A 129143-nucleotide genomic window follows, 5' to 3' on the forward strand; every position below is an offset into this window, starting at 1 on the left:
CTCTGCACCTTTTGATCTTTCTTGGGTGCAGAGAAAAGTGACCCTGTGAAGGACTGAGCCTGCTGATGAACTTGGAAGCCGAGAGGCTTCTTTTCCACCCAGCCGCTGGTGCAGGGCGCCGAAAAGACTGCCAGTTGCTGCTGCCATCTTTGAGCATGCACAGCTTTCTTCTTACTGGCTGAAGGACTTTTCAGTGCCTGTGGCCAGGCAGCTGAGAGGCTTCTTGGATGTGTCGGGTGGGCGAGGAAGCAGTGACCAGGGAACTGGTTCAGGGGCGCGGCCAGTTCCCTAAAGTTACTAACTATTCGGTAGAACTGGGCAGAACTGGTAGGAACCCACCACTGGCCCACCTGCCCCGGATGTAACGTGCGAGCAAAGAGCATGCAAAGAAGGCCATTCACATGCACAGAGGAGGCACGTGCAGTCACATTTGTGAACCGGTAGAGAAGGTAAGTGAATCCCACATCTGCCTGGATGAGTGAGAATCTCGATAGATAGTTTGGTGTTGTGTTTAAGGCACTGGACTAGCAACTAGGAGACTGTGAGTTCTAGTCTCATCTTCGGCATAAATCCAGCTGTGTAACCTTGGCCAGTCAGTCTCTAGGAAGGAGGCAAAGCAGGAGTGAAATCCAGCAGGTTCTGACAGGTTCTGGAGAATGGGTAGCGGAAATTTTGAGTAGTTCAGAGAACTGGCAAACACCACCTCTGGCTGGCCCCAGAGTGGGGTGGGAATGGAGATTTTGAATATCCTTCCCCTGCCATGTCCACCAAGCCACACCACGCCCACCAAGCCATGCCCACAGAACCGGTAGTAAAAAATTTGGATTTCATCACTGAGGTAAAGGTAAACCATTTCTAAAATCAAGCCAAGATTTTAGGGGACTTGTGTAGGCAGTTACCACAAGACAACACTGATTCAAATGTTTATATGTGCACACATACACACAACACACACACACAATTACAGGGACATGTCCCTGACTACAAATCTGACTTTTTTGCCATGAAAATTGATCATCCACTCTAATAACTCTGGTCAATACTATGGTTCAGGTGTTGTTGGCTTTAAATGGGGTACTAAGAAAATTGTGGGTTATCCTCTTTCGCTCTAAACAAAAATGGAATTTCCAGGTTCACTTTATTTATTAAAGGAAGCAGTCTAGGTTAGCATGCTGGCTGCTAGGAATATATGTTTCTCAGGTAGTATTTTGAACAGAAAAATCTTGTGCTTTAATTTTCAATTAATGAAATTTTTGTCCTGCAGCTGCAAGCAGATTGCTTTGTTTTCTGTAAAAACAAAAACAAACTAACCAACAAATAACAACAACCCACAGCCAGGCTCCTTAAGAAGCTCTCTTTGAAATAAAGGGCAGTTAAAACCTTAAGTAGCTAAGCTTGGAAACAAACACAATGTTCACGACCAAAGGAGTTGCAGAAATTTTACAACACTCTCCTTTCTGTGAAGCCTGTATATGACATGCTTTCATTGGTATTTCCAGGAATACCCAAGGCAGCGATTCATATATTACTATTTCTGCAGCTGAAATATTACCACATACTAATTTTTAATATGATATTTTAGAAATGTCTGAAGAGTCATCCCACGGAAGGAGTGATGCTGGTTTGTTTTTCATTTGTAGAATGTCTGTCCTACTGGATCTCCTGGCTTCTATGGATGTGTGTACAGCACACCATATGCGCTATTAGTTTTGTAATAACTTTTTGAAGTAGTGCTGTTCAAAGATCATCTCATATTTCCATGGCTGAACAGGGTAGAGACTTGTTAATAATGATAATTATTTTGGAATAAAGAGTTATGATGCTTCATGCTAACAAATTAAATACTTAAAAGTCTCGAAGTGTTATACAAAGTGCTTCTTGTGGTTATTTTAAAATGAGATTCATTCAACAAAATATTGTTTCATGTATACTGTCACTTTGTGGAATGTTAAAAAAGATTATCAAATGTATTATGCCGGAAGTATAAAATAATGGAGGAGATGAGCACATTTTATATATTTATTTATTTATTTATTTATTATTTAAATTTATATACCGCCCTATCTCCCGAAGGACTCAGGGCGGTTCACCGGCATATAAAACATCAATATACAAAATTAAAATAATCTTTAAAAAACGTATTCCAATGCCCTATTATTAAAAATAGAAATATAAATATTAAAATCAATTTAAAACCCCTGTAAAATTTAAAATCTAAGCCAGTCCTGCACAGATGAATAAATGTGTCTTGAGCTCGCGACGGAAGGTTCGAAGGTCCGGAAGTTGACGGAGTCCTGGGGGGAGCTCGTTCCAGAGGGCGGGAGCCCCCACAGAGAAGGCCCTTCCCCTGGGCATCGCCAGACAACACTGCCTAGCTGACGGCACCCTGAGGAGTCCCTCCCTGTGAGAGCGCACGGGTCGGTGAGAGGTATCTGGTCGCAGTAGGCGGTCCCGTAGATAACCCGGCCCTATGCCATGGAGCGCTTTAAAGGTGGTCACCAAAACCTTGAAGCGCACCCGGAAGGCCACAGGTAGCCAGTGCAGCCTGCGCAGGATGGGTGTTATGCGGGAGCCACGAGGGGCTCCATCTATCACCCGCAGCCGCATTCTGGACTAACTGTAGCCTCCGGATGCCCTTCAAGGGAAGCCCCATGTAGAGAGCGTTGCAGTAATCCAGGCGAGACGTCACGAGGGCGTGAGTGACCGTGCATAGGGCCTCCCGGTCCAGAAAGGGGCGCAACTGGCGCACCAGGCGAACCTGGTAGAACGCTCTCCTGGAGACGGCCGTCAAATGATCTTCTAGAGACAGCCGTTCATCCAGGAGGACGCCTAAGTTGCGCACCCTCTCCATCGGGGCCAGTGACTCGCCACCGATGGTCAGCCGCGGATTTAGCTGACTGTACCGGGATGCCGGCATCCACAGCCACTCTGTCTTGGAGGGATTGAGCTTGAGCCTGTTTCTCCCCATCCAGACCCGTACGGCCTCCAGACACCGGGACAGCACTTCGATAGCTTCGTTGGGGTGGTCCGGTGTAGAAAAGTACAGCTGGGTGTCATCCGCATACAGCTGGTACTTCACACCGAAACCACTGATGATCTCAGAGGCTTGTCCATCATTAGCACATTTTTATTTAATATTGCTAAGTGTGTTGATATGGTTTTTGGAAGTATAATATGGCTTATTGTAGTTGGATTTACAAACATGAACTGATTTGCTCTCTGTCTACTCACATGATGTCGTTATACAAACCAAATGTCTTTCTTTATTTTCCTTAAAGCTTTGAATAATTGAATTGATTGGTCTATCATCCAGAACAGTGAGTGAATAGATACTGAAAATAAAAGAAAACGATCTGATATGACCATACAAGTATGCATGGCTACCAGCTTAGTCACATTTTAATTTCCAATGGTGCTTTGTCCTTAATGCCCTCTCCCCTGCTATTTTCTAGGTTAACTACACCTTTATTCTTATGTGAGTTAATTATAAGTGGGAACAGACATGCTTGGATGTGGTAGCATAATTGTTAACCTTTCCATCAAAGGATGCTGACTTGATATAAATCGGCAGGATTCAGTGATGTCAAGAGGAACTGAACTCTCTAAAGTTGATTGAACAAACATGCCTACAATAACCAGAAAGTGACTACATCAAAGAAAAAATGTTGACCTAATGTCCTAATTTGAGTTCTCACCTCATTTCTAATAATTCTCTCTTAACATTTGGAAATGATCCATTTCTCCTATGTATGAACTAATTAAAGATTAACATCTTTAACAATTCTGTTTATGCTATGTACAGTTTTAAGCATTTTTTTAAAAAATAAAATAAAATAAAAAATATATAGTTTTAAGCATATTAATGCTTATATTAATGCTCTTATGTAATAATGCTGGAAACATCTGTCTTACTGGTTGATAACATTGCTGGCAGGTGCAGGTCCTGTTATCTAGAGCAGGGGTGTCAACCTTAATTTCATTGAGGGCCAGCCACATCAGGGTTGTACTTGACCTTGGGGGCTGGGGTAGGTGTGGCCAGTTTGATGTTACTCGTTTCAAGAGTTTCTATGGTGGCCTGAGTGTTCTGCCAGTGACAACAGGGCCCCAAGCTCCATTTTCAGCCAGGATGGCCTCCTGCTACCCTCTACCAGCGAAAATGCAGTTCCTTTTTCACTGGCAGATGGTGGCAGGAGGCCATCAGGGCCGAAAACGCAGCCTGGGAGGTCCGCACATGACCCTTCCCAGCTCCATTTTCACTGGCAGAGGCACCACAGGCTGTTCCTTTGCTGTTTCTAGGGCAGCCCTGCAGGCTGGATCTAAGCACCCTGTGGACCGAATCTGGCCCCCGGCACTGGAGTTTGATAGCCCTGATCTAGAAGATCAGAATAATTTTATTTATTTATTTATTTACTTAGTTTGTTGAATATGTATAAGATAACAGATTTAAGTATAAACATGATTATGAATACAGGAAATGGATACGAATAAATGGGGACAGTAGGACAGGGATGGTAGTCACATTGTTGTGCTTATGCATACCCCTTACAGACCTCTTAGGAATAGAATAGAATAGAATAGAATAGAATAGAATAGAATAGAATAGAATAGAATAGAATAGAATAGAATTTTTTATTGGCAAAGTGTGATTGGACACACAAAGAATTTGTCTTGGTGCATATGCTCTCAGTGTACATAAAAGAAAAGATACGTTCATCAAGAATGAGAAGGTACAACACTTAATGATAGTCATAGGGTACAAATAAACAGTCAGGAAACAATATCAATATAAATCGTAAGGATACAAGCAACAAAGTTACAGTCATTCAGTCATAAGTGGAAGGAGATGGGTGATGGGAATGGGGTGAGGTCAACAGTAGACAGTCTAAGGTTAAAGTTATGGGGTTAGGGGATGTAACCACAGAGTCAGGTAGTGCATTCCAGGCATTGACCACACTGTTGCTGAAATTGTATTTTCTGCAGTCGAGTTTGGAGGGTTTACCTTAAGTTTGTATCTATTGTTTGCTCATGTATTATTGCGGTTGAAACTGAAGTAGTCATTGACAGGTAGGGCGTTGTAGCAGATAATTTTGTGTACTACGCTTAGGTTGGATCAGTGTAGTTCTAAATTGTCTAAATCCAAAATTTCAAGCCTGATGGCATAAGGTATTCTGTTGTGGGCAGAGGAGTAACTTCTCTTCTCGTGAAATACCTCTGGACTTGCTCAATTGTATTTATGTCCAATATACAGTGTAGATTCCTGGCAGAATTTAATTAATTAACTAATCAATTAAATCAATCAATTAAATAAATAAATAATTTCCCTTTGTTTCTTATCAATCACACTGCAGATGCCGTCATACATTGTGCTTAAGCCAGTTTACAAAAACACATTTAAAAAGCTGTAAATTAAACTATAATTCAATGCATATGAGAATATTTAGACTGAGCTTGTTTTTTTTTCTATACTAAAAACCAAAACATTATTTTGTTCAGAAAACATTTTCTCAATAAACTCCCATATAGTCTCATGCAATCAGTATTCAGTTCAGACAAGCAGAGATTTGAAAGAGGAGGAAACATAAATATTTCATACGTCAATTTATGTTGTGAAAATGTTTTGCACTTGGTGGCTCTTTTCCATATATATCTCAGGCCTTAGCAATAAACAGAGAGCAAGATTCTGATTACTTTGTAAAAGCCAGGAACATTTTAAAGGATGCAGTAAAAGTAAGTGCCTTTTTGTTTTTTAAGAAGGTTTTGATGAACCCTGGATATTCAGAGTGGTGTGGAAATGAAGAATAATTACAATCTGAGATAGTCCTCAATTAAATACTTTCGTCATTATAAAGCAGGCACTAGGGAAATACCATTATTAAAAGATCTCTTAGTGTACAGTTTGGAAGCCCTTTTGAACTCACAGCTCCTAAACTGAGGAATAGGTTAGGGTGACAGATGACAGCACATTCATCTGATGTACCAGTTGTAAGTAACTTCTCATGGTAATTTATGTCCTGGTCCCCTAGCATGTGGTTTACTGCATTGTAGCTCAGATTAGGGTTGTTCAAATCAAAGATCTAAATATACATAATTACTTCCTTCCATTTGCTGTATCTTTCAAACTAACAAGATTATTTCATTATGTGCATCTGAGGTCATTTCCGCACCATGTCGCAAACATGCCTTTCAGAAGGAGTGTCAACATAGTGGCGTCTACCATGCAATTAAAGCCTCAGTCTATATTTAGTGAGTCTCACTCACTAAAAGGGTGAGTGTCAAGTGTGAAGGATTATAACTTTTGGTTAAATTGCACTTCAGATGATTTATTGCCCACGCCTATACACAGCGATCTAGTCAACTGAAGTTCAATATTAAATTGATGCCAGTTAAGGATTCAGGAGTAGTTGGATTTGGACCATTTGTGGGAATGTAGTGATTCTAAGCTGATGATGCACTTAATTCTGTCCCTCAGCTCTACTGCTCTACTGTTGTGATCCAGACCCAAGTAGGTAGTAGTAAACTCAGTCAGTTTAAAAACAAACAAACTTCATTGGAACAGCTGAGAATTAACTCATTCTCAGCGTAGTCCAAACTAAATCAAAGCAAATTCTTCATAACACAATCCTTCAGTCTTATCACCAACCTTGGTCTAATTAGGCAAACTGCCAAAGGCTTTTCTTGGCAAAAGTTCAAAAGCAAAAGACGCTGACAAGAAATAAATGTAGCAAGACAAGGCTATCAATGTTGTTTTCCGGCAAAGAGCCCAAACACTGTTGCTGGTCTTTTAAGCCTTATGGAAGAGGCCAATTATCTCTTGGCCCTACTCCCGAGTCATCCTCTTTGCTTTAGCTGCTCTTGCCTTCTGGCAGCTCTTCTCATGCGTGCATTAGGAACAGGCTCCTCCTGTTCCTCTGCTTCACTATTGTTAGCTTCTGGAGGGTCTGGAGTCTGCACATCACTCCCAGATGACCCTGGCCCCACCTCTGCCTCCGATGCAGAACCCTCATCCGGGCCTTCCCCAGCCTCTAGGACTGGCCCATGTTCTTCCTCAGCCTCATCACTGTCTGACTCCATTGCCAGTTCCACAAGGCTGCTGGTGGACTAAAACACATTTCATATTGTCACTGTTGTGAGAGGTGCCACCCTTCTATTTGTAGCAGAGTACAAATTTTACATGCAGAAAATCTCACATTCATTCTCAAAGTGCTTATTCTTGCAGGGCCAAGAGACAATTTGACCCTCTTGGATAGCTCCTGGCAGGATTGAATAGATGATCTTGGATTAGAAATTTTGTTCACTGCAAACATAGATGCTTTTGCATGTGCTCTTCCTAAGCACATTGTTTTGAATACATCAGTTTCATTCCCAAAAAAGAAATCCATGTGTGGAAAGCTAACTGGGTCCTAACTGTTAGCAATTCAATATCCCCTTCCCTAGTCAAGAGAAAGAGAAATTGAACGTCTTTCATCACAATGCTCAGAAATGACAAGCTAGTTCCAACATGCAGACTGGTTGCTTTTAATCTCCCTATAATTTTACTCAACTCTCTTTGGGATTCCACAGAAACAGGTCAAAGTAAATCAGGCTGACATACCTGCAGTCTTCGCACAATAGCGATAGTTTTTGATAAAGGCTATTTCAAATCATCCTTGCCTGTTGGTGCTTGTGTTCTGCATAAAATAAAATAAATTTCCTAGACGTAGAAAATATTTGGTTAAGGAGAAGTTGCACTTATAAAGTAGCTTTCATCAAAGTTAGACCCCTGTTTTATCTGTGCAGTTTTCTTGGCAACATTTTCAGAAGTGATTTGCCATTGCTTTCTTCCTAGAGCTGAGAGTGACTGGCCCAAGCTCACCTTGATGGCTTTGTGCCTAAGGCAGGACTAGAACTCACAGCCTTCCAGTTTCTAGTATAGTGCCTTACCCACTACATCAAATTGGCTGTCTTTCAGAACTTATGGAGAGGTGAATATTACTATTGTCTTTTTGAGCACTAGACCGAACTTTCTTCTGGATGATTAAGACTTGTGATGGAGAGGTGAGCAACTGCCATAGGTGGTTTGGGTGGAGAGGTTGATATCAAAACTCTCTAGTTGGGGATTAATACATTATGTATGCTGTATTTCTGTTCCTTTTAGCTGAATTCAGTTCTGTTTTAGAGTTTTGTGGCTTTAGTGCATGGTTTACAAGCCATCTGAGCAAACATATGTGTACACTGGGTGGCTAAGATGTGAATGGACTTACTGAAATTGAAATGCAAATATAACACAAGTCCTCCCCAACTAGAGAGCTTGTGTATGATTGCAGCTGAGCATTAGCACATGTACTTGTCATTGATTCAGTAAACTATCCTTCGCCTTGTTGTAAGTGGGGACGACCAGATTATTAGGCAGGTAACTATCTTTGTAATTGATTTGATTTTAGAATACCAGTACAGGTAGTCCTGGACTTAAGACCACAATTGAGCCCAAAATTTCTGTTGTTAAGTGAGACATTTGTTAAGTGAGGTTTTTTTTCCCATTATATGACTTTTCTTGCCACAGTTGTTAAGTGATTCACTGCAGTTGTTAAATTAGTAATGCGGTTCTTAAGTGACTCTGGCTTCTCCATTGACTTTGCTTATCAGAAGCTCACAAAAGGGGATCACATGACCCCGGGGGCATTGCAGCCATCATAAATATGAGTCAGGTGCCAAGCATCTGAATTTTGATCACGTGACCATGGGGATGCTGCAACGGTCGTCAGTGTGAAAAAATGGTCATAAGCCACTATTTTCAGTGTCGTTGTAACTTCCAACAGCCACTAAGTAAACTGTTGTAAGTCAAGGACTACCTATACTGAATTTACAGGTCGATGTGCTCTGCAGTTTTCACAGTAAAATCTTGAAGCTCACTAATTCCTCACTAACAAACTTCATCGTAAGCTGATGAACATTGATTTTTGAGTGCATTTAGGACTATTATTTGCAAACAGGAGAGAAAGAGAGAGAGAAAGAGACTTCATTTTTGACACCTCACCAAAAATTATTGAGTTGTATGCATTATGTCAATGAAGAAGAAATTAAAAAAAAAAATCAGGCCTTCATTTCTAGTGGGACCATCCAGTTATTGTGCCAATTTATTCTCCAAATGATATATAGGTTCATAACTCTTAGTCTCTTCACAGTATTTAGAATAGAATAGAATTTTTTATTGGCCAAGTGTGATTGGACACACAAGGAATTTGTCTTGGTGCATATGCTCTCAGTGTGCATAAAAGAAAAGATACGTTCATCAAGGTACAACATTTACAACACAATTGATGGTCAATATATCAATATAAATCATAAGATTGCCAGCAACAAAGTTACAGTCATACAGTCATAAATGGAAAGAGATTGGTGATGGGAACTATGAGAAGATTAATAGTAGTGCAGATTTAGTAAATAGTTTGACAGTGTTGAGGGAATTATTTGTTTAGCAGAGTGATGGCCTTCGGGAAAAAACTATTCTTGTGTCTAGTTATTCTGGTGTGCAGTGCTCTATAGCGTCGTTTTGAGGGTAGGAGTTGAAACAGTTTATGTCCAGGATGTGAGGGATCTGTAAATATTTTCACGGCCCTTTTCTTGATTCGTGCAGTATACAGGTCCTCAATGGAAGGCAGGTTGGTAGCAATTATTTTTTCTGCAATTATTTTATTATCCTCTGAAGTCTGTGTCTTTCTTGTTGGGTTGCAGAACTGAACCAGAAAGTTATAGAGGTGCAAATGACAGACTCAATATTGTTGCACACATTCCAGCTACTATTGCATTTAATCAAGAAACTGTGCATGTCCTATTTGTAGATAGTATTTAATGGTAGATGGAGTTCTTTTTGTTTAGTAAGGTAACCTATTATAATTAATTTTTATTTCCATTTTCCAACATCATATTTATGTGCAAACTATTATCTATCATTAATCATTAATCATACTGATTCAGGCCTGTCCGATTGCCACTTCCTTTCTTCACACCTCCCTCTCTACCCTCTACTACTTTCACATCCTTCATCTCCTTCACTTTACTACTTCCTCTCCTCCTTCTCCACTCCTCCCTTCTTACCCTATCTAACCTTCTTATTCCCCTCCTCCTTCTCTACTCTTTTCTACCTACTTTCTTCCCTCCTTCTACTTCTCTCTCCTTTTCTTTCTGAAATGGCAATCGAGTATCCCCAATATCATTTTAAATTTTATTTTCATATCTTCAAAAATTACTATACATTAATAATCAATCCATGTATCATTTTCCCCCCCTTTCCCCCCTCCTCCCCCTTCCCCCCCCCCAGACTTCCCAGAGCAAATACCGGGTATTATGACCAACAATCACAAGCTAAAGTATACAAAATAAACATAACGTCCCACCTTTAAAAATTTTAAACTTTAGATCCCCTCACAATAAAAATAAAGAGATAGGAAAGAATAATAAGAAAAGAAGAAAAGAAGCAATACCAACCTCACATATTACATCTTTTTACAATCCATTTTTAAAATTAGTCCATCTTCTCAAATTCAATTTTTTTTCCACTTGTATATTCCTTCAAATTTCGTAAGTCCATTTCTCAAATTACAGTCCATCTTCTCGAACTCAAATTTTCATCACTTATATATTTCTTCAATTGCCATAACATTTAATGTCCGTTCTTCTTACAGTCCATTTTAAAAATTAGTCCATCTTCTAAGATTCAAATTTTTTTTCACCCACTTGTATATTCCTTCAAATTTCATAAGTCCATTTCTTAAATTACAATCCAGCTTCTCAAATTCAAATTTTTATCACTTATATATTTCTTCAATTATCATAACATTTAATATCCAATCTTCCAATACTACTCCCAATCAAATATCATTTCAAATAAAATCTCTCAAATATAATATTTTCAGCTTAACTTCATAACTTTTACTATCTATAAACATGTCAATTAAAACAAATAATCATTTAAACTACATCCACAATATAACAGTAAACAATTAAAATCATTACATCCACATTATCTAAATTCATAAATTTCACTTTCCATCCTTCACAATTAAATAATATCATCCCATAGATTTATACCATACAAATAGCAAATAACAAAGATCCTATAATTTATATCCTAAACAAATCAATTCCAAAAATTAACCATAATCATCATATTCACATCTTAAACATTCCTCCCCTCTCCCATTCTATTTTCCATCATTTCCAAACCAATTAACTTAGCATCTAACAACAAAGGATTCCCACTCTTTAAAACATTAATATAAAAATGTCTCGCTTTCATAACTGAATTAAGAAAATACTTTCTGCCTCTAAAATTCACTGACAAACCCATTGGAACTTCCCATCTAAAATATATCTGATGTTTCTTAAACTCATCCACTAAAAAAGCAAATTCTCTTCTCTTTCTTAACATTTTAGGAGGAATTTCCTTCATCATTTTTATATCTTGTCCCAATATTTGAAATTTATTTTTATAAAAGGCTTGCAAAATTTCATACCTAACCTTTTTAGTTGTAAAATAAATAACCACATCCCTCGGTACTCTATTTTGTCTTGCCCACCAAGAATTAACACGATAAATTCTTTCAATATTAATCTCAAAATCTTCCGGCTCCACACCTTTATCTGAGCAAAGGCTTGCGTAAAAATCTCTTTTAAATTTTCCTTCCTATTTTGCTTCAAACCTCTCACCCTTATAACATATTCCATTAATCTATATTGTAATATTACTCTTTCTTCATCTGCCGTATCTACCTTTGCCTGTATATCTTCCATCTTATTATCTAAATTTCAATTGTTTTGATTTTTTTGAATTTCCTCTATTTTCCTTTGCAATTCTAAATTAGCTTTATTAATTTCTGCAAGATCATCCTCCATCTGAATACAAGAGCTTAATATTTACGCAATTGCATCCTTTACCATTTTCATTTCCCTCTTCTGCTCTTCCACCACTTCCTTAAAATCCAACATCTCTTTCTCTATTTCATCAAATTTTTGATCTATTTCTAGAAAATGACTCTCCAAAAACTCCTGTAAAGAATTTCTTAATTCCTTTTTGATTTCTTCTTTTAATTTTTGAATCTGAACTGAAGAAATTTCAAAGTTTTTAATGACTTTTGGCACTATTTGCTTAAAAGCCATTTTTTAAAAAAATATAACTTAATAACAGACCAAGAGGGAAAAAAAAAAATTTAGGAAAAAAAAATTCAAAAAACTTTTCTTCTAAATCACTATAATCCCAAAGAAAAAGAAAAAATATAAATCATAAAATTCTCGTTTCTTCCATTTAGTCAGTATCTTCCTATATATCTTCTATCTTCTATTTCAACACTAGCCGTTAGTAAGCATTTCTACTTTCGTTTTCAGTACACACATTCCACAAAACCGCCATTTGCTTTCTTCTCTCCTATCTTTGCAGCAAATATATCCTCAGGGGCTTATAGTCTTCTTACAAACAAGTGCTAGAACTCCAGTTTCTGCTCCGTCCATGTTACAATCCATCATAAATCAATTCCTGCCATGGAAATTGGATGCTTCGTTTGTTTGCCATAAAGGCAAATGCCTCCCCCAGCCAGGAGCTTATCAGGCTATGGAAGGAGAACTCCCCGCAAGCCTTAGAAGCTTATTAGGGTGTCTCAACTTCAGCCTGAATGCTCATCTTTCCCTCTTTGCCCGAGGAAAGAATTCCAAGCTGTCGGACCAAGATTTACGATGTCCTGACAGCTCTACAGACTAGGGAGTTAGCAGCTAAATTATAGCTGCTTCTGCACGAAGCGGAGCCAAACCGGAAGTCCCGTTTAGTAAGGTAACCTGATAACAAATATCAAATCAACTTGGAACTCTGCAGCTACATTTATTAAGCTTTATTATATTCTTTGAGTTATCTTTTCCCCCCATCACAAATGCTTTCAGGATGAAAACATGCTAAATGTATGATGAGGTTAGGATTACCAGGTAATTGACCAGGCAAAGAAACACACAGGCAATTAAGAAGTATGACAAAGGGGTGGGAGGGAAGGACACACTCACTTTCTTGGCCTCTGGGACAAAAACCATAGCAAAAAAACTGCAAAGTACTTCGATGTACATATATATTGTCAATTTTTTCGAGCATCAGACAGACTAGATTTTCAACTGCAATATTTTCCCAACAAATCTGTATTTTCAAGAACATATACTAGTGACAATATAGAATTGATGACCTGCTTTTCAAATTTCACCACAGAAATGTATAGTGAATCATGTGCTCTACAGATTACAATGATCATTCATTTGAAAGGGCTGTTTTGAATCTGATTGCTGGAATCAGGAAATAAATAAGGCAAATCTAGGTCAGGGATCTGCAAACTTGGCTCTTTTAAGACTTGTGGACTTCAACTCCCAGAGTTCCTCAGCCAGCAAAGAGTTCCTCAGCCTTAAAAGAGCCAAGTTTGCAGACCCCTGATCTAGGTTATCAATGTGTCAGTGGATGAGAGAAAGAAAATAGGAGTCAGTTTGGAAGATTACAATACGTAACAATTTAAATGATTACTGCTGTGAAACAGTCCAAAATAAAATTAAATAAGGAACTGAAAAAGCTGGACAAAGGAGACTGAGGACACAGAAGAGAACATGTTCTCTTTTTCCTGGATATCTGGTAATCCCTGACGAGGTTGTATTTTGATGAATGCCCTTCTAGGTTTCCTAGATGGCTTATTGTATATGTAGCATTACTGTGCTTTTTTTCAGATGCAGACATTGCATGGAGAACCACTTTTCCAACCACAAGTTTTTGTTTGCTTTTAAGATTAACATTCTTACAGACCTCACTCAGCAAAAGCCTTGTTACCAAAAGGATGAGGCATGACTAAGAATACACAAAGAACGACTGTTAAAGATATACAATTTTTGTACATGCTTTCAAAATGAGTCAACAGAGTGCTTCAGACTTGGCACAAATGTAGCTCTTTTTTTTTTTTTTTGCTATTTCTTAAAACAACCTGACTTTTTCAGTCATCTTAACCTGGAATTACCATCGATTTGTAATAGGCGTGGTAAGTGGATACAGGGTGGAGGGATAGGGGAGAGAATGAAGGTGAGTGGTAAACTCCTACCATCCCTGGGCATATCAACTGGTCTTTCCCAATAATTTTCTAATCCACAGGGAAAGGAAAGGAGAAAGAACAGCCATTGATAGCAATAGCACTTATATTCTGTTCCATATTGTGTTACAGCACTTTCTGAGCGGTTTACAGTGTCAGCCTATTGCCTTCAACAATCTGGATCCTCATTTTACTGGCCTCAGTCAGGATCAAACTCATGGCTGTATGCCTGCCTGCAATACTGCAGCCTGACCACTGCGCCACAGAGCTTTTTCTGATAGGTATTTGATGATAAAGGCAGCTATTCATTCAAGGTGTGATGGTGGTGTTTGTAAATACATTATTTGACTGGAAAATATTTACCTTTGAAAAAGTAAAGGTAAAGGTTCCTCTCGCACATATGTGCTAGTTGTTTCCAATTCTAGGGGGTTGTGCTCATCTCCATTTCAAAGCTGAAGAGCCAGTGCTGTCTCCATGGTCATGTGGCCAGCATGAGTAAACGCCAAAGGTGCACGGAACGCTGTTACCTTCCCACCAAAGGTGGTCCCTATTTTTCTACTTGCATTTTTTACGTGCTTTTGAAATGCTAGGTTGGCAGAAGCTGGCACAAGTAATGGGAGCTCACTAGGGATTTGAACTGCTGAACTGCCGACCTTTTAATTGACAAGCTCAGTGTCTTAGCCACTGAGCCATCACGTCCCTTTCTAAAGAGTGGACATGTTTTTAAAAAAGCACTTTCTGCATTGGTTGGGACTGATAGTTACCTAGTTGAAGAAGGCTGTTTTAGCAGGTCTGTCATTATCCAGAGGAATTTTACTTCTGGAACAGGCTTAGTGGGTAATATACCACTGCCATCTTTCCAATTCATGTCTTTATGGCAGTCTGGAGCATTATACTCTGACAGTTCACTTACCGGATTCTTGTTTAAAATAATTAACTCTGTGACTCTCCACAGCTTCAGTTTAAATCCTCTTATTGAGACATAATTATACTGTTGATAACAAAAGAAGGCATGAGGAATTTTTATGCCATAACCTGACTTGTCATCACTTCAAAATGCCTCAGGTGAACTTTACTGATCAGGAATCATGTACTGACAAGAAAGGCTAACAGGATTTTATTTTTTGTCCCCTGTTGCCAGAATTAGTTCTGTGCAATGGAGGATTTAAAATGACACATGGGACAATAATACAGGATACCATGGCATGATATATACCTTAAATTGCTATCAGTGATATTAAATAATTATTGAATAAGTAATAAGTGCTATTAAGTAATAAGTAGTGCTATTAAGTAGAAAATCTCTTGTTCAGAGTTATTTATTTTTTTTCTACCTTTTTACTTTGATTACCTTTTAGGTAAGGATAGGTTTCTTTTATTTCAGACCTCTGCCCTTTACTGATTCCTGCTTATGTTCAGAAACGATTGCTTCTAAATATTTATTTTTTAAAAAAGATAAAATTTTGAAATTATTAACATATTTTCTCTTTCCTAAGGATAATATCATCACTATTATCCTTAGAAAAGCAAATAACGAGGAAACTAATAAATTCTGCAATCCATTTTATTACAAATTTTGTGTGTGTGTGTGTGAGAGAGAGAGAGAGAGGGAGGGAGGGAGAGAGAGGAGAGAGAGGAAGGGGGAGAGAGAGAGAGAGAGAGAGAGGAGAGAGAGGGAGGGAGAGGGAGAGAGGGGATCTTGGCTGATCCTGAAGACTGAACAAAATTGTATCTGTGTATATTTGACTGTCTCACCAACCAGCCAGGGAACTGCCAACCTGTAAATAGATAGCAAAGTAGAGGGGGGGGGGAAATCAAGGCAGGCACAGACAAACCATTGATTTGTTCCTGTCAAGAAGACTACCTGGACACATCCACACAGTCCCCAAGAGTTACAGTTTTCATCTTGTTGGCATTTGCCTCCTGCTCATAAAGGTGTGGATTTTTAAAATCTGTACGTAGATAAATGCTATCAATCCAGGTTATGTTGTGTCATTACAAATAGATTTTGAGTTATAAACCATTTAGCCTGTTATCACACTATTGTCATTTAAAAGGTTTTTTAAAATGAACAAATGAATAAAAAAATATGTTCAAGATTTGCTGATACTAGATACTAGGTTTTTTTTAGACCTGTAAAGCCTTTATGTATTCGTTAATGTAATTCGTTAATTCGTTAATTCACGGAAATACCAAAGGATACAGTAGAAAGTTGTAGGTACCTTTCTGCTATTTTTACTTAGCATTCAGACATATTTTCTTTCTCCCAAATTCCTTCTAAAAATATAGCTTCTGATTTAGATCTGTAAAAAGTAAATGGTGCTCCTAGTTCTCAGGGAATCATATTTTTAATGGAATGGTGGGATCAAAATGTCAAAGGGATATAGTTAAACATATCAATAAGCAGTTTTACAACTTTGTCATCCAATCCTATGTTTTCTCTATAATGGTTCCAGGACTGGCATATTCATTTCTCCTCCAAATTTCAATGCAATAAGTATTATAAAAGAAGAAACAGTGGCACCTACTTGGTATACGCCAGAGGTGGTATTCAGCAGGTTCTGACCAGTTCTGAAGAACCAGTAGCGGAAATTTTGAGTAGTTCAGAGAACCAGTAAATACCACCCCCTGACTAGCCCCGCCCACATCTATTCTCTGCCTCTTGAGTCCCAGCTGATCGGGAGGAAATGGGGATTTTGCAGTAACCTTCCCCTGGAGTGGGGAGGGAATGGAGATTTTACAGTATCCTTCCTCTGGAGTGGGGAGGGAATGGAGATTTTACAGCATCCTTCCCCTGCCATGCCCATCAAGCCATGCCTAGAGAACCGGTAGTAAAAATTTTTGAATCCCACCACTGGTATACACTGCCTTACTACAACAGTTGGTCAGTTCATGGAATCATTAGCCAAGTGGGAAAAGACAAAGTCTATATATGTTACTTTTTACCTCTCAACTTGACATATCATCAACCTACCAATTTTTTTATTGATCAAGGCAAACTTCCTGAACCATATTCAAAGAAGGTTATGATTTTAATTGGGAAAAAACGCTATAGTTGCAAACAGGGACACTGTCTTTCACTGACTGTGCTGGTATCTTTTAATAGAACACCGCAGATACGATCTTGCACCGAGTTTGTATACTATTGAAAAAGACAGCTTCAGTCCTGCTTTCTACCGGATATGAAACAGATGCTTGGGGCCAAATCATCGTTAAGATCAACCACTGCTTGTCAGGCTTGGATTTAACATAAAATTTATCCAAACAGAAAGAAAAACTCAACATACTTCTTGTAAGTTCATCACTGGAAGAGGAAAAAAAGTGCACGAACTTTTTTGATGGTTGGAAAACATAGGTTCTTGATTTAATGTACTGAGACAAAAAAGAGGCCATATTTGGAAAAATAGAGGCTGAATGATTGAGATGGTTGTGCTCAATGTATTACTTTATTTATTAGTGTTTGGAGAAGATTGCGCTATTGCCTGTCTCTATGAAATACTTGATATGCCATCTTTTCGAAACCATTCATTCAACCCCTTTACAGAATGTCACTATCAAACTTCCTTGAATGTATTATGCACTCAATTTTACCCTCCATCATTTATTTATTATGTCAACTGACAACTTTCTTCCAATCTGGCTCATGAGTAACTTTTAAATAAAGAGGTACAGAAAGAGGAAAACAAAATATTTCTACATATTTTCATTGTGATTGGTTTAGTTTTCGTTTTTAGAAAAGTTCTAACTCCTCCCCCTAAACCAAAGAAGAAAAAACTCACAAGCAACTTTCTTTGGGTGCAATTACTTCTAATTATGTAAGATTCAGATAAGATTATATCCTATTACAGTAGGCAGATAAATAAAAAAGCCACATTCTTTAGGACTATACAGAAAACATTTCTAACATTTTTAGATATTTCTGCAGTTAACACATTTAGTAAAACCTATTTTTTCCTATATGTTTATGAAACTGAAAGAAACCCTCTGCATTATGTAATTATATTTATAGATTTAGGTCTGAACTGGGTCACTGCAAAAGATAAGTGGCTGCAATCAAAATAGCTCCGCATGACCTCATTTAGTAGCAGAAAATATGCCAGGATACAAGTTCCTTTGCTCCCAAAGTGACAGTTAAGCGACATGCCTTCGGGCACTTAACAATTATTCTCTTGTTTCATTTTACTATCCAGTCATCTCAACTTCTCATTGTAAAACTTAGTTTTGAGTCCCTCAATAAAGAGTCACAGTTTCAGTTGTACCACTGCAGCCAGCAATTTTTTTTAACCATACTCTGAATCCATTCCAATTTATCTGAAACTCACTCAAAATTTCTCCTTTTGATGCCCATAAGCTAGGCAAGGAATTCAAGGTGCTTTCTGAGGAATGTAGAATATAGTGGAATTCTAGTTGTTGATAGGCCCCAAAGGAAAATTAATATCTAAAATATACAATTATCTATTAGAATTTGACAAAATAGAGGAGCTGATGAAAGAACCGATGATTGCATGGGCTAAAAACATAGGGCATAATATAGATCTAGATGACTGGGAAAGAATTTGGAACAAAAATTACACTATAACAAAATCTGCGGTTTATAAGGGGCCTCTGTGGCTCAGACTGCTAATGCAGTCTGTTGTTAACAGCAGCTGCCTGCAATTACTGCAGGTTCAAGTCCCACCAGGCCCAAGGTTGACTCAGCCTTCCATCCTTTATAAGGTAGGTAAAATGAGGACCCAGATTGTTGGGGGGGGCAATAAGTTGACTTTGTATATAAATATACAAATAGAATGAAGACTATTGCTAACATAGTGTAAGCCGCCCTGAGTCTTCAGAGAAGGGCGGGATATAAATGCAAATAAAAAATAAATAAATAAGGAAAATCAGTACAAAATGCTTTACCATTGGCAGCTAGCCCCAGCAAGGTTGGCTAAAATGTGTTTGAATCTAAGCCCAAAGTGTTGGAAATGTAACCAACGTCAAGGTACCTTCTTTCATGCTTGGTGGCTATGTCCTGAAGCGAAAAAGTATTGGACTAAGATACAAGGATGGCTACAAGATCTAATAAAATGTCAGATAGAACTAAACCCGGGAACATTTCTCCTGGGAATACTTAAAACAAAATTTGATAGAAAGATAAGGTATTCGATTCTACACATATTAACGGCAGCAAGAATTGTATTCGCACAATACTGGAAGGAACGCAATAAACCACCAGAGGGATTGATCTGTGCCGAAATGGATAAACTTACCCTAAAAGAAAAAAAAAGATTCGGAATTTTATGCGGTTTGGAAAAAATGGTATACCTGGAGAGATAATAGAAATAAAAATTGGAAATATACATAAGGCTATTGAGGATTAGATATTGAATGTATATAATATATATATTGTATGGAATGTTGATCTGAAGCAGAGGTGGGTTTCAGCAGGTTCTGACCAGTTCTGGAGAACCGGTAGCGGAAATTTTGAGTAGTTCAGAGAACCGGTAGGAAAAATGCTGACTGGCTCCACCCCCATCTATTCTCTGCCTCCTGAGTCCCAGCTGATCAGGAAGAAATTGAGATTTTACAGTATCCTCCCCCTGCCACGCCCACCAAGCCATACCCACAGAACTGATAGTAAAAAAATTTGAAACCCACCACTGATCCGAAGTATATAAAAATGACACAGTCTGTTGATTATGTACTAGCGCTGTGTAAAGGACAAATTGTAATAAAAATTACTTATTAAAAAAAAAAGAATAGAGTGGACTTGTCCTTGATTTGTAGATTACACTGCTATTGACACACTCTAGAATTACATATATGCATGTAGTCAGATTGCACTGCTGACTTCTATTCAGCTTGTAATCAGCCACAGTTCTTGTTTTTGAAAGTCTTCACCCTTTATCTTTTTCTTGGAAGCTGCCTAGTGTTATCAGCCAGGATCTTCTTTAAATGTCTTTTTATGCCTTGCCTGTTTTAAGCCAGATGGTCAAATGTAGTCTCCCTGGTATTCATTTGTGGTTCATGATAACATCACTCTAGGTTGACTGACAGGCTGTAGTGCAGAGCCCAACTGAGTTTTCTTTCCCATGGGATCAGTTCAGGTTGCAACATTTTAAAATCTGAGAAACAGAAAGTATCATAAACAGGATGGCATTTCAAAATAATACACTATAGAACCAAAATCATATTTTTTTTAAAAAAAGAAAAAGCTTTGATGTTTATTCCTTTTAAGTAGTGTTCCAAAAGCTTATTTCTTTTCATTCTCTCTTTTTTCAAAAATTTTTTCATAAATATAACACCTCTTTTGTAAGTCTAAGAAAGTTGTTCAATTCACTCTTAGTTGAAATCCGTACATTCAAAAGTCACTCTTTTGATTTAGTATTTTGTGTATTCCTTTTACTGATTAAAAATCAGCTAATTTAATCTGTAAATCCTGATAACATCCTTGTCAAAATCATTCTTTAGCCTGTCACTTTTTAAATCCCTATCCAAAATAGCCTGGTTCTCATTTATACTCTTTTCTATCCCCTCTTTTAAACTCATTTTTATCATAGCACAGTATCTTAAGAAAAAGTCCTGAGTACATTATTTATTTATTTATTTATTTATTTTTCATATTTGTATACCGCCCTATCTCCCTAGGGACTCAGGGCGGTTCACAGGCAATTAAAAAATACATATAAATACAAGTTAAAATAACAGTTAAAAAACTTATTCTATAGCCCATTATTAAAAATAATATAAAAAATAAAAACCCGTTTAAAACCAATAAATTTAAAATCTAATCCAGTCCCGCGCAGATGAATAAATATGTTTTGAGCTCGCGACGAAAGGTTCGGAGGTCCGGAAGTTGACGCAGTCCTGGAGGGAGTTCGTTCCAGAGGGTGGGAGCCCCCACAGAGAAGGCCCTTCCCCTGGGCGTCGCCAGACAACACTGCCTAGCTGACGGCACCCTGAGGAGTCCCTCTCTGTGAGAGCGCACGGGTCGGTGAGAGGTATTATTGCCAAATATCCTTCAGTTCTTTCAAAGTGAAAATATTTTGTTCCATAATAGAATAGAATAGAATGACAGAGATGGAAGTGGTCCTTGGAGGTCTTCTAGTCCAACCCCCTGCTCAGGCAGGAAACCCTATACCATTTCAGACAACTGGTTGTCCAATCTCTTCTTAAAAATTTCCAGTGTTGGAACATTCACAACTTCTGGAGGCAAGTTGTTCCAATGATTAACTGTTCTGTCAGGAAATTGTTCCTTAGTTCTAGATTGCTTCTCTTGATTAGTTTCCATCCATAGCTTCTTGTCCTGCCCTCAGGTGCTTTGGAGAATAGCTTGACTCCCTCTTCTTTGTGGCAGCCCCTGAGAGATTCAAACACTGCTATCATGTCACCCCCTAGTCTTTCTTTTCATTAAAGTAGACATACCCAATTCCAGCAACCGTTCTTTATATGTTTTAACCTTCAGCCCCCTACTCATCTTTGTTGCTTTTCTCTGTATTCTTTCTAAACCCCCTTTTTACACAGTGGTGACCACATTGTGACAACTACTGCATTAGTGGGTCTTCTCTAATTATAATATTTAGCTTTTTCTCATTGCCTCTATTAACTAACCTTGAAGGTCTCCTCATGACACTTTTCTCTAATCCACAACATTTTCCCAAAGAAAATTTTGAAGTCCCACAGGTACCAACTATATGCAGGTGTCTTGATATAGTGCTATCCTGCAGTCCTATCTTTTGCCTGAAAAAGCTTTACCAGCAATGTCCTAATCTGCTTAAAAGAAAAGGAAAAGAACCACCAATTTAAATGGCAAAGTTTAATTCAAGGGAGTCAAAAAATGTAACCAGAAGAATCATGACACCTGTAAAGAAGGGACTTTGACTACATGGTTATGGCTACCATTTTGAACATTTTCCCCTCATTTAATCTAAACAAATTCTAGCAAAATTCAAATTCCAAACTGAAAATTTAAGCCACAGCAAAATCCATGCCATGTTATAACAGTTATTTCAAATTAATTTGTGTGAATGGAATTAATGGGCAAATTCACCTCTGTAAAGCATATATGGTTGTAAAAAGCACAAACTATTTCAGAGAAACTGCGACATTTGAGGTATATATTCAGAACTTTATAATCTTCTGGGTGAGATTAAACAACTTGAATATGTAGACCTTGTCTATATTTATACTAACTAGGGTATAAAAAGAAAAAAACTTAAAAATTTTTTTTTAATGAAACATTTTTCTTCCTCCTATTCATTTATTTGACATGATACTTGACTAACCAGTATTGAAGCTTTTCAGCAAGTTTCAGTCTTACATAATTAACTTAATTAGCATCAAGTGGATTTCAGTGCAGTCATCATAGAAAATATATAAAACTTGTAATTATTCAATGAAAACATGTTAATCATCTTTATTATTACAGGCAATAATCATAAGGATCTCAGAATTTGCCTGAAACAATGAAATTAATCAGAATTCTGTTTCTGACTTATCTGTACTAAGTCATATGCAGCTGAAAATTTTCTGTTACCAAAGTATTGGGTGAAAAGTTTCCTGTTTCAAAAATTAAACTAGTTCTTAATTAATGGTTACTTCAGTAATAAAATCAGTTAGTTTCATAATTACAATGTTTTTAATGTTAAAGTAATATCTTTTGCTCTTATACCCATATAGTGTATCCAAATATTTATTTGTATAAAATGGTATAAGAATGGAGGAGAAATATTAAAATAAAAAACAAAATAAATTCAGATTTAATATAAGTATTGAAAATGGCTTGATTCAGTTTTACATAGAAAACTCATAACTTTTTACATTTCATAACAATTCTAGTTTAGATCGAATGTTCCTGTTAATCCAGTCTTTGGCTTGGTTCTTATTCATTAGGACAATCTTTATAAATGAGAGTGAGGCAAGACTACATGGTAAAAATAGAATTGATTGAAGCATGGTTGGGATTAGGCTTAAGTAAATATCCTTTCAAAGGTTCCTTCATATTTACTCATTAATATTAATTTTCTTATACACAGACAGGAACATTTATGTATGTGCTCAAACTCAGGGTTTTTAATCCCTGGAGGAAAAAAGAAGTAATTATAATAAATTAATTAATTAATTAATTAATTAATTCTCTAATATAGACACTTCATGTACTTTTAGTGTAAGTACCACGTTGTTAACACAGAACAGTACTTTCAACAATTTCTGTTTTACTTGACTATCCGTAGTGGACAGAGCAATACCTGAAAGATTAAAGTCAGATGATAAAAGACAAAGTTATTTATTAGAGTTTTTTAGTACCCAAAAATCAGCCTATAGGGACCCTATAGGGATGCGGTGGCTTAGTGGGTAAGATGCTGAGCTTGTCGATTGAAAAAACGGCAGTTCAGTGGTTTCAATCCCTAGTGCCACATAACGGGGTGAGCTCCCGTTACTTGTCCCAGCTTCTGCCAACCTAGCAGTTCGAAAGCACGTAAAAAATGCAAGTAGAAAAATAGGGACCACCTTTGGTAGGAAGGTAACAGCGTTCCATGCACCTTTGGCATTTAGTCATGCCGGCCACATGACCATGGAGACATCTTCGGACAGTGCTGGCTCTTTGGCTTTGAAACGGAGATGAGCACCGTCCCCTAGAGTCGGGAACGACTAGCACGTATGTGCGAGGGGAACCTTTACCTTTTTAAATCAACCTACTGAAATCTAATAATGAAGAAAAGGGAAAATAAATAAATAAAGGCACGCACTTGAAAGACCAAAGCCAATTCAGTATTGGTAGTAAAGCCCTGTTGTCTTCTACTTCTGTTCTCTGACTCCAAATAAAGTCAGCAGTAACACAGCTTTAAGACAAATATCCACACTTGTTTGTTTATGTTGCCCTCTATCCATGTTAGGTTCTATTGGAAAGGAGAAACTAGCTTGTCTTCTTTCTTGTAAGATTCAGTTTGAATGTTATTGTCAGACCTGTTAAGCCAGTTCATATTTCACTGCCTGCTAAACAGTGAAATGATATAAAATAGAATAGATAGAATAGATTTTTTATTGGCCAAGTGTGATTGGACACCCAAGGAATTTGTCTTGGTGCATATGCTCTCAGTGTACATACAGTAAAAGAAAAGATACCTTCATCAAGAATCATAAGGTACAACACTTAATGAAAGTCATAGGATAAAAATAAACAATCAGGAAACAATATCAATATAAATCATAAGGATACAAGCAACAAAGATACGGTCATACAGTCATAAGTGGAAGGAGATGGGTGATGGGAACAATCAGAAGATTAATAATAGTGCAGATTTAGTAATAATTTGACAGTGTTGAGGGAATTATTTGTTTAACAGAGTGATGGCATTTGGGAAGAAACACTTCTTGTGTCTAGTTGTTCTGGTGTGCAGTGCTCCATAGCGTCGTTTTGAGGGTAGGATTTGAGACAGTTTGTGTCCAGGATGTGAGGGGTCTGTAAATATTTTCACAGCCCTCTTTTTGTCTCATGCAGTATACAGGTCCTCAATGGAAGGCATATATAGTTATATATTTATTCTTTGAACTATGCATTCCTATTTGATAACTGTGAAGTATTTGCATTGTGAGTCACATCAAGCTGCAAAATTCACAATACCTCCTCACTTGCTTTTACAAATAAATGTTCTTATTAATATTATTCAAAAAAGAATCTTATTAAAAGTAGACAGTCATGCTTGCCAATGGAAAGAGGGAATCCCAGACCAACAGCTTCATTAGATACAACACAAATGCTACACGTTTTGAGTTTTGTAGACATCTTCATCAGGAAAGGTGGCAATTAAGACACAAGAAAAGGATGAATCGGAGCATTTAAAAAGATTAGGTCAGATGTTATGCACAGAAGGCCTATAGTTAAGAGTCTGCAAACACAGATTGCAGATATTGTTGCCCACTATGGGTCTAGGATCATAGTAGGTTCCATAGTACCTGGAGGTTATTTTCCCTTTTGAGTAATGTTCTTTAACATTTTAGTTTAAGATTTTCCATAAATTGGAACATGATGACTTGTGTAGTTAGGATGTTGGGTTGGAGGTTAACAAGCTGGTGTTTGAGACCCGAGTGCTGCCATGAGCTCCCATCCTTCACTCCAGCTTCTGCAGGGGACAGGAACCCCAACTGGGCATCCCCAGGGAAACAGTGAGGTCACCTGCTAATCCTTTCAACCCAGAAAGGCCTCAGTGCTTCCGACAATTTTGCGATTTATAAATTTGTCTGAGGAAATCCTAGTATTGTGCAATTTGTATTATCTTTGCTGGATGGGCTCGTTATCTGACTTTGCTCCTTTCCCAATTTGCACCAAACCAAGACATAACTATGCCATGACAACATCTTACATCTCCTTATGATATAGCCTTTCTTAATCCCAACTGAGGGGCGAAACAGGCTTAAATCAGCCCTATTGGTAATAAAGTAGTATACGATACGATACAACACAATACGATACTAATAACCTTGAGGAACAGGATGAAGAATCAAAACCAAATCTATGTTTAGATAAAACCAATGTTTAGATGAATCCAAGGCAGAAATGTGATTTGAAAAAGGGTCTTGGGCTTGACTCTCCCTAGTTCTCCCTCCCTGGGGAAGGATGGTGAGATTTTATTTTATTTTATTTATTTATTTTTGTCAAGCATGTATTTTATGACAGATACAAGTGTAAACATAATTATAAGCACATGTAAAGGGTATAAATAAAAGAAAACATTAGGGCAGGGACGGTAGGCATGCTGGTGCGCTTATGCACCATACACACATACATAGACACATACATACATACATACATACGTATGTATGTATGTGTATATATACATACATACATACATACATACATACATACATATATATATATTTGTTTTCTGAGGTTTTCGCGGGTGTTTGTATGTAGGTCTTTGGTTATTCGGGTTTTCTCCCACGTAAAATTGGAAGTTTCTTGGTGACGTTTCGACGAAGTCTCATTCGTCATCTTCAGGCTTCAGCTTTGTGCTTCTGGGAGCAATGTGTGATTGCAGCTGTTTCTTCCTTTTTAACTGCTAGTGGGGGTTTGAACTGATTGGGTGGGAGCTTGGCTGTGCTCTGATTGGATGGGGGTTTTTGTGCTCTGATTGGCGGAGTGTGTGTCCTGTTTGGGTGGGGGCTTGGTTGTGCTCAGATTAGTCTGAGTTGCAGGGGGATTTGAGCTGGTGAGCTGCACCGCTGCTGTCCGGCTTCGTGTTCGTGGTCGTGCCACATCTTCACAGTGGGTGTCAGTCTGCTGCATGTATGGATCGGAGGGGTTTGAAATGGCTAATGTTGCAGCTGCAGTGTGGCTTCTGGTCCTTGGTCATGCTTCATGATCAGTGTGGGTTTGGGTCTGCTTTCTGGGTGGACGTGTGGTGGTGACATCCTGTGTGGACCTTGTGAGTGTGGGTCTGGTGTCATTCCTCGTGTTAGGGACTCGTTTGTCAATAAGGGCGGGTTTCCAAATGGCTGGTAGGTGGGAGGTATCATCTCGTTTGTTCATGTTGTGTGGGCGTTTTTCTATCTCAATGGCTTCTCTGATTATTCTGTTGTTAAAGTGTTCAGTTTTGGCGATAGTTCTGGTCTTTTTAAAGTCAATATCGTGTCCTGTGGCTTTAAGGTGTTGGACCAGGGAAGAAGTTGGTTCCTCTTTTTTGACTGAGTTCTTGTGTTCTTCAATGCGTGCACTTATTGTTCTGTTGGTTTGTCCAATGTATGTGGTGGGGCAGGCGGTGCATGGGATTTCATATAGTCCTTGATTTTCTAACTCAATTTTGTCTTTGGGGTTTCTTAGGATGGTGGATATTTTTCGGTTTGTGCAGAATGCTGTCTTGATGTTGTGTTTGTGGAAGATCTTGCTGATTCTGTCTGTGGTGCCTTTTATATATGGGAGGAGGGCTGTGCCGTTTTCTTGTTCTCTGTCTTGGATTTTAGTGGGGGGTTCTCTTTGGATTAGTTTGGTAATCTTATTTCTCTGGAATCCATTGGATGTTAGTACGTTTGTGAGAGTGTGTAGTTCGGTTTTTAGGTGTTGTTCATCAGCTAAGCGTTTTGTTCTGGAGATGAGTGTCTTGGCTACGGAGTTGATCTGTGCTGGGTGGTGGTGTGAGAGTGCGTGCAGATAGCAGTTTGTGTGTGTTTTCTTCTGGTAGATGGTGTGTCCTAGGGAGCCATTGGGTTTCCTGTAGACTAAGACATCTAGGAAGGGAAGTTGGTTGTTAACTTCTGTTTCCATGGTGAACTGTATTTTGGGGTGTAGGCTATTGAGGTGTGTGAGGAAGTTGTCAAGTTTTTCTTTCCCGTGAGGCCAGATTATGAAGGTGTTGTCTATTACTGCAGGTTCTAGTCCCACCAGGCCCAAGGTTGACTCAGCCTTCCATCCTTTATAAGGTAGGTAAAATGAGGATAGATTGTTGGGGGCAATAAGTTGACTTTGTATATAAATATACAGATAGGATGAAGACTATTGCTAACATAGTGTAAGCCGCCCTGAGTCTTCGGAGAAGGGCGGGATATAAGTGCGAATAAAATAAAAATAAAATAAATACATATCTGAGCCAGAGTTTGGGTTTGTGATCAGATTTTTCTAGTGCTTGGGTTTCAAAGTGTAATGTAGAGGTTGGCAATGACAGGTGAGAGGGGTGATCCCATGGGTGCTCCTTCTATTTGTTTGTATTTTTGTCCATTATAGATGAAGTATGTGTTGGATAGGCAGTGGTTGGTCAGATCTAGGATGTGCTTGGGGGGGGGGTTATATTTGTTTTGGATAGCTGTCAAGGCTTCTTTGATTGGCACTTGGGTGAAGAGGGATATGACATCAAAGCTCACGAGTAGGTCACTGGGCTGTAAGTTTTGTTTCTTTATGATCTCTATGAACTGGAATGAGTTTTTTACGTGTGAGGCGATGGATTCTGCATAGGGCTGTAGTTGTTTGGCGAGAAATTTGGCTAGGTTTTGTAGAGGTGAGCCTATGGAGCTGACTATGGGTCTGAGTGGGGTTCCTTCTTTGTGTATCTTGGGGAGACCATAGAGCTTAGGGCATCTGGATGATTTATCTCTGGGAATGATTCTTTGTTGGATTTCTTCGCTGATGGGGCTTTTATTTTGGATCTAGTGATTTTTTCTAGGTAGGTGGTGGGGTCTGTTTTTAGGGGCTTGTATGCAGGGTCTTGGAGTAGGTTGGTTAATTTGGTTTGGTAGTCAGATGTGTTCATAACCACCGTGGCGTTGCCCTTGTCTGCTGGTAGGATTATTATGCTGGTGTCTTTTTTCAGGTTAAGTAGTGCTGTCTGTTCCTCTTTGGGTAAGTTGCTTTTGGGTGGCTTGCTGCTGCAGAGGATGTTGGTGATTTCAAGTCTGATTTTGTTACCGTCATCGGGGTTGATTTTGGTCAGGCTGGTTTCAACTCCGCATATAATGGTTTCAGTGGGGATGTATTTGGGAGTGACTGCAAAGTTGAATCTTTTGGAAAGGACATTGGTTTCAGCTTTGGTGAGGATCCTATTTGAGATGTTATGCACTGTTTGTTTCATGTGTGGCTGTGAGGGGGGAGGGGTTTGTTTCTGGCGTTCTTTTCGTGAGTGTCCTGTGTGGATACTCACGAGGTCCACACAGGATGTCACCGCCACACCACCCAGAAAGCAGACCCAAACCCACATTGATCATGAAGCACGACCAAGGACCAGAAGCCACACTGCAGCTGCAACATTAGCCATTTCAAACCCCTCCGATCCATACATGCAGCAGACTGACACCCACTGTGAAAATGTGGCATGACCACGAACACGAAGCCGGACAGCAGCGGTGCAGCTCACCAGCTCAAATCCCCCTGCAACTCAGACTAATCTGAGTAAAACCAAGCCCCCACCCAAACAGGACATCCCCATCCAATCAGAGCACAAAAAAACCCCATCCAATCAGAGCACAGCCAAGCTCCCACCCAATCAGTTCAAACCCCCACTAGCAGTTAAAAAGGAAGAAACAGCTGCAATCACACATTGCTCCCAGAAGCACGAAGCTGAAGCCTGAAGATGACGAATGAGACTTCGTCGAAACGTCGCCAAGACACTTCCAATTTTACACGGGAGAAAACCCGAACAACCAAAGACCTATATACAAACACCCGCGAAAACCTCAGAAAACATATATATATATATATATATATATATATATATATATATATATATATATATATATATATATATATATATATATATATATATATATTTGTTTTCTGAGGTTTTCACGGGTGTTTGTATGCACGAAGCACGAAGCTGAAGCCTGAAGATGACGAATGAGACTTCGTCGAAACGTTGCCAAGACATTTCCAATTTTACACGGGAGAAAACCCGAACAACCAAAGACCTACATATATATATATATACATACACACACACACACACACACACACACACACACACACACACACACATACATATACAAATATGATTTGCAAGATTCTGTTACTGTAACCTTATAATAAAAGTAGTATTACAATTCATAACTTTGGCTTCCCTAGTTTGTTCTACCTTGAAGGGCTAACACATTTCTCTCACCCGCCCCCTCCCCATCTTCAGACAGTGTCAATCTATTCAACTCAACCATTATTTCTGTGAGAAGTCAGGTAACTAAAATGACTTGTGATGGAAGCATTAGAGGCAGCAGAACAAAGGAGACAGTGATAAGTGGGTAATTGTGATGGAATGTGGTGAGGAGGCGGATTTCTGGGGGCGGGTATGCATTTGAGAGGTGTAAGAGGCAACTCAGCCTACATATTATTTGTGGGAGAAAGAGAGTGAAAACAGCCTCTCCTTACTACTTCACAGATTAGATTGCAGATGCAGATAGTAGAGTGCTCAGTCTGACAAGATTTTGTCTATAGGTGTGTAACAATAAACTCCGCTTGGAAAAAATTATATGTTATTTTTGGTTTGGGGCCTGATAGTAATACTTCAACTCAGCAGCAGAGAAAGATTCTTCACATACGATATCAACTTCTGTCTCCATATTGTGTACTGACACTTTTTATAAGCCATTTCATCTTTCTGTGGGCTACCATCTTTGTTGCCATCTTAGGGGACGTAGGAAACATGTCAGTTCCATGGCAACCCCTGCCTTAGGAAAAAGTTTGGCAGTCCCCATCATTTTAACCTTCCCAAAAGACCTGGCTTTTCTCCCAAATGCCATAAGGGATACAGTCAGATTGGCAGGATAAACTTTTTGTGAGCTGAAACTTCCAACTACAATGTCAGGTCTATTCTGTTTTAATGTTGTTCTTTTATTGTAGACAGATAGTGCTTTATTTTTGGGTTGAGAGCTACCTAAAGTTTCATTCAAGATGCACAGCAATGTAAATGTTATAATACGTACATACATGCACACATACTTTCTAGAAACACATAGTAAAAAGGCAGCTTGAGGTTGATAGAATTACATTTGGCTTGCAGTTTGGCTTGCAGTTTACATTTGGCATAGCTGTTCTTCAGTCCAATGTTGCTCTTACATGTCTTCCAGGTTTTTCCATTGCTCGGGATGTGATTGCCCAATGCAAGAAGAGAGAATTTTGGGAAAGGAATGCTGCGGTGAAGAGAAGCTCAGCTAACCAATTCCCTCAGCTGTGAATGGCACAGAAGTTCTATTTGGATATTTAATCTGGAAGCCTTATATTAGAGGATTAATTAATTTTAGAAGCATTTTGTCATCTTATGGGCTTTACAGTTCAAATACAGTCTTGAGGATTTAAAGATTGCATTGGTAATGCTATAGATATAGTCGGTCCACAGAAAAAGAACCATGCAACTTCACAGAATGTATCTCTGCTTGAGAATGCTTAAATATGTTCTTGAATTATTTGGCCCAATTATCAGATCTTACACTATTATGACAATAACATACAGCAAAAATTCAAAAAGATGAAAGAGAAAAATGGGTTGATCCTAAGCATAACACTTAGAAATATATCTTACTGTTGCTTAACATTCTGTGCCTGTGACTTAGAGGGTGGGTTACCCTATTTGATCACAGTTTACACTAGCTGTTGCTGCCAAATGAAATATTTTGCACACTTGTTTTTAGAGCTAATATCTATTTAGTTATACTTTATTTTTACAATAATAATAGCAATTGAAGCAGTATGTTGTTATGGGAAAATGAAAGAGGGAGAGACACCCAGAGAGAGAGAGAGAGAGAGAGAGAGAGAGAGAGAGAGAGAGAGAGAGAGAGAATAAACACATTTTCACTTGTTTTTTGGTATTGCATGCTTTGGTTGTGAAATTAACTCAACTTCTAAAAATGAGGTAAAAGAAACTGTAATTAGGCTGTGCAGTACTGTAATTAACGTGGTTGCCTTAATAGGTTAAGAGATGCTGTAGTCACAGTCCAATGTTTTCTAAACGAACTTTTTATAATAAATCTAAAACAGGCGTAGTAGTAACATACTTGAAGCCTACTTTGGTTTATTTTTGCTTTTCCCATCCTTGGAATCAACCTCCAGAATTCTTAGAATGGCCAAACTGCCTGGAGATTTCTGAGTATTGAGATCCACATGTCCGCAGTATACTCGGTGTGTCTTAGATACTTTGGGCAAGATATAGAAGTGAATTATTGATTTCATCCTATCTTAGAATAGTAATGTGCACCTTGAATTGGCAATGAGACAACATAGTTGGATTGCTTCTTAAAAGATATTGATTAATCAGATGCTGTGGTCAGGATTTAAAAAGCATTAAAAGAAAATGTCTGTTTGATGAAGAATTCCAGGTGAATTACAGCTAAGGGTTTGGTTTTATGACTGCAATGTAGAAATTTGAAACTAAGATTTCCATTCTGAGGGAATCTTGTGGGAAAAGGAGACCTAAGTAGACCTGCAGCTGTAGTGAAGAGCCACTATACTCCTTAGTAGGCAGCAGTGCCCAACATCAAAGGAGATCTAGACATAAATCATGATAAAATATGAAGGCAACATAAATGGGTGAAAGCTGGAGAAGACTACTCAACACATTTGCTGTGTTGATGTGACATTTGGCAAAGGAAAAGTTTAGGTAACCTGAAGTAAAAGCCATTAAAAGATTATTTTCTGGAAAGATTTGTGGTAATAGGAGTAGTAATCATGTATATACAAACTAACCAAAGATAACTGAATCTAATCTATTACCTGAGAAGAAAGCTTCCACAATTTCTTTTTTTTAATGAAAGATATTTATTATTATTTGTTAATTTGCTGCCTCCTCTAGGCTGCTTACAACAATAAAAAAAGAAATGAAGAGAGTGTAGACAGAACAGAGATAAGATAATAGAACAATAAAATAAACAATGAAAAAGAACACAATGAGAATACATCAATATGGTAACCAAAAAGATGGACAGGTGAAGAGTAGAGAGCAAGGAAGGGAGATGGAATCTGTCATCAATCCAGCAGCTGCCTCCAGCATGGAACTCCCATGTTCCCAAGCCAACCAGCAGAGGGAGATTTTCTTCAGGCACTTGTTGAAGACTAGGAGAATGGGGGTGGATCTTACCTTGGAAGGTAAAATGTTCCAAAGGGTGGGTGCTGCAGCAGAGAAAATTCTTCCGGATCCCAATAGTCAGAGTTCTTTTTAGCCGACTTGGCTCTATTTGGCCGGTTAGATCAGCTACTCAGCAACCGCAGGAGGGGTTTTTCGCCCTCGAGGAGTTTGCGGTTGCTGAGGGCTAGGCCAGTAGAATTGAGTCGGCAGAAAGGGCGGAAGGGCGGAAATGGCGACGGCTCTATTGGGGCGGGGCTGTGAGGCTCCGGCCTGCTTTCCCGGCCTTCTTTCCTGGCGGAGATTTCCTGATCGCCGACTGCTGAGGCTGGTATTCGGCTGGAAATCGATCAGGCCGACCTGCCTGCCTGGCCGGATGGATGATCTGCTTGGCGACCATGGGAGGGTTTTGCCCTCGAGGTATTTGTGGTCGCCGAGTTCCGGGTCAGGGGCAGAGCAGAGTCGGCGGGAACGGGGCGGTGAAATGGCGGCAGTTTCGATGGGGTGGGGCGGTGATGCCCGGCCTATCGTCCAGCCTGTTTTCCAGCCCGTTCTTAGGCAGCATTTATCCCAGCTTCTCCGGCCTTCTGGGGCGACGGTACTTACAGTTTGGATGAGGGTTGTTTTGAACTGCCCCTTAACAACTCGACTCAGGAATCCCGGCTTAACCTGGGTTTAACTTTGGTTTAAGCTACCGATTTTCAGCATCCCGTCGAGGCCCCCCCCCCACGGGCCCGGTGGAGTGGAGGATGTCATCTGGGCCGTTGGGATGTTTATTAAACCGGCTATTTCTACCTTTCTACCCCGATGGTCGGCGGAAGAGATTATGCTCAAGGGCTGCTTTGAGAGCATTTATCCTGCTTTTATCATCTTGCTTTATCATCTTACCTTCTGTGGGCCATGCTTTACGCCCTCAAAAAAATGACTGCTGTATTACCATCAGTGACATTGGACGAACCCTTGTTATGCCCGATATGAGATATGAGATATTCTCCGTTGGAACTCCGTCGTCTGCGAGGTGCCCCCGCCTCGCAGAAATGGCCCTCTACGTTATCGGGAGCCTATCTTAATGACGGGTTTTGGGACCCAGAGAGATGGCATGCATCGAAGAAGAACCTTTGGGGTTTTTTTAATAGGTTTTTAAACAAGGGGTTTTTAAAGGGGGGGAGGGGTGTGACGGGTAGGGGGAGAAGCCCGTTGGGGAGGGTATGTCCAGTCCCAGCGTCAGCTCACGGCAGTACTTTATCTGGTCTGAAGACAGGGGGGGAAGGGGGTGTTCTGAGTGTAGAGTGTTATTCCATCGGTACGGTAAGTGGGAGAGGCAGATATGGCGGAGGCAAGGGGCCGTATCGTTCTTTGGGAGTACGTGGTCGATGTTTACAAGTGATCACGTGCTCCGGCCCCTCAGTCCTTACTCGTTCCCCGGATGGTCAGGATCCTCAGAGCCTGGGTCTTCGACTGATGTTATGCAATGCCCGGTCCGTGGCTAATAAGGCTCCCCTGATTTGTGATCTTATTCAGAGTCCGCGGACTTTATGGGCATTACGGAGACCTGGTTGGGCACAGAGGGGGGTGTACCCCTGGTTGAACTGTGCCCTCCAGGTTTCCGCGCATTCCATCAGCCGAGGGCCCAAGGTAGGGGTGGGGGGGTGGCAGTTATGATTAAAGAAAGTTTAGAACCGAGGGAGTCCACTGTGCCTCAGATAGCTGGTTGTGAATCCCTCCTTGTGAAGTGGGGCCATAGGAATCAGATGGGTCTGTTGATCACGTACCTGGCTCCTTGCTGCGTGACTACAGCCCTGCCTGAACTACTAGAGTTGCTTGCCGGGGTGGCGGTTGAGATTCTCAGACTTTTAGTCATGGGGGATTTCAACTTGCCATCGGCCGGCTTGTCATCAACGGTGGTCCAGGAGTTCCAGGCTTCCATGACGGCCTTGGACCTGATTCAAGTAACTGATGGCCTCACACACATCGGGGGAGGCACACTAGACTTGATTTTTATCTCTGGACAGTGGTTTAATGATCTGGAAGTAGGAGATTTAGTGACAGAACCAGTGTCATGGTCAGATCATTTTCTCCTTCGCCTGGACTTTCGGACCGCCGCTCACCATTGCAGGGAGACGGAGCCAATGCGTTGGTTCCGTCCCAGGTGCCTGATGGACCCTGAGAGGTTCCAGATGGAGCTTGGGCCGTTTCCTGAGGATCTTGCCCACGGCACGACTGAAGAACTAGTCGCGGCCTGGGAATGGGCCGCGGCTGGGGCTTTGGACCGTGTCGTGCCTTTGCGGCCTCTGACCCGGCGTAGATCTCAATTGGCTCCTTGGTTCTCCGAGGAGCTGAGGGAGATGAAACGCCGGAGAAGACGCCTAGAGAGCACCTGGAGGTCTAGTCGTTCCGAGGCTGATCGGACACTAGTGAAGTCTTTTACTAAGACCTATCTAGTGGCAATGAGGGAGGCGAAGCGTTTTTACGTTTCCACCCTCATTGCATCAGCAGATAACCGCCCGGCCGCCCTGTTTCGGGTAGTCCGTTCCCTCCTTCATCAGGAGGGACGGGATGACCCCTTACAGGGACGTGCCGAGGAGTTTAACGGTTATCTATACAATAAAATCGTTCAGCTCCGGAATAGTCTGGACCAAAATTGCGATGATCCAAGCGGGATGACGGAGCCTCGTCTTGTTGAGGTTATTTGGGATGAGTTTGATTCTGTGGCTCCCGAGGACATGGACAGGTTGCTGGGGAGGTTGCATGCAACCACATGTTTACTGGACCCGTGTCCCTCCTGGTTAGTACTGGCTACTCAGGAGGTGACACAAGGCTGGCTCCAGGGAATTATAAATGCTTCTTTGATGGAAGGGGTTTCCCCCGCCGCCTTGAAAGAGGCGGTGGTGAGACCCCTCCTCAAGAAGCCTTCCCTGGATCCAGCTATTTTGGGTAATTACCGTCCAGTCTCCAACCTTCACTTTGTGGCGAAGGTTGTAGAGAGTGTGGTTGCTTGGCAGCTTCCCCAGTACCTGGAGGAAACCGTCTATCTAGACCCGTTCCAGTCCGGTTTCCGGCCCGGGCATAGTACAGAGACAGCTTTGGTCGCGTTGGTGGATGACCTCTGGAGGGCCAGGGATAGGGGTTATTCCTCTGCCCTAGTCCTATTAGATCTCTCAGCGGCGTTCGATACCATCGACCATGGTATCTTGCTGCACCGGTTGGAGGGCTTAGGAGTGGGAGGCACCGTTTATCGGTGGTTCTCCTCCTATCTCTCCGATCGGTCGCAGACGGTGTTGACAGGGGGGCAGAGATCGACCGCGAGGCGCCTCACTTGTGGGGTGCCACAGGGGTTGATTCTCTCGCCTCTCCTGTTCAACATCTACATGAAGCCATTGGGTGAGGTCATCAGTGGTTTCGGGGTGAGTTATCATCTGTACGCTGATGATACGCAGCTGTACTTTTCCACCCCGGATCACCCCAACGAAGCTGTCGAAGTGCTGTCCTGGTGTCTGGAAGCCGTACGGGTCTGGATGGGGAGAAACAGACTCAAGCTCAATCCCTCCAAGACGGAGTGGCTGTGGATGCCGGCACCCCGGTACAGCCAGCTGCAGCCGCAGCTGGCTGTTGGGGGCAAGTTATTGGCCCCAATGAAAAGGGTGCGCAACTTGGGCGTCCTCCTGGATGGGCGGCTGTCGTTTGACGATCATTTGGCGGCCGTCTCCAGGAGGGCTTTTTACCAAGTACGCTTGGTCCGCCAGTTGCGCCCCTTCCTTGACCAGGATGCCTTATGCACTGTCACTCACGTTCTTGTCACTTCCCGTTTGGATTATTGCAATGCTCTCTACATGGGGCTGCCCTTGAAGTGCACCCGGAGGCTGCAGTTAGTCCAGAATGCAGCTGCGCGGGTAATAGTGGGAGCAACTCGTTGCTCCCATGTAACACCAATCCTGCGCGGCTTGCACTGGCTGCCTGTAGTCTTTCGGGTGCGCTTTAAGATTTTGGTCACCACCTTTAAAGCGCTCCATGGCTTAGGGCCCGGGTACTTACGGGACCGCCTGCTGTTACCGTATGCCTCCCACCGACCCGTACGCTCACACAGAGAGGGTCTTCTCAGGGTGCCGTCCGCCAAACAATGTCGGCTGGCGGCCCCCAGGGGCAGGGCCTTCTCTGTGGGAGCTCCTACGCTCTGGAACGAACTTCCCCCTGGATTACGTCAAGTGCCTGATCTTCGGACCTTCCGCCGTGAGCTGAAAACACACTTATTTATTCAAGCGGGACTGGCCTAATATTTTTTAAATTTTTAATTGGGGTTTTATCATTTTGGGGTTTGAAATTTTAAATTTTTTAATATTGGCCATTTCTTCTAATTTGCTCGGTTTTAAATTGTTGTCTTAACTGTATTTTTTCATGTTTTTTACCTTTTGGCTGTACACCGCCCTGAGTCCTTCGGGAGAAGGGCGGTATAAAAATTTAATAAAACTAAACTAAAACTAAACTCTCTGCTAGCATGAGTAGGATGGACTCATCCTAGTGGGACAAGGCTGCTCATCAGGTAGCCTGGACCTATGCCATTAAAGCAGTGGTGAAATCTGAACCGGTTTGCTACCGATTTGCTGGTTGCACAACCATGCTGTGTGCCAAGCACACACTGGCCGTGCATGTGTGCTGCGCACCAAGCATGTGCTGCACGCGCATGCACAGTATGCACCAAAAGGAGGCTTGGAAAGGTAAATAGAACAGCAGGGGGGGGGATCAGCTGTGACGCATAGTTTAGCTTTGCTAGAAAACAGGAAAGCAAAGCTAAACTGTGCAGCACAGCTGATCATCGGAAATACCAGTTTGGAGGAACCAGTAGCTTTTTTTTTACTACCAGTTCTCCCAAACCGGAGCAAACTGATAGCATTTCACCCCTGCATTGAAGGCTTTAAAGGTCATAACTAACACCTTGAACCGCCTTTAGGCTTTAACCACCTAAGGCTTTAAAGGTCATAACAACCACCTTGAAATGGATCCTAGCTGTAAAAATGCTTCTTTTTAAAGGCACATTAGTGGCATTAAATCTTCCCTACCTCTGCCATGCCTCTGGTCCACATAGCATGCTCCTCACAATCTCACTTCTCCTATCTAAGTCCCCCCCCCACTTTTTAGAGAAAAACTTGGGTTCCAAGAGTAAAACTTTAAAAGGTCAGATGTTTGATTGGCTATTCTTTGTGGTAATTCTTACATAACTCAAATCTCAACAATCTGAAGAGAATTGAACATGCTATTAGCTGCACTGAGGGTGGAAAAATTCCCAGATAATTTGTCTGATCTTAATTTTCATGTAAGACAACAATATGAACTGTGTTTTGGTCTTACCTTTGCCAACACATATTTAACTGGGATGAGGAAGGGGAAAATATTTTTAGTTTCTATTTTAAAATGCCGGATTTTATATATGAACAAAATTAATATTCCTAAATGATAACATGCTTAACCGAGCCATGAATAGTATGCATATAACTTGCAGTTTTCCGTTGGATAATATTGTTGGCAATGAGCAGATAGCTTCACAGCATATAAGTAAGTGCATTAATGCCCCCCAGTGGCGAAAAATATTCCTCTCATATTGCCAAAACCAGTGTGGAGGTATAGATGTTTATAGGAGGATATCCCTAGGCTTCGACCAAGCTAAGCAAGTAGTCATTAACAGAATAAAAGACATGGAGTTCCATTCAGAAATAAATAGCTTGCCTCTCCATAGTAGGAACAGAATTAAATAGGGCGTGTGGGAACCATCAAGATTTTTAAAGGACCTGATCTTCCTGAAACATAGAATAGTATTCTTCAGAGCCAAATTTAACATCCTCCCCTCAGCGCTCCTCCAAGGCAGGTATAACAAGACCCCAATAGCGGAGCAAGTATGTATATGTGGTAAAGGAGAAGTAAAAGATATCACACGTTTTATTGCACTGTGAGTTATACAGAGTTTTTAGGTCAATGCATATTCTCCCCTTATTAGAGAGATTACCAGGGAGGGCAGACAATTTTTATGTAGACTATCTCCTCTGGGACTCAAACCTGGCTACTACATGTGCAGTAGCAAAATTCTGTGCAGCTGCAACGACCACAAGGAAAATTCGATTACAGAATTAAAGATATTTACTGCACCAATTTCTCGTAGATATCTCTAACAATTTTTAAAGAATCTATATTTGTACACAAACTTACCCGCTCTTCCATCATGTAACCAAGTGCAAGAATCATTCTGTTTGATACCATGTATTTTATTATTATGGACGTTATTACTTAACAGTTGTTATAATGAAGCAATTATTTCTGACTCCTACCAGTAGTACTATTAGGAAAATTAAATTACAGGCATGGTACATTTGAATTCTAGCTATTGTTGCCGCTTAAGTTTTCAACAGTCAAGGACTCTATCAGGGCTAACTGATTTTCAACCTCATACCAGAGAAACAGGCAAAACTAAGCCTTAGTCAATTCCATGGTATTAGCACAGTCCAATTCCCAGTGGACTTAAATTACAGATTCTTAGGATAATTCTAACAACGACCTTTTTAAGCGTCCTCCAGCTGCTCCTTACATGGGAGGGATCAAGTCACCTGAAACAGGGTTATTGTTTCAGTCTTCTTATTGCATGGACAGGTGTTTATCTATCTGTGTGTGCAATAAGAGTGGGGAAATAAGTAATTTGCACAGCCTATATTACGACAGTGGTTGTTCTTGTTCTCAGATTCTTCATCTTCCTATTGTAGGCTTCGAGGCCTCTCTTGTGCCACTTCATCTCCCAGAGTTCCTCTGAAAATCAGGGAGTTCTCCAGAATTCACATGCACAGTCTACCCAGGGACAATCCAATTCAGGGTTACCATCAGCTGCTCATTCATAGCAGTAATGTAGGCCTTGAGACAGGTTCTAAAATCCCTCTGGAAGTCCATCAGGTCTATCCGGCATCAAGAATGGACGATTCAAACAGAGCCCTTATTTCTGTGGTCTCATCACTTAATTGGGGACAAATGTCATACTACTGTGTTGCAAATAGCCTCTTTGTTCCCCACAGTGTTGTATTTTTGGGCTGGAACGTCATAATACTGTAACATAGGCTCATTCTTGTCTCAAAGAGTCGAGAACGCCACAAGTACACAATGAATGGCTCTTGATTTAATTAGAATTGAAAACATGGACTCTGGAGATAAACAAGCTGCTTTTTTTTTCCTGGTTACACATGCAATCATCAAGTAAACGAACTTGCAGATGGATGGCTTACTCTGATTATTTTCATGCCGTCTTAACAGCAAATCATCTGAAGTTGGAGCCCCGGTCAATATGTTCTGGCTTGGTTGAAAGCAGCATTGAGATGGGTCCTTCCCTATTCATTTTTATACCATGGTAGACCTTTTTCATTCACATTTTGCACAGGAAGTCCTCAAAGAAAACCCAGTAGCACTTTTTTTAAAAAAAAAAAAATATGGAACATGCTCCTCATAGTAGTACATTTTTGTCAGCTGGGTGTGATCATTTGTTCATATAAAAGATCTCTGGATGTAGAGCTTTCCTGGCAATCCCTGCTAGTTCATTTTTAACTCAGATGATAGCTTATTTACTCTATCTTGTCATGGTTGAGCTCACGAACAGGGCAAAGATTGCTGGAACACATAAACATGCTTTTCCAGTCGATACACACTTTGAAATTAAATACATTTCTTCAGTCAAGCAAATACAATCTTTGGGTGGAAGGAGATATTCTACCCAGAAATCTTCTTTCTGGATCCGATTCTGTCCTATGGATGTAAATGTTGATATAGCATAATCAGCATAATCAGACCTGCACAATCTCTATACCTATGTGATGCATTTATGGCATCAGCGAACTCTGATGAAATTCTAATGAACAACAGTTGTGGAATGATAGAGCAAAAGACCTCTGGGGTTCTACCTACACTTCAGGCTCCTTCACCCCAACTTAATTTCTATTCTGCCATTCATATTGTTCCGTATTCTTCAGAAAGGATTTTTATCATGGAATTTTGGGCTCTTCCTTATTGCCATACTCTGCATTATCTTTGCAACATCCACTATTGCTATCTTCTTCCTATTGTGTTCTTGATTTGTAGTCTCCTTCAATGTACCTGACAATATCCTATAGAGTAGTTGGAGGCATAGACATCAGTTTGCAGAAAAAGTAATCAAGGCTATCAAATGTAGTAATAATAATAACAATGCAGCATAAGCAGCAGCAATAATAATAATAATAATATATAATGAATGTTTCCATTACAAAGATGTATTAAATCTAAAAAAATGTGAGATTATAAGAAATGTGAGATTATAAGAAATGGATTAGTCTTTAAAGGTGCTCCATATGTCTTCATAGTTTTAATTAAGTAGCAAATTAAGACAGTAATGAGCAAATGAGCATTGCTAGCCATTTTTCACCATTCTGCCGAATAATTAAGGTAATTTTGTATTCAGAAATGTATAAAAAGGATTAAATCACCCTTCTCTTGGCTGTTTTAAAACTCATTTTCCTTCTCATATGGAAGAGTGCCACAAATAACCAAATGATAATGTGATTAAAATTTAAATGATCAAGCTATAGTAATGAAATGACTCATCCACCTATTTACTAAAATAGTTGAAGCTTCCAGTGTATCACAAAGGCTTCTAAAATTTGCAGTTTTAACAAAGATGTAGTAAGAACTCAGTAAATTGATTCCTGAAATATACACTAATATCTTTTCACATTGAATGAAGGTGGTTTTAGAAGCCTGTTGAAAATGTCCTATTCCAATCAACGGGCTTCAGCATCCCAGACACAGGGCTATCTAAACAGGGGTCTCCAACCTTGGCAACTTTAACCCTGGTGGACTTTAACTCCCAGAATTCCCCAGCCAGCTTCTGGGAGTTGAAGTCCACCAGGCTTAAAGTTGCCAAGGTTGGAGACCCCCTGGTCTAAAGCATATCTGTCTATAGTTGGAAAAAGCTAAAAGTTTAAGGCAACATGAACATTAAGGCTTGTGAAGATTAACTCCCATCCGAAAGACCTCTTGATCTTCAGAAGGGGATGGTGACACTCAACTCTAGAAAGCAAAGCACCTGAATCCCTAAACTTAGGTCCTGTTAATTTGGATAAGGTATTAATTTTGCAAGCCCATTCTGTCAGCTAGATTGCATCATATCCCTTGATAGAAATTGAATCTCAGATCCCCAAGAGATTAAATTACTGATTCCCTGTCATGTGTCATAAAAGAAAACACGTTCAGGATACAAAAGCAAGTTCATGCGCAAGATCTCTTTCCTGAACATTTGTGGTAACAATAATAGTATTGGTGCTAAAGATTAAACTCTTCTTAACCTGTTATTGCTGAATTGGGGAATCTCTGGGCTTTCTGTTACTGCTTACCTAAGAATAATGGATGGTTCTAGTTATAGTTCAATGACATTTGGAGGGCCACGGTTTCCCTATCTCTGAGTTAACGTGATGCTTAGCTGGAATCCTACCCCCAGAGTGAACAGTGTGGGAGTGATAACTTCTTTCAATTGTATTATTGTTAAAGCTGAGCTCTAAAAGCACAAAGAATTAGAAATATTCGACTCCAAGGCTTGTACAAATGCAGAAGTTTGGTATTTTACAAAAATGGCGAATTGTTTTGATTCATATTGAAAAATGCTTCCTTGGCAATGGCAGCAAATACCCTTTCTGACACATCACATGTGGAGGCCACAGCAGCATTTAAATATTGACTTTTCAGACTTCAGTTTAACATCTTGTTCTTCTCACAAAGCTCAAATATTGTTAGGTAGGGTAAAAGGGTCATTTCTGTTGACCTTTTAGCTGGATACCCGTGTTTTTAAAGAGCAATGGTCAACACTTCTTCTGTGTGTGCAAACAATGTTGTTTGTTGACACAGTGTTAGCATTGGTATGAGAGGAGAGACTGGTGGCCAGTATTGACATAGTTCCATTGGCAAGAAAAATACCAACCTGTAGATAACATTTCACAAGAATATAGCATTAACAGGAGGTCTATTTAGGACAATCACATATGTGACAACATTCACAACTCCCTGTAAAAGAATGCCATCAAATGATGTGCACAATGATTGAGGTAAATATAAAAGCAGTGGGAGGGATGAAGCCCAATATTAGTTACTTTTCTGAAACAAAACAAAAACAGGATTAATATACTCGGGCCGTAGTTCCCTTCCTCTACTTTTAAAAAAATTGGGATAGCTCATTATGGGTTTGTTTTCTTTTTTGCATATAGAATAGAATAGAATAGAATAGAATAGAATAGAATAGAATAGAATAGAATAGAATAACAGAGTTGGAAGGGACTTTGGAGGTCTTCTAGTCCAACCCCCTGCTTAGGCAGGAAACCCTACACCATTTCAGACAAACGGTTATCCAACAACTTCTTAAAAACTTCCAGTGTTGGAGCATTCACAACTTCTGGAGGCAAGTTATTCCACTGATTAACTTGTCAGGAAATTTCTCCTTAAGTTCTAAGTTGCTTCTCTCCTTGATTAGTTTCCACCCATTGCTTCTTGTTCTACCCTCAGGTGCTTTGGAGAATAGCTTGACTCTCTCTTCTTTGTGGCAACCCCTGAGATATTGGAACACTGCTATCATGTCTCCCCTAGTCCTTCTTTTCATGGAACTAGACATATCCAGTTCCTGCAACTGTTCTTCATTTTTTAGCCTCCAGTCCCCTAATCATCTTTGTTGCTCTTCTCTGCACTCTTTCTGTAGAAGACTGATCTGTACCAAAGGGATAGGCTATCCATCTGATACACATCACAACTTCTTGGTGAGGCTCAACTGGAGATTGGTTGGCAGTTCTTCAGAGTCTTCTTTCTTTCATCTGATATTCAAGGAGGGAAGGGAGTCCATGGGAATCTTTATCCTATGGAAACAATTATTACAACGGTAAATATCAGAATTTACAAATAAATTGGAGCCTAAATTGAATGGAACGTTGTGCTTCTTTTACAAGTGGATGGTAATGTATTCCAGCTCCTGTTTTAGTTGTAAGAGATCTAGAGATCTTATTACCCAATGATCAAGTATTGTGAAATCACTGTGGTCTTACCAGGGATCAAAGTCTTCTGTAGGAACAAAATAATGGAACTAACAGAAATAGGGAAAAGATAAAACAATCCTTCTGCAACCTGAATGCTGTCTATATATTTAGGCCTTGACTCCTAGAATTTTCAGCAGTAACTTTCACACATCTGGGACAGGGGTGATATTCACTTACCTTTGCTACCGGTTCGCAAATGTGAGCATGTGCGCACTCGCTTCGCTCACATGCACTACCTCCGCACATGTGCAGGAACTTCTGTGCATGTGCAGAGCATCAAAAACGGGACATGATGACGTCTGGGTGGGTGGGCAGAGCCTTCTGCAGCCACCGCTACTGGTTCACCTGAATTGGATAGAACCGGCTGAATCCCATCACTGATCTGGGAGACATATAGGCCAAGAAAGAATGGAATAAACCAATGCAATTACCTGCTCCTTGTTTTGCAGAAGGAAGGGTTATAGATGGAGAGAGAGAACCAAAGAGTTTCATCAATCTATTAAAATCTATTTTATCGCCCTAGTATCTACTTTTTTTAATCATATGAAGTGCTAACAAGTTGCCATGAAATCTAAGCTATTACATTTGGGTGGCAAAAAATCTACACTCACTGATGACATCAGACTGCCCAAATCTGGTAGTTATAGAATATTATTCTGGCCAATTAAAGTTACTCAAATATTTGCTGTTTGTAGACTGTGTATGATTTCCATTAACAAGCCACTAGATGGAAGCCCTGCTTCACTACTTTACTATTACAGAGTCAGAGCAGCAACCATGAATGTGGGGTTTGATAAATGACAAATTATTTGAAGTACGAATCAAGATTTTCGCTTTCTTGGGCCAGTCTCCAGTGGATAAATTATGCAAAGAAATATTTCTGAATGCCATTGTCAGTTATTTGCATTGAAATAAATAAGGAAACGTTAGAATAAGCAGTTGCTTAAACACTGAAGTATCTCTTTAGTTATTTATTGAATTTATTTGCCACCCATCTCATAACAAAATGAATCTGGGTGGCAAATAAATCACTTGATCACAAATAAATTGATCAAGTCTGCTAGCCAGCTTGCCCTGGATTTCTGAAAGCACTTGTTTTGAGGATCAGGGGTAGAAAGATAAAGGAGCTGAAGGTACGTATATTGGCTTCAGTTATCATCCTTGCTATTGTTTATGGAAAGAAAAGTAGGATCCTGAAAATTGGCTATGAAGATGGTATTTTTGGGAAACTTTTGGATTCCTGGATCATAGTACGTATCACTTGTAGAAAAGATTCCTAGGCAGGTGCAAGAGATATCTCAAAATGTATACTGAGAGGATATGCACCAAGACAAATTCCTTGTCTATCCAATCACACTTGGCCAATAAACTATTCTATTCTATTCTATTCTATTCTATTCTATTCTATTCTATTCTATTCTATTCTATTCTATTCTATTCTATTCTATTCTATTCTATTCTATTCTGAAAGGGCAGGGAAAATGTGCTTAGCAAAAGCCTTGTTAACCTCAACAGGAGGGTTTTAAACTAAACCAGAAGGCAGAAGACAGAAGCACAAACTCAGGTAAAGAAGTGAGCTCCAGGCAATAACTAACAATAACACCGAAGCCTGCAATTATTGCAGGTTCGAGCCCGGCCCAAGGTTGACTCAGCCTTCCATCCTTTATAAGGTAGGTAAAATGAGGACCCAGATTGTTGGGGGGGCAATAAGTTGACTTTGTAAAAAAATATACAAATAGAATGAGACTATTGCCTTATACACTGTAAGCCGCCCTGAGTCTTCGGAGAAGGGCGGGGTATAAATGTAAACAAAAAAAATAACAAATAACTAAGGAGGCATATGACAAGAAACGATACTCAAAAATCTCCACCTGGTAGACCATTATCAAATGACATCCTAATCTTTCCAATACCATTAGGTGCGGGAATTCTCTTGCAAGCTCTACTGGGAATGGAGTCCACTCATAGCTTTTTACATGCCTTTGCTCCAAAAAGATTATAGAAGATTTTATTATTTATTGTATTGCTCTATTTCTCCTTCAGACCTGGAAAACTTCAGGATCCCTTCTTGGTAAGAAAATTATTTTGGTCTGATACATATAAAACTGAATACCTAATGAATTTAGATTAGAAGACTAGTGCTACAGAAATTAGTAAGTGTTGCATGAGCTGCTGCTAAACAGAGAATATTTTATCAAAAGTTCCTAAGGCTAATATTGTATTTGCTACAATAATATTACTTTGATGATTTTTTTACTGATTTTTACACATTTTAATCTTTTTATTAATATTTTGTGCAGGTTTGATCTTATTTGTTACAACCAATGGTCAAAACAATAAATTTAACTGAATTGGGGGAATAAATGACAGTTCGATAAAAAGTTAAGACTCTCCCACTTGCAACTTCTTTCATGCAAGTCAAGAGAAAAAGAAGCACCATAAAAATTAATCACAGCAACAGTATGCACTGGAGTCCCTTTACTATTATCTAAGATCTACTCTTGTGTAAAAGAAATTCATCTTAGTTCTTTTAAGTCACTTTTGAAAAAATAGTCAAAGCACTATTCCATTTCATATGCTAGATATCATTAGAAAGAACCAGAATTAAAATAATTCATACATTGTGCTAAACTCAGTATGTTGTGCACAGTGGTTTGATTCTTTCAAGAATTTTATAGCCATTCTATGTTATAAAATTTCAGGAGTTGTAAAAAGCATACACTTACTTTCACTATAATTTCCATGATACGTATTTGTGTGTGAATATATTCATTTAGTAAGACATCATTATGTTTAAAGTTTCCCTAGCTTGTTTCACATGAGTTTTAACTTCTCATTTGCAAAATAAAATGTGTTGGTGTACATAAGAAAAAAAGAGGCAAAGGCATCCCCATGGATTTTACTCTGTAGTTGTGACCAACTTTAGGGGGGAAGTGCTCATCTTCCTTTCTTAAGCCAAAGAGCCAGCATTGTTTGGAGACAATGTAGTCATGTGGCCAGCACACCATCACACCGCAGCACAGACTGCACAGTGAAACATGGAACACAGCTACCTTCCTGGAAGCTTATATGCGTTACTAGGTTGGCAGGATCTGAGACAAGTGATGGGAGCTCACTCTGTCTCACAGCACTTGGGTCTCGAACTGCCGAGCTGTAGATCTTTAATGGTCTAAGATGCAGTGTCCTCATCATTGAGCTAGAGGTGGGCATCACATACTACAATAACCAGTTCGCCCAGAACTGAAAATATGAGTATGTGCATGTGAGCAGCATCGAAAAATTGGCAACTATATAGGACATGATAGCACCAGAGTGGTTGGGCAGGCCCAGCCACTGGTCAGAACTACTGGTTCGCCCAAACCAGCAGCAGCCCACCAATGCATTGAGCCATTGCATCCCATGTTGGTGTTCATAAGGCACACAAATATAAGGACAACATATTGCTACTTAAAAACAAAAATCCTTGTTTTTGTTAATTTTGTTAATTATTGTTTTGGTTTGTGCCTATGAGTCAGCTTATATTCATTTATGAAAAACCACAAACATGTCCAGGAAAAAATATCAGACAGACTATTAACTTTTAAGGCTATGAAAATAACCTGATTTTCAGAGGATTAATAGTAATGGACTTCTCAGTTCATAAAGAGAACTTCCCATTTCACCTCTTTTTTCTTTGCTGTCCTCAATGATAATACATATGTTAATAACAACAACAACAACAACAACAGAGTTGGAAGGGACCTTGGAGGTCTTCTAGTCCAACCTCCTGCCCAGGCAGGAAACCCTACACCACTTCAAACAAATGGTTATCCAACATCTTCCAGTGTTGGAGCATTCACAACTTCTGCAGGGAAGTTGTTCCACTTATTATAATATGCCTCCAAAATGGACAAGCTCTTGTTAAAGATTTTCAGCATTCCATGCTATACTTGTTTTTTAGTTAGTCTATTCTTCAATATTCTTTGGAAAACTTGGAAGTTGCCCAGACTACTTAGCAAGAAAGGGTAAACTATGTGTTCTCATAGTAGAAATAGTCCTCAATCTATGATTGCAATTAAGCCCAGAACTATGGTCATAAGTCATGCCAGTTGTTAAGCAGGTCATCACATGACCAACTCATTTTTACATTTTATACAATGGTCATTAAGCAAATCACCATGATTAAGTGAACCCATTATAGTCGTTAAGCAATGCCAAGGTCGTTAAGTGAACCAATTATCCGCAAATAATGCTTTTTGCTACAAATTGGAGATAAGCACCAGTTCCTGGCAAAAAAATATTGTAAATTGTGATCACATGACTGCAGAATGCTTCAAACGGCTGCAAATGTGGGCAGGTTGCTGAGCACCCAAAATATGATCACATGTGGAGTGGATGGGGCAGCCAGATTATCAGTACTTTTTGCGTGTGTGTCATAACTGAATGGTTACTAAGCAATCAGACATAAGTTGAGGACTACCTGTAAGAACCCATGTTATTCCTTGTTTAAGAGATTATCTACATATTCAACAGGATAGGCAACACCTAGCTTATTCCAGAATGCCCTGAATAATATCAAGTTCACTTTCTTTTATGGAAAAAAACATCCAATCCCAGCAAAGTTTAAAAGTTCTCCTTAGTCCAAGCTTCAAAGGCATTGTCTTCCCAGAACATTCTTTTGTAAGATTCGGAGCCTTGACATTACTACATCCCAGTCTGCGTAGGCTCCTTCAAGATGACGGGATATTTCTGCTCCCGTCTGGTAACTCTGCCGACCATGAAGTAAACGCCAATTATCAAATACCACTACATCACCTAGAAAGAAGGCAAAGAATTATTTTAAAATAAAATCTGTGGTAAATACATCTATACTAATTAGGGATATGATGGAGCAGAAAGGCTTACTGATACAATATTTATAACTATTGAAGCCAGTAGTTCCCTAAATGCAGCTTAACATCTGATGATTGCATTGGTATACAGTTTTATTGGCAATTTTTTCAAAATAAATAAAAGTATTTTGTCACTGCTTTCTTCTGAGATTTTTTTCTAACTTCTCAATGTAGCCTATAGCAGGGGTTCCCAATCCCCGGTCCATGGGTTGGCACCAGTCCATACATGCTGTTGTGGTCCGCCAGCAGCCTGCGGAGCTGGCAACCGAGTCAGACAGCGATGAGGCTGAGATGGGACCAGGGCCATCGGGGAGTGAGGTATGGACTCCAGAGCCTGCAGAGACTGATAGTAGTGAGGCAGAGGAACAGGAGGAGCCTGTTGCTAATGCACACCTGAGAAGAGCTGCCAGAAGGCAAGAGCAGCTCAAGCAAAGAGGATGACTCGGGAGTAGGGCCAAGAAATGATTGGCCCCTCCCATAAGGCTTAAAAATATCAGCAACGCCGTTTGGGCTTTGGCGGAAAACAACGTTGGTAGCTTCATCTTCTTGCATTTATTTTTGTATCAGTAACTTCTGAACGTTTGCCAAGAAAAGCCTTTGGCAGTTGGCCTAATTGGACCAAGGTTTGTGATAGGACTGGGGAATTTGTGTTGGGAGGAATTTGCTTTAATTTAGTTGAACTACACTGGGAATGAAGTAATTTCTCAGCTGTTCAAATAAAGTTTTTTTCCCCCCCACTGACTGAATATTCTACTACCTACTTGGGCCTGGGTCACAACACAGGCCACCCAACAACACAGGATGCAGAAAAAACGCCCTCTGGTCTGCAGAAAAACCTCACCACAGAACTGGTCCCTGGTACCCAAAAGATTGGGGGCCGCTGGCCTACAGCATTCAAGTTCTCTCATGACTACTTACTGAAGTATTAGGAGCATGGTGGCTTGAATGGTTGGGCTGCTGGGAAGGAGATTAGCAAGCCCACGTTTGAGACCTGAGACTTGCCATGGGGCAGGGTTGAGCTCTTGTCCTTCATTCCAGCTCCTCCTGGGGATATGAAAGGAACCCCCAGCTGGCATTCTCAGGGCAACAGTTATGTCACCGGTTAATTCTTTCAAGCTGGAAGTGCCTTGGTGCTTCTGACACAAGTGCAAAATACTGAAGTACTAATCACTTTCAACCAAAGTAGCAGCTTGGCACTGCCAAATGTACTTAATAGGCAAATATTAGGAGAAATCTGCTTCAGGTGCATTTGCATATATGTGTGTCCATCTATCTTCACTATCACTTCAGAATGCATTTTAAGAAAAATGAGCACCGCATGTGAGACGTAGGTAAAAAGAAGAGATTTATATAACAAAGTAACAGAGAATTGGAAGGGACCTTATAGGTCATCTAGTCCAACCCCCCGCCCAAACAGGAGACCTTACACCATTTCTGACAGATGGCAGTCCAGTCACTTTTTGAAAGCTTCCAGTGGTGAAGCTCCCATAACTTCTGAAGGCAGACTACTTCCTCTGCCCATTCCCTTCCCTGGCTTCTCCCCCAAAAGCTGGGGAGAATTGGCAACGAAGTAAAAAAGAAGTCCCAGAGGTGCTTTTTCCAGAAAGCACCTGGATTTTCTTTTTCCTTTTCTTTTCTTTGAAAGCATTTGGCTTCTCATCCAAGAAACGTCTTTAGTTCTTTGGGACAACCATGACCAGAATGATTGACAATCTCAGTAAATAAGCAAATAAGGAATTTTATTATTCTGGCTAATAAAAAATTAATTAATGAATGAAAGAGTGAGATGGGATACAAATTTATACAACAGGATATGTTGTGCCTGGAGCCCTCCTTGTATCTGAGAAAAACCTACCCTTAATAGTTGGAGAATTTTCTGAAGGAGTTCTTGTGTATTTCTTCCTATTTCTACTGAAAGAGATTTTTAAATCAACGGGGAAAAAAAACTGATTACCATTTCATCCAGGCCTACCTGGCTTCATTTTGTATGAATATTTATAATCCGTGCTATTTAGGAGATCAACATAGTCCTTGAGAGCAGCATAAAATGGTTTTACTTTTTCAGCAGGTATGTCAAATATTGTATCTCTGGTTGCATTGTTAAAATTGATACGAACCACTTGGCCCTTTTCATCTACACTGTTGAGAAATGAGAGAACAATTCAGGTTATCCTCAAATTTTTCAACAGTTTTACGTAACACCATTCTTCATTCACTGGCATTTTAAATAGGTTACAGTTATAAACCTTATAACAAATAAACTATGAAACTTACAATGAATTAACTGCTGTATGGTAAATAACTGAGAATCTGACTGGTTTGTTTCAATAAAGCAATTAAATTTACCAAAATTTCCTTATAAATTTGAAATTAGGGAAAAGTTAAACACAAAAGCAAAACTAGACCGATTTAGTTCATTCTGTCAGAGAGAAATGTTTTGCTTTTAAATTTTGAGGCTTCATCATGGTTTATACAACTATCTGTTGAGTGTGACATTGGATTGCCATTACCACTTTTAATATGGAAAGTGTCTTAACTGTAAAAAAAAAATCCTATAAAATGAATGTAAGAGAAATTAAACTAACCATCTGCCCATTATAAAGCTTCCTCCATCCAGCAGTACTGCTTTGCTGAGGCCTATACTAATAAAAAACCAAAATTACATGCAGATAATTTTCAAAAATGCAATGATGTAATATAATACAGGGGTGTCAAACTCGCGTTGTCACATTGTCGTCACGTGACATATTGCGACATTCCCCCCCTTTGCTAAAACAGGGGTGAGCATGGCCAGTGTGTAACGCATCCGGCCTGCGGCCCACGAGTTTCACACCCCTGATAATATAATAATGTAATGTAATGTAAATGTAATATCATATCATATAATTCCATATATATATAATATATGGATACATATGTACTTATGTACATATGTATATATTATATGGATGTGTGTGTTTTCATACACATCCATATAATATATTATCATATATATCAATATGATAATATGAACAGTACACATATTTTTAAAAAGCTGATTTGTATTTCTGTCCACAAGGTGGCAGGCATAGCCTTAACACTTTTTATTTTGTTCAATAAAACTGACTGCTCAGGGTTTCACCAGTGAGATAGATGGCCATATAAATGTGCTAAATAAATAAAGCAAACAGATACTTTTGCTTGCAATTCAGGAATAAGACAGCATCAGATAAAAATATACCATATAATTCAGTGTTACCTACTCTATAATTCTTTGTTTGGCTTGCATGGCAAAATCACAGTAATCAACTCCAGTGTCTGTGAAATCTACAAATGTCGAGGTCAAGATTTTGAAGGCATAAGGATTTTGCTCCTTAAACTTATTGGCTACATGAAATCCATCCACAACTTCACTCTCCCCTCCAGTAGAAGTTTGTTTTATACAATGCAGAAACTGAATCTGTAACAAAGTAATAACAGGTTATTATTATAAGTTCAACATTATGCTCTACATAGGACCCTCTACAGTAGGACCGCCTACTGCCACCGATTGCCTCCCACCAACCCGTATGCTCTCACAGAGAGGGACTCCTTAGGGTGCCGTCCGCCAGGCAGTGCCGACTGGCGACACCCAGAGGAAGGGCTTTCTCTGTGGGGGCTCCCACCCTCTGGAACGAGCTTCCCCCAGGGCTGCGCCAACTTCCCGACCTCCGAACCTTCCGCCGCGAGCTTAAGACACATCTATTTATTTGCGCAGGGCTAGCCTAGGGTTTTTAGTTTTAAATTTAGTTTTAATGGGGTTTTATACTATTTTAGTGATATTTTAATTTCGGCCTAATTAATAAGTTTTTTAATTGTTGTTTTTATTTGTATTATTCTTACGTTTTTATTTGGCTGTACAATGCCCTGAGTCCTTCGGGAGATAGGGCGGTATAAAAATTCGAATAAATAAATAAATAAATAAATAAATAAATAAATAAATAAATAAATAAATAAATAAATAAATAAATACATTTATATTTTACATCATCAATGTCTTTAGAAGTCTCCTTACTATATAACATGACATGGTTTCTTTAAAAATCCCAAACCTAGAAACATACAGAGACTCTAAAGATTGCTTGCAAAACTTTTTGTTTAAAGCTATGTTTTAAAAAATTCTTACAAGCATTTGAAAGTAATATCTTGATGTGATTCTTGGCATAAATTAGAATATGAACTTTCTTTTCTTTCCCATTTGAAAACTTCCCCTTGATTGCCATACCATATGTACTTGTACAACCTCTAAATGAATTCTCAAGGTAACTCCCAAATCTGGGGGGGGGGGGGAATTGGCATCTATTTAGTAGCACACGATCTGCTTAATTCATCAAAAGTATGATACCACGGATTGTTTGAAGGCCTTGAGTAAAAATTTCCTACAGCAACACACAGACCACATTAATCTCCTCATCTTTGCAAACACAGCAAGAATGGCAGAAATATGGGCAGTATTGGAAGTTCAGTAGGTTATTAAAATACCGAACCGAAATACGTATACATTTTCTCCACTGAAACATCATGGGTTTTCTCCCATGAATCCATCTGAGAAATTCTAAGCATTTCTCTGCAATACACTGAATAGTTATTACAGCAACAGATGAAGTTGTGAGCTGAACGTAATTTAGTACATGGTTGATTTAAAGTGATTATATAGAAAATAACTTGGAATTGGTGTAAACCTCACTAGAATTGATATTCACCAAAGGCCAATTTGCACCATTTGGAACTTCTTATAAATTTAAATAGAATGATCATACTAAATAAGGGCTTTGACTGCTTTATGCGGTAGGTAGAAGCTCTACCATAGAACTCTTTTCAGATTTCACTGTTTTCTATTAGGAGACTTAAATGATGTTAACTTTGCATTGCTTTGGAATCTTCTTAATGCAATGTTACAGAGCTTTATTTTTTTCCCCCACTTTATACAATACATGAATAGGTTTGCCAGCTAAAAATTCAGGATATCTGACATAAATAACACAATAAATAGCACAATATTACAAACTGTGTGCATCTGTGACTACACCTGAGCTGATTAAAATGAAATTGAAAAATACTAACCTCAAACAATATAGTGTTCTCCAGATGTTTTGGTCTCATCAGCCCTGTGACTATGGTGAACTGCAAAATATTGCAGCTGTTGTATTGTAAAATGTCTGAATGTATTGTAAAATGTCAAGAGTAACAAATAATACATTTTATGAACGGGCAGAATCAAAGGTACATCTGGAAGTAAGATCTGGTACTAAATGTTATTGTATCACCAGTGCTATTTAAAATTTTAACTGAAGCTATTTGTACTGAAATTAGGGAGCTAAAAGCAAGATATCATTTAAATCAGAAGAAGTTGTCCACTATCAAGAGAAGCACTTGAGTCCAGGAGTGAACTGGATGGTGACCAATGACTTGTAGTGAAATCCTGTGAACCAATGGCTTCCAAATCAAGAACTACTTTTTCTCAATGGGTTGTACTTTTCAGAATTTACTGAACTTAGAATAGAATAGAATAGAATAGAATAGAATAGAATAGAATAGAATAGAATAGAATTTTTTATTGGCCAAGTGTGATTGGACACACAAGGAATTTGTCTTGGTGCATACAGAATAAGAACAAAGTTGGAAGGGACCTTGGAGGCCTTCTAGTCCAACTCCCTGCTCAGGCAGGAAACCCTATACCATTTCAGACAAATGGTTATCCAGTCTCATCTTAAAAACTTCCAGTGTTGGAAGCATTCACAAATTCTGGAGGCAAGTTGTTCTACAAATTAATTATTCTGTCAACATTTCTCCTTAGTTCTACTGTAGGTTGCTTCTCTCCTTGATTAGTTTCCACCCATTGCTTCTTGTCCTGCCCTCAGGTGCATTGGAGAATAGCTTGACTCCCTCTTCTTTGTGGCAACCCCTGAGATATTGGAACACTGCTATAATGTCATCCCTAGACCTTCTTTTCATTAAACTAGACATATCAAATTCCAGCAACTGTTCTTTATATCTTTCAGTTCCCTAATCATCCTTATTGCTCTTCTCTGCACTCTTTCTAGTGTGTCAACATCTTTTTTACATTGTGGCAACCAAAGCTGGATACAGTATTTCAAGTGTGGCCTTACCAAGGTATCATAAAGTGGTATTAACACTTCAGGTGATCTTGATTCTATCCCCCTGTTAATGCAGCCTGAATCTGTGCTCTTCATTAGAAGCACAGTTATCTATTACTATCCGCATTTCATAAATCAGTTGTCTGTTTTTGGACTTGGAGAGCTTGACTATTAGATTTCCTTCAATAAGCGTCTCAAAATTGGATTATAATGATGTGCTTTGTGAACTTGGGAATAGTTCAGTGCTGCAATTAGTTCAGAAAACACTAGGAAGAGGATTAAGCATGTCTGAGTTCTACTGTGTTAATGAGCCAGCTTCAACATGTTAGTGTTAATTTACAAATCTCTAAACAATTTGGAATCCGATTAACTCAAATAATACCATTATATATATAAACATTCAAGACTTTCAGGAGAGGCTCTACGGTTCATGATACAGTTGTAAACTGGGGTTCTATGGGAAGTTCTGCCAATGATGGTGTGTTTTAAATTTTCTTTGAAAAACACTTTTTTTTATGTTGATCTTCCCTGAATAAAACTCATGGGCTCCCAGTTTCTACTGTGGTGTCTTTAACCATTATACCAAACTGGCTCTCGTACAACATAATACATGGCTAATCAAAACATTTCTATTACTATGCGATTTTACTGCCTTGTTTTTTATGTTTCTCTTACCCCTGGTGGAAATTGTAGAACAGGATAATCGGTATGAAAACTTAGCTTCTCAGTTGTGTAAGCCACGTTGTTGGCATCCAATTTGTCTTGCACTTGCCAAGTAGGCCTTTATAATGAATAAGAAATGAAAAACAAAACTATAATAATCTGCCTGTAAAAATCTAGATGCAAATTATACAGATCCAAAAACCGAATGATCACAAAATTAACATCCACATTATCAATGTCTCACTGTTTTTATCATTTTATTAATAGCATTTATTAAACTTTAAAAATGCAGCTAATCATTGTTTGAGATGGGGAGGATAATGATCGCGATCACAAGGGTGACAAGGAACAGAGAAAGGTGGGCTTTGAATTTTTCTCCTCCTCCTCCTCCTCCTCCTTCCTGCAAAACTGCTTTCCTTTAGGGGAAAAGCAATTAGTAACACATCTGGAAAGGAATGTTCAGATTTGAAATTCCCTTTCCTGAAAAATAATATCCCATGAGTTCTTATTTGTATTCATCCATGTAAACAATTTACTGGCTATGCTTTGTATCGCTAATGTCTATAACAGTCTATTTATTTTTCTTTTCTGAACACTGAAGGAGATTCCAATCTCGAATTGGCATGCTAAAGGATGCCAATGGAAAGATAATAACCAATTCCAAGAAAATCCAAAAAGATGAAAGAAATATACTGAAATATTGTACGGTACATTTGTCAATATCCACCATACTTTAGAGAACACTCCTTCTTTACAAGAAATTCTAATACTAGAAGACGAAGTCAGATCAACACTCCAGTCATTACCAAATCAGAAGGTTACAGGCACAAAAATATGACAAGCACCAAAAAAACAAAAATAAAAAACCAATGAACATTTTTATGAGGATATGCCAAATAAATTTGGAGAATGGTACAGATTGGACAATATCAATCTATATACTGGAATATATGTTGAGATGTAAAAAAGGTTTTTTTTAATGATTATTAAAAAAAACATCCTCACAGACTGAAATCAGTTTTTGAATACAACAAAATATTGTACTCAATTAGATACAGAAAAGATTTTGTACATGTTGATAAGTGCTTCTGTCTTTTTCCCCTTAAAACTAGCCATCTTCTTCACAAAGCAAAATTTCCAAAATTTCAAATAAAGCGAGTATGAAACTTTTGAAGTCTGAAATGCTAATGTGATGTAATCTCAAAGTATCGCTGTGTAATGAGTACTACTATAGTCATCTAGATCAGTGTGCTTTCCACAATCATCCTTTGTGGAATGATTCCACTAAAAGTCCAATCAAGGGAAAGAATGAGAACATGATTGCCCACATCTTGATTCCTGCACGCAGATACAAAATCACACCAAAAGTAGAATGCGACAATTTCTCATTCAGTGCTCGCAAGATACTTATAAAAGCAATAGACTTGCACGTTGCAGCCATGAAGCTTCTTCTCAATAGCAACGTCTATCTGTCTGCCAACAGACATGTGTTCAGAAATCATGAACAAAGGACACTGGCCATGTTGCACAGGGAGATTTACATTACAACAGAATTACAGAATGGGTGTTAGGGAGCTAGCTTATTTGTATTCTCCAATCAGGGTCAGTTGGAGGTTATGCTGATGGCTCAAATCTCACTGATCTGAGACAGGTAAAATTAAATGCGGTGTGAGTGAGCTCCGAATTCTTCGAAGGACCCAGGAGCAAAAAAAAAACCAAAATAGAATAGAATAGAATTTTATTGGCCAAGTGTGATTGGACACACAAGGAATTTGTCTTGGTGCATATGCTCTCAGTGTACATAAAAGAAAAGATACGTTCATCAAGGTACAACATTTACAACACAATTGATGGTTTAACAAAACATAATAAAGCCACTGTATAAACATGACGGTGATCAATCTATTTTCCAAAGCACCTGAAGGCTAGACAAGGAATAATGGATGAAAACTGAACAAGGGAGAGATTCAACCTAGAAATAAGGAGAAATTTTCTGACACCGTGAACAATCAACCAATGGAACAGCTTGCCTTCAGAAGTTGTGGGAGCTTCATCACTGGAAACTTTCAAGAAGAGACTGGACTGTCATCTGTCAGAAATGACCTCCTGCTTGGCTGTGGGGAGGTTAGATTAGATGACCTACAAGGTCCCTTCCAACTCTGTTATTCTGTTAAATTTCTCAGTAAGTAAATAAGAGGAGAGAAGGGAAAGAATATGAGGAGCTTTTTTTGCTTCCTTCATGCACTTTTCTCAGACTGCAAGAAAGCTATAATTAAGTCAGAAAAGTTTTAGAAAGCCATGTCATGATTTAATATTAACCAGAGCTTCCCACCTACAGTATTCCACTTTCTACTCTATTTTCACCTGAATGCTTTGCTTTGATCCAACATAGAAAATAACTGCTCGGAACAGCTTGTTCTTTATTTTCTCTCATATCTCAGAGTGGGCTGAAAAACTCTGAGCCATACGCAACTAACCTAGCTTTCCCAAACGCTTTCTAATAGCTAAGAAATAACCGGAGGGTCATAAAATATTCTGAATGAGTCTATTTGTTCCCCACACAACTACAAATGATATAGTTTCCTTTTGTATCAATGTAAAAAATAACAAAAATTGCTAGAATGGAGACACACAGAGAAAGGAAAAAAGAAATCTGAGCTAAGTTTCAAGCTGTGGAAACTTGCAGGAGAAGAAGAGCTTGTAACTGTGCTGGTTGAACAGCAAGGAACTAGGTGGACAATTTCCCTCAGTCTGTTGGAGTGATCACCTGTGTGTTAGATGCCCTTCCTCATTGGTTAAAGTTTTTAAGGTGAAATCATGAGTAGGTTCCAGGTGGTAGTAAATGCATCCTTGAGAAAGAGGGAGATTCAAGAGGCACTGGTCCATTCTCTCTTCATGAAGTCACCCTGTCTTCACCCAAACTGGGCACGTTCCATCCAGTTTCCAACCACATCTTTTTTAAAGAAAAGTCATTGAGAAGAGTGCTGACCTGTAACTCCAAAGAGCCTTGGAGAAACCCCTTTTGATCTGATTTCAGGCTGGGTCAGGATTGGTCATAGTTGATGACATATGGAATGGAGACAATGCAATCTCCTGGCCCTCCTTTATCTTTCAGTGTCTTTCGATACAATTGACTATGGTAATAGCAGGAATTGATGGAGCAGGAATTGGAGCATAAAAAAAAAAGGTATGAACTCTTTTGACAGCAGGAAAGTTTGGGACCCAATTAGAAAATCAGACAATGAGCCAGGCAAAATGGAAGAGGCATTACAATGCAGCAGGCCATCAAGTAGCACACAAAGTACTCCTAAATGGGAAACCTACAAATTTAAAAAGATAGAGAGAGGAAAATAATACCCAGCAGGAACATCAAGAGAGGGAGCATTTTAAAGATGTTTTTATACTGATGCAGTTAGAAAACAAAATTAAAATATGAAATCTGGTGAAGTAATTGGCTTGATGTTCAAACTGAACAAATACAAACTTTTTGGACTGGGCATCAGACAGATCAAACACCTAATGTACCTTATGCAGGTAGTCACGTATTGTAGCACAACTAAAACCAGAGATACCTTTCAGAATTAGATCCAAAAAGGTTCCAAGATTGAAGCATGCAATCTTCAACTACATTTTATCCAGAACAGAATGACTCAAGGTTGGACAGGATTTGGTAGGGAAAGTTGTCCATGGTCCAAATACTGAGCCTCATCATACTGAAGATGGTATGAGAGATACTAAATTACAGCATGGTGTTTATATGCAATCCTTAGAGATTTACCACATTGCCATGGTACACAAATCTTAAAAAGTTCTCAGTAACTTCCTCTTCCTATAGAAAATGAACTTGTGTAATTACTATACAACTGAAACTTCCATTATACCTAAAATCGAGATGTGCAGTGTGATATAGTTTTCTGGGATGTTTAAAAAAACTTCACCCTTCCTGAAACTTTAAATTTTAGCCCTTTTCACGTAGTTTTATTTTATGCTGTTGGACACAGAATTCATTCAGTGCTTTTTGCTCCTCTTGTCTTCCCCACCCTCTTGGCTAATCACCTGCCAAACACTGCCTGCTTAATTCATCACATATTCACTATCCATTACAGTCAACTGGCAGAGATGATTTTTTTCCAAACCACTGCTTTGCTATTTTTAACTTGTAACAAACTCTTCTATTTAACAAATATTAACTTGCTCTTTTGTGGGAACTTCACTATAGCTTAACTTGGTTGGTCATAATCAATTAACTCAAACCCAAGCAGTTAAACCATTTCGTAATTGTTTTTCTCTCTCCCTCTATCTGTATGTGTGTGGGTGGGCGGGGGTGTTGTATGAATGAGACAAACAGACAGACAGGATTGAATTATATAAGAAATAGTATATTTTTCTCTAAATGCAAGGGAGGATACAGTAAAAACTTTCCTTCCTTTCTTTCCTTCCTTCCTTTCTTCGCTTAGTTTATTTGTCTAGCTTAATATGTTTTTTTTTAAGTTACTGGATTTGGGATTATTCTGAAATCACTAGGGAAAAAAAGAAGACGAGTAGATTTTAAAATGGCCTGTAACTTCATAGTGAAAATGCAACTTGAAATGGCACATTCAGTGCCCATGATCTTCTGCTGGAACATATTGACTTATTCTCTACTTTTGAGAGTGTTTGTCTACACAGATTCCAGAAAAGGCTCTGACTTCCAATTTTTATTGTTCCAATAGAAGAGAATATCTGTAGCTCTGGGTTTAATTGTGGACTTCTTGTTGCTTAGAGATCATCAAGAACTCCACAAAACATTTATGCCCAAGGGATGAAGATGTAGTCTTTTCCTTCAATTATTCACAACTACTTTTCCTCTCCATTAGTAACTACATGACAAATGAGAGATAAAACTCTGCCTTATTAGTTCTCAGCATTAGAGTGAATTTGGATGTACATATTCTTCCAGACCTCTTATATTCCAGACAGCTTGTGTTCTAAGATGCTGTTTTTAAGTCCATTTGGTTCATAAGTTCAACTAAGCATATATTTAAAAAATGCATGGTACAGTTCTTACCTTACATAACTTAAGTCACATTTCTTCTTCTCCAAGTGATCCAATTGTGCACTAACCCTAACCTTTATGCCCTCTAAGCACCAGCAAATGCTTTGACTTCCTCTCATCCCTTGCTTGTAGGGATGACCAAGAGCGCATCCTCCCAGCCAGTGGAGGGAGACCAGCTCTGGGTCCAGAAGTCTTTTCCTGCACTGATCCACAGCAGCTTTGGCCACCAGCTCTAGAAGCTGGTCTAGAATTGTTCCATGGGGACTATCAGTGGGAAAAGGCCATTGCCAGGATAACCAGGTGCTGCCATCCTTTGTGACTCATAGGCAGAGGAATAAGGTACACTGGTTGGTCTTGACCCTATGAACAGCAGTGGGCCACCCTTCGCTTTGCCGTTTTCCACAAGAATAATGGGATGCATTTGGTGGGAGTTCCCAGTGGCAACAGATCCTTGGCCCCAGGTCCCTTAACAGTATTAAGTATCTGGGAGTGCAGATAATTAACAATCTGAATTGGTCTCTCCACACATCATCCTTAGTGAAGCATGCAAACCAACGTCTGCATTTCCTGTGTTGGATGAGAAGAGCGCATCTTTCTCCTTCAGTCCTGGCCATTTTTTACAGAGGCACGATTGAGAATGTTTTAACAAACTGCATCACTATTTGGTTCGGTGGAAGCAATGCCTCAGATAGAAAGTCCATACAGAGAGTGGTAAGGATAGCCGAGAAGATTATAGGAAGCTCGCTTCCCATTGTTCAGGATACTGCTTATAAGCGCTATGTACTTAAGAGATCTGTTGTGACCCAGGCCCAAGAAGGTAGTAGTAGATGAAATCAGTTCAAAAACAAACAGACTTTATTAGAACAGCTGAGAATTAACTCATTCTCAGCATTGTCCAAACTAAATTAAAGCAAATTCTTCAAAACACAATTCTTCAGTCTTATCACCAACCTTGGTCTAATTAGGCAAACTGCCAAAGGCTTTTCTTGGCAAAAGTTCAAAAGCAGAAAATGCCGACAAGAAATAAATGCAGCAAGACAAGAAGCAATTCTAACAACATTGTTTTCCGGCAAAGAGCCCAAACGCCGTTGCTGGTCTTTTAAGCCTTATGGGAGAGGCCAATCATCTCTTGGCCCTACTCCCAAGTCGTCCTCTTTGCTTTAGTTGCTCTTGCCTTCTGGCTGCTCTTGACTTCTGGCAGCTCTTCCCATGCGTGCATTAGGAACAGGCTCCCCCTGTTCCTCTGCCTCACTACTGTCAGCCTTTGGAGGCTCTGGAGTCTGCACATCACTCCCAGATGGCCCTGGCTCCACCTCTGTCTCTGATGCAGAACCCTCACCCGGACCTTCTCTAGCCTCCAGGACTGGCCCATGTTCTTCCTCAACCTCATCGCTGTCCGACTCAGTTGCCAGCTCCGCAGGCTGCTGGCGGACCAAAACAAGCTCAAAGCATTGTTAGAGACCTCACACACCCACTTTATGGTCTGTTTCTATTGCTCTCCTCTGGGAGGAGATTTCGAAGTATTCTAATTCAGATTCTGTAACAGCTTTGTTTTTATGCCATCCATCTGGTAAACTTGCAGGATTCATTTTTTTCGCAATGTACATGTATACATCTGAACTAGTTTGTGTTGTTTCTCTGTGTCATATAACATATGTGGGTACGTGGGCATAATCTAATCTTATCTATCTGTCTGTCTGTCTGTCTGTCTGTCTGTCTGTCTGTCTGTCTGTCTGTCTGTCTGTCTGTCTGTCTGTCTATCTATCTATCTATCTATCTATCTATCTATCTATCTATCTATCTATCTATCTATCTGTCTGTCGTCCTGTTTATGTAGTTTATATTGAAGGTGGTGACCCTTTGAGGGCTGTAATGCAACAAACTTTCATTTTAATGTATGCTGATTAGTGTACATGCAAAGTGACAATAAAGTTATTCTAAGTCTAAATCATACTTGTGCAGTCACAAGCCTCTTTGTCTGCCTGTGGCTTGACTTTCCCCCCCTCTTCTTCATGCTATTGACCCTCTTCCTGGGGCAGCACTCAAGCGGAGCAAACACCTTCCCAACCTAGTGAATTTTTCCCATCCCGCAAGGAGGGGCTTTGGACCTCTTTCAGACGCTGCTCAGTCAATGGGCCTGGACCCTGGTAATGGGTCATTTCCAGCTTTCTTGACTATAGACTTCCAGTATGCATAAATGAAGCCTTTGCTGCCTTTTTCTACCTTCCAGGACCTTCTAGGTTGGAGTTACAAACGTTTGTAACTTGGAAGTTCATAAGTAGGAGACTGTCTATACTAGCCATTTCCAACCTTGGATTATCAATCTCTGTATTGTCTGGGAATTGTCTGTGCAGAGTGCCAATCTAGGAAAAACTGGCTAAGCCAATGCTGAGTACGCAAATGGAGCTTCCATATCACCTTGCATAAAAACATGGCTGGGGTGTATGTGAATAATTGTTGATTATGTGTTTTAATCTGAAAGGAATGTAAATCTTCTAGTCAAGGTTTGGAATGTGTACATGTAATCATTTTCTCCTGTTTGTTTTTTATAGTTTCAGACAGAGGAAAAAGAAGTGGAGAATTTTTGGTTTCTAACAAGACTAACCGATATTATCTAAAACAAAAGGGGTGGGGGAATATTAATAGTTCTTATTGGCTGGAAGCCTTTCAATATACTGGGTGTTATGGTTTTCAGCAGATCGTTAAATGCATAACTTGCAGAAATGTCACTGTTACAATAGTGCTCAAATGAGGCATTGGAAATACTGGGGATCAGCTAGCCTATATAGATATTCCCTAAATAACTTTTATGTTGTCTTTTTCTTATAATGTGAGAGTCTACTCTAGACATGCAGATTTTGGAGATATTACTAAAATGACAAACAGACACAGCTAATGTGAATTTTTAAATAAATAGATAAAGCTACCATTATTTGGATAACAAATATTCAGATGACCACTTGGTTTCACTAAATAGAGTTTTCTCTTTGCTGCCATCTCCTAGTAATCTAAAAGTGGCTAAGTGCTGGCTTAGTAATCTAAAAGTGGCTAAATTGCTGTCTTATAAACTAGGAGACAGTGAATTCTAGGCCTCCCTTTGGCATGAAAAACCAGCTGGGTAACTTTGGGTCAGTCACTCTCTCTTAGCCCAACCTACCACACATGATTTTTGTAGGGATATTAAGAGGCAGGAGGTCTGTTTGCCACCTTAAGTTATGTAGAAGAAAAGGTAGACTAAAAATCTAATAATAATTATCTGGATTTTGCCAGTCAGATATGATAATTCTACCACAGAAGCCAAAGTTTCAAGATTGCCTAACTCAGAAGACATCCCAGTTGTAGAATTTGAAAAAAGTATAATCATTTTAATATTGTAAGCTTCCTGGAGTTTACCATGTGGTAAGATGGGTGGTTCATAAATTTAATAAGTAAATAAAAATTTAAATGACAATAAAAGTCACACAAAATATTCTCGGCATTTCTACAAGACTCTTTCTGCTAAGAGAGTTAAACATGCTTGTGACTGTGATAAAAAGTGTTCCTGCATAAACCTATTTCTCAACAAACTGGAAAATATGTCTCTACTGCACATTTGAATTAGACAGTCACATTTCTGAAGGATATTATCACCATTTAAAATGAAGCTTCCTGTAACCCATATTAACCATAGCAACAAATTCTGAACAGATGTCTACAGGCTGCTTTAAGACTAAAGAGAGTCGAAACATAGGATGGGCAAGATAAGACACCAGGCTGGGAAATCGATGGCCCTGAACAGAGGTATATAATCAGTTTTACACGGAGTTAGACTTCTGGAGTCTAATACCATTACTGCAGGTGGAGAGCTTAAATGATGGATTTAATTCCTTCAATGGAGATACAAATTTTATTAATAATCCACAGGGTCTCTTATCACCACTAGCTAGTGTGCCAATATGCACATATTGGGAGAAAGCAGACCTTACCATAATTAAAGTACATTTGTTTTTAATTGTAGCCAGGATACAAAATGGGAAAATGAAAATGTCAGTATGTTAATCTATGGTAATTAATGACCTCAAAATGTTTTCAATTATAACTCTCATTAGTTGAGTCTTGCAGGGCAAACGATCAAAGATTCTGGGATTTATGGGAAGCTGGTTTTAAAACTTTTTACTGTTAACTATAGCACTGCGGGTTAAATTTTTTACATTTATTCTATGTTAAGAACTGGTTCACCTGAAATGTTAACACCATGATTTACTTTACATCATGGGCAGCAGTCTGCACATTCTCTGTGACTGACAAAATCCTTTTTGTATGGTTCCTGTAAAATTATATTGCTAAATTTCAAGGGCAAAGTGGCAAGAAACAGAGGTACAATTCCCTGCTGTTTCACATCTAAAACAAGTCAAAAATACACTATAAGCCTGCTTGTAGGCTTAATACACCAAAATACAATTAATAAATGGGAAAAAACATAGTTTTGCTATCATCTTCTACTTATCTGGATTACTACAGCTCAGATATATTAGTCATAGCTCAGATAAGGTCTGCTCTCTGCTTTTCTCCTTGGGTTGGTTGTGAGGATATTAAAAATGTCTAATAAAGATTGATCACAGCTTACCATGTCATCTAAACTTCTGCTGGTGGCAATAGTAGGATAAATCATGATATGAAGTTGCCTTGTTTCCAAAAAATCCAAATTTATCATTTTTCCCAATCAAAAATGGTTAAATTGTCATTAATTAAAATGGACTTCCTAAAAATAAAATTTTTCTTAATAGTTATCCTGGAAGAGGCAGAGCAATATAGGATTCTTATCTGTCTGGCTGTTGTAAGGTTAAATCATAGTTTGTGTTAAAACTTTCTACTATTGACCACACCCCATTCCTAAGAGGACCATAAGGGGCGTGCATAAGAGCACAAACGTGCCTACCGTTCCTGTCCTATTGTTTTTCTTTTTCTCCTTCATTCATATATATATATATATATATATATATATATATATATATATATATATATATATATATATATATATATATATATATATATATATATATATATATATATATATATATATATCTCCTTATTCCTCCTAATATTTACTCTTATATATGTTTATACACTATATAATCTTCTCTGTATGATACTTATATATATTGTTGTGACAAAATAAATAAATAAATAAAATAAATACCTGAATACTGAATATTGAAGCCGTCTCTGGACTGACTGAAATGCCTTTAACTCTACTAGGATCTTTCCTGGTACTAGTAATACCAAAAATATGAAGAAAATGGCAACATAATATTTATATACATTTATTCTTCCCCTACCCAAAAAGTTTATGTTTAAACATGGCAGACAAAGCCACATCATTTTTAAAAACGTAACAACTTACCCATAAAATGTGAGACGAAGAAATCCAATGCGCTGCCCGAGCTTCAGAATTTCTCCCTGTTTGATAGCAGCTCCTGTTAGAAGCACAATTCCCACCTTTTTAAGGGCAACCAACCATTTGTATGCACTTTCATCACTGTGCAATACCTCTTCAAAGTCCATAGTAGGGAGCTCAAGATCAGAACCCCAATACTGGCGCTCTGCATAAGAAATATATAAATCAATTATTAGGAATTTTTATTATAGAGAATTCCATTTTATTCTATATTGATCAGACTGCAACTTGGGTTTTGTGTTCAGTTTTAGGTATCATACTATAAATTCAGACAAACTGGTTCCGAGAAGATAGAGGGGGAAGAATCAGTGAGCTAGTCATATGAAGGGAGACTGAAGCAATTGTTAATATGTACACTTGACTACAGGAGAATGAGTGAAGGACTTCTAAATCCTAAAATGCTGGTTTGACATATGTCAATACGTTGACATATGCCAGAGATCATACACAAAATCTGGTTTTTATTTCAGGGCAATGTGCATTTGGCTCTTGAGGATGTTAATCTTTTGCCATGGTCAGATAACTCCTTGTTTTTTAGCTTGCTGGTGCTACCTTCTCCAGAAGGAAAATAGGACCTATTAGATTAATCTACCACAGACAATAAACCCTGCTGGCTTCCAGAAGAAGCTTGGATATTTTTTCCCTAAGCATATGATGAGCATTTTAGCTGAGTCTTTGATCATTCTCTGTAACGGGGGCCTTTGGCTGAATTGCTACCCTACGGCCTCTTATTGTTTGCTGATTCTGGAGATGTGCCTAGAACTCTTTTGGAGGAAGATGAAGAACAAATCAGAGCACAAATAGGATCCCATATGAGCAATCACACTGTAGTAATAAGAGCAGCAAAACATTATTTTGCTACTCTTATCATGTCTACAAATAGTCATCCAGATTCCCTTTTTAAAAATGATCCATACCCTGCTGGGAAGGAATGAATTACAGGACCATCTACTGAGTCACTGTGAAGAATAGTGCCAAATAAAGTTATGAGGATTCACTTGAAGCTGAACTATGACTTTGTGAGTCCTGATGAATGATTGAAGCAAGGTCTTATGTGAGTAGCTGAGATGAATTTGAGCCTGTAACTCCTGAGGTAAACAGGGTCCTTGGATTGGCTAATGTGACAAGTTTATTATTATATCCATGTCCCTCCTGATTGTTTAAGGCTGTCCAGAAGGTGACTCAAGAGGCTTTGCTGAAACAAAGTTGTATTGGATAATTTTCATCCCATTTCCAACTTTCCTTTTAGGGAAGCTTGAAAAGGTGATTAAGTTGTGATTAAAGAAGACCCTGGTAGAAACTGATTTATGTGAACCCCTTCGAGTCAGATTTCAGGCTTGGATATAGTACTGAGAAGCTCAAGTTGCTCTTGTTAATAACTACTTTGGATGGAGCCTGAACAGGAAGAGCGCAACAATCTGATGTTTTCAACATTGGACATGGTATCCTCCTGGTCTACCTACACAATTTAGGGATGGAGACAGGTCACAGTCTTTCTCTTACTATCTCTATGGTTGGGTTCAGTTGGTTTGATAGGAGGCAAGAAATCAAGTCCAAAGCCTCTAGTGCAGTGGTTCCCAACCTTTTCTTGTTTGAGGCACAACCTTTTCTTGTTTGAGGCACCCTTGGAAAGCCTTTCAAAAGTTCCCGGCACCCTTATAAGGAAATAGATATTTAAAATCTCCGTAGCTCAAAAGTTCCCGGCACCCTCAAAAGATCTCACGGCACCCCTTAGTGCCGCGGCACACTGGTTGGGAACCACTGCTCTAGTGTGTGGGATAATTCTCTCTTCTGTTTAACATTTACCATTGGGTGAGGACATTCATTGGTTTGTGATCATATATAATCAATATGTAGATGATACTTAAATGTACGTCTTGATTCTAGACTATTTGGGAAATGCTGGAGCTTGTTGGAGCAAACAGGTTCAAGTACATCCTTGACAAAAGCTAGTACTAATTGGGTGTTGGACCCTACAGAGATAGTAATTATTCATCTTTAATCCTGGACAGGGTTGCACTGCCCCCTTCAGAACTGGTGCATAATTTAGGGGTCTACATGGACTCATAGTTACTGCTCAAGGTGGCACTTTGGCTATGAAGGTTTTCAATTAAGTCCATCTTGTATGCCAATTATACCCCTACCTGGACTAGGCGGCCTTTCAGATCAGCACTCACATTTTATTATGGCAAATGTGCTCTAGTTGGGGTTACCCTTGAAAACTAAATGGAAGCTGCAACTAATATAGAATGCAGTGGCGTAGGTAATTAGGGGCATACCATGTCATGCTCATCTAACGCCTTTGCTCCATGAACTGCACTGGTTTTTAGTAGACTCTGGGTGCAATTCGAGTATTGCTTATTACCTGACAAGTTCTTCACTGCAGTTTCTGCTCATGATATAATCAGAAATAGTAGACATGCTCCCGTCTTTTCCAAGAAACAGTAATCTAATGGGACGTAAGAAATATGCTTTCTCTGTCGTAACACCTGCCCTCTTCGGTACCTTCCCCAATAAGTTTTATCTAGTGTGCACTCCGTGTTTAAAACAGCCTTAAAAATTTGGGTTCCTCCCAAGCCTTGGATTAGAGTGTTTGGCGGGTCCTGTGTATTTTTCCATTTGGAAAGGTTGTTTTTTTGCAGCATTTGGAAATAGTCATTATAGAATTGGACTGCTTTAAAAATGTAATGGAAGATTAATAAAATAAATACAGTAAGAATAGGAATTATTTAATAGCAGTCAATTACAAATAATAAAGACTATTAAGGCAGGCTGAAAGCAGCTGAGTAACATTACATGATTATTATGGAACAAGTCCCATTCTGTTATGAACAGACATAAAAGGATCTGGCATTACTGAACAAAATAGGTCTATATTAACTCTTTATGTAGAACTAGCTGATTTCAAAAGAGCAGCACTTCAACAGTGATAAATTATTCTAATGTGCGAAGAATCTAGTTCACATGAAATATACCATATGAATTGTGGTGGAACAGCCTCCCCACTAAAATTTAGAGGGCCCCTACATTTCTGGCCTCTCAGAAAGCCATGAAGGCCTGGTTCTTCACTCCGAGAGTAGGCCAGGATATGACTTGAGGCCAGCATATATGCAGCCAATGTGAGGTTGTTACGGTGCCTTGGATAGTGTGATGGGATTTAATTTGGGGGTGTTTATGCTTGTATTGTTTAGTTTTATATTAGTTTGGTTGTAGTTAGCTGCTCAGGATAGGTGGCCATATAATGCTTTTGAAATAAATAAATGACTCTTTTAAAAAAATGACTATGGTTCTATTTCCCAAATACCTAGAAAAGTTGCAAGGATCCTCATCAAGATGTACAAAGTTAAAAGAACTGAGTTCCAAAAAGAGAATCTCTCACAATGGAGTTGTAGCCTTTTGCAACCTCTCATGAAATGACCCAGCTGGGAGAATTCTATCTGCCAAAAGGAAAAGCTTTTCTCATTGCTAAAAATACAGAAAAGGGCAAAATTTCAAAAGTAACATTTGGGAAATCTCTCAGGAAAGCAGTTGCTCTTTTAAACTGTGTGCATAATGTTGCAAATTGTAAATAATTACAAACTTTAAAACAAAATCTGAAAGACTCTCTGCATTTTACCAAACAATCTGAAGTATTCCCTAACTCAACTAATCATTGCAATTGAAGAAGGTGCCTTTTGTTCTTCATTACACAGGGAATATCAAATCATTCCGATCTCAAAAATTTCTTGGTTCAGGCATGAATGTTAGAAGTATTCTTTCAGGAACTTCTAGAAACACTCTTCACAGAATATCACATTGGGAAAGAGAGGGTTAAAAAAATGTCGGTCTGTTACTTACCTTCCTCAGGCTGTTGGATAAACCAGATTATTTATCTGATGGAATAGTTGTATGCTTTCCCAGGAACAATAAAATACCCAAGATTTACTTTTAGCAATGGCTGTGATAGTACTTTACTATTGAAAAAGTAACTACTGCTGGATCATGAAAGACAAGAAACTACTGCAGCTATCTATAATAAAACGGCAGTTGCATAAAACATGTCAAGATTCAAAGCCAGGAGAAACATATGCTACATCTGTGTGCTCGTGCAGTATGTGTACACACAGATCTTTAAAAAGGTGACGTGAGTTCCTTGGAATTTTTCTCTTTTCCATTTTAGAAAGTACTCTGTAATAATGGACAGCCAAGGGATTTAGCTAGGTACTCTTTGCCAGTTCCTTTTATTGCTAAGCTGTCAGTTAGATTTTGACACGAGAACATCTTTTGTGGAAATTCTTCGGGGGAGAGACGGATGCCAAAACAGACATGGTGGGGGAAAGCATATTTGTGGTTCCCATGTTTACTTGGCTTTTGAAGAGTGAGACACTGTATATCGACCGAGTTTTACAGTTAAGACCATAAGTGGGTTAATTGAGATGAAAACTGTCTTTTTCCCTTTGTCGCTCCTTCAACCTCTTCCACTCTGTATCTAATGAGAGGGAAATGGGATACCTCAAATATTAGGAGGAGGATTTAGTTCCTTCTCCATTTTATGTGTGAAGTAGACAAACAGATAAATAAACTAGCACAACAATCATCAAAGTCAGTGGTGAAATTCAACCAGTTCTATCTGGCTTGGGAAAACCGGTAGCGCTGGTGGCGGGAGGCTCCGCCCACCTGCCCAGACATCATCACGTCCCGGTTTTGACCCTCTGTGCATGCGCAGAAGGTTCTGCACATGCGTGGAGGCGCGCATGCTCACATTTGTGAATCGGTAGCAAAGGTAAGTGAATTTCACTCCTGATCGAAGTGTTTAGTTTGGCCATAGTAAACCATATGCTAATGTTTCAGGAAAAAGAAGAGCCACTGAAATTAGTAATAGAAACCTGATTACAGTGGGCTGAAGGAGGAGGTAGAAAAAGAACTATGTATGAAGTGCATGTAATGAAATACAGCCATCTTCCCCAGCTCCTTGCCCTCTTATTTTAATTGTATTTTAACTTCCAAAATTCACAGTTAGCAAGATTGTTGTTTATTCTGGCTGAGAATTCTGCAGCAGTACTAATAGCACATCTGGAGAAAACATGGCGGGGAAAAGATGCAATAGAGTGTTAGAAAGCTTGACAGGTGGTATTTTTGCTCCAGGTATACCAATTCATAAATTAAAGAAAAATGTGGAAGTTTTTAATGAAAGCACCTAATTAAATTACAATTCAAAGTTCCAGCTAGATTCCCCTTTCTGTTCTGTGAGAGATTACAGGACAATGCAACATACAGTAGCAATGTACATGTTTTCATACAGGTCACTGGCATCAGTCATTTAAAGGTAGAGCTTTTACATTCTCTGCTAGGCTATATAAAAGCTAATCTGAATTGTGCTAATAGACACAGAGGAAAATTACTTTTTTAAAAATGCAAATAATATAAGTTTTAAAACCATAAGGTATTTTAACAGAAATTAATAGCTATTGTGGAGAAAAGGGAGAATTTCCAGCAATTATGGCTCAACTACAACAAGATGGGATCAAACATTTCCATTTATTATGACAAATGATTTACATACATTTCAATACTGCTGAAAACGAACAGTAGGGCATGAATCTGTCCCTCTTTTCAGATGCTCTTTTATTTCCTGTATCTGTTTCTCTTTCAGTTTCTAAAAAATGTTTTCCATATCTTTGTAGGTTTTAACCCTTAGAGAGTCCTTTATTGACATGGATTGAAAGCTTTTTATAAATATACCAAACACACTTCTATTTTTTAGGATTAAGTAGCTAATGTCAACTGGCCACAGGGATTATAAAGAGATAAAAGATTTGTTTTGCCATTTCTTATACTTGGTCTAAATTTTCCTGTTGTACACAAATTACAGATATTTGACAATTCTGTCATTTTGGCATCCATGTCAATCTTTCTAGGTTGGAAAATATATTTCTAATCTTGAAAATGAGAGAGCAGCATTCTTTATTCTATTGTTTGCTGTATTCTATGTTTGCTCTACCTTCATAGCTTTTCTATACAGGTAGTGCCTTGTTTACTGACAACAATTAGAACTGGCAACTCTGCCCTTAAGCTAAATGGCTGCTAAGTCAAACTGTGACTGTGCTTATGATCTACAAAACTGTGACGGTCATAAATGCAAGACTGGTTGCAAAGTGACTTAGTCATCTCCATCGTAACTGCAAACAGTTGCTAAGCGAGGCAGTCACTAAACAAGGAGTACCTGAATCGGAAAGGCTGTGGCTTGCAACTTCAAATTGAGCTGTTCAGAGTAGTCTGTATACCATTTGACAAACTAAAGGCCATTCTCCAGCAGGAATTTATCTCAATATTGTAATATCCATCCAATAATTCTGTTCTGTTGTGGAACAGAAGGAGAAAGATACCTGAACTACTTCTAAAATAGATGACTATCTCACTTATTTGCTGAATAAGTATGAATGCAACAAAACAATTTGGTGAATCTAGCCTACAACATTAGCTTTCTCATCAACTTGCAATCCAACTGCCTTCTCCCCAGTCTTGATCCCTTATTCTACCTTCATCGTGGTTTAACTGTAAAGATTGTGACAACAATAATCAGTCCTATTAAATAAATATATTTGCCCAATTACTAAAGATTTTTTTTCCTGGGAAAATGTGACAAATATTATCAAAAAGCTAATAAAGGAGGACTTTTTTAAAAATACACACAAAGACTCTTTTGTTTTGTTTTTTACTTTCATACAAGGGCCGGTTTAGCTCACGCTGGTAAAGCCTGTTATTAAGGCTTATTAAGAACACAGTAGCCTGCAATTACTGCAGGTTCGAGCCCGGCCCAAGGTTGACTCAGCCTCCCATCCTTTATAAGGTAGGTAAAATGAGGACCCAGATTGTTGGGGGGGCAATAAGTTGACTTTGTAAAAATATACAAATAGAATGAGACTATTGCCTTATACACTGTAAGCCGCCCTGAGTCTTCGGAGAAGGGCGGGGTATAAATGTAAACAAAAAAAAATAAAATACATAGCAACTACCTACAATAGCCCGAAACTGCATCATCTCTACATATTGAAGTACATAATACCCTGTTTGGGAGAGGGGGAAAAAAAGGGAGAAACCGATGGTCTCTGGATATACTCCACACCTAACAGAATGCTCTCTGACTCTCATGATTGCAAATTAGAAGCAACATATGATTCTCTGGATGTGGCAATGGATAGTGATGATGTCATACTTCGACACTAACTACTTTGACACTTTGGCTAACTAAGAATACAGTGTAGGATGTTGGTCTTCGGCTCTTCCTTAATCCTTTTCAGAGTTGCTTAATTTAATGATACCCTGGACAGTATAATGGCCTCTTTCCCAGACTAGGCAGACTATGATTCTTACATAAAATTATTTAATAGCTTTAATAATTTATATTTTCATTATGTAAACTTTTGGACTTCTGAGTTAAGAGTTTGTTGTGCCAATCCATTGTGATGTTTATTACACTGCAATATATCATTGTGATGTTTATTACACTGCAATGTACCAATGAAAATTAGTTCAAATTAGATTATTTATCTGGAAATGCATAACTTATTTTTCAGTTTACAAAGTTTCTCAAAGCAAAGAATAGGAATAAAAAGACATGATTTAAAATTTCAATAATAAAGCGTTAGAATTGCTACAGTATTTCTTTTCTAACAGCAGAGAAGAATATTAATAATATTATTATTATTAATAATAATAATAACAACAGCAGCAGCAGCAGCAACACCAACACCAACAACAGAGTTGGAAGGGACCTTGGAGGCCTTTTAGTCCAGCCCCCTGCCCAGGCAGGAAACCCTACACCATCTCAGACAGATGGTTATCCAACATTTTCTTAAAAATTTCCAGTGTTCGAGCATTCACAAGTTCTGCAGGCAAGTCATTCCACTTATTAATTGTTCTAACTGTCAGGAAATTTCTCCTTAGTTCTAAGTTGCTTCTTTCCTTGATCAGTTTCCACCCATTGCTTCTTGTTCTACCCTCAGGTGCTTTGGAGAACAGCCCGACTCCCTCTTCTTTGTGGCAACCCTTGAGATATTGGAACACTGCTATCATGTTTCCCCTAGTCCTTCTTTTTATTAAACTAGACATACCTGAATCCATACTAGAATCACACCTGAAAGATAGCTCAAATAAACATCCATTAAACTTTAAATAAAAATATTTTAGCAACATATTTAAATGGGTCAAGTTCCTCAACTGCTAAATCTCAATTCTTAATAAATTCCATAGATCCAACCCAAACCTGAAATTGTTCTGTTAATTGTTTCTGATCATTTGATCATTGGTATTGGAGTTACCAGAGTTGGTATATGGAACACACAACTGATTTAAAATGTTCATAGAAACACAGAAAGCTATGTTATCAGCAGTTAGATCATTGGGCAAGATAATTCATTATTTTTCAAATGAGTAACAGCAAATATCCAGAATATTAGGTATGTTTTTCAAACTATATATGGAGATGCTATGGGATTCATTTGAAAATAGGAAAACCCTCGAAAGACCTATATTTCAATAGTTAACACCTAAAATTAATCACAGAAAAATAATTATGGTAACCAATGAGAAACATATTAGCAAACAGTTGGTAGTGTGTGCTAACTCTGTTGTAATTACTCCCTTTCCAGTATCTCTGCTTTCTGAGGGGGAGAAGGCACAGGACAAGCTGTACTAACTGATTGTAGTGGCAAACAAGTGACAGAGAGAGGGGGGTGGGAGGGAGGAGAGAGAGAGAGAAAGAAAGAGGGAGAGAACGAAAGAGCTTGTGCAGATCTTAAATATGCACCTTGGTCTCAAAGTTATTTTTTCATTACCATCATCACTTCAAACAATCACTGCACAAAGCAGCCAGTAAGCAAGGATTTGCCGGTGTGGCTCAGGCTGTAAGATAGTCTGTTATTAAAACACAGCTGCCTGCAATTACTGCAGGTTCTAGTCCCACCAGGCCCAAGGTTGACTCAGCCTTCCATCCTTTATAAGGTAGGTAAAATGAGGACCCAGATTGTTGGGGGGGGGGCAATAAGTTGACTTTGTATATAAATATACAAATAGAATGAGACTATTGCCTTACACAATGTAAGCCGCCCTGAGTCTTCGGAGAAGGGCGGGATATAAATGTAAACAAAAACAAAAAAAAAAAAAATACCTGTACATATCTAAAAGTTGTTAATGTTATCGTTAACGTTACGAATTAAGCTGTCTGATTAGCTCTGACTCAAGACAAAGATAGAGCATTTACAAGGTTATATACATTAATTTTGCTTCTTGATGTTAGATAGATATATAGAGAAAAGTGTATCAGTCTTCAGAAAAGATTAATGCACTTGTATACTTGTCTATTTAATGTAGGAAAGAAAGCAGAGGAATTCATGGGTAAATGCCAGGGTTGAAATGCTACCAGTTCGGACTGGTTCGCGAGAACCAGTAGTAAAAAAATATTACCAGTTTGGGCGAACCGGTATAAAAAAAATTTGTGACAATCAGCTGTGCAACGATCAGCTGTGCCGCGCGATTTATATTCGCTAGAAAGCAGAAAATCCTGCTTTCTAGCGAATCTAAATCGCATGGCACAGCTGTTCCCCCCCTCACTGTTCTACTTACCTTTGCAAACTCAGAAAAAGGCTTCTTAATCCTTTTTCAGTGCTGTGCGATAATGCCTGCATTGCACATGCGTGTGAAGCACGCATTTTGCGTGCACCACACATGCGAGCGTGAAGCAAACCGATAGCGGTGAACTAGTAGCAGACTTCAGAGTATTTCACCCCTGGTACGTACATGACGGGGAAGCTCCCAGGCTGAATTTCTGACACTGGGACTCATATATCCTACTCATATATAAGGGGGGGAGATATAAATAAAGCCACCATGTAGAATTGGCTTGATATCTGCATTGAGCAATAAACTTGAAATCAGGGTAAACTCAGAAGATGGAAAACATATCGAACACTTATATTGCTTAAGGTTTATTACTGTGATTGCATTATTATTGTTTCCCATAGTGACTGCCTTGTTTTGTTGGAATCACATCTTCACTAGGCTTTTCTTTCAGCATGCACATGGTTTCCACTTCTGAACCACACTTAATATAATTTCCACTTTGCTGCTGAAAGCATATTTGCTAAGAAATGTTTAAAAGGCAGACAGCGCTGCACGGAAAAATGGATTTATCTGTCAAACAATTTGGAGGCAACTTTAGTAGCTTAGATTTCAGAAGGAAGTCCAATAGAACTCGTTCATGACTTTTAAACTATTTTTGTCATTACTAATTAAAATAGATGTACCATAGGGGGAACAAACTTTTTAGGAAAGTGGCTATTATGATTTAAAATGAGAGACGGAGGGAGGCAGAGAGACTTCAACTTCCAACAATTCATTTAGTGACTGTTCAGTTACAGTGGCACTGAAAAATGTGACTTATTGTCGTGTCCCACTCCTCCGCTGACGACCGGGTCAGGGAAATCCGAATCAGGCATGCCTCTGCAGCTCTGCCAAAGTCCTAGCAAAGTTCTCAAGGCAGGCAGGAGACCAGAAAGTGATTTCAGCAAGATAAGGTAGACTTTGCCTGACTCAGAGAATGCCAGAAAGCAGATCCTTTATATAGGCCATGGGGTGTGGCTCCATGACTCAGCACTTATCCAGGCCTGCCCCTCCCTTCCTTCTGTTGACGCTGTTTATCAATTCTCCTGAAGCGAGGGTCACTCCAGTCTGCAGCTGTTGGTAATTGACCTTCCTCAGGCTCACATGCTGTGGGGGAGGGGGAGGGGTCTAGTTGCTCCGTTTGCCTGGGCATGGAGCCAGGGCTGGGGGCTGGAGGCGCTTCTTCTTCCTCAGCCTGTCTGGGCATGGAGCCAGGGCTGGGGCCGGGAGGCATGCTAGGACATTCCTCAGCGTTCGGAAGCAGATAAGAAGGCCCCGGCTGCGGGGAAAATGGACAAGGCACAACACTTATGACCATTTTTCAGAGTTACTACCTTTGCCGCATCCCCATGATCATGTGATCAAAATTTGGACACATGACAACTGGTTCTTATTTATGACCTTTGTTGTGTTCCAGGGTCATGTGATCACCATTTGCGACTTTGTACAAGCAAAGTCAATAGGGAAGCCAGATTCACGTAACCACCAGATTACTAACTTAACAACTGCAGCAATTCACTTAACAATTGTGCCAAGGAAAGTCGTTAAATGGGGCAAAACTCACTTCACAAATGTCTCACTTAACGACAGCAATGTTGGGCTCAATTGTGGTCGTAAGTCAAGGACTACCTGTATATTGGTTTGTAAACTGTATTATCTAAATTGGTGTATAGCACTTAGTTGCTTGATTTCATATTGTGTGATATAAAATTAAAGCAAGTGAAAATATGTGTTCCTTTCATGTTTCTGTTACTCAGTGAAAATAAATGTGGTGGGATAGAAGGGAAAGACCCATTGCTCCCTAGTGATCGAGAGAGGGTAACTCTCTTCATCATGTGATGAACTAAATAATTCAAGCCTCTGTTAGACAAAAAAAAAAATCTAAGGAAAATTCCATAAATCAATTCACAGTAAGAAGCCATTTCGTTTCCTGGAATTTGGTGTAAAAACATTATGTTAATGGCCAGGTTAACAGAGACCATTTATATTATTCAATTAAGGCATTTATGATTTTTTTTACTGCTCTCAAGGGATGAGCTGGGCTTATGCATTGCAAAAACCTCTAGCTAAGGAACAAAATAGCTCCTGTATTTCATATTCTCTTTCATTTCTCTCCCCCTCTTCTTTTGCATGCTCAGCAAAAGAAGAATGCAGAACTATCCTCAAGTAACAACATACCTGTTTATTAACTGGAGGGTAATGCTTTATAACTGTACATATTTATATAGAGATGTATGCCCATAATATATGTATACATATCTCTGCAACACATCTTTCTAAGAAAGAATCTATATAAACAAAGGTTATACCCCTATACCTTGAACTCAAGTAGTATAGAGATTTTACCAGCAATTTAAATTATATCCGAGAACAAATAGTTCGGAAAGCAGTTATTCGTGGGGTGATTTTATTGATTTTGTTGCAACTGAGGTGGTATATGATGGGATGTATTATTGGGAGAAATAGCTGATTCCATTGAAAATACCCCCAAACGGTTTGCTTTCTATTCATTAGCCACATCCGCAGGAGAACACAGAAAAAGTCTATGTGTACAGTGAAACTGAATTTCAGATCTGTGCTGCAAACCCATACAGTTAACTCCTAGCTGCAAACAGAGTATTTTTCTCATTTCTGCTAAAATATACCCAGCCCAGAAATGGTCACCAATTAAATGTAGTAGTAAGTGATAGAATGGGTCTATCTAGCTCAGCTAGCAAAATTATGTACAGGTTCAAAGGTTTTTGGCTGCAAAAATGGATGCTAGAAGATTTGTCAACAGCTTCCAAACCAGTCCAGGTATTGGTAGCTTTTAATATTTCATTCATTATGCAATATTGTTGGTAGTATTGAGCTACTACTTTGCCGAACATCATTAATATGTGATGAAAATAAAATATGTAAAAATAATAAACATCTGTAACCTAGATTGCTTTGCCTGCCCTACTTATTTCTATATCATTATAGCTATTCATCTGATGCAATGAATGTCAGCTCATGAAAGCTTATGCCTTTTAGTCAAGCTTTAATTAAATCTAATTTAAATGCTAGTTGGAAAAGGTGCTGCCAGATTCCTTCTGAGTTTTAGTCGATCAGGGATTCTTCCTCTTCCTGATGTTTTCAAGCTGCTTTGTACAGTAGAAAAACTCACTTGGTTCTTAAAATGCAAGTCTTACTGCCAGTTTTAACAAAAAGCAATATAAATACGTACAGAAAATTAATAATGGCATACTGGCATACCAAAGGTTTTGCACTATTTAATACAGAACTTTCAAATTCAAATAATCATGAGTGCCATTATTATCATTAGCCCAATGGCTGCAACTCTAAAGCCTTTTCATATACTGATGCAAAAGTTTGTAGTGTATCAAAAACAAATATGCATTTAATTAAAAGAATACCACAAATCAGAGCTATTTGACAAATAGAGCACTGCACTTTGACCATTTAGATAGCAGTATTTTTCATTGATCATAAAATCAAAATTGGTTTTTAATTACAGTTTATAGGTAATATATTTATGATTTTAAGATTCTATCTAAGATGATATAATCTAGGAATTCTATTCCATTAAGAACTGCCAAAATACTGTTTTCATTCTCTTTTTTCTTCCTGAGTGGAAAGATATTTTGTTCTTTTTGCCTGCTTCTCATTTTCTTTCCTTTCCTGGCCCAGCAGAATCCTTCTTTCCTTTGCATAACAGCAAAATCTTGCTTACTTGATGTCTTTCTGATCCTCATCTAGCAGAGAAACCCCTACAGTGTGGCAGTGAGATCCAGTCCTCCTCAGTTGTCTCCTCCTTCTTCACTTCTGGCCCATCTTCCCTAACTAAGCCTCATTTCACACTGTCTCCTTACGCTGCCTCAGAAGGCCTGCCATAGTAAAGGATTCTCATAGGCAGCACTGCCAGGCCTGATAGACTTTGAGGTGCCAACTACGCAGACCAGTGGACACAACCCTGCTAAGTTAAGCCTGGGAGAATGATACACATCATGACCTGGACAGTGCATCTATGTAGTGTTTGGTATCAGGGCCTTCCTAGATAGGAACCCCAGTGCCTTCTATGTAGGTCATATAAAATGACTTGTGGCCTATAGATCATGTTTGAGACTCTTGCTTTAATACTTTAGCACAACAACATAAATTCTTACCTGATAAAAACAATTCTTCTTGTGCTTTTGCTCTAGCTTGGTCAGAAAAGCATCTTTTTTTCAACCATTCAGCCTCAAATTCACTGGTGTGGTCATCTGGCCATACAATATTTACCTTGTTCCATAAAATAGAAACAAACATTGAAAGGCATGCATTTGAATTGTCTATAGCACAGTCTGAATAGCACTTTGGTCAAAATTGTTTCATGGAATTCGGTTGGCCTTGCAAAGAATGTGAAGCTAAGTGAATTCCACACAAGTGAACATCTTGTACCTTTGCAAAGAACAAAATGTAACAGACACCACAGCAAGTTGCAAGATGAGAGATAACTGGCTTGGTAAAAACACGTTTTAAAAGATTTTGGAACAGCAGTAGACTGCAGAAAATATTGGCCAGCAGAATGATGTGGTTGCAGAAAAGCAGATTTTAGGCAGTGGTGGGATTCAAAAATTTTTACTACCGGTTCTGTGGGCATGGCTTGGTGGGCGTGGCAGGGGAAGGATACTGTAAAATCTCCGTTCCCACCCCACTCCAGGGGAAGGTTACTGCAAAATCCCCATTTCCTCCCAATCAGCTGGGACTTGGGAGGCAGAGAACAGATGGGGGCGGGGCCAGTCAGAGGTGATAATTACAGGTTCTCCGAACTACTCAAAATTTCCACTACCGGTTCTCCAGTACTGGTCAGAACCTGCTGAATACCACCTCTGATTTTAGGGTGCAGCAACAGAAAACTAATATCTAAATCAGGGGAAGTGTTGTCTCTTTGGCCAAAACAGCTTGAGACACATGATTTTGTTTTATGGATTTATTACCTGGTTTTATTTTGTTGTATTCATTTTTATTACAACTGCGCATATACATAAAATTCTTTTACCTTTTTCTGTTCTGTCAAAATGACATCCTTCACCTTGATATTGATATCTAGATTTTCGACAAGCAGTTTGCGTGCTTTAGCAGAGTGCAGGAAACAGTCTGGGCACTGGCAATTGTCTCGTAGCCACACTGAAGGGTAAAGGCTCTCACTGCCATCTTCCCAATGAACACAGATAAACTGTTTTTTCTCTAGCGTTTCCACTTTCCGGATAGTTGTGCCGATATTGAAGGTCTGAACTGCCTGCGCTATCCTTGCTGAACGGAGCCAAGGTTTACTGCTCAATGAAAAATACTTTTGATACCTCGGCTTGCCCTTTGGTGTTTGCAGCAAAATTCGAGAGCAGTTTTCATAAAGTTTTGTCCTTAACAAGTTTTTAGCAAGTAACTTCCACATTTTACTTTCACTTGCTTGGTCTTCCCTTCATCAATGCCTTCTCCTATGAAAATTGTCTTCCATCAGTTCTGTAAGAAAAAAACATCGTTTGAATGGTTGGGGGGGGGGAGAAAGATTGTATTTGAAGGAGTGTTTCTTTCTGCTTTTAGTGATTTCCCACCCCACATTACCCACCCCCATCTAATAAAGTCACACTGACTTTATTTCTGAAAGTTAATAATTCCTATTAAAATAAGGAATTATTTTTGAATACTGAGTATGAAAGTACTTGCCCCTAAATAACAATTTTAGATATTTTCATTAATTTAATGAAAGAGAGGAATTGAATGACCTATGGATAAAACAGTGGAATATAAATTCAAATGATAAAAACACTGGAAGCTAGGCATCAAGCACTTGTAACAAAATTAAATACATCTGGTAAAGCTATCTGGTAAATACATCTGGTAAAGCTGAGCACCAAAGAATTGAGGCCTTTGAACTTTGGTGCTGGAGAAAACTCCTGCGAGTCCCTTGGGCTGCAAGGCGAACAAACAAGTCAGTCCTAGAGGAGATCAACCCTGACTGCTCTTTAGAAGGCCAGATCCTGAAGATGAAACTGAAATACTTTGGCCACCTAATGAGAAAGAAGGACTCACTGGAGAAGAGCCTAATGCTGGGAAAGATTGAGGGCAAAAGAAGAAGAGTACGATAGACAATGAGATGGCTGGATGGAGTCACTGAAGCAGTAGGTGTGAGCTTAAATGGACTCCAGAGGATGGTAGAGATAGGAAGGCCTGGAGGAACGTTGTCCATGGGGTCACGATGGGTCGGACACGACTTTGCAACTAACAACAACAAAAAGCTAGCTAAGGTAATAAAAATTATGAGAGATACATAAGCACTATGAAGCAGCTTTAGTATATAAGTCTAAGTGTTATTGCTATTGCTTATTGACTTCATAATTGCATAACTTAGCAAATCTGTTGATTTCATGTATCTGGGATTTCATGTATCTGGGATTTCATGTATCTGTTGATTTCATGTATCTGGGATGGACGGCTGTCCTTTGATGAACATCTGGCGGCCGTCTCCAGGAGGGCCTTTTACCAAGTTCGCTTGGTCCGCCAGTTGCGTCCCTTCCTTGACCGGGATGCCTTATGCACGGTCACTCACGCTCTGGTTACATCTAGGTTGGATTACTGCAATGCTCTCTACATGGGGCTGCCCTTGAGGTGCACCCGGAGGCTACAGTTAGTCCAGAATGCGGCTGCGCGAGTGGTAACGGGAGCCGCTCGTGGCTCCCACGTAACACCACTACTCCGTAGCCTGCACTGGCTTCCTGTGGTTTTCCGGGTGCGCTTCAAGATTTTGGTTACCACCTTTAAAGCGCTCCATGGCTTAGGACCCGGGTACTTACGAGACCGCCTGCTGTTACCTTATGCCTCCCACCGACCCGTACGCTCTCACAGAGAGGGTCTCCTCAGGGTGCCGTCCGCCAAACAGTGTCGGCTGGCGGCCCCCAGGAGCAGGGCCTTCTCTGTGGGGGCACCGACGCTCTGGAACGAACTTCCCCCTGACTTACGTCAAGTGCCTGATCTTCGGACCTTCCGTCGTGAGCTCAAAACACACTTATTTATTCAAGCGGGACTGGCATAATAGTGTCAAATTTTAATTTGGGGTTTTATTAATATTTTTAAAATTTTAAAACTAAATTTTAACCAGGTTTTATTATTTATATGTCTATTTTAAATATTTGGCCTATTTAATAAGTTTTTTAGATTAATGTTTTACTTTGTATATTTATGTGTTTTTTATATGGCTGTACACCGCCCTGAGTCCCTAGGGAGATGGGCGGTATAAAAGTATGAATAAATAAATAAAATAAATAAATAAATAAATAAATTTAAAGTCTGTTATATCTCTGGAACAAGGTAAAACCTACTTTGAATCAAGTTCAATTCCGGATGCTTTCACAAGTTTTCTTTGTGATGTTAGTTACTTAGTTAGTTAGTTAGTTAGTTAGTTAGCTATTTATTTATTTATTTATTTATTTATTTATTTATTTATTTATTTATTTATTTATTTATATTTATACCGCCCTTCTCCGAAGACTCAGGGCGGTGTACAGCAAATAAAACAACAAAAATCCAAAACAAATTAAAATACTATAACAAGTTTAAGAATCTAATTCGACCGCTGTATACTTAAAATATTAGCTAAAATTTTTCAAAAGCTAAAACCCTGTTAAAAACCCGCTAAAACCCCCCATATTAAAATCAATCAGGCCAGCCCCGCTTGGTGAAAAAAGAAAGTCTTGAGCTCGCGTTTAAAGGTCCGGAGATCAGGGAGGAGACAGAGTCCCACCGGCATAGAGCCGGGCCACCCACAGAGAATGCTCTTCCCCTGGGGGCCGCCAGCCGATATTGGCTAGCCGACGGCACCCTAAGAAGGCCCTCCCTGTGAAAGCGCACTGGACGTACCGGACAATGGGAGGTAACTGGCGGCAGCAGACGGTCCCGTAAATATGCCATGGAGCGCTTTGAAGGTGATAACCAACACCTTGAAGCGCACCCAGAAGACCACCGGCAACCAGTGCAGCCTGCGCAGGAGAGATGTTACATGGGAGCTACGGGGAGCTCCCTCAATCCCCCGCGCGGCCACACGTTAAAGAAATGAATAAAGTATTTTAAATAACATAGATGCATATTGGGGTAGGGGAAGAAAATATAGCTTTGCAAGTTTCTTGCAAAACAGATCAATGAAATTATCTTTGTATATAAGGCAGAAGATGTATTTAACAGTTCAGGATCATTGTCTAAATCATGAACAACTTTCTTACCAACAACTTATGGTCTTATACGTGCTTATGGCCTTTGTAGTTTTCTCTCTCTACCAACCCCCGCTTAATATTATTGATCCTGCTCAATTTTACACACCTTGCATTCTCCCTTCAGGACTTTGGTTATCCATATTAGTTTCAAACTAATCAAAATACTGCTTTCATTCCCCCTAAATCATACCGCTTTTATATGTCACTCCATTCAACAGAATTACTTATTGTGCTTCATTTGTGCAGCCTGAACATTCCAGGGTTTCAGATTGAATGATCAGACAGAATTACAGAAACATCTGGTAAAAAGAAAGGAGGAGGCTTATGCCTATATATTAACAACAACTGGTGTCAAGATTTAAAAGTAATTTACAAATTCTGTGACAACAATTTAGAGACTTTAATTATCAACTGCAAACCATATTATTCGCCTCGTGAATTTTCCTCATTTCTTCTAATTGCTGTTTATGTCCCACCACAAGCCGGTGTAAACAAGGCATTATGAACTCTAGCTGACCAAATCATGGAGGCTGAAGCCAAACACCCTGATTCACTGGCCATTATTTGGGGAGATCTAAACAAGGCAAACTAAAGGAAAGAGCTACCAAAATACTGGAGCTGCTGATTCAGTTCTACAGAGGAATTACTGAGTCTGTCATTTGTCTGGTTCTGTTCTGCAACCCAACAAGAAAGACACAGACTTCAGAGGATAATTAGAATGCAGAAAAAATAATTGCTACCAACCTGCTTTCCATTGAGGACCTGTATACTGCACGAATCAAGAAGAGGGCTGTGAAAATATTTACAGACCCCTCGCATCCTGGACATAAACTGTTTCAACTCCTCCTCAAAACGACGCTATAGAGCACTGCACACCAGAACAACTAGACACAAGAACAGTTTTTCCCCGAAGGCCATCACTCTGCTAAACAAATAATTCCCTCAACACTGTCAAACTATTTACTAAATCTGCACTACTATTAATCTTCTCATCGTTCCCATCACCATCTCTTTCCACTTATGACTGTAACTTTTTTGCTGGTAATCCGTATGATTTATATTGATATATTGACCATCATTTGTGTTGTAAATGTTGTACCTTGATGAAGGTATCTTTTCTTTTATGTACACTGAAAGCATATGCATCAAGACAAATTCCTTGTGTGTCCAATCACACTTGGCCAATAAATTATTCTATTCTATTCTATTCTATTCTATTCTATTCTATTCTATTCTATTCTATTCTATTCTATTCTATTTCAGTGAAATAGCTTATTGCTACTATCTCCTAGGCTTCTCTATTTATTTCAGCTTAAGGGGTTCATGGATCCCTTTAAATGTTTCCCTAATCTGAACAATGTAAACTAATATAGAAGTTATGCTTAATTGTGTTGATGATACACTACAGAAACATGTATTTGAAGAGTGGAAATCAAATCACCAAGCATACATCCTGTAGTGTCACATACAGTGTTGCAGAGAAGAGAGGTAAATGAACAGAAACTTAAAAGTTAAGAAACAATTTCTCTTGATAGCAGCTAGCTGGTATGTGGGTAGTTCTGTAATATGTAGCCAGTAGGTAAATGAGGAAATATTCCATGTTGTTTTCCCCCTGAGCTGCCTCCTTTATTCACACACGCCTGGTTCCTCTGTTCCTGTCCCCCAACTATTTTAGAGCTGTAGAAGTATCAAAGTTCTGAGATATGGTTTTGAAGTTTTGTGATCAAACTCCTTAAAAAAGCAGGATATAAAACTGGATGACTAAAATGGTAAAATACAATTTCATTGGCCCCAGTTTCATTAATGCTGTGTTCTCTGTCACTCAAGCACCAACGGATACCAACTGCAATTGCTGAGGATAGCAGCTTGAAATATAGATTCTTTCTCCCAAAGCAAGTTCATATCTTAAACATAGAATTCAATACTCAAAAATCTGCTGATTAAACTAAGCTGAACTTTTCTATAAGAAAATTTGGTTTGGACAGCTTTTTGAAGTTTGATAAAACAATCCCAGCAAGATTTCTTTATCTGCAAGGAAACCTTTTTAGACTACTAGTCTAGTTCATTATGATTTTTCTGAATAAAACTAAATATTAATTGGGTTTCTTCTTAAATAAAGATTAATGATAGGCTAAACGTCTTATTCAAAAGGAATAAACAGTGTTTAGGGCCATCAACTGAACATAAAACGTTATCTGTATTAGTAGCAATCAAAAATAAAATAATTGAATTATTCAGTTATTTGGATTGCCCTCATTTTTACTGGTCTCTGGGTAGTGATCCTTAATACAAACCAACAAAACCATTTGCAGACAGACTTAATTCACAATTTTATATTATATAGCCTGTAACTTATTCAGATCACTGACCTACTGAGGGATGAGTCATATTTGCTTTTCAGGGTTGCTGAGAACTTACCTTCTCTCAAATAAGTATTGACTACAGCCTGGAACCAACTTCCAGTCCTCTCTCTAGCAGCTTTCCCAAGCCAAGTGAGGCAGGCCGTCCAATCCACAGATGCAGAACTGAAATCACAGAGAACGCTATCTACTTTCTTGAGATTCACAGACTCAAAACTCCAGACTGGTCTAGTGATTAAGACAGGCTAGAAATCAGGAACCTAGCCCCGCCTTTGGGCCAGTCATGCTCTCAGCCCAATTCATCTCATAGGGTTGTTATTGTGGGGAGAATAGGAGAAGGAGTATTAGTAGGTTGGATACTTTGAGTTATTTAGAAAAGTAGTAAAGGGAGGAGAAAAATAACTAAGTAAGTAAATAAATAAATAAATAACATCCCCCCCAAAGGTGACAAAATGTGACCTATGTCATACCATCCATCCATCCAGTGGTGAAATCCATTTTTTTTTACTACCGGTTCTGAGGGCGTGGCTTGGTGGGCGTGGTGTGGCTTGGTGGGTGTGGCAGGGGAAGGATACTGCAAAATCTCCATTCCTTCCCCACTTCTGGGGGAAGGATATTGCAAAATCTCCATTCCTAACCCACTCCAGGGGAAGGATACTGCAAAATCCCCATTCCTTCCCCACTCCTGGGGGAAGGATATTGTAAAATCTCCATTCCCACCCAACTCTGGGGTCAGCCAGAGTAGTATTTGCTGGTTCACCGAACTGCTCAAAATTTCTGTTACCGGTTCTCCGAACTGCTCAAAATTTCTGTTACCGGTTCTCCAAACCTGTCAGAACCTGCTAGATTTCACCCCTGCATCCATCCATCCATAAATCTCTACTATCAATTTCGAAGTATTTATGGTCTATAATTTATTTTAAAGGTTCAGAGTGTTCAGTAGTCTATCATCATGTTAATTTCTTACAGAGTGTTAAATGAAATTTATGGTTTTAGTCATCTGCAACACGCCAAGGGAATTGATCAGAACTCACATGGCGTAAAAAGATTGTGTCTCATCTCCAGGTTTGTGATCCCTTTATATTAAAATATTGCATATCACATGAATATTACTGTGAGATACATACATTTTACAAAAATGGAAATAACTCTATGGCGATATACTTTTTTTAGGTTATGTCACACAGTTTTTTTTGACACAGAATTCAACTTTCAGGCATGTGCTTTCCTCCACTATTACTCTACTGTGAAAGCCAACAGGAGCAAAAATTAATCAACTGCCACCAGTGAGGAACTTCATGGTCCTGAATTTAACTGCAAAATTTGAAGGGGTATTCAAATTTTACTTACTTTTTTGATTTTGTGACTGCAGGCATTTCCTGCATTGATTGCATGGCTACATATTCACATGGGGGATCTCCCCATTTTTCCATGTGAGTGTTTGCTGATTGAAATAAAATCAATTGCATTCACACAATCGTTATGTAAATTTGTTTTAGGTAACTTTTGCTTTGGATGCATAGATAGTTAGCCTATTATGTCTCACGTATGACATACCTACTTAGACTAATCTAATAAACTAAACAGGTACTTGTGAAATCCTACCTTACATGGGCTTCTTTACACTCATCTATTTCCAGTCTCATACAGTGGGCAATACGTCTCCTGGCCAGGCCAAAAAAAGGGGTCACTCTCGGTTCCCGATTCCCCGACGGACCAACCGCAGCTACAGTAGGGAGACCATCAACTTGTTTCTGCAAGTTGTAAGAGCTGCGCGGTGCAGCTTCTTTACTTTCGAGACATTAGAAACGGGACAACCGGCAAAGGGCCGTGGCCAATTCCTGCTTTGACAGGGCAGAGAGAAATCGATGCCAGCGGACTCAGCCAACAAGGATTGGAAAGTAGGGCTAAGGCCGGCTCTCGGGCTCGGCCGCCCGTAAATCATATGTAGCAACTTTGAAGGTCGCTGAAGAAAGAAAGAATTGCGCGCACGCTCAACTCAGCCTTTGGAGGAGAGCGTAAATCTACGCACGCATTGCACCCTGGGAGATGCAGTAGGGTTGCTGGCCTTGGGCCACCGGTTATTTATAATATTGTATGCGGAGCGGAGGCTGAAAGATGTCCCCATCAATGTCAATGGAGCGAATGTTCCCCTGTCAGAACACCCTGGGGCAAGCGAGGGGCAAGGCTGCGCCCCCGGGGCTCCCGTGTTCAATTGATTATTTAAGGAGATTCCCGAGAGATTCCGACCCACTGGAGCGCGTTCGACCGCCGGCTCCTGTGCCTGCCAGCAATAAAGCCTTTTAATAGGAGTACTGTAACACTACCTTTTCCGCCTTGGAGGGCAGGTGGCATGAGGGCAAACGGATGGCTGCAGCTTGCTTGGGAAAACGGGGGAAGGAATGAAGGGAAAGGGGAGTGCTAGTTCTCTCCGGCTTCCTTATCGCTATCCGCGAAGGCTGGCTCTGCTGCACAGGGTCTCAAGGCAGCATTTGAAGCCGGTTCTGCTTTATAGTATTTGGGGTGGGAGCTGGGTGAGCAAGAGAGGAGATGAAGAGCAGCGGCTGTTTTCTCTGGCTTGCCTCTTTGCTTTTTAAGAAGTAGCCAGAAATGACAGCCTGCAGCAAAAAAAAGTATGTGGGGGAGGACCGACCGCTCTTGATCAGAAGTTCCCCCTACTACTTCCAAGGGGTAGCAGGAAAGATACGAAGCAGCACTTTCTCAGCCGCAGTTCTGTCGTTTCCAATGGGCTGCTTTTTATTTAAAAATAAACACAGTTGAAACTTTTTACCACACATTTAATATATCTATCATCTGGTAGGTTCTGAATCACTCTTCCCCAGACTGTTGTCTTGAAAAATGGATTGAATTTTAATTCTCTTAATTTTCATCATCCTCAACTACTACTGGAAGCAGTGTGAAGATTATAAGAGTGGTCCAGCTCATTTGGAAAGCACCAAGTTGAACAAAACTGTCAAGTTTTTCCAAGTATTGAAAATGATTATGTGACATCAAGTAGTTGTCAGTTCTTAGTCACCACAGATATACATTATGAGAATTAATTCAAATGTCCAGACTGTTGATTTTTGAAGATTAGATGTTCAAAGATTTCTTAATTAAACACTATAATTAAACTGTGCTTTAATTTGATATCATTAAAGCAGGCAATGATCTCTCTAGGTAAAATCTTGAGACTGGATTGAAAAAGCCGATATGATTCCATTTCATTTCCAAGTATAGTTCTGTTTGTAATATTTCTGCTGAACAGAAAGAGAAAAAAAGGCAATATCAGATTTCTTTCTTTAGCCTTTGGCACCAATTGCTTCACAGTTCAGAAAATGTGATTTGTGTTATCTAGTTTATTGTGGATGCAATTGAAAATAGGAATACTTAAGTTACTGTTAGTTGTATATTTGTTCCAAAGAATAGTAAAAATGGAACAAGCAGACATTATTTTTGACTGGAATTGTATAATATTCTGAAGGATTGTGGTAGGGGAAGAAGAATTCCATTAAGTAGCATGAAAGAGAGAATGGTGAGAATGAGGTGAATAAAGAAAATGTGATTGGGCCTTTTAGACGCCCAAGAATGAATTAGAAGGGTGACTGTTGAATACAGTATCTACTGTAATTAGAAAAAGATCTGTTTGTTTCAAATGTGTGGCTTAAGCATTGTTCATACAAGACAACAAAATGAATACAAGAAGTCCCCAGGTTAATAGAGAGTGGCGGTTGATATCCCCAGACTTTTGGTCATGGGGGATTTCAACTTGCCATCGGCCGGTTTGTCATCAACAGTGGTCCAGGAGTTCCAGGCTTCCATGTCGGCCTTGGACCTGATTCAAGTAACTGATGGCCTACACACATAGTGGGGTCCACACTGGACTTGATTTATATCTCTGGACAGTGGTTTAATGATCTGGTATTAGGAGATTTAGTGATGGTACCTGTGTCATGGTCAGATCATTTTCTCCTCCGCCTAGACTTCCAGACCGCCGCTCACCACCGCAGGGAGACAGAATCAATGCGTTGGTTCCGTCCCAGGCGCCTGATGGACCCCAAGAGGTTCCTGACAGAGCTTGGGCCGTTCCCTGAGTATCTTGCCCACGGCACGACCGAAGAACTAGTTGCGGCCTGGGAACAGGCTGCGGCTGGGGCTTTGGACCGTGTCGTGCCTTTGCGGCCTCTGACCCGGCACAGATCTCAATTGGCTCCTTGGTTCTCTGAGGAGCTGAGAGAGATGAAACGCCGGAGAAGACGCCTAGAGAGTACCTGGAGGTCCAGCTGTTCCGAGGCTGATCGGACACTAGTGAGGTCTTTTACTAAGACCTACCTAATGGCACTGAGGGAGGCGAAACGTTTTTACGTTTCCACCCTCATTGCGTCGGCAGATAACCGCCCGGCCGCCCTGTTTCGGGTGACCCGCTCGCTCCTACATCAGGGGGGGCGGGATGACCCCTTGCAGGGACGTGCCAAGGAGTTTAGTGGTTATCTATACGATAAAATCGCTCAGCTTCAGGATAGTCTGGACCAAAATTGCGATGATGCGGGTGAGATGACGGAGACGCGTCTTGTTGATGTTGTTTGGGATGAGTTTGATTCTGTGGCTCTTGAGGACGTGGACAGGTTACTGGGGAGGTTACATGCCACTACATGTTTACTGGACCCGTGTCCCTCCTGGCTGGTGCTGGCCACTCAAGAGGTGACACGAGGCTGGCTCCAGGGAATTATAAATGCTTCATTGTTGGAAGGGGTTTTCCCCGCCGCCTTGAAAGAGGCGGTGGTGAGACCCCTCCTCAAGAAGCCTTCCCTGGACCCAGCTATTTTGGGTAATTATCGTCCAGTCTCCAACCTTCGCTTTATGGCGAAGGTTGTAGAGAGTATGGTGGCATGGCAGCTTCCTCGGTACCTGGATGAAGCTGTCTATCTAGACCTGTTCCAGTCCGGCTTCCGGTCCGGATATAGCACGGAGACAGCTTTGGTCGCGTTGGTGGATGACCTCTGGAGGGCCAAGGATAGGGGTTGTTCCTCTGCCCTGGTCCTGTTAGATCTTTCAGCGGCTTTTGATACCATCGACCATGGTATCCTGCTGCACCGGTTGGAGAGTTTGGGAGTGGGAGGCACCGTTTATCGGTGGTTCTCCTCCTATCTCTCTGACCGGTCGCAGACAGTGTTGACAGGAGGGCAGAGATCGACCGCGAGGCGCCTTACTTGTGGGGTGCCTCGGGTCGATTCTCTCGCCTCTCCTGTTCAACATCTATATGAAGCCGTTGGGCAAGGTCATCAGTGGCTTTGGGGTTAGTTACCAGCTGTACGCTGATGATACTCAGCTGTACTTTTCCACCCCGGGCCACCCCAAAGAAGCCGTCGAAGTGCTGTCCTGGTGCCTGGAAGCCGTACGGGTCTGGATGGGGAGAAACAGACTCAGACTCAATCCATCCAAGACGGAGTGGCTGTGGATGCCGGCACCCCGGTACAGTCAGCTGCAACCGCGGCTGACTGTTGGGGGCGAGTCATTGGCCCCAACAGAAAGGGTGCGCAACTTGGGCGTTCTCCTGGATGGACGGCTGTCGTTTGAAGACCAGTTGGCGGCCATCTCCAGGGGAGCCTTTTACCAGGTTCGCCTGGTTCGCCAGTTGCGCCCCTTTCTTGACCGGGATGCCTTATGCACAGTCACTCACGCTCTTGTCACTTCTCGTCTGGATTATTGCAATGCTCTCTACATGGGGCTACCCCTGAAGTGCATTCAGAGGCTTCAGTTAGTCCAGAATGCAGCTGCGCGGGTGATTGAGGGAGCCACACGTTGCTCCCGGGTAACACCGCTCCTGCGCAGTCTTCACTGGCTACCTGTGGTCTTTCGGGTGCGCTTCAAGGTATTGGTTACCACCTTTAAAGCGCTCCATGGCTTAGGGCCCGGGTACTTACGGGACCGCCTGCTGTTACCTTATGCCTCCCACCGACCTGTACGCTCACACAGAGGGGGTCTTCTCAGGGTGCCGTCCACCAAGCAATGTCGGCTGGCGGCCCACAGGGGAAGGGCCTTCTCTGTTGGAGCACCTACCCTCTGGAACGAACTTCCCCTTGATTTGCGTCAATTACCTGACCTTCGGACCTTTCGTCGTGAATTGAAAACACACTTGTTTATTCAAGTGGGACTGGGTTAACTTTTTTAAATATTTAAATCTTTTGAATTTTAATAATTTTAACTGGGGTATTTTATTTTTGGGTCAAATTTGACGGTTTTAATTTTCGGCCATTTATAGAATATGTTATTTTAACTGTTGTTTTAATTTGTATATTTTACTGTTTTAATCTGGCTGTACACCGCCCTGAGTCCTTCGGGAGAAGGGCGGTATAAAAATCTAAATAATAAATAAATAAATAATAATGCCCCAGTTTAAGGACAAAGACAACCCATAATTAAGAATAGAGGTTATTGTAGCAAATTCAAGTTAAATACACAACGATTCAGGTAGAATACATAATGATTCAAGTTCATCACACAATACTACTTACTCAGTATTATACAATAATAATGTTCTGGCTTACATACAAATTTGGCTTAAGGATAGCTTTGAGACTGGAACATGTTCTTAAACTCTGGACTACCTGTACAGTTCTAAAAGCATGATTCTGTTGATCGTTTATGGTGAAAAATCGAGAGAATTAGTGAAGGATAGTAATGCAATAAAAGTTTATAAAAGCATTCTTTTATAATAGCAAAAATGGATTCTGGGAGGAATGGTCTTGGAAGAAGTGGAAAGAATAAAAGAAGTGGAAAAAAATAGCAGAACCAAGAAAGAATGTACAAGTTGGGATACATATTACAAATTCTGATCATGAATCTCTAGAAGAGTACAGTATGGCAGAAGGTATAAACGATGTAACTAGATATATGGATGTGTTTTGTTGTGCAGGATCTGTGTGTGAGCACTATACTATATCTATGACTCATGATAGAAGAAATGATGTTATTGTTAGTGTTATTTGTGAAGTGTGCCTGTATTCAGCAGAATACTGATTGAAAGGTGATAACAAAAGTTGGGAAGTATAGATTCATTTTATGTCTGGCAGGGTGGTGCAGACTAAATTCTTCCCTTTATCAGGTCACTGAGAAATAAATAAATGTGAGAAAGGAAGTTTACTGCATGTTTGTTGAGTTAGAGAAAGTGTAGGATGAAATGGATTTCATCATGTTTTAATTATTGAATATTTTGTTCAAATATGGAATTGAATGCAGTAAGAGTAGCTGAACTGCTGCATGTAGTAAGAGTAATATATGATGGAAGTAAAATATATATGAGAATAAGTAGAATGCTTAACAATGGTTAAATATTGAACAGGGATTAAGCCAGAGACATAAGATATTCCCTTGATAATTTAATGTACTTATTGATAAATTTTTAATTTGTAAAATGACAGAAGTGTGTTGGTTGGGAATGTGGATGTATAATTAATTTTGTGAGTAGAAGAGTCTGTACTGTTGACTAGAATCTGAAGGATTTGCAGTGATATTTTGATGATTTTATGATATAATAAGCAGTGTAGATCTGAAACTTGTCATATCAAAAAATAAATCACAAAACAAATACATAGTAGTGTGTATGGTTCTAAAAGAGGAGAAGACCAAGAAAATTTGGTTGGATGAGGTTGATGAACTCCAGAAACAGACAGGAGCAATAAATGTAAAGAACAAAAGCAATGTATGAAGCATTTTTTGAATGTAGTGGAATCAAGATTGGTTTGTAAAAATAGAAACTGATGGACAGATGTAGGAAATGATGTTGGTTTAGACACATTTCTCTTTTCTTATTGAATGTTTTTACTTATAATTTCTTTCACCTTTTCTGCTATTCTTCATAATTTTACAAAATGCAATAAAATGAAAGATGGATTCTGAAAGTTAAAAATATTTCTGCAGCTTTTTGCACACAAGCTGGGCAAGCAATATAGTCTGGAATGTTTGCTTGACTGGTACATCAGATGAAAATTATAAAGGGTATTTAAGATCCAAGTGGAAAAGAACGTTATCCAACTGAAATTAAGTCTGTTCCCTTTTAGATTACATAATTGTTCAGCAGAAATATGACTCACTATGATTGCCCTCCTATTTTCAAAATGCTTATAAAACGAGTATTTTAACTAAAAATATCTAGAGTAATATATAATACAAATCTGGAATTCATTTCCTTTATAGTGTGTTACACATTTTTGTTGCTGTTACAATATCATTTTACTGAAACATTTAATATTAAGCTAATTTACTGATTCCATCAAGCCCCAAGGTTAGCCATCATTAACAACTAATTAAACTGAAGTATATCAAGTTATTATTATTTTATCCTGCATTTTATCTTGGGCAGTAATCCAAGACATCTTCAGTTATGCATGTTTCTGAAGTAATTTACTATGCTTTTTCTACTGCCTTTCCCAAAGAAGGTTAAGATGACATAGTTTCTTCTTGTAATTCCTTTGTATGTTTGTAATATAGAGGATAGTTAGGCTGAACAGGTTTCTGAAACCTGATTGTCTACTATAATATCTCTTTATATTCTAATATCACTCACTCTTAAAAGGCATCCAAAGTTATAACTACTTCTCAGCATTTAGTTTTCATTCACAGTGAAATATTTTACACTATTTTTTTAAAAGTGCTGCTGTATCTAGAAACCTCAACTGTATCCAGTCGCAATGAATTACTATATTATAGATAGTCCTTGTCTTATGACCATAATTTAGAACAAAACTTCTGATATTAAGCAATGCTATTTATTAAGTGAATCATTACCTATTTTATGACTACTTTTGCTATGGCCATTAACTGAACTATGCCATTATCAAGCAAATTTCCCTATTGACTTTGCTTATTAGAAGCTGATTGGGAAGATTGAAAAGGGTAATCATGTAGCATCCCTCAATAAGCTGCAATTGTTTGTTTGTTTGTTTGTTTGTTTATTATTATTTTTATTTATTTGTCAATCATATATCAGATAACAGGTAAAGTATAAACATAATTTGGAAGCATGAAAAGAATAAGTAAAAAGGAATATTAGGACAGGGACTGTAGGCACACAGGTGCACTTATGCACGCCCCTTACAGACCTCTTAGGAATGGGGTGAGGTCAACATGAGACAGTTTAAGGTAAAGTTTTGGGAGCTTGGGGAAGAAACTACAGAGTCAGGTAGTGCATTCCAGGCATTGGCCACTCTGTTACTGAAGTCATATTTTCTGCAATCGAGTTTGGAATGGTTTACCTTGAGTTTGTAGCTATTATTTGCTCGTGTATTGTTGTGATTGAAACTGAAGTAGTCATTGACAGGTAGGACATTGTGGTAGATAGTTTTATGTACTATGCTTAGGTCAGACTGAATGTTGTGCCTCGCTCGCCCCCCTCGCCGCTGCTGGGCCCTTCTCATCTCCTGCCAGACACTGATAGTACAGGAGAATGTCCTGGCATGCCTCCAGCCCCCAGTCCTGGCACCATGCCTGGAGAAACTGAGCAAACAAACCTCCCTCCGATAGCATGTGCGCCTGAAGCCAGCCACGAGCTGGGATTACTGGCAGCTGGGGACGAAATGATGCAATGGGCAGATCCTCGCTTCCGGAGAATGGAGAGGCGACGTCAGCAAATGGAAGGGAGGGGCAGGCCTGGATAAGTGCTGAGTCATGGAGCCACACCCCATGGCCTATGTAAAGGATCTTCTTTCTGGCATTCTCTGAGTCAGGCAAAGTCTAATCTGGATTGCTGAAGTCACACCTTGGATTCCTGCCTGCCCTGAGGACTCTGATAGGACTTTGGCAGAGCTGCAGAGGCACGCTTGATACGGACTTCCCCGACCCGGCCGTCAGAGGAGGAGTGGGACACGACACTGAAGTTGGCATAGTTCTAAATTGTCTAAGCTGAAAATTTGGAGTCTGGTGGCATTGCAAGCAGAGGAGTGGAGGACTCTTCTTGTGAAATATCACTGGATTCTCTCAATTGTATTTATGTCCGATATGCAGTGCGAGTTCTAGACAGATGAGTTGTATTCAAGAATTGGTCTAGCAATGTTTTGTATGCTCTAGTTAGTAGTACAATATTACCAGAGAAGAAGCTACGCATGATTAGGTTAACAACTCTTAGTGCCTTTTTGGCAATGTTGTTAACAGTGGGCTCTGGCACTTAGATCTTTAGAATGAGTACACCAAGGTTCTTGACAGAGTGATGTCATGTGATGTCATGTCCATCTAATTTGTGTTTTGTTTTGATTTTTTTTGCCAATGTGCAAGACAGAGCATTTGTTGGTTGAGATTTGAAGTTGCCACTTGTTAGACCAATCTGACACATAGTCAAGGTTTTTTTGAAGGGTAGTTGCATTGTCTGTAGTATTGAATAGTTTAACATCGTCAGCGAAGAGAACACAGTTGCTTTTAATATGATCGCAAAGGTAATTTATGTAAAGTATGAAGAGTATTGGACCTAAAACACTGCCTTGGGCAACACCACTATTAACAGTAAATACATGTAAATACATGTAGTAAATACATGCTGGTTGCCAAGTACTTGAATTGCAATCACAATTTCAGGGGCACTGCGACTATTTTAAGTGTGAGAACCATTCATCACTTTTCAGAACCACCATAACTTTGAACGGTACTAATCAAATGGTCATAAATTGTGCACTACCTATAGTTCCATGATTAAGGAATTGTCTTCTGCATGATTATTTGTCTGGTGTTAATCCCTGCTTATTTAGTGTTTGGCTTCTGAAGAGGATGTACTGGGGTTTTTTTCATTTCCTTCTTAGCTTTTTATTGTCTCCTGAATGGTATGTAAATGTGGTTTATCCATGTGTTTATTCATGACTGATTTGTCTGAATGCCAAGTTTCTGAAATTTCGTAGCATGTTTTGGATTTAGCTTGGTATAGGATACTTACAGTTTCCCCACTGAAACTATGATTGAGTCTGTCTCTGTGTTGTAAGATTAAGGAGTCTTCATCATTCTGATGTTTCTCTTTTTATGTGTATATATACAAACAATTATACAAACAATTATGTACATACTTAGGCATCCTTGAAAAGGCTAATTTTAAAAAATATAGTAATGGAGTGTTCAAAACAAACATTTCAAAGCATAAAAATACTTTATTAACTTAATAATAACAAGATGTAGAACAGTAAAGAATATGTACTTATGTATATGTACTTATATATGTACTTATGTATATGTACTTATATAGAGAAATTTAAAGAAATACTGATAAGCAGGATAATTCAGAATCAATCATGGAAACAAATTAAAAGAGATTGCTGTTTTTTTACATTTTAACAATTTCTCAAGTGTGTAATTGGTAAAAATGGGGTGCTTTTTGATCCTCATAGCTCAGTATTACTTGTTTAATCATATCCATTTATATGCTAAATAAGCAGAGAAACAATAATGACTTATTAAAAATTTAAAACTTGTAAGGAAACATTCTTTAACGTAACATCATAATATCCAAATAAACTAGCAAGATTATGATATTAGTGTTTTGCTTCCACAATCTATTTCATGTATACTAATTGGGTCAACCTTTGGGACAGGGCTCAGTATTCAATCTCTTTTTTCATTAAGTTCTGATTGGAGCGTCACCCCTTTGGAAAACATTTAGATTTTTTTTCTGTTAACCTCTCCGTGTACATACTTAAGAACAAGAAGATAATATAACTTAATCAAGTTATTCAACAAAAGCATAACAATATGATTCCACAGAAAGTTCCAATATTGCTCCAAAGCCCACGTCCAGTATTATTGAAAATTCAAAGAAAAGATATTGTTTAACTTTTGAAGAGCAATGTAATTGTGACTGAATTCCATCCATGAAGTGGCTACACAATTTTTTTCTGTCATTGCCATTCCAAGCCAAGAGGAATTGCCAAAGGAGACTGAATATCTTTGAAATGTGGCGGTTGTTGACTCTGAGCTATTTCCAACTATTTATGGCCTAATGGATTTCATTTTCTCCTTTGAACTCCTGTAGGGTTGGGTTTGAGTTAGTGGCAATATCTGCCTACCTGATCTTCTGTTGATTTGCTTTTCAATTGCCTTTGATTTTTCCAAACAGATGGAACCGTAGGTCATTAAAATTACACATTGTATTTAAGCTTCAAACATCTTAGATTACAAAAATCTGGAGAACCACTAGATGGCAGCAGAACATTTCAGCCTTTAAAGGTAAAGGTAAAAGTTTCCCTCACACATATGTGCTAGTCGTTTCCAATTCTAGGGGGCGGTGCTCATCTCCGTTTCAAAGCCGAAGAGCCAGCGCTGTCTGAAGATGTCTCCGTGGTCATGTGGCTGGCATGACTAAACGCCAAAGGCGCACAGAACGCTGTTACCTTTCCACCAAAGGGTGGTCCCTATTTTTCTACTTGCATTTTTTACGTACTTTCTAACTGCTAGGTTGGCAGAGGCTGGGACAAGTAACAGGAGCTCACCCCGTTACACGGCACTAGGGATTCGAACTGCTGAACTGCCAACCTTTCGATCGACAAGCTCAGAGTCTTAGCCAACTGAGCCACTACTGCTCCACTACTGCTATCTAATTGTCCTCTGAATTTCTGCAGCCCAGACATAGTATGCTTACAATATTCCAAGGATTTATAGATAATATAAGAGGATCTTCTTCATGTAGTCCAAAGTTTAGGCACAATATTCACTGGGAGAATTAATTTACAAAGAGAATGAGAATTTAGGGAACATTTGAGTCTTTGTAGTATCTTTAGAGAGACATTTAGTTTAAGAATCCTCCTGCAAAAAGTCACCTACTACAGTACTCCTTTAGTAAATTGAAAAGGAAATTGAACTGAAAGTTCCTCTTTTACACAGCAGTTAAATCTGTAGCTGCCTTAATCTGTTTTGTATCACTTTTATCCTTGTTCATTGTAAACTAGACTTAATAAACCAAGTTTTAACAAGCTGCAAAAAATCTACAAAAAATCCTTGGTATTCTAAAAGAAAAATCTGTCCAAAGCCTATGATAAATATTAACATCTCTCTGAATTGCAGGACTTAAACATGTTTTTAAGTATTTCTTAAATATATATTAAAACTAAATGCAAATTTGCTTTTTTGCCATGTTGAAAGTTAACATTATTGAATTGTATTAATTGAATTAATATTCAATTTAGAACAAGTTTGTTTTTTTTTTAAAAAAAAACCTCTCCTTACAGTTTTGCTGTTGTCTAAGAAGATGATTTCAAGAAACAAAAGCTAGCAAAAAGCATGGAAAGGACAAAATTATTGATGATATATGTTAAAAGAACTACAACTAGCTTTAGGAGCCAAACACATTTACATAGTAGCAACTAGTCTTTCAAGGAAATATGTTTAGAAATGAGTATGTTTAGAATCTTGAGGGGGAAAAGCTGCTGCTTCTCATAAATATGGATTCATACTGTGAATAATAAAGAGAAAACGATAATGCAAAGGAAGGGAATGAATAATGATACAAAAGGGGACAGGAATCCTTTCAGTTTAATATAGAATGGAAATAGGCAAGCAAACTAAGATGCAAGTTATTTATATTATTAAAATTATAGAAGTCTGCCTTAATCGAGACCCCTAAAATGAAGATTTATAATGAAATAAAGATATTATTTACAATTTTTATTTTTAAAAAGGAAACATAGCTTTAAATGTTTGACAGAGCAGCTCAGAGTACTTACAAACCCTAAATTTCTTATTCTATATCAAAAAATCTGAGACTGGGAATAGACTACAACCCATGCCCATTTCAGCAAGTTGGCTGAAGCAACTGGAGCTCCAATTCTGCTCAAAGATTGTAACTAGGAGAGTAATAAAATCAAATGACAGAATATAAGAATGAAAAGTTTGGTTAAGAGAGGGAAAAAGTCATAGACTCCAAGTTATGAATCCATTTTTTTGGCTCATTCTTAATATTTAAGCATTTATTTTAGAGAAAGTAAAAAAAAAAGTATATCATCTGCCATTGGAGATAAACAGTGGACTATAAAAAAGGATATTAAAATTTAGAATGCTTTAGTTTTCAGCTTCATATATATTTCTTGTATTAAAGTTACAATATAAACTTAAAAATCATAAATGAAGATTCTGTGAAGATTCTATCATCCAGATGTTGGATGTCCCAAAGGTGCTTTTTCAAAAAACAATTTCAAGGAAAAGCAAAGTCCATTTGACTTTTGAAAAAAGCACTTTTGGGTTAAAAACTCTTTAACACACAGCTAATAAATCACATTTTGGGATGCTGATTCTATTGGTGGATTCTTCCAAAGTAAGCATATCAGACTTTCTAAAGCGCTAGATGGCAATCTTTCACTTTAGTAAGTTACCTCAATAATAAAATATTCTGCCTTGCTGTGATAGTTACCGGTAAAAAAATCTAGGTGAAGTAAATAATTCTAAAGTTAATTCCATTAAAACTAAATTCTCACTAATGTCAAAGAAAGATTCAAGCGGTGATTAATTTTAAGGTCAATGGGGCTTCATGATGGTGATTTTTTGTTGAATTGTGCTATCTTAAAAAAATCTCCCCTTATATTATTTGATGGGAATGAAGCTGATTACTGCCATGTTTTTAATTATGGATTATGCTTTGTTGCAAAAATGATGCATACGTTCTAAGGAAAAGTGTAGACATGAACTGTCTCAGAAATGACAGCATTTTCACATAAAGCAATATAGATGGGATATGCAATGATGATGTGCCCAATTTCATGGATTTGCAAACCTGATTAGGTTTTTGTTGATGGAATGACATTATTAAATAAGTTTAAAGAAAACATTGTGTGGAAGCCATTGTAATCCTGTTGTTGGTTGCTTTTAGAAATATTGCTCTTGTAGACACTGCATAAAGGGGAAAATCAAACCCTTTGTGGTCTTATGCTACATATCACAATATAATTTGATTTTTTAATGAAAAAATTAAGAACTATAGAATTCAGCAAGTCTATTGTTGTTGCTTTGAGGATAATGGCAGGAAAATTAGTATATTTTAATTTTGCTGAGTATCTTTTGGTCACAATCATACCCTGAGGTTCTATTACCTATTTCTAAATATCCTATCTGACTAAGAAATGTGTCACATATCTTACAATTGCATAGTTATCATTTATTTTAACGTGTGGCAACACCCTACCACAATCAGTGGGGTCAGTGCTTGGTTGAAGCAGCATTGGTGATGATATATATGAGCCAAAAGAGGAAAGGGTATTTTACAGTAATGAAAACTGGCTACTGTCATTTTGGTCTTAAGTTATAGTGCAAAGCTGCTGTTCAGTTTCTCTGGAGCTTTGCTGGTTGTCCCACTATTCCCACCTCTTTTCATGATTTTAGAAGCTTCAAGCATCCCAACCATTTTCTTCTGAAAAGTTGGACAAATTTAAATTAATCTCACTTTGACTTAAATATGAGTTTTCTATGCAAAAGAAAAAACGACAACCCTCAAACCCATTTTATCACCTTGGTCTGGAGTGCCACCATTTCATTTCTTTTGAAAAAGTTGCTTGGTTTGTTGCAGTCTTCCAGAAGCACAAAACCACATCACCTGACAGTGGAGTACCAATAGCAAAAATCTATTAAATCTTTTTCTTGTTTCTAAGTGCTATGCCTATAATATCAACATAATATAAAAATTTCTATAGAACTCTGTGGACATCATAGTTATGGAACATTACAATGTAGGCATTCTTGGATTGGTAAATAGTTCCAATATCTGCCTAATAGTTGGCAATCCAAAAGAATTCTTTGGGAAGGAAATTGTTATCTTAGAAGGAGCCAAGCAACATTCAACAGTAGCTTTAGCTGTGCAAAATCTCTTTAAGGAATTTAAAGCCATTTGTGCAGAACAGGGAGAGGCACAATGAGTTATTGCTTCCAATTTGGCTGAGTTTTCCTGGGAAACCATAGGGGTTGGTTTGCCATTAAAAAAACTTCCTTATTTTAGAATACCCATTACATCAAACTATAGCTGAAGCAACTGGTCTTCTGATACCAGAATATTATCTTCTGATACCTATTCTTTGTAAAAGTTCGGAACACAGCCAGTTATGTACTCTGCACAGATTGTGAACAAAGTGTATGAGATTTACAACTTTACTGCTGTACTAGAGAACTGTACTTTTCCACTCTATGAATGAATGGCTTGTTTAAAAAATAATGATAGATTTCTTTGGGTGATCATGATTCAGGGCAAATAAAAATAAATCTGGGAGAGAAAAATAACTGCTACCTGGTGCTGAAGGCATGCTTATAGCTACAATATCATATTCTTGTTCGAATGACCATTTGAATTTCCATAAAATACTCAGTAAAATGATGGGGAAAATTACTTTAACATCCAACATAAAGCATTATCTTTTTTCTTTTCCTGATGAATTAAAATGAAATAACTATCATTCCATAATTTTCCACAAGCCATTGATAACATCACAAATTTCCAGGGTAGTTATAATCAAACAGTAAAAGGATTAATACATTACTTTAACTGAGTTCTTCAAATGTCAGTACGGAACGAGGCAAGCAGTGGCAACCTTACAGGTTTATTTTAAAAAACAAGCAAAAATAAAATCTATGGAAACCTTGGCACCAGAAATTCTGTCAATTATTGGTTTTTAGTAATACTGGATCACCATAGAAGTTAAAAAGATTTCATCTGCAAGAACTAGAGGACAAGGTTCCAAACTTGTAACTTAGCATCTCCTGTCTATAACATTTCCCCCCAAGGTTATACAACACATTCCATAAAACAATAAATAAGTAGGCTTAAGTGTATATAACAATGCTGAATTGTGACCAATAGATTATAAAACCCTTGCAACATAGCAGATACTCCCAATCCTCCAGAACTGAGATGTTTGACTATATCATTGTATATACTTCTTTGAACTCACTAAAAAGAAGGAATTAAAAGGAATTATCTTCAAAGCTTTTAATCACAGCAACTCTTATAAATATTGACTCCAAATCCAGACTTTTTTTTTAACCCAATAGAGTTTACTTCCAAGTAATTGAGTTAAAACCTGCAACCTAACTATAGATGAAGAAGCCATCCCAATGAGTTAATAGATAGATTGTGCCAATGGTCACTTTTATTTGTTCCCTCTATTGCAGATACATTATACTAAAAAATGCAGATGAATGGAATAAAGCAAACTTGGGTGCCTCTTTCAACGTTTTGCCAGTTGGAATCCCACAAACGTTTTTTTTTTAACTGACACCCCCCCCCCCCAGTAACTCGAATTCTCATCTGTCAGAAAGCTAAGAAATGAACTTAAAAAATAGGCGGATGACACTCTTCTGTATTTTTTTTTTGGGGCTACCTAGCAAAAATAGCGCCCCCATCAGTCCCCCCCCCAATGGGAAACAATTAACTGTCGATTTGTCGTCTGAACTGTCTTTCGCGCCACCTAAAGGCAGTGCCCTTTATTGTGTTCTTTCAAGGTGCTCGGGTGAAAAATTGCAAACAATCTGCGCTGAGGTACAGTTAGCAAGGGTCGGTGGTGGGCATGCGATGGAGGAAAATCCGTCCGTCCGTCCGTGGGGAAAGCGTGGCCGGCAAGAGTCCCGCCGCCGTGGCCGGCCACGGTGGGGGGGTGGGGTAGGATGGGGGAAGAGAGGAATTCTCGAAGGGCAGCGAAGCGCCCGCTCAGCCCTTGAGGTACTCTGTCTTGAGGCGGCTGAGGCGGGCGCCGTGGCTCCGGACGGTGAGGGCAAGCAGCTCGTACTTGTCCCGCAGGCCGGCCGAGACGGTCAGCGTCTCCTTAAGGAGGGCCCGCGCATGCACCAGCATTCCCAGGAAGTCGTCGTTGAGGCGGCTCTCCTCGTGGCTCTCGTGCTCCTGGCCCTGCCGGAACTTGTTTTCCAGCTCCCCCAGCGACTTCTCCGAGTTGGCGTAGGCGTCGCCGATCTGCGCGGATTCCCTGCGCAGGTAGTTGCCGTAGCTTTCCTCGCCGTCCAGGTCGTAGGCGATGCTCTTCTGGATGCCTTCCAGCACGCGCGCCGTGTCCTCCACCTGCCGGCCCAGGAGGGTGAATTCCTCGCGCAGCGTCAGAGCGGGTGCCGCCGCCGCCGCCGCCGGTGCTGCTGCCGCCGCGGGATGCGAGCGTTCACTCTCCCCGTCCGCTGTGCAGCGCAGGCGGTCGCTCACCCTGAACAGCAGCTGGCACTTCTCCGGGTCATCGTTCTCCTCGTAGTCCCCGTCGGGCACGAAATAGTGATGCAACGTCCCGTTGGACATCTCCGGATAAAGCGGGCCGTCGAAATAGCCGTGGCACAAGCTGATCGAACAGCTCAGCAGCCACACCGAGAGGAGCCCCAGCAGCATCCCGGGGTGGGTGGGTGGGGGGAAGAAGAAGCTGCCCCGACACCCTCTAAGCGTCCCCAAGTGGAGGAGGGCAAAGATCGCGCCTAATTGCAAGTCCTCCGGCTGTGGCCGCTTTTCTTGCAGGGCTTCATTGGGACCAGCTGAAAAGCCGTCGCTTGGCCCCTCTCGCTCCAGGCGGAGAGTTCTCCGTTGCAACCAATTTGCCCGCGAGAACTTCGGCGTTTTGTTTTGTTTTTTTTTTCCCCGGGAAGGGGGTGGTTGTGGGGGGGGGAGATCAACAAACCTTAAAAGGAGGAGCTTCTGGCTTCTTTCCCACCAACTTTTCCTTAACCACGTTTTCCTTTCTCCTGTCTCCACGCGCGTCAGGAAACTCCCAAGTTAAAAACGGGGAGGGGAGGGAGAAAGAGAGGGCGTGCTGGCGTCCAGATTTGAGTGAGACCTGCCCGAAGCTGCTGCAACGGCTTCGGGCTACTTTTTTTCTTTCTTTCTTCATTCTACATCTGGATTGGTGCTGCTAACGCGGGAGTTCAGCTTTTGGCCGTAGGATCTCTCTCTCTCTTCTCCTCTCAAATTACAGCAATGGGCCCCCGTTGCTTACGGAGAAGCCCAGACACCAAGTTTGGAATGAATCCTTACCTCGATGTCGTAATTAAAGCTACAGTATCTGCTTGGAGAGCCCGCGATTCTATAGGAGAGGGCTTTCCCATGGGGGGGTGGGAATCCTGTGGAAGGAGGATCTTGTGAAGATACTTCATCAAATCGGTTTTTGGGTCAGATAGATTCGATTCGGGAAGAACAGTCAGCGACCTGTTTCCAGCAGGAATTCCAAATAAGGCTGGTCAGCCTAATTTTGAAGATCATAGTAAAATACTGGTTTTTGAAAATGCAAGTTTAATTTGCATTTTAAAGCATGTGTATATGCTTTAAATGTAATCAATAAATTGTTCAATAAGCAGAGTAAACAATTGTTTACAACATTCCTGGGCTTGTGGAAGGGGTGGAAAAACCAACTAGAAGGTAACCTTTCTGGAATATTCAGGGAAATCATGAAATGGTCATGAAAACTAGAATTGTGTGTTGTTTACAAAATAGAGCTTTTTATTCTTAAAATAGAAATAATAGGAATCCAAATGACATAATGGAATCATGCATCATAAAATAGAAATGAATCATCCTGCTGCACTTAACAAATGTCCCCTGCCTCTTGTTCTGGGTAAAATGGCTTATGTTCCCACTGTCAGCTGTGTTGTAATCCCGGGGTCCCTAACCCCTGGGCCATGGACAAGTACTAGTCCTGTGGTCTGTTAGGAACTGGGCCATCACAGCTGGAGGTGAGTGGCAGGCAAGCAAGCAAAGCTATATCTATATTTGCAGCCACTGCCCAGTAACTAGCATCACCACCTCAGGTCTACCTCAGATCACCAGGCATTAGATTCTCATAGAAGTATGAACCCTGCTGTAAACTGCCCATGTGAGGGATCTAGTTTGCATGCTCCTCCTTCCCCCCTAGTCTGTGAAAAAAATGTCTTTCAGGAAATCAATCCCTGGTGCCAAAAAGGTTGGGGAACTGCTGTATTCAGCAGAGTGATTTTCAACTGTGTTTGAATTCAGTTGTCATTTCCGTCTCAGTCCTCTCAAATCAATAGACTTCTGTCCTTCCACTATATCCCAGCAACTTTGGACTAATATTTGTATGTTACATTTATATCTCGCATTTAATTCAAGAGTGCAAGTTGGCATAAAGAGATTACCTTCTTCACATTTTTTCTCCACTACCACTGTGTGGTAGTCTGGGCTGAGAGATTGCCTCCAAGAAACCCACTAGTTTCTGTCACTCAGGGTGCACTTGATCTGGGAAATGTTTAAATAAATATTTATCACTTAACCTACCACACTGGTTTATCTAGCAAAGCCCTGGATTGCTCATACTGACCATTCTGCATCATTTAAATGCCTGGTGGGGCAGAAGGGGTGACTTACATCATCTTACATTGTGAAGAAAAGAAGTGGGACTGAAACAATATAGCTCACATTTCTGTCCCTGCCTTGGGCGAGTTTCCCATTACTGCTAAGTCATTTGGTAAACTGTCCAAAGGATCCACAGAAACGGAGACTATAAAACATGACCAACAAAATTATGCCCTTTTGCCTTCTTCCTTTCCTCCCTCCCTCCCTCAGCTCTAGGCACACCTTAATCAAACGAAGTAAGATCTCATACTGTAAGTATTGGCACTATCAAGAAATTATTGTTTTTTTATGTAGAAGATTTATATGGTCCCTCACTCACTCTTAATGATTCTGGCTGGCTTACAAACATTGAAATCATTCTGGCATCTTCTCCTATATGCATTTTCAGTACCTGACCCAAAAACGTTAAAGCTGGCAACAGTAAGTTTTTCAAAATGGGTCCAAGGTAGAAAGATCCAGGAAATGGGAGACATTATACATTTAACTTAATACAAGTTCCAGGCAAATTAGAAGAAGGAAGAACAAGCACACACAACACAAATCTTGCAGAAGAAAAAACTAAATAGGTCTTGCAAACAGTCTTGTTTTACAAGTGCCTTAAGAATACCAATAAATATATCAATGAAGGAATCCAGTACACAAAATTCAGTTGAATTTTTAACAAAATTCCTTGAAATAAAAATAGCAGTTCTCAAATAGCATCCTGTTTTGTATTACAGAGTTGTAAAAGAATTTCTGTAAAGTGGATGAACTGCTTGTCTAGCTTATGTTCTTTATATTTATAGAAGACATCAAAAGTACTAACTAGGGTTTCTCACCTATTCAGCCAAAGCCAGTTAATTCTGCCAGTGATGGACAACTTCTTAAAGCTGTCACAAAATCCACTGCTCCATCAATTGGAGAGGGAAGGAAGAAAGGAGAGTCCACTTTTTTCTGCACCCAAGAAACAACCTGTTGCTGCTGTGAGAACCAAAGTGTTAACACCAAGATGACTTGATCCAGTGATCATGTGACCTCAGGATGCTGCAACCATTTTAAATACATGATGGTTGCCAAGCACCCAAATTTTGATCACAAGACAGGATTCTACAGCAGTTGTAACCTCAAGAACAGGCTGTAAATAACATTTTTCCAATTCTGTTGTAACTGAAGAATCAAATGAATGGTTGTAAGGCAACGACTACACATCTGGACATATCTGGAAGCTAGATACAATAAGATTGTTACTGGAAACAATAAGATATTGTTACTTCAAATACAAGATATGAAGGTACTTAGGAAGAATAGTTAAGAATTAGCTGGAATGGAAAGATGATACAGCAAGGGCTCAGATGTTTATTTTTGCTCCTCATCCATTAGATACTCCAGTTTCTCCTTTTGAACCTCATTTATGATCCTTTTCAAAGCTCAGAATGCCAGGCATTTTTCTACCAAAATAGCAAGGCTTTTGTTAAACTTTCTAATCCTTACAATTATAAAACAAATAACTACTGCTGTTTCACAGGCCTATGAAGCTCATTTGGTCCAAAATAATCCAAAGATCATTCCTCACTCTAGTTCCCCATTCTATTACAAAGATTCATAACACTCCCCAGCAGAACTTAATAAGCAATGGGTGGTTAAAAGCAGTTATGCTGACTTAATTGGTCCTCCCCGCCCCCTTTTTCTTTCTTTCTAGGATTCTTAATTTTCTTGATGTCTTGATGCCTTCTTGAGTTTCTGGAAGGCAAAAAGCAAACCCCACTCGTTCAGTCATAAAATAAATGGATTTTCATACAAATATGCCTTTGCGTGTGTGGCTGAAGTATACATCACATTTCTATGGGATTAAATTAAAAGAAGATGCTTTAAATAGTTTGTGGAGTGCTAGCTAATATGGCAAAGAACAAAGAAAATCTGTCTCTAATGCTTTCTCAAACAAACCAGGCTGCATTAAAAACAAAAAGAGGAGAAAGAAAAACCCAGGATTAAACCATTTTGTCCTCCCCCCTCTCATCCATCCATCCATCCATCCATCCATCCATCCATCCATCCATCTATCTATCTATCTATCTCTATTTTTTATCTATCATCTATATATTCTTGATTAATTTGATTAATTCAGTGTCTAAGAGGGCCCAATCACAAAGCAACCTAGGCAGCATACAAAGGGAGTTAAAATGATAACCAGAGTAAAAATAAAATAAAATAATGGCACCATTGTCTACTGTTGGAGATTTTTTTTAAAAAAAATGTGACACATATACACACACACACTCCTACATATCCTTACACACATATACATAAACCTACATACAGAGAATATTTTATGTAACTGACCTATAGCAGCTAACCACTGTACAGCTGTTTAAATATGCAATGTTGCATTATGAAATTTAATTTTTTTTGGCTTACGTTCCATAGGGCAGCAAGAAGTTTGCTCTTGGGGCTGGTTTGTCCTCCAAGTGACACCACAGAAGTCAGTGCCCAGTTTTTTCATAGCAGAGTAATGTTGCTACTGAAGTTGATGGAAACCGTGCAAGCTTTTCCGCCAAGAAAAGTGACCTCATGCTTCCCCCCCCCACCCTTTTTAAACATTTCATCTCCAGGACTTAGCCAGAAAGATTAAAAAAAAACTGTTGTTTTTCTACCATGCTTCATTTTATTAGGATTGTGATGGGCAGATAAAGACTTGTTACGGAAAAAGGAATTTTATTCCAGTAACTGAATTTTGCACTTTGTTTTCTTTCCACCTGAATGCCCTCTGAATATGATAGACTATGCTGCTACTCCCATAATCCATCAAACAGCACAATTTGCCACCAGTGCTAATGGAGTATTGTAGAGTTATATTTTGAAGGTATTTGTCATTGTTGCCTGATAGATTCCTAAAGGACTCAAAGGATTTTAAAACAACTCATCCTATGTTTTCTCATACGCCATTGGAACAATATGGTTATATACAGAATGTTGATGCTGGCCCTCAGAGGTCTGGAAGGACAGGTTATGTAAATTCATAATGATAGACACTTCATTTACTTTAATTATGAGGCCATTTTCATGGTTTGAACCACTTTATATAAAACAGGAGGCATAAGTAAATTTTGCATACTTTCCCAATAGTTTCATAAATATAAATTCTGTTGGAGGTTTCCCATAGCCAATAATTTTGTTAATTTTTTGTACTTGCATCTGAAATTCAAATAAAGTTTTATTAAATGACTCTGATGAGGTCATAAACTGCTTTCAGCATGGTCTCATAGCCATTTTGGGTTGGTTTCCTGTGACGTTTGTGTTTGTATTTTCATATTTAAAATACAACATTATTGTCTATGTTTTGGGGGGGATTTTATGGTTTCGGCATTGCAAAATAGAATACCTAACACTGAACTCAATCCATAGTTGTATACCAAAAATTTCAGCACAACAATAAACTTGTACTTTGAACTACACATTCTCATTATTATAACATTATACACTGGGATCCATACATCATACCTGGAAGCCTAAAATTCAAAAACCTTAAAATCGGGTACTATACTGCCCCAGATCTACATGGAAGCAAAAAAACCAACTGCTTCTTTGTAAAGTAAAATATTTGCTAAAGAGTATAGCCTCTAATTTGAAGGTATGCCAGACAACAAGTCCTCTGTTTGAAGAGTTGTTCAGTCAACATCTGGTTTAAAGGACCATAATAATAGAGAGAATGACATTTCAATAGCTAACTGGGAACACATACAGAGTATGTGGCCAAGGGCTGCCCCATTTTAGTAAGATATATAATAATTCTTTTAAAATTACAGTACTTCTGTCCGTGCATCTCTATAATTTGAAAATCTTCAAATCTTGAATAAACACAGCTAATTTCTGTGAGGAGTCCATTTATTTTGGCTTCTGTCTGATTTTTTTAAAAAATGCAGCTGTTTTCAGAAGCAATATCTTTTTTTTACACTTACACTTCTTTTTTTACACTTGCATAAAAGCCATAAAGAATTAGCTGTACTAATGAATAACAGTGTGGTACTGTACTTGCACAAGATCCAGAGCCATTTTTCTGAAATAAGTTTGAAGTATGCAAATTATTATTAAAAAAATTATGCAATTCTGTATCTGCTTTTGGAGATACTTGATGACGTTCCCTTTCTTTTTAATTGAAAGTACAGGTAAATCATATATCTCTTCCAGAAGTTATACAATCGGGGTGAAATCCAGCAGGTTCTGACAGGTTCTGGAGAACCGGTAGCAGAAGTTTTGAGCAGTTTGGAGAACCGGTAGTGGAAATTTTGAGTAGTTTGGAGAAGTAACAAATAGTACCTCTGGCTGGCCCCGGAGTGGGGTGGGAATGGAGATTTTGCAATATCCTTCTCCTGGAGTGGGGTAGGAATGGAGATTTTGTAGTATCCTTCCCCTGCTACACCCTCCAAGCCATGCTCACCAAACCACACCATGCCCACCAAGCCACGCTCACAGAACTGGTAGTTAAAAACAAATTTGGATTTCACCACTATATACAATGAATGCCAGAAACTTCATAACAATGTATTCTTTGCACTTCTATGATTTCACTAAACCCAGCAAAAACAAACATAAGTCAGCAAAGAAGTCATTGCAAGAAGTATAAAAATCATTAAAGACAGGGCAAGGTGGAGATTGACTTGCTGGCAAATTCAATCTGAAAAGACTATATGTGATTTAATTGCAGTTATTTCCCTATAACTTCTGAATGCCCACAAATAAATATTACTTTGATTCCAGATAGGTTTGTGAGATGTAAAACTGTTTTAACTACTTTCCACCAAGAACGTCAAATCCAGACTAGTTGTAGAATGCTTGGTTAGATTTCTATGGAATCTCAGTGGCAGTTTAATACTCTGAAATTAAGTGTTCTGTTTATGAATCATTTCATTTGAGACTGACTCAACCATATTTCAAGGATGTACAGGCTTAGGAGTGCTTGATTTGTTCCATATGCTTATCAACTTTGGAGCAAGGCATATTTCATGACTCAGTAACATACAATGTCAAGGAACAATTGTGTATATCATCACAAGTTTATTGCAAATCCCCCCCCCCACTGTAGACTTAATTGGGCTGATTTTCTGAAAAATCAGGGTAGTCTATCTTTTGTAGAAAATTATAATGAGCCTATTCAATTCTGAGCAGGCAAAATGTAAATAATTTGTCAGACTGCTCCAGAAAGCAATATTTATCATATTCAATATTAATTCCCATATGAATTAAAGCAGGATAAATTATTGGTAACAATATAAAGTTATATGCATCTGAGTAAAATAATAAATAAAAAAATTATTTCAATTCCTTCAAACTGTTTGTAAATGTTCAAATAGTTCTAAAGAAATATTTGTAAATGGCTGGAAAGTTTTAATTATCCTTTATCAGAATACAGTTAATATGAAAAATCCATCCAGCAATTGAGCCTTAAGAGTTTTAATATTACCGGTACCTCATTGGCATCCTTGTCTACCAGCCATATTCAGATGCAATTTACGATTAACATTCTTTCCAAATAATTTTCCTGTGTGTTTAACTGGATTATTTTATTTTTTAACAACACATTCCACATTTATTGTCCCTGTAGTTTTTAGGAAATTGCCAAACTTTGAAAAGAGGCTTCAATTACATTTCAACTAAATCAGCAATTTAAATCTGCTAAAGCAGAGCCATCAAATCATTAATCAACTACATTTACTTTCATTAATGAAATTCAATAAATGTTATGAACCCTGTATACTTAAGAAATTAATTTCAGTCTGGCATATTAGAAATTAGTTTCATGGCATATGGTCATGCCCCTTGGACCCAAGACTTCTCACAATATTGAATAATAAAACCAATTGTGCAGTAGCCATTTTTCATGGGGAAAATTGAGGTATTCATTACCACATCTCCTGATGTGTGAAGTTTAACCATAGACACCTCATGTGGTTATGCCTTTCCAATCCAAGGTATAATCTTTAAAAAAAAGAAAGGAAAGGATAAAAAAGATAAATCACTTGGATAACTGGAACAAGTGTATTTCTATATGATACTGAGCATGGAGCGTTTCAGTTAAATTATTAGATTCCTTCCACATCTGCCTTTTTTGGAAATATTACAAACAAGCTCATTTTACATAGAGGGTGCCATTTTAGTTACCTATATGTTCAGTTGTTTCATCTATATTTCATGGACCTTCACTGTGGGATTTCATCACACTTATAGGCAGTTGGTCTAATTGTTAATGCAGCAGGCTAGAAAGCAATAAACTGTGAGTTCAAGCTCCTCCTTGCCCATGAAATCCAGCTGGATAACCTGTCACTCTCTCTCAGGTCAACTCACCTCACAGGATTGTTGTGTGGAAAATAGGAGGAAGGTGCGTTAGATAATAATATTTTTATGGACATTTATGAACAAATCTGTGAGGTCCTTGGCACTTTCTGAGGTTTTCTTGCAGACATTTGATTACCAAACTAGGTACGGGTAACATTATTAATTCTAGAAGGGAATGTGATTTGCTCTTATTTTTATATACTGTGACTGATAGTAACTTACCCTATCAGTATTGATAAATGGTCTTGATTGTTGCTTGATTAGGCTTTTATTTACTGTTAGTGTGTTTGGATGCATAGTTCCTTCATTGGGTAATTGTTTGCTTGATTGTTGGCCTAGTGTTAATCTCTGCTCATATGAGTATTGATTGCTGCTGAGGAGTTGTATTGATTTGTTTGAATGAATCCCTCACTGCACTTTTGGAAAATGATAGTAAAAATGATAATTCTTGTTTATACCTTCATTTTTGCATTTCATGCTTTGTGCTGAATTTTATTATAGGAATTGTTCTGTTTGACTACTAAAGGGACTATGGTAGAATGTGGTGGAATATGGTGGATATACCTGTAGAGAAGCTATATCTGGATGATGGAATCCAATGCAATGATCAAGTCTGCCAGAAAAAAAACGAGGGAAAGTAACTGGCACCAACATTTACTCTAAGACTTGATTCCTTCATTCTTTTCCCTTATGGATAGACAATTACTCCAGTGGACAACTTTCCAGAATTCAGTATATTCATTTTTTTAATGACTAACTAGAGTATGGGCAAGGTTTTTTGTAAAGTTATTATCATATATACATGAAGCAATGATACACAGCAGAAATCAATTTAAAAAGTGGCTTTGGTAAAGGAAGGTTTCCATCTGGTGTTTCCAAAGTTTTTAGAATTCAGAAATAGCCTGCCACATTACAACGAACAATAATTCAGCAATAATGCTAACAATCTGATGGATGTGGAGTTTTTTTTCCCAATGGGTGAATCATATAAGAAGCATATTTTTTTGAATAATCTTAAAATCAGACCGAGAGTTTGCAGTAGGGTATTATTATGCTGTGGTTGATTTACCAGCTGTTTTACTTTCTCTCATGCTCTTCATTCATAGGCTATTTCAGTATACCTTATTGTAAAATAAAGGAGAATTTTATATTTTATGCTGTAAAAAGAGTGCGAATCTTTCTACCTAGCAAGAATAGCTATGTGAATCTACCAAGGGATTTTGCAATTTGAATAACACCTAATTGGATTACTCCTTATATTTGAATGACTGAATTACTGAACCAGATCAGATCAGATCAAAAGTCTGACTTGTTTGACTTTGACTTGAGTGTTTTCTAGCTTTGCAAAGTCTGATTGTTACAGCTTTCCTTTCTTCCATGGAGTAAAGTAATGTAAAGCTAAAGGTTGTGTAATGTAATGAACTCCATTACATTGACATGAGAGTCTGGTCAATGAGCCAGGCAAACAAGCCTGCAAGACCAGAAATAGTCCGAGGGGTGGGCTTTTCTACTTTTAGCAACATTTTATTTTTGAAAAAAAGAACTTGAAATTTTTAAGAGAAAGTAAAACACGATGATGCAAAAAAGGTGATGCATGTAACATGACATCATTATGCAAATACCATAACTTTATGTTATGAAGTGATGATGAATGTATCTTTTCTTTTTATGTACACTGAGAGCATATGCACCAAACACAAATTCCTTGTGTGTCCAATCACACTTGACCAATAAAGAATTCTAATCTAATCTAATCTAATCTAATCTAATCTAATCTAATCTAATTATGCACTTGTTGTCATTCCACAGTGAAATCCAGCAGGTTCTGACAGGTTCTGGAGAACCGGTAGCGGAAATTTTGAGCAGTTCAGAGAATCGGCAAATACCACCTCTGGCTGGCCCCAGAGTGGGGTGGGAATGGAGATTTTGCAGTATCCTTCCCCTGGAGAGGGGTGGAAATGGAGATTTTGCAGTATCTTTCCCCTGCCACATCCACCAAGCCACGCCCACCAAGCCACGCCAACAAAACCGGTAGTAAAAAAAATTGGATTTCACCTTCACTTTTGAAGCTCCCATGGACGTCCAGAGCAGGTCACTTTCAGCATTGGTTCAGTCTGACTCACTGTTTTTCAAACTTGGCAATAAGATGAATGAACTTTAATTCCAGCTATTGCTTGGGCAATTCTGGGAGTTAAAGTCCAGTCATCTTAAAATTGCCAAGTTTGAAAAAAAAAAAAGAACAGATCTAACTTTTTTGTATTTAACTTTTCTGGACATGGTTTTGTTTTATCTCTATCTTATAACAGATACCAACATTTTCAAACATTGATTGTGGTAACTCAATCAATGTAACTCAATGTAACTCAAACTTCCCAGAATTGATGTCCTGAAGAGTTTCAACAGTCCCATTATTTTCATCTCATTCCTCCAAAAACTGTAAACATTTGATATTTCCTGGTTATATGGTTGAATTTGGAAATGAATTTCAAATTGGTTGAGTCTTGATGCTTTCAAATCTCTAAGATAAAATGCAACTTGAATCTTGCCATCTTTCATTTGTAAATGTTATTACGTTTTGGCTGATAAGCATATCCCAAATGTTGAGGAAACGGCAGCTCATTTTGTCCATACATCTCTGCATGCAAGTCTTAATATCTAATGTAAACAGTGGTGGTATTCAGCCGGTTCAGACCTGTTTGGACAAACCGGTAGTGGCTACCTGGGCCCACCTGCCCCAATGCTATGCTGTCCTATGTAAACATGTTGCAAGCCGTGCGCATGCATGCAAGGCGCATGCGCGAGCAAAGCATATGTGCACATTCTCACATTTTTGGTGCATGGTGAACCAGTGGTAAAATTATGTGAATTCCACCTCTGAATGTAAAGGTACAGAGATTTACATGTATGATATTCAGGGCACTCTGAGAATACCAGTGTAACTTAGAGCGGTATACGCAGCTACTGTAGCTCACCAGGTTCTTTGCATAATCTGGCTGCAGATTATGTTTTATAAACTGGAATTAAAACAACAACAACAACAACAGGCTAGAACAGTTTCCCCAACATGTACTCAAAATATAATTTCCAATAACTTCCAGCATTCTCTCCCAACATTTCCATAACAAAAGTGAAATGTATATATCATGGGTAGTTTTTAAAACTGTCTTTAATATTCATGGGAAAAATCCCAAAACATATAGATCACAAACTACTATTGTCTATCTCTCACACTATCTCTATTTATACTAGTAACAAATTTTCCTTTATGATAATATACTTCTGAAATCCACTTGAAAGTAGAAAGTCAACTATAATACATTAATCTACTTGAAATCCAATAGAAAGTCAACTATAATACATTTGTCTGCAGATGAATAACCCATTCTGTCAAAATGCATGAAATATAACATGAAATAATAATCTTATCGGCAAAAAAAATGCATGGTTTTGGAGAGGATGTCTATTCACAAACAATTACCAAAATTCTCTCCTTAAAAATACTAAAATTATGACAATATGCTTATTTATGAAAAATGTTTTGAAATAATTTTGTACTTGTTTTGTAACAGAATAGGAGGGTTGTTTGATCAGAACAGTATATAATCAAATCTAATTTGGGGACCAAACTGTAAAACATTTTCTTGATTCTAATAGCAATTCATTTTTTTTCCTTTTGAATGCAAAACATCTGGTTCATAACTGATTGCAGGTGAAGGCTACAGATGGCTAACATATATCAAATCAAGGAAATGACACAACTCAGACATTATAATTATTATAAGAGTGGTGTTGGCGCAGTGGTTAGAATGCAGTATTGCAGGCTACTTCTGCTGTTTGCCGGCTGCCTGCAATTTGGCAGTTCGAATTGCAGATTGAATTGGAAGGTTGAATCAGCCTTCCATCCAGGGATGAAATGTAAAATTTGTTACTATCGGTTCTGTGGGCATGGCTTGGTGGGAGGGGGTAATGTGACTTGGGTGGGTGTGGCCAACTTTTTTTTTTACTTTTAAAAGCATTTTTTCTACAACCTCTTCAGCTGAAGAGGTTGTAAAAAAAATGCTTTTAAAAGCCTGTGATGATCAGGCAACTCAGCTGGGATTTCCAGAGGAAAAAAAGCTTTTAAAGGGATCTGACGATCCCAACTGAGTTGCCTGATCGCCAGAACCTTTTAAAAACATTTTTTCTACAACCTCTTCGGCTGAAGAGCTTGTAGAAAACATGCTTTTAAAAGGTTCTGATGATCAGACAACTCAGCTGGGATCGCCACAGGGAAAAAAGCTTTTAAAGAGTTCTGATAATCCCAGCTGAGCTGCGTGATCATCTGAGGCTTTTTTTTTTACTTTTAAAAGCATTTTTTCGGCGGAAGAAAAAATACTTTTAAAAGTAAAAAAACCAAACCTCTGATGATCATGCGGCTCAGCTTGGGCGGCGGGGGGGGGGGAGGGCAGGGATTTTGCTACCAGTTCTCCGAACCACCAGCTGCCATCGCTACCAAATCAGGGGAAACGGGAGCATTTCACCCCTGCTTCCATTCTTCCGAACTCGGAAGGAAAATGAGAACCCAGATTGTTGGAGACAATATGCTGAGACTGTAAACCTCTTAGGCTGTAAAGTACAGTGAAGTGGTATGTGAGTCTAACTGCTATTGCTAAAATAGTATTTCAATTTGTTTCATTGCTTAATCATCTGGCAATTACTTTTTCTTACTTCTGTCTTGGACAATGGGTTATAGCAGGAAATAGATATGGAATATCAATCATATGATGACCAAAGGACTGTTTTTTTTAAAAAAACAACAACTTTAACATGCATTTTAAGATTTAGAACTTGTTCAATAATTGATACGATATCATCATTATCATCATATTATTATTACTCCAAAGACCTTATGCAAAGTTTCTGCTGTTTGATGCAAAGTTTCTGCTGTTTGGTATAAAGTACCACATTAATATGCTTTTTTTCCAAACTGTCCTGCACCACTGCCCAATTGTATGTTCCACCTTTTACTCAAGAACTTAAGTATGTAGTATTCCTTTATCCTATTATTCTTCAGAACAGGGGTCTCCAACCTTAGTAACTTTAAGGCTTGTGGACTTCAATTCCCAGAGTTTGCCAGCCAGCAAAGCTGGCTGAGGAACTCTGGGAGTTGAAGTTCACAAACCTTAAAGTTACTAAGGTTGGAGACCCCTGCTTCAGAACAATAATCCTGAGGGTTGAAAGAGTGTGACTGGCCCAAAGTAACCCCATGAGTTTCTGTGCCTGAGGGTGGATTAGAACGTGGGTTTTCCCATGACTGTAACCATTGCACCTGGTTTACAGTTAAAATGAAGTAATAGAATAACAGAATTACAGAGTTGGAAGGGATCTTGGAGGTCTTCTAGTTCAACCACCTTCTCAAGCAGAATGGGATGACCTGGGGCATGGCACGAAAGCAACACAGCCAGAGAACAGGTCTAACTCCCCTTTATTGCTCCAACTTTGCCCCCAAAGTCCCCACATTTACTACAAGTCCTGGAGCAAAGCTCTCACATGCACCTTCAGCAGCCTGTGGCTGTGAGTAGTTCAGTAAGGAAGCTTAGCCAAACGGTAACCAGGGCCAGCAGTCTAGTAAGCCAGGTTAGCCAACAGCCAACCAGAGCAAGAGGTTTAGTGAAGCAAGTAAACCAGGCAAGCCCCACAGAACAGAGCACAGTAATCTCCAGGTGTCAGCAAGTGTACATGAGGTTCCACAGATTCAACTCTTGTTCCCAACAGAGGTCCCTCTCACTGGCACCTCCTTACATCTCAGTCCCCAGGTGTGCCTTGTGAAGGGGGCGGGTCACTCTCCTCCCTCATAGCCAGCTCAGTCTGCGTGGTTCTTGCCTTCTATCTTCTCTTGTGCTCTAGGATCAGGAGGGAGTGATCCTAATCATCAGGAAATTTCTCCTTAGTTTTAAGGTTGGTTCTCTCTTGATTATTTTCCACCCATTGCTTCTTGTCCTGCCTTCAGGTGCTGTGGAGAATAGTTTGACTCCCTCTTCTTTGTGGCAACCGCTGAGATATTGGCACACTGCTATCATATCACCCCTAATCCTTCTTTTCATTAAACTAGACATATCCAGTTCCATACCATTTTTCATACGTTTTAGCCTCCAGCCCCTTAATCATATTTGGTGCTCTTCTCTGCACTTTTTCTAGAGTGTCAACATATTTTTTACATTGTGGTGACCAAAATTGAATGCAGTATTCCAAGTGTGGTCTTACCAAGACATTACAAAATGGTATCAACACTTCATGTGATCTTGATTCTATCACTCTATTAATGCAACCTAGGATTGTGTTGGCTGTTTTGGCAGCTGCAGCACACTGTTGGCTCAGATTTAAATGATTGTCACTAATATTTGTGTGGCTGTTAGGTTCCCTGAAAGTTGTTTATTTCTGTGCAAAAATGTGTAAGACTGTGGTAAATCTGTATTGAAAAACAATCTTAAGTGTTTATGGCTTTAAGCTCATACAATCAGTTTAGAAAACTAGGTGCACATTTGTGTAGGTGATGATGATGATAATATGAATAATAAAATTTATATGCCATCCAATTACCAGTGACTCTGAGAGCTTTACACATTGTTATAAACATTTAAAACACATAACTATACAAGAAACAGAAAACAACACAACACAAAATAAAGGAAGCAAGATAGCAAAGAAAACAAACCCAAAGTGGATCAAGGAAAAGAAAGAAAGGAAGGAAGGAAGGAAGGGTGTGTGTGTGTGTGTGTGTCAGTTATTCTTGCCAAAGGCACTTTCAGCATCTTTCAAAATATCAGTAAGATAGAAGCTCTTTGAATCTTGAGAGGAACCTCATTTCAGAGGCTGTTACAGAGAAGGTATGCTGAAAGATGGAACTGTTTATTTGATGGAATCTGGATAGAAGTGGTCGGGCAGATATCATGGGACTAAAAGGCCAAGTTTTGGCAGATTGAGTTGTCCCAAAGGTATTTTTTCCAAAAGGCAACTGGACTTTCCCCTTTGAAAATGTTTTGCTTCTCATTCAAGAAGCTTTTTCAGTTCTAACTGATTGGTGGGCCCTATGATTTTAATTTTAACGCCCTATGTTTTTAAAATCTCCTTTTAATGCGTACCATCCAATTTGGTTTTCCATGCTGTGAATCTTTGACATTTTCACGAAAGCTCTATTGGATCCCAAGGCACATCTGGATGCTTTGGAACTGGAACTATTCAGATCTTTATTTAACCAACCCATTAATTTCTTTGGTTCATTATTCACGCTAGTAAACAGTTTGCTTGGACACATTGCCAGAGGCCATGGAATGCATACTGCTTTTAAATACAGATGCTCATTTGACTGCTACTGTCTTGGGATGGCTGATATACTTATTTTTGGTAATACCGTAGTGTAAACAGACTCTATTCAGCACAAATTATTATGGAAAAACTAATGAGGAGAAAATTGAGCAAAATGCTTCGAAAGATTTCAAAGCAAGTATATACAATGCTTTGTGGAATGATTTATTTTGTGCTAGTGTGGGATAAGTTGAGCTGTGTATGGTTGATAGTCTGAAAAAGCAGGGAGAGGAAAGGCAGGACATCTGGGGTCAAGATTCAGAGTACTAAAGAAGACAATGAATGCATGCAGTGATAGTATAAACAGAACAGACATGTATGAAAGCTGGAAATGTGAATCTTCTGTATCTCTTGTACTGAGTGAAATTAAATAATTACATTTTCATACTAAATCCTTTTTGATGACTAAAACATTATTAAAACAAACTAGTGAGGTAATAATCAAGAATAATTTTTATTCTAAGAAAATTGTTTTGGGAGCTTGTGGCAGGCACAATACTTTCCATATTTCAAATTCAACCAAGTGTAGTAGATTAGCCTTACTTCCAGATTGTTTTTTCCCCCTATTTGTTACATAATCTCCAGTTCTTAACCCTTCCTTTCTATTATTGCTATCATCAATATCACCATCATCAATGTTAAATTATATTTTCAAGAACGCGGGATATAGCTATTCTTTTTCTTCTATTTTATTTAACACTATACAATAATTTGAGAAAATGGAGTGCAATAATGAAGACAACTGTCATTCAATGTTTATTAGAGTATCTGGGGGGCGGGGAACTACATGTGTCCGTCAACAGAGTCAGCTCAATCAGCTGAGCAGAACTTTGTTGGGAAATCTTATCTGCTGGAATTGGTTGACAAGCTCAGATTCAACACAGTTGCCATGTTTGTCTTGGAATGTATAAATGTTGTTTAAATGCTATGAGTTATGACAGTTTGTTCAGAGAAATAAACAGCATCTTTGACAGAAGAAGTCTTTGAAAATATTTTCTGGATCTGTTTAAACTAGAATGAGATTTACAAAAGAGTTAGCCTTTCAATAATGACATCATCATTAAATACACAATGAACGCATATTCTGTTGCCTTCCTGCCATACTAGTTCCTGATGCTCTAAGAATGCAATTTTTTTTTTCTTGTCTAAAACATCTGTGGTTGAGAAAATGGTCAGGCTGCCTTTGAAACTAAATTCTTAATAATTTCTAAGCAAATGAGAAACCTTAAGCATTGGGCAAAGAAATCTAAGCCTTTGTGGCATTAGATTCAACACTGAACATGATGCACAAAATATCATTTCCAATTTGTAACAGAAGCGGTTCATCAAAACATTATTGGACTCACTAGGGTTCAGTCTCAGTTTTATCCCAGCTGATATTGTTCTAACATTGTCTCCTTCCTTTATGCTATAAAAAGTTGTGGTATCCCAAAATAAAAGTGTAGCTGTTTAATTGCCAATACAGTTAATGATTATTTTGAATAGAAAATGTAATACTTCCAAATGACTGGAAAACTGGGTTTGTTCAAAATCCAGTGCAATAAAATTGGACATCTAAGGGGATTTATTATTTTTCAATTAAAAAAAACTTGATTTTTTTTCTCTTCATATCTACAAAGATCGACAATGTATTCCTATGACATGTTATAGAAGCAGAAGTTAGACTTTGGCTAAGCCAGATAGAAAGTGTATTGATGTTTTTGAACATATGTACTGTATTAAAGAAGATTCCTGAGAATACCATGGATAGCCAAGAAAACAAACAAATAGTTCAACAAACAAATATAGTTCCCTATAGTTGAGGCATAAATAACCAGTTTCAAATTATCCTATTTCAGATATTAAGTGAAGAACTAACTAGGGACAAGTAGAAGGAAAAAAAAGAGAATGACCAGTAACAAGATGACTAGTTACAGTGGCAATAGGTTCACTATTGGAAGACCTGCAAGACCAGGTTGGGAACAAATTGACATGGAGAAAATCTAACCGGCTGCTAAGAGTTGTCCCTGACTTGATTGCACATCAACCAACCAACCAACCAACCAACCAACCAACCAACCAACCAACCAACCAACCAACCAATTTTCCTCTGTAAGATCTTGCTTCTTTACAAACTGGGGTAGTTTATTTGATGTTATCCAGGGAAAAAAATGAATGCAGTGTATTTGATAATATTTATATTAAAGTATACATGCATATTTTTGGCTAGAATATGATTTTTGATGTATTGAGCACGATTGCTCTGACTTTACTGATCTCATAAAATTTATTTTCCTGGCTAGTAATGATGGAAGAGGATAACTGTAACTGCTTATGTGTTCTCTATATTCAGCAAAAATGCATGAATTAATAAAGTAACTAGGAGTTGTTTCAGCTTAACAAATATGCACATATCAGCAGAAATGTTGAAAGTTTTGGATCCTAAACCTATACTAAGAGATTTTAAAATGCAGGTTTCTTTTTACATGGAATATCCACTAATATAATCAACCATGGGAAAATTTCCTGTAGCAGTGCTGTCTCATCTTAATGGCATGTGTTCTTATGAAAACTTTCCATGGAAATGTCTTTAAAGAAAAGTATATAATGAAATTGCTAACAGCATTATCCAGGCTCTGTATGAATGGCTTTGGTGACTTTTTAATATAGAAAATGCATTTGTGTCTCAACTAGGGTAGTAACAATTCAAATCTATTAGTTTAGAATTATACGATATCAGATGCTTTTGAGACCTGAATTTTGTTAGTGCTTTTTTATTTAACAGTTCTGCTGAGAACTTTTTTTAAAAAAAAAAAACACAGATCAAAGCTGGTATTTTCTCTGCAATATTTCAGCCTTGCAGAGCTTGTGAGCAGTCTGTTTTTCCCTTTGGTAGGAATTCTTGAATCCTCCCAGCCTATCGGCTCTCCACTCACCCAGGATAGTATATTCCAGTCTGCATTGTTGACTTTTCTGATGGTAGCTGTGGTAACAACTGGTCACAAAACTGTTGATAACCCAACTTATTGGAGACATTTATATGGAATAATGGTAAGGGGATTTAATAGAATATTTTATGTATTCCTTTACTGATCAGCTGGAGGAAGCATTAATTAATTTTTGACGATCACTACATGAGGATAAATGATAAGGAGCCCTTATGGTACAGTGGTTGGAATGCAGTATTGCAAACTGGCCACAGACTGGAGTTCTATCAAGGTTGACTCAGCCTTCCATCCTTCCGAGGTCGGTAAAATGAGAACATAGATTGTTGGGGGCAATATCCTGATACTGTAAACGACCCAGAGAGGGCTGTAAAGCACGATAAGTCTAAGAGCTATTGCTATTGCTATAAATGAGGGATGGCTACAATGGCTTTAGATGGCTTATTTTTTCCTTTTAAATACCATGTCACCATAATTATGAATAATGAAGTTTAAGTTCCCTAACTTTTCAGGTTGGTATAGACAGAACCATGATGCTGCCAAGTCATGCATTTCATGTTTACAACTCCTGTAAAATAAAAATAGATAGTAGAAAACAACAGTTTCCCTCCCTGTTAAAGGACAGAACACAAGGTTGTGGGATCCCACTGAGACAAAGCTGAGCCACCAAGCTACCTTATTCTTTTCTAAGCTGCATAGTTCTATCAGCCTCACTTCCTCCTGTTAAACCACCATCTACACTTTTCATCTATCTGTATTCTAATTTAGTTGCATCTGTGTTTTAATTATGTTTTTAATGCACTAATTGAATTGAAATGTTGTGCCCTAAATGAGTTTCCGCTGGTGCCATATGGTTCAAAGTCTGAGTCATGCGGCATTTCTCAGAATGAGCAATTGTTCCAGTGATTCTTAATTAAGCCTGTCTCTGCTGAAGCACAATAACAATAGTCACAATAACTAGGGCTAATTTATGTTCCAGCTAAAAATGCATGGTAACATCTTGTCATGGAAAGAATATAAATGTTCTAAGAAATAGGAAGCATTGGGTTGAATTTGGGCATACAGCTTGGCAATTTGGAAACCAAATCTTACTAATTCTACAATATGAACAGAAGGTATTGCCTTTCTCAAAAGTGCTTTTTCTGGGTTTTTTTCTTTGAAGACATTTTACTTCTCATCCAAGGAACTTCTTAGATGATAAGCAAAACATATTCAAAAGAAAAAACAAGAAAGTCCAGTTGCCTCTTGAAAAAAGCACCTTTGGGACAACCATGACCTGGATGACTGAGAAACTCCTTGGACATATTGCCTTTCTCGGGACCATCATTCTTCCTAGAGCTAAAGTAGCAAGATTCTACCTCCATAAATATTTATTTATTTATAAAATTCATTGGCTGCCATTTTATCACAAGGTGGATTACCTAGAGGAACAGAGTCCATTTGTGTTTCATAGGGGTATGATAGCTTTGGTTCTATAGTGGTTCTAGAATCCATCGAATCTGGGAAAAAGGAAAAGTAGAATCCAAATGGATTCTGCACTGAGAGAGAAGCTCTGATCTTCTACTTTCCAAAATTATGGTTTAATGTGGTGCAGTGTGGTTGACAAAAGGAAGAACAATTACAAAGATTACTAGGCCTTTCTGTAGAGGAAAGGACACTAGGCCAATTTTACCAATATTTGCTAAATTAAAAAAAATCCTTTTTTAATTTTAATGGTCTTTTTAATTTTAATGGTCCTTTTATTCCTATTTCTTTGGAAAAGTTGTATTTCTACTGAATTGATTTGCAGTTTACTAAATTATTTATTTATTTGAAATAAAATCCTATAGTTGGGTGACATTTGTTTCCCTCTCCCCACCCAAAAATGAAAAAACTGATACAGCTGTAGAACTTCTAGGGCATTGATGGCTAACCTTTTTGACCTCGTGTGCCAAAAGTGGGGGGCGTGCGGGGGTATTGTGCGCATGTGCCCACACCCATAAGTCAATGCGCCCCACCCCCTGCGCATGCATGTGTGACCCCCCCCTACGTTCCCCCTGCTTTTGGCATGTGATGGCCCGGTGGGCCCGGTAGGCCCATTTTTCGCCCTCCCCAGGCTTCAGATGCTTTCTTGGACAGAGGTCTCCAACCTTGGTCCCTTTAAGACTTGTGGACTTCAACTCCCAGAATTCCTCAGACAGCTTTGCTGGCTGAGGGACTCTGGGAGTTGAAATCCACAAGTCTTAAAGGGACCAAGGTTGGAGACCCCTGTTCTAGGAGCCTGGGGAGAGTGAAAACAGCCTCCCCCCCGGAGGCCGTTTTCTGACTTCCGGTGGGCCCAGAAGTCCCAAAAATCAGCTGCCCGGCATGCATATGTGTACTGGAATTCAGCTAGGGCAATGCTCGCATGCCCAGAGATATGGTTCCATGTGCCACCTGTGGCACACGTGCCATAGGTTCACCATCCCTGTTCAAGGGAATAATTTTAATTGGCCAATCTGATTATAAATGACTTTCTTTTGCATTTTCCTTTGGAAGAGCTGGCCTGCAAAGTAGCTATACTTAGTTTCAAATAAACATGTTGCCAAAAATTTATTGTGAAAGAACTTTTCATGTCTGCATTGCATCAAGCATTACTGGGAAACTTTTTCAAAGCTTAAACTGTCCTTGGGAATGTATGACAAACAAAAAAATCCTTGATGTAAAATCTATATTCCACATGGTTTTTTAAGTTATGGGTTTTTTAAGTTATGGGTTTTTAAATGGGTTTTACTTCCAAATTTTAATTATGGCCAATTTAAATAAGTTTTTTATTAGTATTTTAATTGTATGTATTGTGCATTTTACTTGGCTGTGAACCGCCCTGAGTCCTTTGGGAGAAGGGCGGTATACAAATTTAAATAATAAATAAATAAATAAATAAATAAATGGTTATTGATAGAGACTATAAATTATAAAATATTAATGAAATGCTTCAGTAGGAAACTATAAACTTTCAGAATTCTCCATTCACGCAGAATTTCCTCCCCTTCTCCTGCATTTTTGGAACATCAGAGATGATGACCACAAGGTAGACATTTTATCAGTAGCTATCCACATTTTTACTGGACTCTTATGCTATTCTTTGACCATAATAAAGGTTTGATTGATTGAGTACTGGACCTTGGGCTTGTGTATCACATACTTCTAGGCAGGGGTGAAATCCAGCAGGTTCTGACAGGTTCTGAGGAAATGGTAGCAAAAATTTTGAGTAGTTCGGAGAACCGGCAAATGCTAATTCTGGCTAGCCCCAGAGTGGGGTGGGAATGGAGATTTTGCAATATCCTTCCCCCAGGAGCGGGGAGGGAATGGAGATTTTGCAATATCCTTCCCCTGGAGTGTGGAGGGAATGGGTATTTTGCAATATCCTTCTCCTGGAGTGTGGAGGGAATGGAGATTTTGCAATATCCTTCTCCTGGAGTGTGGAGGGAATGGAGATTTTGCAGTATCCTTCCCCTGGAGTGGGGTGGGAATGGAGATTTTGCAATATCCTTCTGGAGAGGGGTGGGAATGGAGATTTTGCAATATCCTTCCCCTGGAGTGGAATGGGAATGGAGATTTTGCAATATCCTCCTCCTGGAGTGGGGTGGGAATGGACATTTTTCAAAATCCTTCCCCTGGAGTGGGGAGGGAATGGAGATTTTGCAATATCCTTCCCCTGGAGTGGGGAGGGAATGGGGATTTTGCAATATCCTTCCCCTGGAGTGGAGTGGGAATGGAGATTTTGCAATATCCTTCCCCTGGAGTGGGGAGGGAATGGGGATTTTGCAATATCCTTCTCCTGGAGTGGGGTAGGAATGTAGATTTTGCAATATCCTTCCCCTGGAGTGGAGTGGGAATGGGGATTTTGCAATATCCTTCTCCTGGAGTGGGGTAGGAATGTAGATTTTGCAATATCCTTCCCCTGGGGAGGGAATGGAGATTTTGCAATATCCTTCTCCTGGAGTGGGGTAGGAATGGAGATTTTGCAGTATCCTTCTCCTGGAGTGGGGAGGGAATGGAGATTTTGCAGTATCCTTCTCCTGGAGTGGGGTGGGAATGGAGATTTTGCAATATCCTTCCTCCTGGAGTGGGGAGGAATGGAGATTTTGCAGTATCCTTCTCCTGGAGTGGGGAGGGAATGGAGATTTTGCAGTATCCTTCCTCCTGGAGTGGGGTGGGAATGGAGATTTTGCAATATCCTTCCTCCTGGAGTGGGGAGGGAATGAAGATTTTGCAGTATCCTTCTCCTGGAGTGGGGAGGGAATGGAGATTTTGCAATATCCTTCTCCTGCATTTTGGAACATCAGAGATGATGACCACAAGGTAGACATTTTATCAGTAGCTATCCACATTTTTACTGGACTCTTATGCTATTCTTTGACCATAATAAAGGTTTGATTGATTGAGTACTGGACCTTGGGCTTGTGTATCATATACTTCTAGGCAGGGGTGAAATCCAGCAGGTTCTGACAGGTTCTGAGGAAATGGTAGCAAAAATTTTGAGTAGTTCGGAGAACCGGCAAATGCTAATTCTGGCTAGCCCCAGAGTGGGGTGGGAATGGAGATTTTGCAATATCCTTCCCCCAGGAGCGGGGAGGGAATGGTGATTTTGCAATATCCTTCTCCTGGAGTGGGGTGGGAATGGAGATTTTGCAGTAGCCTTCCTCTGCCACACCCACCAAGCCACATCCACCAAGCTAAACCATGCCCACCAAACCATGCCCACAGAACCGCTAATAAAAAAAAACTGGATTTCACCACTGCTTCTAGGAGTAATTGTTGTATAGTGTGCTGCACTCTCTCTCTTGCCAATTCAGTCATTGCCCATGGAATGAGCCTGTCCATCTAAACCTGCCACTGGATTTTTCTAAACAAAAAGATCCATATGAAAGCTTCCTATCCTAGCTGGAATGTGTTTGTGGCTTCCTTAAGGTGCTTCTGAATCCTTTGGTACTATATCTGGATTCCTAGCTTGTCCTTCATTATCTGTCTTGACTTGCTTTTTCATTCTAATTTTTGGTTTCAGCCTACATCTCCTGGTTCCTGGCTTATTGTAGACTATTGCTGATGATACAATCCCAATTTTGCCTGTAAGATGTCTGAGTTTTGAATGATTAATATCCCTATAAAAGCCATCCATATGGGCAGATTTCCAGATACTTACAAGGTCAATTTTTGTATATAATCCATGGAGATTTGATAATACCCTTGCAATAAAGTACCATGATCATGCTGTAGGAATATTATTACCAATTATTATGTTTATTCATTCATTCATTCATTGCTGATCATTACACCAAACTACATTTTAGTTTCTGCTCAAAGTAGGCTTCTCCCAAAGGATTGCCAGAATATAAGATACTATGAAAATTGAAAAAGGCTAATGACAAATGATGGATTACTTAATAAAACCTAATAATATTCTTGTGTCCAGTTTCAGGAAAAAATGTAATTGTCTTTAGCTTTGTTCCCTGTATTCTGATGAAGTTCATATTTATGATGATGTTTTCCTCTGAATAAGTATTCAATTAGATGACATAGAAGTCAGCTGGGTGATTTTGGGCCAGTTATTCTCTCTCAGCCCTATTCACTTCACATAGTTGTTATGGGAAAAAAAGTAGGAGGAAGATATGTTGGATCTATTCACCACCTTCCTGGAGTTATTTGTAAAATAATAAAATTGAGACACAAATAAATACATAGTTTATGCTTATGACAAAAGCCACTCAGGCCAGGGGACCACCACTTCCAGCTCAACTCTCCCATTAAGGAAGAAGTATGTGACTTTGTTCATATGCTGCATTAAGCTATAGTTTATTTAATAATGGTTTTTAATAACCATATTATTAAATTTTATTATTAATTATAATAATTTTATTTAATAAAGAATTTTATTTATTAAATAAATAATTTTAATAATTTTAATACATTTTATTAAATATTATTAAACTGCATATCTGACATTAATACAATTGACAGAATCCAGAGATATTTCATGAGAAGATTCCTCCACTCTTCCTTATGCCACGAGATTTGAAATTTTGGGTTTAGACAACTTAGAACTATGCTGCCTTCGGTCTGACCTAAGTGTAGTACATAAAATTATCTGCTACAATGTCCTACCTGTCAATGACTACTTCAACTTCAGCTACAACAACACACGAGCACACAATAGATACAAACTTAAGGTAAACAGCTCCAAACTCCATTGAAGAAAATACGACTTCAGCAACAGAGTGGTCAATGCCTGGAATGCACTACCTGACTCTGT

At 39.0% G+C, this 129143-nt stretch overlaps 2 protein-coding genes across 4 annotated transcripts; both read right to left on the bottom strand.

Moving 5' to 3' along the window:
- Window positions 1-47113: 47113 nt before the first annotated feature.
- BBOX1 (gamma-butyrobetaine hydroxylase 1) lies at window positions 47114-87979 on the bottom strand. Of its 3 annotated transcripts, XM_058161155.1 has the most exons (10): window positions 87605-87979; window positions 86058-86164; window positions 80435-80895; window positions 79560-79674; window positions 65719-65917; window positions 55313-55418; window positions 51764-51960; window positions 51107-51163; window positions 50494-50660; window positions 47114-48444 (listed from the first exon to the last, which is right to left on the bottom strand). In XM_058161155.1, the coding sequence occupies exons 3-10, from the start codon at window positions 80825-80827 to the stop codon at window positions 48278-48280; spliced, it is 1401 nt and encodes a 466-aa protein (XP_058017138.1). In that variant the 5' UTR covers window positions 80828-80895; window positions 86058-86164; window positions 87605-87979; the 3' UTR covers window positions 47114-48277. The 3 variants fall into 3 exon arrangements, with proteins under 3 accessions (XP_058017138.1, XP_058017148.1, XP_058017158.1); XM_058161165.1 differs by lacking the exon at window positions 86058-86164; XM_058161175.1 differs by lacking the exon at window positions 51107-51163.
- An 11200-nt stretch (window positions 87980-99179) lies between these two features.
- Window positions 99180-108466, bottom strand: FIBIN (fin bud initiation factor homolog). The gene has a single exon (XM_058161186.1). It carries the CDS (start codon window positions 104325-104327, stop codon window positions 103650-103652), a length of 678 nt encoding a protein of 225 aa, XP_058017169.1. The 5' UTR covers window positions 104328-108466; the 3' UTR covers window positions 99180-103649.
- Window positions 108467-129143: the final 20677 nt, after the last annotated feature.

Source organism: Ahaetulla prasina, chromosome 1 (assembly GCF_028640845.1).
Source record: "Ahaetulla prasina isolate Xishuangbanna chromosome 1, ASM2864084v1, whole genome shotgun sequence".
Lineage (NCBI taxonomy): Eukaryota > Metazoa > Chordata > Lepidosauria > Squamata > Colubridae > Ahaetulla > Ahaetulla prasina.

What these genes read in the sequence shown, in the direction of transcription:
- FIBIN (XM_058161186.1), bottom strand. Translation starts at nt 104,327, where the DNA reads ATGCTGCTGGGGCTCCTCTCGGTGTGGCTGCTGAGCTGTTCGATCAGC.
- BBOX1 (XM_058161165.1), bottom strand. Translation starts at nt 80,827, where the DNA reads ATGTGGAAGTTACTTGCTAAAAACTTGTTAAGGACAAAACTTTATGAA. An exon ending in AGAAGAATTGTTTTTATCAG is followed by an intron (nt 65,918 to 79,559) that starts GTAAGAATTTAT and finishes TTTCTTATGCAG; the next exon opens with AGCGCCAGTATTGGGGTTCT. An exon ending in TTCATACAAAATGAAGCCAG is followed by an intron (nt 48,445 to 50,493) that starts GTAGGCCTGGAT and finishes CCTTCTTTCTAG; the next exon opens with GTGATGTAGTGGTATTTGAT.